The 121,896-nt window shown below is 39.2% G+C and overlaps 15 protein-coding genes, 1 long non-coding RNA gene, 3 other non-coding genes and 1 pseudogene across 23 annotated transcripts; 9 read left to right on the plus strand and 11 right to left on the minus strand.

Moving 5' to 3' along the window:
• Positions 1 to 15,963: 15,963 nt before the first annotated feature.
• LOC121756576 (lipoyl synthase, chloroplastic-like) lies at positions 15,964 to 19,613 on the plus strand. Its single transcript, XM_042152155.1, has 6 exons — positions 15,964 to 16,564; positions 17,410 to 17,500; positions 17,723 to 17,880; positions 18,593 to 18,764; positions 19,051 to 19,161; positions 19,363 to 19,613. The coding sequence occupies exons 1-6, from the start codon at positions 16,110 to 16,112 to the stop codon at positions 19,438 to 19,440; spliced, it is 1,065 nt and encodes a 354-aa protein (XP_042008089.1). The 5' UTR covers positions 15,964 to 16,109; the 3' UTR covers positions 19,441 to 19,613.
• A 19,095-nt stretch (positions 19,614 to 38,708) lies between these two features.
• Positions 38,709 to 41,289, plus strand: LOC121753607 (annotated as a pseudogene).
• Positions 41,290 to 41,415: 126 nt separating this feature from the next.
• Positions 41,416 to 42,402, minus strand: LOC121753608 (ribosomal L1 domain-containing protein 1-like). The gene has a single exon (XM_042148826.1). The coding sequence runs from the start codon at positions 42,355 to 42,357 to the stop codon at positions 41,557 to 41,559; it is 801 nt and encodes a 266-aa protein (XP_042004760.1). The 5' UTR covers positions 42,358 to 42,402; the 3' UTR covers positions 41,416 to 41,556.
• A 248-nt stretch (positions 42,403 to 42,650) lies between these two features.
• Positions 42,651 to 46,253, minus strand: LOC121756539 (G patch domain-containing protein 11-like). Its single transcript, XM_042152106.1, has 4 exons — positions 46,078 to 46,253; positions 45,876 to 45,929; positions 45,331 to 45,447; positions 42,651 to 43,182 (listed from the first exon to the last, which is right to left on the minus strand). The coding sequence occupies exons 1-4, from the start codon at positions 46,180 to 46,182 to the stop codon at positions 43,057 to 43,059; spliced, it is 402 nt and encodes a 133-aa protein (XP_042008040.1). The 5' UTR covers positions 46,183 to 46,253; the 3' UTR covers positions 42,651 to 43,056.
• A 508-nt stretch (positions 46,254 to 46,761) lies between these two features.
• On the plus strand, positions 46,762 to 51,392 carry LOC121754081 (protein TOM THREE HOMOLOG 1-like). 2 transcript variants are annotated; one of them, XM_042149418.1, is made up of 11 exons: positions 46,765 to 47,202; positions 47,516 to 47,606; positions 47,741 to 47,793; positions 47,885 to 47,977; positions 48,064 to 48,135; positions 48,780 to 48,852; positions 48,926 to 48,971; positions 49,344 to 49,407; positions 49,529 to 49,582; positions 50,367 to 50,444; positions 51,006 to 51,392. In XM_042149418.1, the coding sequence occupies exons 1-11, from the start codon at positions 47,038 to 47,040 to the stop codon at positions 51,096 to 51,098; spliced, it is 882 nt and encodes a 293-aa protein (XP_042005352.1). In that variant the 5' UTR covers positions 46,765 to 47,037; the 3' UTR covers positions 51,099 to 51,392. The 2 variants fall into 2 exon arrangements, with proteins under 2 accessions (XP_042005353.1, XP_042005352.1); XM_042149419.1 differs by lacking the exon at positions 50,367 to 50,444 and having other exon boundaries at positions 46,762 to 47,202.
• Positions 51,393 to 51,961: 569 nt separating this feature from the next.
• Positions 51,962 to 55,736, minus strand: LOC121756288 (zinc finger CCCH domain-containing protein 17-like). Its single transcript, XM_042151791.1, has 3 exons — positions 55,353 to 55,736; positions 54,179 to 54,289; positions 51,962 to 54,030 (listed from the first exon to the last, which is right to left on the minus strand). Exons 1-3 carry the CDS (start codon positions 55,476 to 55,478, stop codon positions 52,210 to 52,212), a joined length of 2,058 nt encoding a protein of 685 aa, XP_042007725.1. The 5' UTR covers positions 55,479 to 55,736; the 3' UTR covers positions 51,962 to 52,209.
• Positions 55,737 to 56,686: 950 nt separating this feature from the next.
• On the plus strand, positions 56,687 to 57,277 carry LOC121754358 (DNA damage-repair/toleration protein DRT100-like). The gene has a single exon (XM_042149734.1). The coding sequence runs from the start codon at positions 56,687 to 56,689 to the stop codon at positions 57,275 to 57,277; it is 591 nt and encodes a 196-aa protein (XP_042005668.1).
• Positions 57,278 to 62,881: 5,604 nt separating this feature from the next.
• On the minus strand, positions 62,882 to 64,563 carry LOC121754232 (high mobility group B protein 7-like). Its single transcript, XM_042149606.1, has 8 exons — positions 64,384 to 64,563; positions 64,205 to 64,287; positions 64,015 to 64,066; positions 63,837 to 63,926; positions 63,684 to 63,741; positions 63,536 to 63,580; positions 63,372 to 63,449; positions 62,882 to 63,286 (listed from the first exon to the last, which is right to left on the minus strand). Exons 1-8 carry the CDS (start codon positions 64,488 to 64,490, stop codon positions 63,080 to 63,082), a joined length of 720 nt encoding a protein of 239 aa, XP_042005540.1. The 5' UTR covers positions 64,491 to 64,563; the 3' UTR covers positions 62,882 to 63,079.
• Positions 64,564 to 65,647: 1,084 nt separating this feature from the next.
• LOC121754295 (probable protein arginine N-methyltransferase 6) lies at positions 65,648 to 74,610 on the minus strand. The gene is made up of 13 exons (XM_042149672.1): positions 74,247 to 74,610; positions 72,936 to 73,001; positions 72,559 to 72,627; positions 71,901 to 71,936; positions 70,222 to 70,287; positions 69,678 to 69,746; positions 69,426 to 69,503; positions 69,018 to 69,096; positions 67,775 to 67,869; positions 66,997 to 67,081; positions 66,516 to 66,724; positions 66,077 to 66,195; positions 65,648 to 66,002 (listed from the first exon to the last, which is right to left on the minus strand). The coding sequence occupies exons 1-13, from the start codon at positions 74,538 to 74,540 to the stop codon at positions 65,960 to 65,962; spliced, it is 1,308 nt and encodes a 435-aa protein (XP_042005606.1). The 5' UTR covers positions 74,541 to 74,610; the 3' UTR covers positions 65,648 to 65,959.
• Positions 74,611 to 80,242: 5,632 nt separating this feature from the next.
• Positions 80,243 to 86,497, minus strand: LOC121756430 (calumenin-like). The gene is made up of 6 exons (XM_042151980.1): positions 85,721 to 86,497; positions 85,165 to 85,267; positions 84,966 to 85,031; positions 82,218 to 82,385; positions 82,017 to 82,113; positions 80,243 to 80,637 (listed from the first exon to the last, which is right to left on the minus strand). Exons 1-6 carry the CDS (start codon positions 86,244 to 86,246, stop codon positions 80,512 to 80,514), a joined length of 1,086 nt encoding a protein of 361 aa, XP_042007914.1. The 5' UTR covers positions 86,247 to 86,497; the 3' UTR covers positions 80,243 to 80,511.
• A 136-nt stretch (positions 86,498 to 86,633) lies between these two features.
• Positions 86,634 to 88,370, plus strand: LOC121756431 (transcription factor SRM1-like). Its single transcript, XM_042151981.1, has 3 exons — positions 86,634 to 86,769; positions 87,411 to 87,892; positions 87,967 to 88,370. The coding sequence occupies exons 2-3, from the start codon at positions 87,588 to 87,590 to the stop codon at positions 88,274 to 88,276; spliced, it is 615 nt and encodes a 204-aa protein (XP_042007915.1). The 5' UTR covers positions 86,634 to 86,769; positions 87,411 to 87,587; the 3' UTR covers positions 88,277 to 88,370.
• A 356-nt stretch (positions 88,371 to 88,726) lies between these two features.
• TRNAG-GCC lies at positions 88,727 to 88,797 on the minus strand. Its single transcript has one exon. It is a non-coding gene; the product is annotated as a tRNA-Gly (tRNA).
• Positions 88,798 to 90,294: 1,497 nt separating this feature from the next.
• Positions 90,295 to 90,948, minus strand: LOC121754359 (pectinesterase 2-like). Its single transcript, XM_042149735.1, has one exon. The coding sequence runs from the start codon at positions 90,946 to 90,948 to the stop codon at positions 90,295 to 90,297; it is 654 nt and encodes a 217-aa protein (XP_042005669.1).
• A 47-nt stretch (positions 90,949 to 90,995) lies between these two features.
• On the plus strand, positions 90,996 to 92,064 carry LOC121754931. Its single transcript, XR_006040589.1, has 2 exons — positions 90,996 to 91,421; positions 91,686 to 92,064. It is a non-coding gene; the product is annotated as an uncharacterized LOC121754931 (long non-coding RNA).
• Positions 92,065 to 95,473: 3,409 nt separating this feature from the next.
• On the minus strand, positions 95,474 to 95,669 carry LOC121756588. Its single transcript, XR_006040972.1, has one exon. It is a non-coding gene; the product is annotated as a U2 spliceosomal RNA (small nuclear RNA).
• A 3,112-nt stretch (positions 95,670 to 98,781) lies between these two features.
• On the plus strand, positions 98,782 to 102,397 carry LOC121755760 (serine/threonine-protein phosphatase 2A activator-like). Its single transcript, XM_042151134.1, has 3 exons — positions 98,782 to 99,416; positions 100,318 to 100,813; positions 101,961 to 102,397. The coding sequence occupies exons 1-3, from the start codon at positions 98,789 to 98,791 to the stop codon at positions 101,968 to 101,970; spliced, it is 1,134 nt and encodes a 377-aa protein (XP_042007068.1). The 5' UTR covers positions 98,782 to 98,788; the 3' UTR covers positions 101,971 to 102,397.
• Positions 102,398 to 102,486: 89 nt separating this feature from the next.
• On the minus strand, positions 102,487 to 104,303 carry LOC121755759 (glyceraldehyde-3-phosphate dehydrogenase A, chloroplastic-like). Its single transcript, XM_042151133.1, has 4 exons — positions 104,090 to 104,303; positions 103,712 to 104,010; positions 103,268 to 103,512; positions 102,487 to 103,171 (listed from the first exon to the last, which is right to left on the minus strand). The coding sequence occupies exons 1-4, from the start codon at positions 104,237 to 104,239 to the stop codon at positions 102,669 to 102,671; spliced, it is 1,197 nt and encodes a 398-aa protein (XP_042007067.1). The 5' UTR covers positions 104,240 to 104,303; the 3' UTR covers positions 102,487 to 102,668.
• A 1,310-nt stretch (positions 104,304 to 105,613) lies between these two features.
• On the plus strand, positions 105,614 to 107,730 carry LOC121756498 (transmembrane protein 53-A-like). The gene is made up of 5 exons (XM_042152052.1): positions 105,614 to 105,758; positions 105,921 to 106,727; positions 106,814 to 106,919; positions 107,006 to 107,205; positions 107,295 to 107,730. Exons 2-5 carry the CDS (start codon positions 105,988 to 105,990, stop codon positions 107,563 to 107,565), a joined length of 1,317 nt encoding a protein of 438 aa, XP_042007986.1. The 5' UTR covers positions 105,614 to 105,758; positions 105,921 to 105,987; the 3' UTR covers positions 107,566 to 107,730.
• Positions 107,731 to 107,952: 222 nt separating this feature from the next.
• LOC121756648 lies at positions 107,953 to 108,147 on the minus strand. The gene has a single exon (XR_006041027.1). It is a non-coding gene; the product is annotated as a U2 spliceosomal RNA (small nuclear RNA).
• Positions 108,148 to 119,344: 11,197 nt separating this feature from the next.
• On the plus strand, positions 119,345 to 121,585 carry LOC121755637. 4 transcript variants are annotated; one of them, XM_042150962.1, is made up of 4 exons: positions 119,345 to 119,546; positions 119,636 to 119,733; positions 120,603 to 120,784; positions 120,848 to 121,585. In XM_042150962.1, exons 3-4 carry the CDS (start codon positions 120,626 to 120,628, stop codon positions 121,367 to 121,369), a joined length of 681 nt encoding a protein of 226 aa, XP_042006896.1. In that variant the 5' UTR covers positions 119,345 to 119,546; positions 119,636 to 119,733; positions 120,603 to 120,625; the 3' UTR covers positions 121,370 to 121,585. The 4 variants fall into 4 exon arrangements, with proteins under 4 accessions (XP_042006896.1, XP_042006893.1, XP_042006894.1 ...); XM_042150959.1 differs by lacking the exon at positions 119,345 to 119,546 and having other exon boundaries at positions 119,637 to 119,733; positions 119,973 to 120,784; XM_042150960.1 differs by lacking the exon at positions 119,345 to 119,546 and having other exon boundaries at positions 119,637 to 119,733; positions 120,026 to 120,784.
• The last annotated feature ends 311 nt before the right edge of the window (positions 121,586 to 121,896 follow it).

Genomic DNA, 121,896 nt, shown 5'->3' on the forward strand with positions numbered 1-121,896 from the left:
GCAGCCGGATCCCGAAGACGATGACGAGCCGCAATATGATGGAGTAATCCAGACTATTGACGCTCTCCCTGCCGGGAAGACCAAGTCGTCCCTAAAGTCAGAGCGCAGAGGCTCCAATCGAGAGGAGCCAACGCATAAAAGGCTGAAGCAGGACGAAGTGATTACGTTCTCGGATGCTGATCCCGTCCCGGCCATCTCTCCTCACCAAGACGCCATTGTCATCCAAGCCGGAGTGGCAAACAAACTGATCCACAGGGTGTTTGTGGATACAGGAGCGTCGGTTAGCATTATTTTTAAAGAGTGCTTTGACAAACTAGAAGTGGACCCAGCTCGGCTCAGTCCGGCTCCGCTTCCCCTGAAGAGCTTCGCCCAGGAGGACACCCGCCCTGAAGGTATTATCAGCCTTCCGATCACGGTGGGGAAAGCGCCTACTAGCTCCAGTACGATGATTGAGTTTTTCGTGGTGAAAGCTCGGTCCCCGTACAACATCATCCTGGGAAGAGACTGGCTCAACACAGTTCGGGCCGTTTGCTCCACTTATCACCTCACCATCAAGATCCCTACTAAAGGAGGGATAGCGGTCATCCGAGGTGACCAAAAGAGAGCAAAGGAATGTCTGCAAATTGCGCTTAGAAGTGCCGAGCAGTCAGATCGGCACCACCAAGCATAGCAATCACAGCAGCCGGAGTCAGAGGCGATGACCGAAGTCATACCGGAGCCGAACTCGATGACAGTTCAGCTGTACGAAGACGATCCATCCAGAACGGTTAAGATCGGCTTCGCGGGAACGCCCCTACTTCGGGAAAAAACCATCCAGCTCCTCAAGGAGTATAAAGACGTCTTTGCATGGTCTCCGTTGGACATGACCGGAGTGCCCCCCGAGGTAATCACTCATCGGTTAAATATTGATCCTTCAGTCCGGCCGATAAAACAGAAGCAAAGACTCTTTGCGGCAGAACGAAGTCAAGTCATCCATGACGAAGTCCGTCAATTATTGAAGGCGGATGTGTTATTCGAAGTGAAGTATCCTTCGTGGGTGGCCAATCCTGTCATGATCAAGAAAAAGGAAGGAGGATGGCGGATGTGCATAGATTTCACCGATCTAAATAAGCACTGTCCCAAAGATTGCTATCCCCTTCCGAACATAGATAAAAAAGTAGAAGCTTTGATAGGCTTTGAAATTTTTTGTTTTCTTGATCTGTACAAAGGATACCATCAAGTTTTAATGGATGAGATTGACGCTTCAAAAACGGCCTTCATTACTGATTTCGGCATTTTCGCTTATAAAAAGATGCCATTCGGTTTAAAGAATGCCGGAGCCACTTATCAAAGGATGGTAGACAAGCTTTTTCGGCACCTGATTGGAAAGGAGGTCGAAGTGTATGTTGACGATATAGTCGTCAAAAGCAAAAGCACTTCGGAGTACGAGCACAACCTCAAGTCCACTCTCAACGTGCTCAAGAAAGCCAACCTCAAACTTAATCCCCAAAAGTGTACCTTTTTGGTAGATTCGGGAAAGTTTCTGGGTTGTTGGGTTTCAAAGGACGGACTCAAGGCAAACCCCTCAAAAGTTCAAGTTGTTCAAAACATGGCGATGCCGAAGTCCATACATGACGTGCAAAGGCTAACCGGATGTCTAGCCGCACTGAATCGATTCCTTTCTCAAGCAGCCGAAAAGCAACTGCCGTTCTTCACGGTGTTGAAAAAGGCACCAAAGTTCGAGTGGGGAGCCGAGCAGAAAAAGGCCTTTGACGAGCTCAAAAGTTATCTAGCCGAGCTTCCTATTCTCTCTGCTCCAACCGAAGCCGAAGTAATATTCTTATACTTAGCGGCATCGGATCAAACCATCAGCGCGGTGCTTGTACGAGAAGAAGGCCTAAAGCAGCTTCCCATCTACTTTACAAGCCGAGCATTAAGAGGTCCAGAAACCAGGTATCAACCTCTGGAAAAGATTGCTCTGGCATTAGTAAATGCAGCAAGGAGACTGCGGCCATACTTCTATGCTCACAAGGTATGCGTCTTAACTGATCTGCCACTTCGGCAAGTGTTGACCAAACCAGAAGCATCAGGCAGAATCGCCAAGTGGGCTATAGAGTTGGGAGAGCACACAATTGAATATCTACCTCGGAAAGCCATCAAGGGACAAGCCTTGGCAGATTTTCTTGCAGAAGCGAAGTTCGATCGAGCAATTCCTGTTATTGCCGAACAGAAGAATTCTGCCAATGCCGAACTAGCACAGCCCTTGGAATCCGAAGTAGAACCGCCGGACTGCTGGAGCGGATTCGTAGATGGAGCTTCAAACAAGATGGGAAGTGGAGCTGGTATTCTACTTGTCGCTCCCGACGGACACGAGGTAACCTACTCACTTCGGTTCCTATTCCCCACTACTAATAATGAAGCCGAGTACGAAGCCCTCCTGGCCGGACTCCAGTTAGCGCAAAGTCTGCTCGTCAAATCTCTCAAAGTCCATTGTGATTCACAAGTCATAGTAAATCACATGTTGGGTACAAGTGAAGCTCGTGACGAGAGAATGAAGAAGTATTTGGACAAAGCGCAAAGCATCAGCCGAAGTTTCTCCTATTTTCGGATAATCCGCATTCCCAGAGCGGAAAATAGCCGAGCAGATACCTTAAGTAAGTTGGCCTCAGATCCGAGCTCAAAGGCGGAAGAATTAATGCATCGAAGCATTGATGAAGCCGAGGTACATTCAGTATCCAGCTCGCCGAACTGGATGACGCCGATCTTGCAGTATCTGGATCAAGGACAATTGCCCGAGGATAAGAGAGAAGCTCGGAAGATCACGTGCCGAGCACTTCGGTACGAACTTCATGAAGGAGTCCTCTTTAGAAAGTCTTACCTCCAGCCGTTATTGCGGTGCGTAGGACCAGAAGAGACGGACTACATCCTCAGAGAAGTTCATGAAGGATCGTGCGGTAGCCACATCGGAGCCAGAGCTTTAGCTAAAAAAGTTCTGAGATGGGGATATTATTGGCCAACCATGGTACAAGAGGCAGTGCAGCTCGTCAAGAAGTGTACGAAGTGCCAAATTCATGCAAATGTCCCAAGGATGCCGCAGACCGATCTATACACTATGCAAAGCCCTTGGCCTTTCATGCAATGGGGCATAGACATAGTGGGACCACTTCCTCAAGCTCCTCGGCAAATGAAATTCCTTATCGTTGCCGTGGACTACTTCACGAAGTGGGTGGAGGCTGAACCATTAGCTACGATAACGAGCTCAAAGGCATTGGACTTCGTCTGGAAGAACATAGTGTGCCGATTTGGCATACCCCACATCCTCATCTCGGATAATGGGACTCAGTTCACCGACAAGACGTTCAAGAATTGGTGCCAAGAGCTGAACATTCAACAGCGGTTCACTTCGGTCTCCCATCCCCAAGCAAACGGACAAACGGAAGTAACGAACCGGATTCTGGTGAAAGGGTTAAAAGCTCGGTTAGAACAAGCCAAAGGACAATGGGTAGAAAATCTCCCTCAAGTCCTATGGTCCTACCGAACTACACCCAAAACCTCCAACGGTGAAACTCCGTATAGTCTGGTGTACGGCACTGAAGCCGTAATTCCGGTGGAGATCGGCGTACCCAGTCCCCGAACCCTAAATTTCTCCTCAGAAATGAATGACGACGGACTGAGAGCAGAACTAGATCTCGCCGAAGAAAGAAGAGAATTGGCGTGCATAAAAGCAGCCAAGTATAAGGAGCAAGTAGCCCGGTATTATAACCAAAGGGTGAAAAAGCTTCAATTTCAAGTGGGAGATCTCGTCTTGAGAAACAACGAAGTAAGCCGAGCAGAAAAGCTGGGCAAACTCGAACCCACATGGGAGGGTCCATATCGGGTGTCAGAAGTCCTCGGCAAAGGGTCTTATAAATTGACTCACATGTCAGGAGAACATGTACCCCGAACATGGCACGTCTCCAACCTCAAGAAGTTCCACTTGTAAGAGACAAAAGTCCGGTCAGTCCGTCTCGTGTCTAGTTCGGTCATAGGGGTACATGTTTTTATTTGTTTGTTTTTTACTTGTACCTTTTACTTGTCGTTTTATAAAAAGTTTAAAGTTTTTTTTTTCATCTTTTTCATTTTTTCTCTATGTGTTTTGTCTCTATGTGCTTGTCGTCTCTTACAAATGGTACCGAGGTATATCGTTCTTTAAAGGCTGATCCCCTTTTTAGATCGATTATTAAAGACTATTGTGAGTCCAAGCTTCTAAGGAGGATACAAGACCACAATTCAGCTTAACAAGCAGTTCGTCTGAAACGAACTACAACAAGCCAACGATTGTGAGTCCAAGCTTCCAAGGAGGATACAAGACCGCAATTCAGCTTAACAAGCACTTCGTCTGAAACGAACTGCAATAAGCCAACGATTGTGAGTCCAAGCTTCTCAGGAAGATACAAGACCACAATTCGGCTTAAGAAATAAGCACTTCGTCTGAAACGAACTGCAATAAGGGAAAGTCCGATCCATGCGATAAACCTCGCCGAATTAGGACGACCAAGTTCGGTCAAAGAAGTTTACTTCATAAGACCGAGGACGACCATGTCCAGTCAAAGAGGTTTACTTCATAAGACCACTTCGGTTAACTGGGAAAGTCCGATCCACGCGATAAAACTCGCCGAATTAGGACAAGGGAAAGTTCGATCCCGGCGACAAAAATCGCCAAATTAGAACACAAACCAAGTCCGGTCAAGGAAGTTTCCCTCAAAGTCCAAAGACGAGTCCGATCAAAGAAGCTCACTTCATAAGACCGATGACGAGCACGATGAAATTGTTTCGCAGAACTGTAAGCAAGCAGTGATAAAAGCGAAAGGAAAAAATTTCATTTATTAAATCTCGTTCGGCAGACAATTCAGCTCCCCTACGAGAAGGCATTACGCCATTACAAAGGACTATTCTACTGTCCGCGGTTGCTAAAGTTAAGCCACCTATCTGCAAAATCCTCTGGAAGCCGAGTTCGGTTGTTCCGAGCAAATGAAGAATAAGCAGGTCGACGAGATGCTATCCTCGACCCAACGCCTCTTCCCCGAGCCCGAGAAGTCCTAACACCTCGGCGATGAAGAGTCTCTGCAATAAGCATCTGCCGATCTAGCTCACTCATAGTCGCAACTCCTCGGCGAATTTCAGTCCGTCCCTGCCTTGACGATTCTGGTTGCTCCTGAGCCCGTTCTCGTCTTGACGTTTCCGGCTGTTCCTGAGTTCGTTGCTGACTTGGAGCAAGATTTTGAGCAAGGGAACCAGAGGCTTGATCTGGAGTGCGAGCATCTGTTGGCGGGAAATGCCTAAGGAATCTCTCGATTGAGGGACGCCGGGAAAGAATGATGTCGTACCGAGAAGCCCAGCGCCGTAATGATTTCACAACTTGTTGGCAAGCCGAGCTCTCCAGCGCATTGTTCCTCCGGAGTACATGATATTCCTCCCACAGTTCGTCAACTCGACTCTGAACATCTGATATGGTCACTCCCCCGCGCACACGGATGTAATCCTCGTACGCAGTCCTCTCAGCAATGGTCGTATTCAGCTCGGCCTCCAGATCCTTCTTATCGGACTCTAAGTCCTTATTATCGGCCTCCAGCTTCACTAAACGAGCCAGAAGCTCGTCATTCTTCGTCTGATCGGCTATAGCTCTTTTCTCAGCTTCGTCTAAAGCCGAAGAGTACAGCCGTTTCCAGTGAAGTATCTCCATCTCCTTGAGTACAAAGCAGCTATATTAGTTCGGCAGCTGTACCGAGCAGATAGTAAAATACAACAGGAGTAAAGGCGAGTACGAAAAGCTATACGAAGACAAGTGTAGAGAATTTTTCATTCACAAGGAAAATTTTTTACACTAGGAGGGCTTCAAGGCCATTTTACAAGGAAGAAACTAGACTAAGAGAAGGGAGACGAAATCATACTCCGCCAGCTTCGTCTCCGGCTCCTCGGTCTGGCTCAGCTTCTTTCTCCTGAGCTACCTCAGCCTCGGCCTCGCCTCCTGCCGGCCTCGCCTCCGCCTCCTGATCGGCTTCCTTCTCCGGATGCCCGGCCTGCTCGACTTCGGCCTCCGGCTCCAGCGGCTCGGCCTCACCCTCTCCGTTGTAAGTCGAAGCGGGTGAAACGGGTCCCACGGAGGCAAAGATAGCCTCCAGGTTCTCGTCCCGATCAGCTCGACAACTCCGGACTCGGTCTGCAGAAAGCAGGACCGAGGATGAAGCGAGCTCCTCAAGGAGCGGCGGATTCTGAAGCCGAGCTGCTATCTCTCGGCTGTACAGAGGCAGCACGACGTCGGCCCCCTGCTCGCCCTTATCGGTAATTAGCCTTACCAGACTACCGACAAAGGCCGAGAACTGGCTGCTCAAAAAGAGTTTCTCCGTGTAAACACGGAGAGCCTCCCCCTGGGCAGCCACGGCGGCTGCCTCCTTCTGAGCCTCCCGGTGCTTCGTCTGCTCTCGCAGGATGATGAGCTGGTTTTTGGCTGACCGAGCTTCATCCTGAGCCGAGATCCTAGCAGCTCGGGCCCTCTCAAATTTGGCCTCAGCCTGTTCGGCCAGACTACGAGCAAGATGCAACTTCTTCTGCATCTCCTCGTAGTCGTGGGATGCTTTGGAGAGCTCCACGGAGACGAGCTTCGCTCTCTGAAGATGAACAAGGAAAAAAGTCAACAGAAGGGCCATCAAAAAATGTGGAAAAGAAGCCAAGTCAGAAAGCTTACCTCCACAAAATTCGTCGGCCATTGAAAAGGCTCAGGGACGTGTTCCGGGATGTCTGCAACCACCTCGGAGATGACCAGGTCTTTCCCCGGCACTCTTGGGGACTCATGAAATTTCCCCTTCCCTTTAGCCGAATACGGCTCCGGCTCTTTCGGATCCGAAGAAGAGGTTTTTTGCCTCTTCGGATTCTTCTCGGCTTCAGACGCCGAGCGAGGGGCTCTCTGCCTCTCCGGCTCCACAAGCTCGGAGGACTTTCGGATAGCCTTATTCAACATGTACACTGCCAAAAAGCAAGAAAGCCAGGTTAGTTTTCTTCGTTAAAGCAGTAGAGCATAAAGATAAAGAGAAATCCTCACCCTCGGCCTCTTCGTCCGAAGACGAGATGTCGAACACGACGTCGCCCTTGACGAGCTCAGACTCCGTGTATTGTTTCCTAACTATGGGAATCTTGTTGAGCTCGCCATCGAGCTCGTCCAACGGTTCAGGCCGAGGATGACGGATAACGGACTTCGGCCCTCTCCAGGGAAAACTAGGAGCCGCGGTCCTATCATAGTAGAAGAAGCGGTTTTGCCACTTCGGCCACTTCGTTTTACAAAAGGCCCTAAAGGGCTGTACAGGGATCAAGTAAAACCAAGACCCCTTCCTCTTAAATTGAAAGAATTTAAGGATCGCCTTCAAAGACAAATCCCTTCCTAACCTACGGAGTTCGGCAGCGAAGGCCGACAAGTGCCTCCAAGAGTTCGGAGTCACCTGGCCTAAAGGAAGCTGAAAAAAATCTAGTAAATCTATAAAGGCAGAAGGGAGGGGGAAACGAAGCCCGCATTCTAAGCAGGCCTCGTACACGGTGGCGTAACCCTCCGGCGGGGAGTCAGCCCTATGATCACCGTCAGGTACCACCGCCTTCCCCCCAGGAAAAAAGTATTTTTCGGGTAGGGATATCACAGTATCCTTACTCAAGATGCTATGGAAATACTCTACGGTCTTCTCCCAGGACTCTTTCCGGCCAGAAGACCCCTTACCGCCTCTCCTACCGCTACCCGACTCCGAAGAAGAAATAGAAGACATTTTTCTTACTTTTTGAACGTGAAGAAAGTCTGAAGAAGCTCTTGAAAGCGGAAGAAAATTTCTCGAGAAAGAGAGAGTATAGAAGACGCAACAGCAAAAGTGTTCAAATGAGGAAGAAAGAGCATATTTATCAGATTCGGGAAAGATTTCGAAATCGTTGCGCTGTTTCGAATCCCACCTTTTCAGGATTCAACGGCCGGATTTTACTGTCGCATTTAATGCAGGCACGCGCAAGGCACGTCCCCTGACGTCAGCCTCCCCCTTACCGTCATCCAGAATGCCGAAGTGACTCACCTCGCCGAAGTGATTCACTTCGCTTTTCGGGGGGGGTAGTGATGGGGTACGAACTAAACCCTAATGGCAAGCCCAATAACAGTGACGGCCCATCAGCCCAGAGCCCAAGAAAGAGTATCTGTTCGGCACCAAAGAGTTCGGCACGACCAAAGAGTTCGGACTCAGCCTACAGCTCGGTAAAAGCCGACCAGTCAAGCTCTCCTCTCAGATCGGCAAGAGCTGATCGGTAAAGTCCAGCAGTTCGGTCTCAGCATTCGACCGAACTAGGAGTTAGTGGACTCATGAAAGGCCTCCACGACCTCCACTATACCCACGATCTATTTAGTGGTACGAAGCAGTTATTGAGCAGTTATTGCTCACCCACGATCTTGTTAGTGGGGCTGCAAACCACGATCCTAGTTCAATGTATAAATAGAACTTAGATCAGATAGAAAAGGGAAGCTCTCTAGAGATAAAATATCATATAGCAAGTCTGTAAGCTGTAATCCCGGATCAAGCAATACAATCTTGCCCTCCCTTCTTCCCGTGGACGTAGATTTACTTCAGTAAATCGAACCACGTAAATTCTTTGTGTCGTAGTCTTTATTCTCTACCAGCATTTACTAACATCAGAAATTCGCGGATCCATCAGTTCCCATTGCTTTGCAACATATTAAGTGCAGCCTCGATCGATAGCCCACCCATCCTCTTCTTTTCATTTTTCGTGCTTGCAGGTGGGTATAGAAGTACTATGACATATTTGAGAAGGCAGACCCCATCTAGTGAACTAAATTGGTCGAGAGATGAGGTTGTGTTGTTCAGCAGCATAGGATTCCATGGAAGTGGTTTTGCAATGAATGGAGACTCAGACAACCAATTTTATGAAAAAGTGAATATTGGCATGCACGATCTAATGATTTTGCAGATATTATCTATATTGCTTGCACACTTCTTAAGGACAATGGATTTATTTGTAGCAGACATGCTTAATTTCTCAACTCCGTAAGTTTTTTTTTCCTGGCTTAACATTTTTGTGATAAGTTTTTCTTATGACCAACTTCAAATTTTTTGCGTGCAGTTATCCATTTTTGAGAGTTGGACAGGCCTCCATCACATACTTGGCCTTCTATCACCTTCGTCTATTTTATGAAGTTACCTTGCCGCAGTTGCAACATGTTAGACCAATGTTCCTAACATTGAACACAATAAGGTTCTCACATTTCAAGAAATTTTCATTGATTTTCTTTTCTAGGTTAGAGCTTTTCACAGGTTTGATTATGTGAAAAGAAACATACATTGATGTTTGCTATGTATTGAGGTAGGTGTGTGCCAACTTGCAAAGTTTTAGTATCCTCGTTTTGTGTTGTCTTTGTTATTGAATATCCTTGTTATACTTTCTAATATCCTTGTTATAATTTCTTAATTCAGATAGCTATTGCGTCTGTGTTTCTTCCCTATGTGTTTCCAGCCACGCCTTACAGCCGTGGATTGAGAACACATGGAGAGAGAGCTGCATCTACAGCTGTGCTGGCACTAGAGCTAGCGACAACAACAAAGCTTCCACAACCAGGGCTAGAACAGCCTCTTCTTGAGCCTCCACAACCAGGGATAGAGCAGCCTCTCTTTCTGAGGTTCCACGATCAGGGCCAGAGACAGCAACAGACCTCATGTGAAGGACGATTAAAAATTTCTATCAGAGACTAAGAACCCTCCTTTTACTACCAAAGATGATTTTTATCTCGGAATTTCAAAATGAAATTTGACATTAAAACTTTATCATTGAAATGACTGAGTATGTTAGTATGTTGATAAAATAGAGTTTCCAAAATCAAATTAATAAATACCCATTTTTTCACATAAAAAAACTATCTCACTCGTTTTTCTCTCTAAAAATATTCATTCGAATTCTCAATACAAGTATTGCTAATTCAGAGGAAAATGCTCAGTTGATTGCACAAGCGGAGCGAGAATAAATGGGTGTTCAAGTTGTTTTATATGGAAAGGTGAGAAATAAATTAAGACTAGATTTATCACTGTTAGACATAGTATATGCACGATGTTAAGGCTGTTCATTGTTCTAGAAATAAACCAAGTAATAGAATGAACGATTTTTTTAATCAAATTGTTGACTTGGTTAGCTGTGTTGTATGACCATAATACCCTATGACTTTGGAGGTAGAAGAATTTTTGAGTGGTAAATTAGGCTTTTGATATTGATATTGATACTTCGACGTTTGGAAGATTGTCGAGAAGAGCCCGAAGTACACCGGTGGGGCAGAACCGGCGGCAAGTGGGGTGCCGAAGAGAACTAAAGTTTTCACCGCCGGAAACTACTTTTCGAGTGAAGGAGGTCCGACAATCGACCTCAACGTGACAGAAGACGACATCTTCCTCTCATCCCCTAGTACTCAAAGCCATCCGATGGGAACAAAAGCGGCAAAGAGGAAAGTAAAGGGGAAGGCAACTACTACGAGTTACCCACTATGCCGCCGCCGCCGCCGCCCAATCTTTCTCTGGATAAGATATCCGACTCTATGTAGGATATGAGTATTACCTTGCGGATGAGCCACTTGACGGAGTTGACATCGATGGATACCTCGACAATGTCGGAGTTCGAGCTCGAGTTGCACAATGAGATGATCGCCTACCTTCGCGCACAAATGATGAAGAAGTAGTTTTTTCAATTTTTTTTATTTTTAGGACTTGTATTTTTTTTCTAGGACTTGTAATTTTTCTTCTTCTAAGATTTGTAATTTTCTTTTTTCGACTGAACAATGAATTTTCCCTGTTTTAATTGTTCAACGTATTCTATTTTGCGAGTAAAATATGTTGTAGTTGTGAATAATGCAATTTAATAGTTGTGGCCTGCAAGGTTAGAGGAGTTGTGACATGAGACTCAAATTTAGGAGAATGATGACGTGGGGGGACTTGGGGCCTGAATCTGGGCTAGGGTTGTGGATGCTCTTACATAGCCAAATAATGCGGGCCTACTTTTAAAACTCGGGCTCTCCATAATTGGACCTTGAAACATGAACGGTGAATAATGCCAAGAATTAACCCTATTTCTTATATTTTCTAGAAACTTGTACACCCATTACCAATAATATTATGACAATCTTGTCGTAAGCAGAGTGACAACTCTATAATTTTAGGGGTCATTTGGTTCGTTTGCTTGGTATAGGACATGTTCGGGCTTCTAGATGGGCTCAGGTTATGTTTGGTATATAAACCTGCTGTTTGGTTTCACTGTTGAGTGTTTAGGCCCATCTTACAAGTTTTATTTGGTACATATGTTTAATGAAGAAATTTCACCATCCATGACTCTTCTACCCCTCTAGGGTTTCCGATTTTGGGAGGCTTTGATACATACACACATCGTCACTTTCATTTCCTCACTATATTTTAAACATATATTTTTTCTTATAGAATGGAGTTCTATATTTTAGCTCAGTAGCTAGTGTTGAATGGTTAGATTTGTGTTCTTATTGTGGAATGATTTAATACATGAGATGAGAGTGATATTGACATTGATTAATTTCGTTCTTAAACACTATGGATAATCTGATTAATATTGCTACGTCATTAATTAACATTTTATATGTTCAAAGTTCAAACCAACTACTTTTGCATAATGATAGTTTTAAACTTTTGGATGATAAAATGATACTTTTGCATCATAAAATGATAGTTTGAGGGGACAAAATGATAGTTTCAAATGATAAAATGATATTTTTGTTTCATAATGATAGTTTTAGTTCTTTGGATGATAAAATGATACTTTTGCATCATAAAATGATAGTTTGAGGGGATAAAATGATAGTTTCAAATGATAAAATGATACTTTTGTTTAATAATGATAGTTTTAGATTTTTTTGATGATAAAATGATACTTTTGCATCGTAAAATGATAGTTTGAGGGGACAAAATGATAGTTTCAAATGATAAAATGATATTTTTGTTTCATAATGATAGTTTTAGTTCTTTGGATGATAAAATGATACTTTTGCATCATAAAATGATAGTTTGAGGGGATAAAATGATAGTTTCAAATGATAAAATGATATTTTTGTTTAATAATGATAGTTTTAGATTTTTTTGATGATAAAATGATAATTTTGCATCGTAAAATGATAGTTTGAGGGGATAAAATGATAGTTTCAAATGATAAAATGATACTTTTGTTTAATAATGATAGTTTTAGATTTTTTTGATGATAAAATAATACTTTTGCATCGTAAAATGATAGTTTGAGGGGATAAAATGATAGTTTCAAATGATAAAGTGATATTTTTGTTTCATAATGATAGTTTTAGTTCTTTGGATGATAAAATGATACTTTTGCATCATAAAATGATAGTTTGAGGGGATAAAATGATAGTTTCAAATGATAAAATGATATTTTTGTTTCATAATGATAGTTTTAGATTTTTTTGATGATAAAATGATACTTTTGCATCGTAAAATGATAGTTTGAGGGGACAAAATGATAGTTTCAAATGATAAAATGATATTTTTGTTTCAGAATGATAGTTTTAGTTCTTTGGATGATAAAATGATACTTTTGCATCATAAAATGATAGTTTGAGGGGATAAAATGATAGTTTCAAATGATAAAATGATACTTTTGTTTAATAATGATAGTTTTAGATTTTTTTGATGATAAAATGATACTTTTGCATCGTAAAATGATAGTTTGAGGGGATAAAATGATAGTTTCAAATGATAAAGTGATATTTTTGTTTCATAATGATAGTTTTAGTTCTTTGGATGATAAAATGATACTTTTGCATCATAAAATGATAGTTTGAGGGGATAAAATGATAGTTTCAAATGATAAAATGATATTTTTGTTTCATAATGATAGTTTTAGATTTTTTTGATGATAAAATGATACTTTTGCATCGTAAAATGATAGTTTGAGGGGACAAAATGATAGTTTCAAATGATAAAATGATATTTTTGTTTCATAATGATAGTTTTAGTTCTTTGGATGATAAAATGATACTTTTGCATCATAAAATGATAGTTTGAGGGGATAAAATGATAGTTTCAAATGATAAAATGATACTTTTGTTTAATAATGATAGTTTTAGATTTTTTTGATGATAAAATGATACTTCTGCATCGTAAAATGATAGTTTGAGGGGACAAAATGATAGTTTCAAATGATAAAATGATATTTTTGTTTCATAATGATAGTTTTAGTTCTTTGGATGATAAAATGATACTTTTGCATCATAAAATGATAGTTTGAGGGGATAAAATGATTGTTTCAAATGATAAAATGATACTTTTGTTTAATAATGATAGTTTTAGATTTTTTTGATGATAAAATGATACTTTTGCATCGTAAAATGATAGTTTGAGGGGATAAAATGATAGTTTCAAATGATAAAGTAATATTTTTATTTCATAATGATAGTTTTAGTTCTTTGGATGATAAAATGATACTTTTGCATCATAAAATGATAGTTTGAGGGGATAAAATGATAGTTTCAAATGATAAAATGATATTTTTGTTTAATAATGATAGTTTTAGATTTTTTTGATGATAAAATGATACTTTTGCATCATAAAATGATAGTTTGAGGGGATAAAATGATAGTTTCAAATGATAAAATGATATTTTTGTTTCATAATGATAGTTTTAGATTTTTTTGATGATAAAATGATACTTTTGCATCGTAAAATGATAGTTTGAGGGGACAAAATGATAGTTTCAAATGATAAAATGATATTTTTGTTTCATAATGATAGTTTTAGTTCTTTGGATGATAAAATGATACTTTTGCATCATAAAATAATAGTTTGAGGGGATAAAATGATAGTTTCAAATGATAAAATGATACTTTTGTTTAATAATGATAGTTTTAGATTTTTTTGATGATATAATGATACTTTTGCATCGTAAAATGATAGTTTGAGGGGATAAAATGATAGTTTCAAATGATAAAGTGATATTTTTGTTTCATAATGATAGTTTTAGTTCTTTGGATGATAAAATGATACTTTTGCATCATAAAATGATAGTTTGAGGGGATAAAATGATAGTTTCAAATGATAAAATGATATTTTTGTTTAATAATGATAGTTTTAGATTTTTTTGATGATAAAATGATACTTTTGCATCATAAAATGATAGTCTGAGGGGATAAAATGATAGTTTCAATTGATAAAATGATATTTTTGTTTCATAATGATAGTTTTAGATTTTTTTGATGATAAAATGATACTTTTGCATCGTAAAATGATAGTTTGAGGGGACAAAATGATAGTTTCAAATGATAAAATGATATTTATGTTTCATAATGATAGTTTTAGTTCTTTGGATGATAAAATGATACTTTTGCATCATAAAATGATAGTTTCAGGGGATAAAATGATAGTTTCAAATGATAAAATGATACTTTTGTTTAATAATGATAGTTTTAGATTTTTTTGATGATAAAATGATACTTTTGCATCGTAAAATGATAGTTTCAGTGGGTAAAATGATAGGTTCAGTGATAACATGATATTTTTGTTTCGTAATGATAGTTTTAGATTTTTGGCTGATAAAATGATACTTTTGCATCATAAAATGATAGTTTGAGGGGATAAAATGATAGTTTCAAATGATAAAATGATACTTTTGTTTCATAATGATAGTTTTAGATTTTTTTGATGATAAAATGATACTTTTGCATCGTAAAATGATAGTTTCAGTGGGTAAAATGATAGGTTCAGTGATAAAATGATATTTTTGTTTCATAATGATAGTTTTAGATTTTTGGCTGATAAAATGATACTTTTGCATCATAAAATGATAGTTTGAGGGGATAAAATGATAGTTTCAAATGATAAAATGATACTTTTGTTTAATAATGATAGTTTTAGATTTTTTTGATGATAAAATGATACTTTTGCATCGTAAAATGATAGTTTGAGGGGACAAAATGATAGTTTCAAATGATAAAATGATATTTTTGTTTCATAATGATAGTTTTAGTTCTTTGGATGATAAAATGATACTTTTGCATCATAAAATGATAGTTTGAGGGGATAAAATGATAGTTTCAAATAATAAAATGATACTTTTGTTTAATAATGATAGTTTTAGATTTTTTTGATGATAAAATGATACTTTTCCATCGTAAAATGATAGTTTGAGGGGACAAAATGATAGTTTCAAATGATAAAATGATATTTTTGTTTCATAATGATAGTTTTAGTTCTTTGGATTCCGGTAGCTGAATCGGAGCCCTAACTCTGATAGTTGTATGTCGGCGCTTGCTTATCAAGGGGGAAAAATGTAACAGAACTGAGTTTTACCGTTCTCGCCGGGATCGATGAAGACTTCACTGGCTGCTCAACGTCCGGCGTCGAATTGGTGATTGCACTGACTGGATACGCACAAGAGGGGAAACGAGAAGTGGAGAGAGGATTTGTTTTCAATCTTCAAATTGTGAAAATAGGGAGGGCATAATGGAGAAGTGGAGGTTTGTCGGGGCTGGGCATTCGAGCCATGATAATAAACCAGCCCCCACAAGTGTGATTTGGGTCAGGGGTTTGTAGTGTGAACAGTGCGGGCCTTACGGGCCTCGACCGGGCCATCTAATATCAAACATGGCAACCAAACAACTGGTATAAGTATGATATGAAACGTAAACATGAGTTAACATACGAACCAAACGACTCCTTAGGATTTCAATTATAAAATATTATTTTTTAACACTAAAATGTTATTTTTATAATTTAAATACAAAAATAATGTATTGAGATTATGTAAAGGGAAATGATAAAATGATAAATGATTACCTCTTAAATAAAGGGATCGAAGTAAAAAGTAAGGCTATCAACTTAAAAGACTGGACTGTATACCTAAAAGATAATTAAAATTGAAGAGTTTCGAGAATTTGAATATTTAAAAAATAACTACACCACACCAAAAAAAGAATTAAAAATAGAGAAAGGCAAACTAAATCCCAACAACGGCAGCGACGGAGATTCCAATGCCGGAAACACACTTGGATTCCTCCGCCGCATTTCCAAATTAATCCATCACGCATTCCTCCTCGATCTCTAATCGCAATGATTCACCAATGCATTTCCAAGGCGCCTCCGCCTCCGCCTCCCTCACCAATCTCCAGACCCAAAACCCTCACCAGGTCCACCATCCGCTGTCAATTGGAGCAGAAAGCGCCGGCGCTCGCCGCGGCCGGTATGAGCCCCTTCACGGGGCGGGACCCCAATGTGAAGAAGCCGGGTTGGCTGAGGCAGAAGGCGCCTCAGGGGGAAAAGTACGACGAGGTCAAGGAATCGCTGTCGAGGCTCAAGCTCAACACTGTATGTGAGGAGGCGCAGTGCCCTAATATTGGGGAGTGCTGGAACGGCGGCAGCGACGGCATCTCCACCGCCACCATCATGTTGCTCGGCGACACCTGCACTAGGGGTTGCCGTTTCTGTGCTGTGAAGACGAGTAGGAACCCGTCGCCGCCCGATCCTATGGAGCCCTATAATACTGCTAAGGCTATTGCCAGTTGGGGGTAATTCATGTTCTTCGCTTTCCCCGTTTCCAATTTACTGTGTTTATTCAGCTCTGCTGCTTCATGTTTGATAATCGCTTCTTTCAGTTTGATTGTTTTACAAATTTTGTTGCAACAAGCCAATATATTAGATTTCTGGTTGGCAATAGAGCAATTGAATGAATTCCTCTTTTGTGATGTGAGTTCCATGTGTAAGGGAGAAGAATGTATAGGAATTGGTGTTTGGGTTGGATGCTAATGGGAAACTACTTTAGCACGCCCAGTGGGCCTTACACATGAATTTTTTTGGGTACTCTCCACTTGTTTGCTTTTTTAGTAGTGCAATTAGTTGGGGACTCTAATGTGATTAGGCTTGATTTGGGAGTGTATACGCCTGGATGGACTTTTTATAACTAAGTGTGTGCATGAGAAAAGGTTGCATATCTGTTGTGTTAATTGTTATTAAGTAGGAGATTTGTTATTCTCTGCCATGACTTTGCCAAATCTTGGGTGCTTATGCTATTGTATAATCTATTCATTGAAGGCAATAATGAAATGAATCCATCAACCTCTTCTTCCTTGGTATATGGAGAACTTATTTGGGGCCATCAATATATAGGGAATGATATATATTTAACCAGTAGCAATTTCTTGAATGACCTAAAAGTTGGAACCGGAAGGAATCAGCTGTTTGGACATTATAAGTTGAACAAAATGATTAAGTAATTGTGTTAGTTCTTTTATTTAGTAAAAAGGTAAAGTATGTTTTTCTTCTGCTATGACTGCAACAAACAATGAATCTTACTATCTCAAAGAGACTTTGCATGTATCACAGGCTGACAGTTGCCTTGCTTTTTATTTTCCAGTGTGGATTATATTGTCCTCACCAGCGTGGACCGAGATGATATACCTGATGGTGGAAGTGGTCATTTTGCTGAAACAGTAAAAGCAATGAAGGTTTGTTATGTGTCTTTAGTAGAATTAAATCTCGTAGGAACTGAGTGTTACAATGGTTGCTTCATAGGTGCATATGTGTATATTTGATAACACCCATGGAAAAGTCTAGTATTTGTAACAAGCATGGAAAAGTCCAGTACTTGTCTTCGTAGTTAGCATTCAGTTCATGTGAAGATGACCACTCTTGAGTAAATCTAACATGGAGCTAATTTATTTTGGCAGGCACTTAATCCTGAAATCATGGTTGAGTGTTTAACATCAGATTTTCGAGGTGATCTAGAGGCTGTATCCACACTTGTTCACTCAGGGTTAGATGTGTTTGCTCACAATGTTGAAACTGTGAAACGACTGCAGCGGATAGTAAGGGATCCTAGGGCTGGGTAAGTGACTTTGTCTTGGTATTATTTTTACAATTTCAGAGAATCCTAGTCAGTTCATGATTGACAGGAAACTTGGTGATTTCGTAAACATATTTATTGAAGCTGCTAAGTCCTTGGTAGAGTAGCTGGCATTTGAAGTTCTCAAGCCAATAGGACTAGGAAGTACCTGTGTGCACTAAGCAGGGGCGGATCTACTAGGAGGGGATAAGGGGCATTTGCCCCTCCTCAATATATTTCATGGAGTAATTTTTAAAATTTTTTGATTTCCTTTATAAATGCCCCACCTCAAACTTTTAAAATTTCTTCTTAGATATATTTTTGCCCCCGTCGAATTGAAATCCTGGCTCCGCCCCTGGCACTAAGCATATACACAGTATTTAATTTCAGTTGTATTTCTCTTACAAGAATGTGATTGTAAGAGTTTTCAGTCTTTTAGTGAATTTGCTACTGGAGTTGCTATTGCATGTATATCAATACGTCCTGTTTTTCTTTAAAAAAAAGACTACCATACCCTTGGTGGAATCTTAATCATCTTTTGAAATATCTGACAGGTGTACCTTCCATTTGTTAACCCGATGAAGAACCCTATCCACCATCTTTCGACTTCTTTTCAAGAAACTTAGTTCAACATTGAAACATTCTTTTAGTAAATTAAAACTGATGGTACTTATACACTTTTTTATATTATTATATATTTGGTCAAATGTTACAGATATGAGCAAAGTTTATCAGTTTTGAAACATGCAAAGCTCGACAAGGAAGGGATGATAACAAAATCATCTCTTATGTTAGGACTTGGTGAAAGTGATGATGAATTGAAGGAAGCCATGGCTGATTTAAGGGCGATTGATGTTGACATTTTGACTCTAGGACAATACTTACAGGTGAGCAGTGCTAATGAGCTTTCCATGATACTTCTCAGAGATGATAAAATGAAACTTTTCCATTTGTTTTATCTATAATGATATGGAGTTGCAATTCATTTATCTGATTCAAGTAAAAAGCTCCCGAGTTCTCTTGAGTCACCTAAGAAATAAACCCAGAACTTTTTATTTGATGGTGCTTGTATAGCTGATTATCCCTGTAGTCATTTGTCATACAACTAGTGTTTCTTCTAACTGAAGCATACTCAAGAACTAACTCCAAATTGTTGTAATCTGTTTCATGCAGCCTACTCCATTACATCTTACAGTCAAGGAGTATGTTACCCCAGAAAAATTTGCTTTCTGGAAAGATTATGGAGAGTCGATTGGTTTCCGTTATGTTGCCAGTGGACCCTTGGTAAACTCTTTACACTTTTAATCCTCATTGTCGTTGGAGAATTTTGTTTTTCTGTTTCTGCTCATGCTGGAACTTCCTATCAAAATACTTGTCCGTGTATCTTATTCATTTGCAAGTACCAATTGTTATTTTCTTTGCAGTGGTACTAGAGCAAATTTTGAAGCAAGTAGTATCTGTTTAACATTCTTGTTCGTGTTCTAGGTTCGATCATCATACAGGGCGGGAGAGCTGTTTATCAAGACTATGGTAAAGAAGAAGACCAAAAATGGATCTGCGTAACCTACCAACACATTGTAGGACATCAATTCTTTGGCTGCCAATTATAGATAAGCTTTGTATGTATTGTAGCACTAGTAATTCCAATTCATAATTTGAGTATGTAATCACATGGATCCCAATTTTTTTGATGCGTGTATTGTTTTTTGTTATTTATGAATTTTTATTGGGTCCTAGGTGAAGTGATAAATTGCTAACAAAGAACTAAGGTTGGTTGTCAGGATTATGTCTAGGAAAGTAATTTGATTCCTTAAATTTTAAATTCATATGTTTGTTTTGGTTTTTAATCAAACTGGGAAAGTAATCAGAATCCAAGAACAAGGAAAGTTAATACAACTTTCAAGGATTCTAAATTCTAACTTTTCTTAGGTATTCCTTAGGGCTGGCAATTTTTGACACGACACGATAACACGACACGAACCGGCACGAAATTAATGGGTTTGGGTTAGAGCTTATTGGGTTCGTGTCCTTATCGGGTCGACCCATTAAGGACACGAAAATTTCATGTTCTTGTCGGGTTCGTGTTATCCGTTAACAATACGTGTTCGTGTCAAGTTCGTGTTATCCGTTAACAAATAATATTTTAATATTATTAATTCTTATTATTTTCATTTTTCAATATTTATTAAATTGACTCTCATAGTCTCATATGGTCATATCTCATTTAAATCATTTAAATATTTAATCACTTTCCAATACGTGTTGTTATCATGTCGTGTTGACCCGAAGTGGTTCGTGTCGTTAATGGGTTCGTGTCGTGTTCGGCTCTGAGGGTAGCGGGTCGTGTTCTTGTTCGTGTTTGGGGTTTTCTTAACAGGTCGTGTTCGTGTTTGTTGTTATCGTGTTCGTGTCGTTATCGTGTCGACACGATAACGAACCGACACGCGCGATTTGCCACCCCTAGTATTCCTTTTCCCAATTTTAGGATTCTTACCTATTTAATGCAAGGTAGTATAGTTTTATTATTATTATTATTATTATTATTATTATTATTATTATTATTATTATTTATTATAATGTTTTCAAAATAATTTAAAATTATAAATCACACTCATTCCAGTATAATAAATAACTATAATTAAAATTATCATAATTATAACTATATTATTATGATATTTATATATAATTGTTATTATTATTATAATTAATAATTTATTAAACAATTAAAATATGATTATATAATATAAATCATATGATAATAATAATAAATAATAATAATTATTTTATAAATTAATAATTAATCAATAAAGTTGTTGGGAAATTTTGAATTATAAAATTTATTCAATTATAATATTTTTAAATATAAAAATAATAATAATCATATTTATTATGATTATTATATATTATAATTAATAATCCATATTTAAACTATACAATGTAATAATAAATATAATAATATAATTATTATTATTTATAATTAATAATTTATTATAAATTTATATTATTATTTTTTTATAAATAAAAGAATAATTAGTAGTATATTTTTAGTTTGATATTTAAATCAAATATAAAATTTAAAATTTGATATTTCCAAACACAGGAAAGTAAAGTTATTATGAATCATATTTTTGAGATTCATTTTCCTAGGAATAATTTTCCTTGCCAACTTTATTTTCTCGTCAACCAAACATGGCCTAAAGGGATTGTTCGGAATTGAATTAGAATTATAATTATAATTATAATTATAATTATAATTATATGAAATTGAATTAAAAAGAATTTTATGGAATTGAATTAGAAGACATTTGTTTGGTATAATTAAAGAATTGATATGGAATTGTATTATATTTCCAAATCCTATGTTTGATAATCCAAACTAAAGATTTGGAATTGAATTAGAATTCAATCAAAATACATGATTTTTAAAATAACTATTTTTAAAATTATTTATTTTTTAATTTAAAATTAAATCATTTTACTTTTTCTCTAACTCTAAAATTCAAAATTTTTCATTAACTATAATTATATTATAAGAGCAAATATTATATAATATTATAAAATTATTAAATAATGATAATTAATTTCTATTATCAATATACAAAATAGTTATACATGGAGTATATAGGGTGTGTTATATTGCTAACTCATTCCTAAATTGTTAACTACAACTAAATAATTGACATTAGATCATAAAGTCAATGCACAAGATCATTCATTCATAAATATCAATACAATACATATAAAATGTCAATTAGGGGTATTAATGTCAATTGACCAAAAGTTAGTTATAACTAACTTTCAAAAAATATCTACAAGTTTTAAATGATTATAACTATCTCAATTTAAATTATTTTTTACACAACTTATATAAATTTAAAGATAATTTTATAAGGATTCTAACGAGATCTCACTTGCATATGTTCCGATGTCAAAATTTGAATTTTTTTTTGAATTTTCGTATTTTTGAAGTAACAGCTCAATGTCAATGTACAATCGTAGTCATTTGTTTCGTACAATCATAGTCCTTGATGGTTTCTTCCTCGATCCAATAGAACTTGAGGAAGATGTATGATCACCAATCCAAACTTAATTTGAATCTAATTAAATGCTACTGTACCCAAAATAATGAAACAGCAGCAAATGAATACCATCATTTTCCAAATATTAAAGACAATAGTATTATACATAAAATTACCTTCAATCGATCATTCCACATGTTTTCATCATGAACCACAATTCTACCCATTGTGTAATCCCATGTGATTGGAGTCCCTGAATTGCAAGATATAAGCAGTGGATGTAAGGCCTCGTGGTGCTTCTCCAAAGTCTTCAAACGAGCTTGAATATTGTTTTTATCCACCTTAATGTTTAGATTCATGATAAGTGCATTTATGGCAGCTGTCCAAGATGTAGACTTCTACCCAAATTTTTCATCTGAGTTTATTTCCTTGATTCATTTGTTCTATGAAACTAGTCTTGAGCCATTAACCTTCTCAATTACTCATCCTTTCCTATGCTTTGTTAAATAAGAAGCATATGAAAAGTACTATACTAGAACTGTTTCATTATGATGCATATGAAAACTCCAAAATTAACGCGTAACCCAAACACTGCTTTATTCTAATCCAAACTTCCATTTCATTTAATACATAGTTTCCCATGATCACAAAACAACTTCTTAAACCTGTGAGTAGTTGGATAATTGAGCTAATAGAAAGAAAGTGATAACTAATCAACCTTTATGTTAAGCAGAGCAACCGAATAACCTCTAGCTAGATAATTTGATGCTAGTTCTTCCTAGAAGCATTGAGGATTAGGGCTGGGTCGGTACAGTATACCGTACCGAAAATGCTATACCGTATACTACACCGAAAATATCGGTATAAAAGAATTTCATACTGTTACCATACCGAAAGTTTTGGTATACCAAATTACGGTAAAACGAACTGTCGGTATGGGCAATATCACTACCGTTACCGTATCGATATTTCGGTATATCGTATAGGATGATACACAGAACTTCGGTACACTATACCGTTATACCGTACAGTTTTGATAACTTAATACCGAAAAATATGTAAATAAATTTATAAATTATTAATTGATATATTTATGGTTTTAATCCCAAATATTAAATTATATTATTATTTTATCGGTACAAACGGTATATCGTTAATTTGATACGTATGATTTCCATATATATTTCGGACTTTTGGTATACCGATTATATCATAATTTCGATATACCATGGTATACCACGGTATAAGAAAACGGTTACGGTTACAGTATCGAAAACTTACAGTATGGTACTGTACCGCGCCGAAATTTTTTATATTTTTCGGTATGATTTTTTCGGTAAACTTACAGTACGATTTTATAAAAGGAACTCTCCTGTGGATCGTTGCGGTTAAAACTATCATGGGAAAGTTTATAATCGAAAAAATCGTACTGTAAGTTTATAAAATCGTACCATGATAATTGATAGTTTTTTAAATATTAAAAAATCGTACGGAAATGAGTTAGTGGAATGTGAATGAGGGTTTATAAAATTGAAACACAAGGTAGTATTAAATCATTACGCATCTTCTCCTCGCCGACTCACGCATTGATACTTCTCCCATCCGCGAAACATTGCTCGGAGGTTAGTTTTTCCTATCCTCAACAATCTATTTAAGTAGTTTTTTTCAATTTGTGATTGATCGTTCGAAAAAATTCTACTCCATTTGTTTATCGCTGATCGAATCGAATAAAACCCTGATCATAAATTTATTGTGCTACGTTATTGTTACGTAGATATGGCGGAGTTCAATAATGCGGCCGTGAAGGCTGATGGGGTACGGACTAAACAAGCCCAACAGCAGTGACGGTCCATCAGCCCAAAGCCCAAGGAAGAGTATCAGTTCGGCATTACCAAAGATTTCGGCCCTAGCCTACAGCTCGGTAAAAGCCGACCAGTCAAGCTCTACTCTCAGATCGGCTAAAGCTGCTCGGCAATAGTTCAGCAGTTCGGTCTCAGTATTCGACCGAACTGGAAGATAGTCAACTCATGCAGGATCACATGCAGGATAGTTCGACCGAACTGGGAGATAGTGGACCCATGCAGGACCTCCACGACATCCACGACATCCACGACATACTTAGTGGTGATGTAAGCCACGACCTAGTTAGTGGTGATGTAAGCCACGACCTAGTTAGTGGTGATGCAAGCCACGATCTTAGTTCAATGTATAAATAGAACTTAGATCAGAAGGAAAAGGTAAGCTCTCTAGACATAAAAGATCATATAGCAAGTTTGTATTGTAAGCTGTAGAAAACAGATCAAGCAATACAACTCTGCCCTCTTTTCTTCCCGTGGACGTAGATTTACCTCAGTAAATCGAACCACGTAAATCTCTGTGTCGTGATCTGTATTTTCCGGCATTCATCACCATCAAAAATTCGCCAAACCATCACTGGCGCCGTCTGTGGGAAACAGAGAACCAAATTTGTGATAAAGCGAATTTCTGACCCCTTTTTCCACCCCAAAAAAATGCATACCAGATCACATACTACCCGTAATACCGTTCGTGAAAACCATGAGGAAGCTAGTCCAGCCCGCAGGTCCGGAAAACAGCCTCGGGAGACATCTACTTCCAGTTTTCACGATGAAGGAACAAGCCGCTCAAAAGGTCCACACACCGAGTCTTCCCAGCAGCCTGATTTGAATGAGGCTGTCAAGCTGTTCTTGGCTGAGAAGCAGGATGAGTTCTTAGCCTTCCTGCAAAAAAGCCAAGAGCCAAAGACGAAAACGGTGGATTCTCCTTCCTCATCCAGACATGAAAGTCACTACCGCAGTAGTGCCGTGTCTTCCAGGAAGAAGAATCCTCAACCCCGACATATTCCTGTTCCTCCTCGGTACCGGAATCACAGGAGATCTCCATCTCCTCCATACCGAAGAGATGTCGGGTTCGCCATGTACGGAGCATTGAAGACTCCGTTCTCGGACGATATCACCCGAACTCCCTTGCCACAGAACTACCGAACTCCGTCGATGACTTATGACGGGTTAGTGGATCCTCATGATTTCTTGGGACGCTATCAGTATAACATGGCGAACCAGGGTGTCAATGAGGTCCATATGTGCAAGCTGTTTCCCGAGCTGCTTATCGGGAACGCAAGAAGGTGGTTCGATAGCCTCCCCCAAGGCAGCATTAGATCTTACCGAGATCTAATGGATGCTTTCCACAGGAGGTTCTTTCAGAAAGCGGAAGCCCGAATCACTTCGGCTCAGCTGCTTTCTATACGTCAAGGTCGCGACGAAAAGATCAGCGACTTCATGACGAGATTCCACAAGGAATGCCTACAAGTAGATGATCTCAACGATCTACTTGTCATTTCGGCATTCCAAAATGGAATCCTGCCCGGAGCTCTCTACAGAAAGCTCGTGGAATGCAGTCCGCAGACAGCTCAGGAAATGTGGGACATTGCGGACCAGTACTCCCGGGCCGATGAGGCAGACCGTCGCAAACGGTCTTTAGACAGCTCATCGTCCCGAGGAGACAGGAGGAAGCCCGATCAAAGCGATCAGGGACAAACTCGCCGAACTCCTTTTGGCGATCAGGGACATCCTCGCCGAACTCCTTTTGAAAGGATTCAAAGGACTCCGGTGCAAGACCGATTGGGGCCACGTCTCAATCCTGAGAAGCCGCCCGCTCAGTTCGTACCATTGAACAAGTCAAGAGCGGAAATTTTCGAACTGCATTCCGATATGTTCGAAAAACCAAAGCGGAAGACGAAATCGGCCGCGCGTCGACCTCAGGATCAATATTGCTCCTTCCATCAAGACCACGGTCACGATACCGAGGAGTGCCGACATTTGGCTGCAGGTATTGATACTCTTGTGAAAGCAGGGACATTAAAAAAATACCAAAGCAAGCAGCCGAAAAAGAACAAAAAGCAGAGAGGTGCGAACTGCGCTCCTCAGGATCCGAAAAGGCAACAGGATCACGAAGACGATGACGAGCAGCAATATGATGGAGTAATCCTGACTATTGATGCTCTCCCTGCCGGGAAGACTAAATCGTCCCTGAAGTCAGAGCGCAGAGGCTCCAATCGAGAGGAGCCAACGCATAAAAGGCTGAAGCAGGACGAAGTGATTACATTTTCAGATGCAGATCCCGTCCCGGCCATCTCTCCTCATCAAGACGCTATTGTCATCCAAGCCGGAGTGGCAAACAAACTGATCCACAGAGTGTTTGTGGATACAGGAGCGTCAGTCAGCATTCTTTTTAAAGAATGTTTCGATAAACTAGAAGTGGATCCAGCTCGGCTTAGTCCGGCACCACTTCCTCTGAAAAGTTTCGCCCAGGAGGACACCCGCCCTGAGGGTATTATCAGCCTTCCGATCACGGTGGGAAAAGCGCCTACAAGCTCCAGTACGATGATCGAGTTCTTTGTGGTAAAAGCTCGGTCTCCGTACAACATCATCCTGGGAAGAGACTGGCTCAACGCAGTTCGGGCCGTTTGCTCTACTTATCATCTCACCATCAAGCTCCCCACTAAAGGGGGGATAGCGGTCATCCGAGGTGATCAAAAGAGAGCAAAAGAGTGTCTGCAGATTGCGCTTAAAAGTGCCGAGCAATCAGATCGGCATCATCAAGCATAGCAATCACAGCAGCCGGAGTCAGAGGCAAGCGAAATGACCGAAGTCACACCAGAGCCGAACTCAATGACCGTTCAGTTATACGAAGATGATCCATCCAGAACGGTCAAGATCGGTTTCGCGGGAACGCCTCTACTCCGAGAAAAGACCATCCAGCTCCTCAAGGAGTACAAAGATGTCTTTGCATGGTCTCCGTTGGACATGACCGGAGTGCCCTCTGAGGTAATCACTCATCGGTTAAATATTGATCCATCAGTCCGGCCTATAAAACAGAAGCAAAGACTCTTTGCGGCAGAAAGAAATCAAGTCATCCATGACGAAGTCCGCCAATTACTGAAAGCGGATGTATTATTCGAGGTGAAATATCCCTCTTGGGTGGCCAATTCTGTGATGATCAAGAAAAAAGAAGGAGGGTGGCGGATGTGCATAGATTTTACCGATCTAAACAAGCACTGTCCTAAAGATTGCTATCCCCTTCCGAACATAGACAAAAAGTAGAAGCTTTGATCGGCTTCGAAATTTTCTGTTTTCTTGATTTATACAAAGGCTACCACCAAGTCTTAATGGATGAGAATGATGCTCCAAAAACGGCTTTCATTACTGACTTCGGCATCTTTGCTTATAAAAAGATGCCGTTCGGTTTAAAGAATGTCGGAGCCACATATCAAAGGATGGTAGATAAGCTTTTTCGGCATTTGATCGGAAAGGAGGTTGAAGTGTATGTTGACGACATAGTCGTTAAAAGCAGAAGCACTTCGGATTACGAAGACAATCTCAAGTCCACTCTCGACGTGCTCCGAAAAGCCAACCTCAAACTCAATCCCCAAAAATGTACCTTTTTGGTAGATTCGGGAAAGTTTCTAGGTTGTTGGGTTTCAAAGGAAGGACTCAAGGCAAATCCGCTTAAAGTTCAAGTTATTCAGAACATGGCAATGCCGAAGTCCATACATGATGTGCAAAGGCTAACTGGATGTCTAGCCGCACTGAATAGATTCCTTTCCCAAGCAGCCGAAAAGCAAATGCCATTCTTCAAAGTATTAAAGAAGGCACCAAAGTTTGAGTGGGGAGTCGAGCAGAAAAAGGCTTTTGACGAGCTCAAAAGTTATTTAGCCGAGCTTCCTATTCTCTCTGCTCCAACAGATGCTGAAGTGATATTCCTATACTTAGCGGCATCGGATCAAACCATTAGCGCGGTGCTCGTACGAGAAGAAGGCCTAAAGCAGCTTCCCATCTACTTTACAAGCCGAGCATTAAGAGGTCCAGAAACAAGGTATCAACCTCTGGAAAAAATTGCTCTGGCGTTAGTAAATGCAGCAAGGAGACTGCGGCCATACTTCTATGCTCACAAGGTATGCGTCTTAACCGATCTGCCACTTCGGCAAGTTTTGACCAAGCCAGAAGCATCAGGCAGAATCGCCAAATGGGCCATAGAGTTGGGAGAACACTCAATCGAATACCTACCTCGGAAAGCCATCAAGGGACAAGCCTTGGCAGATTTTCTTGCAGAAGCAAAGTTCGATCAAGCAATCCCTGTCATTGCCGAACAGAAAAATTCTACCAATGCCGAACTAGCACAGCCCCTGGAATCCGAAGTAGAGCCACCGGACTGCTGGAGCGGATTCGTAGATGGAGCTTCGAATAAAACGGGAAGTGGAGCTGGTATTTTACTTATCGCTCCCGACGGACACGAGGTAACTTACTCACTTCGGTTCTTATTCCCAACCACTAATAACGAAGCCGAATACGAAGCTCTCCTTGCCGGACTCCAGCTAGCGCAAAGTCTATTTATCAAGTCTCTCAAAATCCATTGTGATTCACAAGTCATAGTGAATCACATGTTGGGTACAAGTGAAGCCCGTGATGAGAGGATGAGGAAATACTTGGACAAAGCGCAAAGCATTAGCCGAAGTTTCTCTTATTTTCGGATAATCCGCATTCCCAGAGCGGAAAACAACCGAGCAGATATTTTAAGTAAGTTAGCCTCATATCCAAGTTCAAAGGTGGAGGAATTGATGCACAGAAGCATTGATGAAACTGAGGTACTTTCAGTAGCCAGCTCGCCGAACTGGATGACGCCGATCTTACAGTATCTAGATCAAGGACAACTGCCCGAGGATAAGAGAGAAGCTCGGAAAATCACATGCCGAGCCCTTCGGTACGAACTTCATGCAGGAGTCCTATACAGAAAGTCCTACCTTCAGCCATTATTGCGATGTGTAGGACCAGAAGAGACGGACTACATCCTTAGAGAAGTCCATGAAGGATCGTGCGGCAGCCACATCGGAGCTAGAGCTTTAGCTAAAAAAGTTCTGAGATGGGGATATTATTGGCCAACCTTGGTACAAGACGCAGTGCAGCTCGTCAAAACATGCATGAAGTGCCAAATCCATTCAAATATCCCAAAGATGCCGCAGACCGATCTATATGCTATGCAGAGCCCTTGGCCTTTCATGCAATGGGGCATAGACATAGTGGGACCACTACCACAAGCTCCTCGGCAAATGAAATTCCTTATCGTTGCCGTGGATTACTTTACAAAGTGGGTAGAAGCTGAACCATTAGCTACGATAACGAGCTCGAAGGCACTGGATTTCGTCTGGAAGAACATAGTGTGCCGATTTGGTTTACCCCACATCCTCATTTCGGATAACGGGACTCAGTTCACCGACAAGACATTCAAGAATTGGTGCCAAGAGCTGAATATTCAACAGCGGTTCACTTCGGTCTCCCACCCACAAGCAAACGGACAAACGGAGGTAACAAACCGTATCTTGGTGAAAGGGTTAAAAGCTCGGTTAGAACAAGCCAAAGGACAATGGGTAGAAAATCTCCCTCAAGTCCTATGGTCTTACCGAACTACACCCAAAGCTTCCAACGGTGAAACTTCGTACAGTCTGGTGTACGGCGCTGAAGCCGTGATTCCGGTTGAGATCGGCGTACCCAGTCCCCGAACTCTAAATTTCTCCTCAGAAATGAATGACGACGGACTGAGAGCCGAGCTAGATCTTGCCGAAGAAAGAAGAGAATTGGCATGCATAAAAGCAGCCAAGTACAAGGAGCAAGTAGCCCGGTATTACAACCAAAGGGTGAAGAAGCTGCAATTTCAAGTGGGAGATCTCGTCTTGAGAAACAACGAAGTAAGCCGAGCAGAAAAGCTGGGCAAGCTCGAACCCACATGGGAAGGTCCGTATCGGGTGTCAGAAGTCCTCGGCAAAGGGTCTTACAAATTGGCTCACATGTCAGGAGAACAGGTACCCCGAACATGGCACATTTCCAACCTCAAGAAGTTCCATTTGTAAGAGACAGTCCGGTCAGTCAGTCTTGAGTCCTGTTCGGTCAATGTGCTTTCTTTGGTTTGCTTGGTCTTTGTTTGTCTCTGTGCGTTTTGTCTGTGTGTTTTGTCTGTCTGTGCGTGTCGTCTCTTACAAATGTTACTGAGGTATCTTGTTCTTCGAAGGCTGATCCCCTTCTTAGAACATATACAAGCCAACGATTGTGAGTCAAAGCTTCTAAAGAGGATACAAGACCACAATTCAGCTTAAGAATCAAGCACTTCGTCTGAAACGAACTGCAACAAAAGTCCGATTCACGCGATAAAACTTGCCTGAATTAGGACAAGGGAAAGTCCGATCCACGCGATAAAACTCGCCGAATTAGGACAAGGGAAAGTCCGATCCCCAAATTAGGACAACGGAAAGTCCGATCCGAGCGATAAAACTCGCCAAATTAGGACACAAGCTTAGTCCGGTCAAAGATGTTTATTTCATCAGACCAAAGACGAGTCCGGTCAAAGATGTTTATTTCATCAGACCAAAGACGAGTCCGGTCAAAGATGTTTATTTCATCAGACCAAAGACGAGTCCGGTCAAAGATGTTTATTTCATCAGACCAAGGACCAAGTCCGGTCAAAGAAGTTTACTTCATAAGACCAAGGACCAAGTCCGGTCAAAGAAGTTTACTTCATAAGACCGAGGACAAGTACGATGAAATTTTTTCGCTAAGCTGTAAATACACAGTGTTAGAAGCGAAAACAAAATTTCATTTTTCAAATCTTGTTCGGCATACAACTCCGCTACCCTACAAAATGGCGTTACGCTATTACAAAGGACTATTCTACTGTCCGGGGTTGCTAAAGTTGAGCCACCTATTCACAAAATCCTCGTGAAGCCGAGTTCGGGCGTTCTCGGCAGCTGAAGAATAAGCAGGTCGACGAGATGCTCTAATCGACCTACCACCTCTTCCCTGAGCCCGGGAAGCTCTAGCGCCTCGGCGGCGAAGAGTCTCTTCACGAAGCATTTGTTGATCTTGCTCACTCATAATCACCGCTCCTCTGCGAACTTCAGTCCGTCCTCGTCTTGACGTTTCCGGCTGTTCCTGAGTTCGTTGCTGACTTGGAGTAAGGTTTTGAGCAAGTGAATCAGGGGTTTGAGCTGGAGTGTGACCATCTGTTGACGGGAAATGCCTAAGGAATCTCTCGATTGAGGGACGCCGGGAAAGAATGATGTCGTACCGAGAAGCCCAGCGCCGCAATGATTTCACGACTTGTTGGCAAGCCGAGCTCTCCAGCGCATTGTTCCTCCGGAGTACATGATATTCCTCCCACAGTTCGTCAACTCGTTCCTGAACTTCAGAGATGGTCATTCCCCCACGCCTGCAGATGAAATCCTCATACGCAGTCCTCTCAGCGACGGCAGTGTTCAGCTCGGCCTCCAGATCCTTCTTTTCGGACTCTAAGTCCTTATTATCGGCCTCCAGCTTCATTGAACGAGCCAAGAGTTCGTCATTCTTCATCTGGTCAGCTATAGCTCTTTTCTCAGCTTCGTCTAAAGCCGAAGAGTACAGCCGCTTCCAGTGAAATACCTCCAGCTCCTTGAGAGTTAAGAATACAAAGCAGCTACGTCAGTTCGGCATTTCAGCTTACCGAGCAGGTAGTAAACCACAACAGGAGTAAGAGAGTACGAAAGGCTATACGAAGACACAAGAGCAGAAAGAAGAATTTTTTCATTCATAAGAAAAAAAATTTTCTACACAAGGGCTTCAAGGCCGTTTTACAAGAAGGAAGAAACTAAACTAAGAGAAGGAAGATGAAATCATACTCCGCTAGCTTCGTCTCCGCCTTCTCGGTGAGGTTCAGCTTCCTTCTCCTTGTCTGCTTCAGCTTCAGCCTCGGCCTCCCTGCTCTCCCCAGCCTGCTCGGCGCCACCGTAGCCGATCTGCTGCGCCTCCTGCTCGGCCTGCTCATCGCCGGTCTGCCGCTCATGCTGCTCGGTCTCACCCTCTCCATGGAAAATTGGAGCGGGTGAAACTGACCCTATGGAGGCAAAGATAGCCTCCATGTTCTCATCGCGGTCAGCTCGGCAACTACGAACTTGGTCTGCAGAAAGCATGACCGAGGACGAAGCAAGCTCCTCAAGCACCGGCAGACTCTGAAGCCGAGCTGCTATCTCTCGGCCGTACAGCGGCAGGATGACTTCGGGACCCTGCTCGGCTTTATCGGTCATCAGTTTCAGCAGATCACCGACAAAGGCTGAAAATTGGTTGCTCAGAAAGAGTTTCTCCGCGAAAGCACGGAGAACCTCCCCTTGGGCAACCACGGCAGCAGCATCCCTCCGTTTCGTCTGCTCTCGCTGGATGACGAGCTGGTTTTTGGCAAACTGAGCTTCATCCTGGGCCGAAATCCTAGCAGCTCTGGCCTTCTCAAAGTTAGCCTCAGCCTGTTCGGCCCGATGACAAGCAGCCGCCAACTTCCTCTGCATCTCAGCATAGTCATTGGACGCTTTGGAGAGTTCGACGGCGACGAGCTTGGAGAGCATATCGTTCCTCTGAAAATGGATAAAGAAAAAAGTCAACAAAGGGGCCACAAAAAATACAGGAAAAAAGCAAGGCCAGAAAATCAAGAAGAGAATTCACCTCGGCGAAGTCCGTGGGCCATAAAAACGGCTCACAGATATGTTCCGAAGGAGGCGCCAAGACCACGTCTTTCTCTGGCGCTCTCGGGGGCTTCTGGGCCTTCCCCTTCCCCTTTGCCGAAGTCGACTCCGGCTTCTTCGGATCCGAAGAGGTTTTTTGCCTTTTCGGAGTCCTCTCGGCATCAGACGCCGAGCTGGTGGTTTTCGGCCTCTCCGGCTCCTTGGACTCCGAAGATTTGCGGCTCAGCTTATTCAATATGTTCACTACCGAAAAACAAGGAAACAAGGTTAGTTTTCGCCGCTAAAGCAGTAAGGCATAAAAAAGAAATCCTCACCCTCAGTCTCTTCGTCCGAAGACGAGATATTGAACACGAGGTCGCCCTTGACGAGCTCAGTTTCCGAGTATTGTTTCCTAATCATAGGAATCTTATTGAGCTCGCCCTCGAGCTCGGCCAACGGTTCTAACCGAGGATGGGGAATCACGGACTTCGGCCCTCTCCAAGGAAAGCCCGGAGCCGAAGTCCTATTATAAAAAAGAAACGGTTTTGCCATTTCGGCCACTTGGTTTTGCAGAAGGCCCTAAAAGGCTGTAAGGGGATCAAGTAAAACCAAGATCCCTTCCTTTTAAACTGGAAAAAATTAAGGATTGCCCGCAGAGTAGAGATGCCCACGGTTCGAAAACCGGCGGTTCCGGTTCGGAACCGCCGGTTCCGGTTTTGGCGGAAGCGGAACCGGAACCGGACCGTGAGGCTATTTCACGGTTCCGGTTCCGGTTCGAAAACCGGGCGGTTCCGGTTCCGGTTCGGAACCGCCGGTTTTCCGGCGGTTTTGGCGGTTCCGGTTTTTGAACCGGCGGTTTCGCCGGTTCAATTTTTTTTTTTTTTTTAAATTTGAAATTTGGCTTTATACAACAAATCGGAACAAGACAATGCATAATTCAAGCACAAATAAGACGAATAAGGAGAAAATGAAATAAATTTTATTGATTTTGAGTTGTAACGGACAACGATACATTACAATTTACAATACATAAGTATACAATACAACAACATACAACAATGTAATATAATTTACAAGTGTCGTCGGGCGTCGGCTCGTCGCCTCGTCGGACTCGGAAGGTAAATTTAAAAAAAATGAAATGGGGGGGAAAAAGGAAAAATTGAAAAGGGCTTGAGATCAACTTAAACTTTCAAAGTTAAACTTTTCAAATTTAAGTTGAGTTGCCTACGTATCCACAATTTTATTGAGGAATCAAAGCCCACGTAGTTCTCTTACCTTGGGATCAACCCTTTTTTCTTGCAAAATGTTGCCCATTTTCTAAGCAAACACATATCAACACGCTATATACACATTGCTACATTTCTAATAGGGGCAATTTGATCTTCCAAAGCAATCAATGCAGCAATGTGTATATAGCGTGCTGATATGTGTTTGCTTAGAAAATGGGCAACATTTTGCAAGAAAAAAAGGTTGATTCCAAGGTAAGATTTCATAGATCATTCAGGATGCGGCTAAGTTGTACTTGAAGATCATTAAAATATATTCCGCATTTGATATTTATCAAATGGGGAATATATTTTAATGATCTTCAAGTACAACATAGCCGCATCCTGAATGATCTATGAAATAGGGGGAAAAAAAAAAATTGAAAAGGGCTTGAGCTCAACTTAAACTTTCGAAGTTAAACTTTTCAAATTTAAGTTGAGGTGCCTACGTATCCACAATTTTATTGAGGAATCAAAGCCCACGTAGTTCTCTTACCTTGCTTACCTTTTTGGTCGGCAGTGCTCGCCGTTCACCGCCCCCGTCGACTCATTGCTAATGTTGAGTGCTATCGCTTCTGACCTCGTCATCGCCATCGGAAGAAAATTCTTCACCATCACTCTCTACACGGAAGTCGAAATCCGGCTCTTGTGCTCTCATGTCCGCCTTTGCCCAATCGTCAAGTAACATAGTGGCTTCCATGTTCTTGGCGGAGAGATTGCTCCTTTTGTCGTCTAGGACACAACCGCCGACACTAAAAGCTTGTTCAACGGCGACGGTGGAAGCGGGAACGGCGAATATCTCCTTAGCCATGATGGAGAGTATCGGAAACTCTTTGTCATGTGTTCCCCACCAATTAAGGACGTCAATTTGTTGAGTAGGAGGACCTGCATCTTGAAAAATAGAGCGCGATTCCAAATATATATCTAATTCACTAGTCGCTCTAGTCCTATTGGTTGTAGTACCGTATAGATCTTGCAATTGTGATACTACGTCGGGATCGATCATGACATTGGAAAAATCCCCTCCACCAAAATCAAATGTAGAAGGACTAGGAGGAGCACGTACCTGGTGAGCGGTGTTATACCGCATTTCATATTCCGCGTAGAGAGAACGAAGTGCACTATCTAACCTATGTTTGATTTCATCAACATCCGGAATACTTAGTTCGAAGCATTCTCCTCTTGTCAAGCCCATTTCGCGGAGTTGAGAAAAATCCAAAGCGTGCAAACAACCATAGTACATGTCTAAAATTTTATAAACACCATGCAACTTCCACTTTGGATCCAAGCATTTTGCAATCAAAAACACATTTGGAATACGTGAAAAATATTTTAACCATTTTTCAACCATGTAAAACAAAATAGCCTTCAACTCAACGAATTGAGTATTTTTCACACAAGTTTTAAAACCAATTGCCACATACATGCAATGCTCCAAAACGCGCACAGAAGTAGGATAATAAACACCGGATAACTCAACAGTGGCATTTTTGAAAGCGCGGAATAATCGAAATAAATCCATGCTGTGGTCCCAACAAGCGGGTATCAAAATCAAATCAGAAGGAACATGAGGACAACTTCTAAAAAAATCACATAAATACTCAATGTGGTTCAAAGTCGACTCCAACATATCATATGTCGAGTTCCACCGAGTTGAAACATCCAAACGAAAGTTGGTGTACCTGCATTGCTTACCATGACAATATCTCTTCCAAGCTCTACCAATAGGAGCTTTGTTATGAATCAACTTCACAGCAGTTCTAATAGGATCAACATACTTTTGCCACAAATCGATGGCATCTTGAACACACAAATTCAAAATATGGGCAATACATCGCACATGGAAATATTTACCATCAATAACAGGAGAACATGCACTGATTAAATCATCTATGCTAGCAGTGTTAGCGCTAGCATTGTCAAAACCAATAGAAAAAATTTTATTGATCAATTGAAATTCATTCAAAACTTGAATGATCAATTGAGCAATTGCTTGTGCAGTGTGTGGTGCGGGAAATTCCCGAAATGCAATCAAACGTTTGTTCAAAGTCCAACTGTGATCAACGAAATGCACCGTGATGCCCATATACGAATTTTTACAAAAACAATCAGTCCACACATCAGAACAAATAGAAACTTTATGCCCTAAGTTAATAATAAACGTACCTAATTGCGCCTTCTTTTCCATGCATTGTCGAACAACGGCTCGCGTCATTGAAGTTCGACTCAATTTTCTTGCAGCGGCATTATATACTTGCCGCATACTCGACTCAAAAGCATCGTTATCAAAAGCATTGAATGGAAAATGTTTCATAACGGCAAATCTAGACATCACATTAAGAGCATTTTTGTGATCATATTTCAAAAGAGTATTGCTACACATACCTGATGTTTGGGATGAACCCGTCGTCCCACTTCCGACTCCATGTTGAAAGTTGAGTTGAGTTTGGGTTGGAGCGATACCAAACTCGACCGGATGCGCTTTCTCCAGGTGACGGGTAAATGTACCGTACCCTCCACCCTTTCGGAATGTGTATACGTTTTCGCAATAGTTGCAATACACATTATAAGTGTTTGGATCGTTACTATCTTGTACCCTCTTGAAATGTTTCACGAAGATGTTTGAGGTTAAAGACCTTTCAGCTGGTCTAGGAGGTTGAGGAGGTTGTCCACGTCCACGACCACCATTACCACGCCGACTCCTTGGTGGTGGTGGGGGTGGCATTTCTTGAACCTCTTCTACCTCCTCCCCCTCCTCCTCGTCGTCATCATCATCATCATCATCGTCTTCATCAACATTCACGGGGGTTGGACTTTGTTGGGAATAGGCACCGCGACCGGGAGCACCACTACCGGTACCAACATAAGCATCGCCTTGGTATTGAGAGCGAGAGAGAGCAATAGCATGTGCCACATCTTGCTCTTCTCGAGCCTACAAAATAATATTTGTATTGTAAATACAAAATAAAATTATGAACAATAATGAAATGTAATTCAAAATTAATGAAATTAGTAGATAATAAATATTAACCTGCCACTCATCCATGTTCATTTGAGAAATTTCATCAATAACGGATCTCCGAGATGGCCTCTTGGCCTTTCCCTTTCCCTTATCAACACGACCTTCTCGGGATGAAGACATATTGGAATGGTATGTAGAAATGTAGAAATATGGAATAATATATTTTTTTTTGTTTTAGTAATTGAGAAAGAAAGACAACTTATAGAACTACGGGAACAAGTATAACTGTATAAGTGTATAACAATGCGTAATAAGAGTAGCAATTGCGTAATTAAATGGAAGCACAATAGCACAAATGAGAAATTGGAGACAAAGAGAGAGAATTGAGAGATTGAAGAGAGAAACTCTTATTAACACAAGAGTGGGGTGAATGTAAATGAGGATAGAGGGGGGTATTTATAGAAAAAAATGAGGGGGAAAATGGAAGAATTCGAATTTGAAATTTAAAAAAAAAAAAAAAAAAATTTGAATTTTCACAAAACCGGCGGTTTTGGCGGAAAACCGCCGGAACCGGCGGAACCGCCGGTTTCCGGGCCAAAACCGCCGGTTTCCGAAATAAAACCGCCGGTTCGGTCAACGAACCGTCTGCAAAAGCTGCTCCATTGTCGCCTCGTGCTCCGCGCCGCCTCGAAAGTCACTAAACCGGCGGTTAACCGCCGGTTTTTCCGGTTAACCGCCGGTTAACCGCCGAAAAACCGGCGGTTTCGACCGTTTTTGAAGATCACCACCGGCCCCTCATCCCCCTGCCTCGATTTAAGCGCCGGAACCGGCGGTTCCACGGTTAACCGCCGGTTCCGAACCGTCCCGAACCGCCGGTTCGGTGACGGTTTCGGTTTGAAATATCTTGAACCTGAACCGGACCGCGAACCGAATTGCGCCGGTTCCGGTTCGGGAATATTGCGCCGGTTCCGGTTCCGGTTCCGGAACCGCCGGTTCCGGTTCGGCGGTTAACCGCCGGAACCGGAACCGGTGGGCATGTCTACCGCAGAGACAGATCCTTATCTAGCCTACGGAGTTCGGCAGCAATGGCCGACAAGTGCCTCCAAGAATTCGGAGTCACCTGACCTAAAGGGAGTTGAAAGAAATCAAGAAGCTCTACAAAAGGTGGGGGAAGAGGGAAACGAAGCCCGCATTCTAAGCAGGCTTCGTAAACGGTGGCATAACCCTCCGGCGGGTCGTTAGCCCTATGATCATCGTCGGGAACCACCGCCTTCCCCCCGGGAAGAAGATATTTTTCGTGTAGAGATATCACGGTGTCCTTACTCAAGACGCTGTGAAAGTATTCTACAGTCTTCTCCCCGGACTCTTTCCGGCTAGAAGACCCCTTGCCCCCTTTCCTACCGCTACCTGACTCAGAAGAAGAAGAAGAAGACATAGTTCTTACTCTTCGAAAGTCTGAAGAAATTCTCAAAAAATTCTTGAAAGCGGAAGAAGATTTTTACGCGAAGAAGATAGAGTGCAGAAGAAGCTATAGCAAAAGTGTTCAAATGATGAAGAAAGGACGTATTTATCAGATTCGGAGAAGATTTCAAAATCATCGCACCGTTTCGAATCCCACCTTTTCAGGATTCAACGGCCGGATTTTACTGTCGCATTTAATGCAGTCACGCGCAAGGCACGTCCCCTAACGTCAGCCTTCCCCGTACCTTTATCCAAAATGCCGAAGTGACTCGCTTCGCCGAAGTGATTCACTTCGCTTTTCGGGGGGGGTAGTGATGGGGTACGGACTAAACAAGCCCAACAGCAGTGACGGCCCATCAGCCCAAAGCCCAAGGAAGAGTATCAGTTCGGCATTACCAAAGATTTCGGCCCTAGCCTACAGCTCGGTAAAAGCCGACCAGTCAAGCTCTACTCTCAGATCGGCTAAAGCTGCTCGGCAATAGTTCAGCAGTTCGGTCTCAGTATTCGACCGAACTGGAAGATAGTCAACTCATGCAGGATCACATGCAGGATAGTTCGACCGAACTGGGAGATAGTGGACCCATGCAGGACCTCCACGACATCCACGACATCCACGACATACTTAGTGGTGATGTAAGCCACGACCTAGTTAGTGGTGATGTAAGCCACGACCTAGTTAGTGGTGATGCAAGCCACGATCTTAGTTCAATGTATAAATTGAACTTAGATCAGAAGGAAAAGGTAAGCTCTCTAGACATAAAAGATCATATAGCAAGTTTGTATTGTAAGCTGTAGAAAACAGATCAAGCAATACAACTCTGCCCTCTTTTCTTCCCGTGGACGTAGATTTACCTCAGTAAATCGAACCACGTAAATCTCTGTGTCGTGATCTGTATTTTCCGGCATTCATCACCATCAAAAATTCGCCAAACCATCAAAGGCTAAATCAGTGCCTCCTTATAAGAAACGGGCAGGGTTTAAGCCATCGAAGCCTGAGGATTTTGGGGATGGAGGGGCTTTTCCTGAGATTCACTACGCCCAGTATCTATTTGGGATTGGGATGATTCATTATGCAAATTCTTTGAGTCAGGGTGAGAATGCGATGGAGATTGTGTATTCTCAGCACTCGGATCTTGTTCCAGTCTTTGCCAAGGATGTTGCGAAAGAGGATGGCATGGATCTTGATGAGAAGCAGAAAAGGAGATTGATGAGACAACACAGCAAACAAAGGCTGCGTCAGAGCAGATTGTGAATGTTAGGTTGAGTGCTGCACAGCCAAAAAAATGTTGCGAAAACGTCCGCGGATTCTAAGTTCATCAGGTATAAGCCGTCTCAGCAGTCGGCATGTGCTAAAGGGAGAATCATTCGCGTGGTGGGAATGGCGGTCGATCCTTTGGAGCCTCCCAAGTTCAAGCACAGGAGAGTTCCGAGAGGTTCGGGTTCTCCACCAGTCCCGGTCATGCATTCCCCCCTCGGCCCGTTACTGTCGAGGATCAGCAGGAGTGGAAAATCCCACCTTGCATATCTAGCTGGAAGAATTCTAATGGCTATATGATTCCTCTCGATAAACGGATGGCTGCTGATGGCAGTGGGCTGTAGGAGGTTTGGATTAGTGATAATCATGCTAAGTTATACGAGGCTCTGTATGTTGGAGAAGAGAAAGCTAGAGAGGCTGTTGCGGCACGTTCAAAGGTTCAAAAGGAGATGATGATGGAGGAGGAGAAGAAAGGTATGGAACTACGGGTGTTGGCACAGAAGGTTAGGATTAAGAAAAGTGGAGTAGCTTCTGCTAATGATGGTGATATGAGTGTTGAGTGTGAAAGGGATAGAGATGGCCCCAAGGAAACAGAAGAAGAGAGAGAGGAAAGATTGACAAGGGAAAATATTCATAAGAGAGTGAGGGAAAGAAGACTGGAGGCAAAAGATGGTGGCATGGGGAAGAAGGGGAAGATAAGCCGGGATAGAGACCGTGATATCAGTGAGAAAGTGGCTCTTGGGATGGCCAACACTGGAGCAAGCGGGGGTGAAGTTATGTATGATCAGAGGCTCTTCCACCAGGAGAAAGGGATGGATTCGGGTTTTGGTTCTGGCATGGACGACGCCTACAACATCTACGACAATGGCCTGTTTACTGCTCAATCTGCTTTAACTACTCTGTACAATCCCAAGAAAGACCGCGATGATGAGATGCATGGGGGTGCTGATGAACAGCTTGATAAGATAAAATGCGTCAAGGTTGACAGGGCGTTCACTGGTACGTCCGAGAGGTCTGGCCCTAGAGACAGGCCTGTTGAGTTTGACAAGGAGCAAGATCCCTTTGGTCTCGACCAATTCTTGAAGGAGGTCAAGATGAAGGAGAGTGGCGGATCCATGAGAGATGGATCAGACAAAGATCTACCTTGAGGAGGTAGACTACCTTTACCTTATGTCCAAGCTTGAAAGCTTCTTTTGACCAAACCCTCTCTTTATACGACTGTTTTGCTGCAGATAATTTTGTTGCCACTACATCGTTTATCCCATGTATATTTGACTATATCAAAGTTGTCATTTTCTCTAGTCCATCTAAATTGCTTTACTATGAAGCATTACTAATCTTTTCTAACTTGCAACAAAATGCATCTAAATTATTTTGTTGCAAACTAAGTAGTAAAACGCAACTTTTTCTGCTTTATTATTGACTTCTTTTTTCTGGACAGTTTTAGTTTGAAGGTTATATGATGAGCATCGCCTGAAATCATTAAAAAAATACAAGAAATTAAGATGATAAGTTGGTAAGAGAAAATTTATTTTTAATGATTGTTGAGTTTTTATAAACTAATCAGAATTTCTCCAGTTTCATTGATTTAGTTTGACGTGAATCAAACAGTTAGTTCAAACGATACCAACTATATCGAGGGTATTTTCAATCTATCTCCAATTTCATTGAAACATTTTGTCAGACTAAAATCAATGATTTCTGTTGCAAAAAAGTTAACAGATTTCAGCCTTCACATCATGCACAATTTCATCCTGATGCAAATAAAAGAGATAATTGAGAAAAATATCAAAATTAAAACTTGGTAATTGACTATTTTAAAAGTTGTGGGATTGACTAGAATTAAATTCGGAATTTGCCCTTAAATCAAACATATCAGCTTCTACTTGTTCAAGAGCCTACTCTTTGCTTTCTTTCCTAGATTTTCTTCAACAGCAACCCTAGTCCTAATTACCTCTCATGTTTCAAGAATTTATAATCCTAGAATTCAAATCAAATGTACAATCTTTCCTCCAACATCAATCCATATCAATTATATGTCGAGCTTTGACAAGAAGAATTAAGAATCGCCATTCATCAAAGCCAATAAAAGTTCAAAACTGGTAAACATATGCAACTAACTTACTCATCAATCAAAATCAGAGACTAATCTTCGCCAAAACTTGCAACTGGGTAAAATCACCAAACTATTTGCTCTCCACCAAAGAAGATCCCACTTTCCCATCTGTGACCTCATCCTCATAAATAGGCAATGCCAATGAATCCGATAACTTCAAATGCAAACACCTAATCGCACCCCATTTCCTCGGAACAATACCAACCACACCATCAACAGCATCTAAAACATTCTCCACAATCTCCCCACTCTCCATCTCCCCCAATCTCCCCACCCGCACCGAGCTGCAAGTCCCACTGCTCAAGCACCACAAACTCGACCTGCACGCCCTCTCCAACTCCTCCTTCCAATCGCCCCTCAAATCCACCGCCACAGGAATCTTCTTCCTCTTCTTGTAGAACACCCTCCCCAGCACCTTCGGCAGCATCGCCTCCACGCTTTTGTCAGCCAGAAACAAGTCGAACGAATCGAAGAGTTTCTTCTTCGATTCGAAGGAATCGTAATCCGATTTCAATTTCCCCAGCTTGAACACCTTTTTTACGAAGGGGATGCCCTTGGCGAGCAGAATCTTCTGCGCCGATTCGGCGGTGATTCTCTTCCCGTCGACGATGAGGCAGATGTTCGAGGCGGTGTAGTCTTGTGAGAGGAGCGAGCGGCGGAGGAGGATTCGGTGGGGAGCGGAGGAGAGGTTTCGCGGCGGGACTTTTTTTAGGGTTACGGAGAGGTAGATGAAATCGTCGGCTTCTTCTTCGTTAGCGGCGTTTCCGTCGTGGGGATGTGAGAGGAGTGACTTCTTCTTCCACTTGAGGAGGGCGTTCGTGGCTTTTCGGACGCCGTCCTCGTTGATTCTCTCTCTTGAAGGTGCGGCCATGGCGATGAATTGTGAAGCTGACAGTGGGCTGCGAATTATAGGAAAGATTTATAGTCTGTAATTTTTTCAACAGTCCCTTGGGGTTTATGACTTTGCACATATTTCCCAAATAGTAGTAGTTTTAACTTGGACTGATAATTCGGTTAATCGGTTCTCGGGTAACTGAGAACTGAATAGAATATTTCCGGTCTCACGAGATCGATATTCTATTCAGCGATTTTCAAATTATTTTTGGTTCGTCAATTCTATAATCTGACAAATAGATATAATAACACAATAAGAATTGACTTGTGTTACAACAAAATTGAAGTTCAAATGTATTCATAATTAATTTTGACAAGACTCAGCATATGAAGAATTAGTGTTCCCCATTGTTACCTCTATTTTTCCAATCTACATATACACAGTAAAGGAGAGGACACGCAACTCTACACTAATTTTCAGAATGATATGGAAAAATTAATGAAACAATTTTCTCACTCATTTTACATTATGTGAGAACTGCGACGAGAGCCTGTAACACGGTAAAAGAAATAACTTTCGATTGCAAGGAAAGCTTCAGATAACAATGAAGGCCAGCTGCTAAATCATTACTCATAAGAGCACTTTCACGACTGTCATTGGACAGAATAGAAATGCCAAATTCCTGAAGTACCTTTTCCAGATCAACTTCCTGACTCCTGAGACAAACAAATATGTTCAGACGTTATCTGGCCAGAACATCCTGAAGAAATCCCGATCAAATTCCTTTTCTTGCATCTTCTTTTCAAACTCTTGAACTTTCCTTATCTTCTTTGAGGTGCCTCGTACCTTAGTCTCAGGTGACTGAAAAGATGAACTGATTAGAGAATAGGGATATTTACTAATCCTAGTGAATGCAAGCAATAATCACAAGTTCTCAATTACCATAGCAAACACCATGAACTGGATTCCAAAGACCAAAATTGTACTTCCTTAAATAAACATTTTGGAAAAACACCATTAGTACATTTGCCAGGTTTTATCATTTGAACTTGATTCTGGTTCCATAGCATCTGCTTATGCCAAATAACTTCATATTTTGCATACCAGGACATTTCACTATAAGGCATTACCTAGAGTTTTTAAATTGATATTTTGTCGTGGATAAATCAGAGACTACAACATGCAGATTCAATGATCACACAGTCAATCAACTATTACATAATGCTGATGCTATTCAATTATGTGGAAACTGACTGTCCCACTATACAACAATCACAGTATCCATCCTTATTCTACTCTCCTCCCTAGCCTGATGCATTTAGGCAACAAGGAATCTAAATAATAGAAGTGTTTTCACAAATTTAATCATTCATAGGATACAATTTTCTGGTGGTTCTATACTTCCCACAAAGACATCTCCGGAAGCTTGGAAAAAACCCTTTTCAAGATAGTTTGGTAAGTTAATGTTTGTAAGTCGTCCGATATATCGCGATATATCGCCTGTATCGGTAGGCCAAGGGTCGATACACACCCAGATGCGACTTAGGCGACTAACATTCGAGTCGTCCGATATATCGCGCGACTCGACCGATTAGTCGCCTGATCGAGTCGAGGACGACTTAATGGGCTTCACTCCAGATTGGGCCAGGCGGACAGGTAGGTGTCTATTCAGCCCATTAGGGTTTCTTTATACATCCCCCACACCCCCTCCTCACGTCCTCCTCCTCCAGAACTGCAGCCGCCGCCGACGCTCCCTCCACCTCCAGAAATTGAAGAACGCCGCCGCCTCTCCTGGACACGCCTCCGGCCTGCCTCATCCGCCGCCTCTCCTCATTCAGGATGAACTCTAGTTCCGGTAATGCTCCAGTTCCTCTTCCTCTCTTATGTCTCTCCTCTCTCGTCTATTATTTGAGTTCCTCAAGCGCTGCATCTGTTCTCTATTGTTATTTTAGGGTTCATCAAGATGCCGCTTCTGATACTGGTAATTATCTAACTTGGCAAAACGTGGATGAAGCTACTGGTGCAACTCAAGGTCTAGGAGGTCGTAATCTGCCTAGGGCTGCTGCAATGAAAAGGAAGAGTGGATCTAAACATGCTGCTGCTGCTGCAAGTAAAAGGACTAAGCAACCTAGGACAGCTGCAATTCCAGTTGAAGATGAAGTGTCAAGTGAAGAGGATGATGAAATGGGAGATGAGAGTGGATCTGATTACGAAGATGATGAAGAGGGTGGTGGAGGTTCAGCTGCAGGGGCTTTCCAAGTGGATGATGCTGTGCTTTGAGTTAGCTTAATTGCTTGTTAGTTGTTATCATGCAAATCGTTGAACATGACTAAATCATTGAACAATATGATGCTGTGTTTTTTCCTGTTGTAATTTGAAGTATATATTGCATATTTTACATGTGTAAAAGGGCAAGTCGCCCGATATATCGATATATATCGGTCTTGAGGGACCTGGACGACTTGTCTGGTGAGTCGCCCGACTTACTATCGATATATCGACTAAGTCGACCGATATATCGACTGAGTCGATATATCGGTCCTATGGCGACGCGGTTCGATTCACCGACTTAATTCTATCGTCTTCAAAACAAGTTCATAACATTATTCATCTCATTAACAATGTTCTTTGTGATTATGTCCAGTATCAAAATTATTAGTTGTTGATAAAAGGTTTTATCTATGTCATTATCATTTAAGTTTCAAAGGACACTTCAGTTCAGTCACTTCTAAGCTCTCATTTATTTTGACAATTGCATATTTAAATGGATTTGCAATTCTACTAAACAAATATTCTAGCAACTTGAAAGTTTCTTCCATTTCACATATCCATTTCATCAACCTGCTGCAGTTTGAATAGTATATGATCGCACCGCACAAAGTCTATAACATAATGAAAAATAACATACACGTGCATGATTGAAGCTACAACAGTTAAATAGGAGTACCATGTAGGTGAAAGTACAACAAAAAAATCAATTGATCTTCCAAACAGAAATTCATTACTTACTTCTGGATCATACGTATCCTTCTTAACTTTTGATTTCTTGATTTGAACTTTTGCCTCTTCTGCTCCCACACCTCTTTTGTTTTTCTTGACAGCAGTTGCTATTGGCTCCAGCCTGCCCTGTGTTAATTAAGGACGTCTATCAATGACAGGTACACTAGCAAAGAGGTAGTATAATATCTTAAAACTACATGTGCAAATGCAAAATGGTTTCGAATAGCAGGGCCAAAGTACATTCTTTGATGACCATGGAAGACAAACACTACCCATGACTGCAATATAGTATGCCACATAAATACGCTGCTTAACATTTAGTAGTCAGACTTTTCAAAGTAATTGCAGTTTCCAAATTTCCAAAACTATCTCTGTTTTGCACATAAGATCTCACAAGCATCAGGATCCCTTAAAAAGAGTACTTTTCTGTTTCCTCACAAATTTTGGGAACTCAAATCCATCAATCTAACAAAACATTAACTTCAATGGATCATAAAAATATGACATAAAGAAAAACACTGGATAGATAGTGATTAGTATTTAGAAACACCAACCTGTTCGGAAACACCAAGACCAGTACCTTCTTTCCATCCTTGCTTCTTTAACAACTAAAATCGCCAAAAAAACATGTAAGGAAAAACTACAACGAATCAAAATAAAACACATACAACTTAATCAAATCAGACGAAAGTAAAATTCGAAGTAAGAAAAGCATTTGGTAAGGGATAAGAGGAGGAAACAGAGGTAATTTCAGACCTGAAAGCCAATATTCAAGGAATCTATGGGGGTGGAAGCAGAAGTGCGTAGATGCGAAGCCCTAGTCTTACCCAATCCCGCAGAACAATCATCATCAACCGCCATTGCCGTTGCGTTAGTTAAGCTTGAGAAAACCTATGTATCCCCAAATTGAAGCCAATTCCCCACAATATAATTAATTAAACATATGTTCCTTTTTAATTTCTGAAATACTCGAAGATAAAATACATGAAATATAAATACATAAATTTTAGTAGTAACATCTTTTTTCACTTATGTTCCAACATTCAACATTCACAAAATATATAATACAATAGTTCATTAAATTTATCATTCATTCATGAAATTAGATTGACAAAATTCTAAATTGGAGCTATTTATAACAAAAATAAAAATAAAAATAAAAATTATTGATCGAAATTGTTTACTGAATAAAAAATTCATAATTGAATAAAAAATTCATAAGTGAATTATTTAGATTAAAAAAAATAGAAAGAATCTAAGAATATCAAAAGTTTTGTGTATTTAGAAGCAAATAATCACACGTATATTATTTTGTGGTGATGTATTATGCAGATTAAAAGATATCATGTGTAAATTTTAGTAGTATTAATTTTAATTTGATTGATTTATTGTAGTATATTAGAAAAAGTTAGAAATTTAAATGTTTACATAATTTAAACAGAGCCACGCGGTTGGAAGGGTGATCGAAGTCGAGAGATTTCTTTCATTTTGATCGGCAAAACACAATCCAATCAAAAAAAAAAGCCATCTCCTTCCATTGTATTTGCAAATTGTAAATCCAACACGCATCCACGTGTTTACGCATCGCATATACTTTCTTCTCCGCCCTTCCTTCCCTCACCGCAATTCCAAACAAATCCAATTAACCCCCAATTTCTGGTGTTTCCTGGAGGAATTTTTATCAGTCCTAATTCTCTGATTGGCCGGCCTGCTGATATGGTGGCGGGGCTGTTTGCCCTTTCGGCGGAGGAGGCCGTCGTCGCGCTCCACCTCAAGGCCGCCACGAATTGGTGGGACATAGTCAATCACTCTGCCGCTTGGCAGGACCGTATTTTCCATGTCCTCGCTGCGCTTTACGGGATCGTCGCCATTGTTGCTCTTGTAACTATTCACGCCCTTTTGATTTGCTTTTGTTTTGCATCGACGTTAATTTTTATGAAGCTTTGGCTTTTCCAGGATAAAATCAAATAACGGAATGAATTTTTTCCCACAAATCCAATCTGTCGAAGTTAAATTTTTTATCTTTATGGTATACTTTCATTATAGTATTGGAATTTGGCATCGTGGGAATACTTCTCGTGCATTCGATGTCATTGTTTTTTAATTATATTTGTAGAATCTTCCAAGTTTGCTATGAAATATCTTGTTGGCAGTTAATCGAATTGATTTTGTTATTTGCATTGCCTTGTACTAGGTGCAACTGGTTAGGATACAGTTGAGAGTACCCGAGTATGGTTGGACGACTCAGAAAGTATTCCATTTTCTAAATTTCTTAGTCAATGGAGGTTTGTATCATGTGCATTTAGTTCGTACTTCTTAAATCAGATTCAATTTTTCTATACCTCACCTGACGAATGTTCTTTTATAGTTTCTTAGTTCCTTGTCATGTAAATAATTATTATGTTTTGTTGTTTGTTAGCTCGCTGCCTTGTGTTTGTATTTCGTCGGGATGTTCAGAAGTTGGTTCCAGAGGTATCGATTGCATTCCATTCTCTTCTCGTCGGGATGGGCAAGATTAATGTTGGAGTAATAATATGTTCTGATTGTTTTTTTTGTTGGGAAGATTACACATCACGTGTTGCTTGATTTGCCAAGTCTTGCGTTTTTCACGACGTATGCGCTGCTTGTACTGTTCTGGGCAGAAATTTACTATCAGGTTCAACCTAGATCCTTTCATTATGATTTGCTTGCTTTGATTGCGATATTCTATTTGACAAAATATTTACTTTCAAAATATGGCAGGCTCGTGCTGTATCTACGGACGGTCTGAGGCCCACCTTTTACACAGTGAATGGTGTTGTTTATTTCATTCAGGTGAACAATCTTGCCCATTTTTAATCTGGTGTGAGGTAGATGATAGGATCATGTGATTTCATTTTTAAGTTCATTAAATTTATCGTTCTATACTTTTATACAAAGATGCATTGTCATGCGACAGGGTTCTTTGATTTTGAGAATGGGCTGCTTTAGAAATGAACACCTAGATCATATGAAGTTCATTAATTAGATCTCTTCTAGATAGGAATTTATTCGAGTTATCATAAAGGTTCTTTGTTTGTGAGTTGTTGTAGTGACTGTACTGAACCTGCTTTGTTTATGTTCCACCTATGACCTATCTACAACCGCAGTTCTTGAATGCATTTATACTTTTTTCTCTTAGACAATGATATCACTCTTTGGGTGCAAATGTATTATAAAATTTCTTTATTTATAGAACCATTATATTCCGAATGATTGGCAAATTCCGGTTTCTACTCTTGTGGAAGTCATTCTCCTTTGATGCAACACCCTGTGCTATGACGATGGATTTCAATTAAAAGATATTGATTATGTTTGCAAGATGCAACACCTAAAATATAAGCTATCTTAGTAAATCGGTAGGGTGCTGGCTGTTTCAAATTCAAACATTTCATATAGAACTTATTTTGTCAAATGACCTTTCTTGTAATTTGTTGCAGATGATTCTATGGTTGGCTCTGTGGTGGAAGCCTGTACATGTAGTGGTAGTTTTATCCAAGATGTTCTTTGCAGGTTCATTACATTAATCTTGTCTACATGTATCGGTTTTTTTTTTCATTTTGTTTGAGGAACCTGAAATTTGCAGGTATTTCTTTATTTGCTGCCCTGGGATTTCTTCTCTATGGTGGAAGGTATATTTTCCTCCCTTAGACAATTGATTTGTACCTTAGTCAGACTTACCAATTATTTGACCCCTTGACTACTTGACTAATGACAACCTTATCTAAACTATGAGAGGGGAGAGGGTATGATTTGTAGTGTCAACCTGTTGACGCTAGTGCCTGCCATGAATCGGTCTGTATGACTTTGCAAGATTCTATAATTGTAGTGCAGAGTCGTTTTATAAAATTCTCAAATGTTGTCTGCATCTTTTCTTCCTGGAATCTGGTTTGCAAAGTTTATTTTGAACCTATTTGTATGTCATTAATGTACGGTTAGTTTTGTGGATTCATATTAAACCTGAACCTGAACCTGAACCTGATCCAGATGTCTTCTTTGTGAAGGTTATTCTTAATGCTACAACGATTCCCCGTGGAGTCAAAAGGACGTCGCAAGAAACTGCAGGAGGTATGGTGTGGAGTATGGACTAGTGATGGTTGATTTATTTCAGGAAATTTTTAAGTTTCTTTTTCTTGTGGAGTTTTTCTTATTTGGTTGTCCACGTTCTAATTCCCCCTTGCTTACTCAGGTTGGCTATGTAACCACAATTTGTTTTGTGTGTTTTCTGGTTAGATGCATTATGGTAAGTCCTATTCTACTCTTAAGATTCAGATTGTTTGTTTTGTGTTTAGTCCAACTTGAAATGATGTATTGATTATTTGGTTTGTGTTCTAGACTTCTACTCATCTTTGACTTTGAAAATCCTTGTTAGTTCAATTGGTAAATTGCTTATTGGTCATGAAGATAACTCTGTTTATATTTTGACGGTCATGTAAGATATTCTGAAATTGATAATAAAACCATTCCAAAGAAATTTGGTTTGCAAATCATTCCTGAACTCAACCCCATCTAGGTAGTTGACTAAAGGTATGATAAATTTCAAGTTCAGAAGCATTGTGTTATTTCCGGCAATTAACCCCAAATAAGTTCAACAGAATGCACCAAAATAGATCAAAATGGTGTGTTGTCCCCGAAATTCTACTTATGCTTTACAGATGCATGTAGATCACATTGTACCGGGAGTTGTATTTCACAATATTTGGAAATAGCCAAATGTCTTTCCCATATTAGAAGTTACCTTGAATTCTGGTCTTAAATGGCATGGCTGGTGTCTCTGGACAGAGGGTTGTCAGTTGTGATATTCTTGTGTTCTAGGATGCTTAATAAAACAATTCTGTATTGTCCCTCATATTTGCTATGCACCCTTCTCTATATGTATGCACATGTTGGTATACCAGTGTTCTTGTTCTGGCTGCGTTCATCTTCATATAAAATGTACATCCTCTTTTTTGTAGTCTTCGATTTGAGTCAAATCTTCCAGTTTTTGCTTCCTGACTTTGTTTCTTCCATTGTGACACATCCTACAGATGTGCTTTGATGCATTTGACCCAGCTGCTGATCTAGATCTTCTGGATCATCCTATCTTGAATTTTATCTACTATCTGGTAGGATTCCAGATGCTCTTTATTTTGAGAATTACTACTGATTTGTCACTCATGCTCGTCATACCCTGATTTATTTTTGTCACAACAGACATGTTTCCTCGGTTTCTTTAAATCTGGTTCTTTTGGTGTTGAGAAATTTGTTCTGCTATATTGTACTACAAATTTGGTAAAGAAGCCTTATGTTAAGAGTTGTTTGAATATTGTTTTTTCAATTTCATGCACTTGCACCTAATGTAACAATACACATGTATTTTGGTGACTAAAGAAAATATATGTAAAATGAAACATTAATCTTCCTTAAAATAGTGAAGCTTGTTGTACTTAAGCAGTACTATGTCTAAATACAGTGTTCCGGAAATGTAAACTTCAGCTTTATTTTCTCATTCAGAAAGTCTTAGATGCTTGAATATATATTGAATGCTGAAGGAAGCCAGTTTGACAGAATCATAGTGTGTGGATGTGCTCTCTTGTTTATTTCCACTACTAGTTCTTATGCTACTTAGTTCTGTGATTGTGATCTTGTTGTAGAAGGTGTGATGTGGTTAAGAAATGGTTTTGCAGCTGGTGGAGATATTGCCGTCAGCACTGGTGCTCTTCATATTGAGAAAACTGCCTCCGAAACGTGGGATCACACAGTATCATCCTATCAGGTGACAAAGCCTAGTGCTGGACATGGTTGGATATGAGGGGCTGCGATATGATGAATTTGGAGCAGAAGTGTGATGATCAATCATTTTAAGCTGTGTCCATATCCAACCCTCTCACTCGCAGTTTACAAAATTTCTCTCTTTGCTTTCGAATCGTCAAAGTGGAAAATGTACTTTTGAAATTAGAAGTGCATAATCTGTTCTTTTGCCCTCTGTGTATGTGTTTGTTAGCCGAGTTGAATACCATTGATTATATTGGTTCATTTGTTATTGAGTTTAGCCTCAAGCTTTCTTTACCGAATGCAATTATTATTAATTACACTACATATAATATAAAGTTTTCTAGGGCAAAGTATTCTTTGAGAGACCAATTTTATTCATATTTGATTTGACAAGACATGTTCTTGGGGTCGTCAAGATATGTTTCAAAATATACACCATTTTGGTGTTTGTATGTGTGTTTGTAAATACATAACTATTTGTGCAGCCAGTAAATATACGTACACAACAGAATGTATGTGGATGTTTTGGAATAGGCTAATTTGCTAATAATAATTATGTGGATGTTTATCAAGCTTCTTTGTACAAAGTTATTGTACAAAAACATCGACTCATGATCTACGGATAATTTAGCTACGTTGAGAAAATTGAGAGCATTAGCAATGATGCGGTTTTGACATCCAACCGCTGTTTAACACTATTCATGTGCCTTACACCACTCTCGTCCAAATCTCCTCCATGCAAGAATGCGGTTTTGACATCCAACTGCTGTAGTTCCCAATTATACACAACCGCAACTAGAACTGAATTTTGGCTGCAATGAGGAAAAATAACATACTCCCACAGAGATCCTTTAAGTAAGAAGAAATGTGGGAGAAAAAGGCATGGTGCCAACAACTATTATTCATCTTCTGATGTTAAAATCATAATCCAACTCTGAGCAATTCAACTGGTAAATAGAGGAACTACAAAAAAGGGAAAAAGAAAAGATCCAGCCAGAGGTTTAATACTCCACAATAAAAGGAGGTTTCTAATGGTACATTCGGCACTACTATACTTCTGAAATCAAAATTAGGAGACTCTATTATAAACTTGCCACTTCTCAAGAGACTCGAATTTCAGGAGTACATAACACCCATCTTTTTTGCAAAGTCTTCATCGTCGTCTTCTTCTTCATCAACGTATTCCTCTACAGCATCTCCATTCTCACCATCCTCATACATTGCGTAATCCTCCCCACCCATTTGTTCATAATCGGACTCCCCTTCTTTCTGCTCATAGGGTTCAGATTCCGGATCCTCACCAAGTTCACCATCTTCAGCTTCTGGCTTACCCTCTCCTGCCTCCATCGTTTGAACTGACATAGGCTTATCAACTTCCTTATGATTTCCAACTTGAGTAATGGGCTCCTCAGTTGCACCCTCTCTTTCTTCCTGGACTTTCTCCCCTGTGACACCCTCAGCGCCCGATGAATTCATACCCACGATAGTTCCACTTGTTTCACGTTTCTTCCGCTTTAGAATCTCTTGTAGTGGCTTAGGTCCTTCAAATGAAAGATCATTTTCACTATGTTGATGCCAATCGCTCACACTTTTTCTCTTGCCAAGTGATTGTTGATCGGTCTTGTCCTGTCTACTAGAATCAGCATTTTTCTGGTTCTTCAGTTCTGCTAGGCTTTTTGGTTTAGCAAAATCACCGTTATTCTCACCTACAAAGTCTCTTCTTGAGTCTGGACCTCGATAGTTCTTTGCACCACCATCGGAAGCTTCTTCGGGCCTTCCTTTTATTCTGTCATGGATTCTTCCTGGTGAGGAGATACGATCAGTAGTCCTAATCATATCCCTGTTGTTTGGAGAAAACGATCTTTCAGGAAGTCGTATTCTCCCTCGAAGGCGACTTCCATGAGAATTATCCCTCGAGGTATTTCGTTGCTCCTCCCTATGTCCCCAGTAGCTTCTCTCTCTTACATGCATGTCACGGGCATGTTCATGATTAATGACAGATCTTAAACCATTAGGCTTCTTATGCTTTGCTAGACGGTGTCTGAGATCATGCTCATCAACTTGACCATGATTCTCTTGCCGACTATATGGCCTCCTTTCATGATAAGACCCTCCAGACATCCTTTCAGACGAAGCTCGGTGCTGCTCCCAAGCATACTGTCCCTTACGGTGCTCAAGTGAGTCATAACCATGACGACCCTGATAAATATCATCATCAGTAGCAGCAATCAAGCTGTAGTCAGCAGAGCGATTAATTTCATATTCACTCCCACGTTCATGTTCTCTGGACATCCCATATCTATCTTCACCTGGATAGAACTCAGAATCTCTTCCCACATCGTCTACAAGAACATCAAATCCAGGAGAAGGCTCCCTTGATACTTCTTCTGCATCCTTGTTGTACATGCTTTCAGGTTCATCGAGCAGGTGAGATTGCTGAGCACGATTGGACCAGCTGCCTGGGTGCCCATTAGATACAGGAGTAGCAGTCCTGTACCCGGAGAATACATTACCCCCTGATGTTTGTGGAGCCTTCCTGCTTACAGCAGATTCGAATCTAGGAACAGTAGATTCCACTGCAGGCAGTGGTTTTAGCCGTGCAGTATCATTGAGTGATTTGGCTACATTCATAGGTGTAACCTTCTGTTGCAAAGGCTTCTCAACTCCGCTGGAAGGCTTACTAATATTTGCATAGTCAACAGAAGATCCTGTTACTGGAACATGTATGGCTTTGGTATTTGAGGCATTTGGGGCATGAAGAAATGGGCACCAATCACCTTTTAAACAGTGCCCTTTTTGAAAAAATACGCATGCTGCGGATGGCTTGGTGAAAAAGGCATTTTGGCCATGTGATGCAGACCCTGTAACAGCCTGAGGCACAGGTGCAGAGGGTCCAGCAGATGTTGGCCCTTGGGTTCCCAGCAATCCTTCAAGAGGCTGAAGAGAAAAAAGTACAGAGATAGAAAGGATATCTTATTAAGCAGCACAATGCAACAAAAATACTAGATACATCAAGTTCAGGCTCATCCAAGAAAAGTCATCACTAAAAGGAATATATTTATATGAGAACACATATCAGACTAACCGGATGACGGAACGCGCACTTCGGATTCATGCAGTTGCCATGTAACCAGTACCAACAGTCTCTTGGATTCATCCGTGCAACATCACTATGGCGGTACTCACATTCGCTTCCCTGCAGGAAGAATTCAAATATATAAAAATCATTGATGTGGAATTTTGGTCCATGGTAAACGACATCATCACATCACTCAATCTTTGAATGCACAAAACTGAATTTAAATGTAATCTGAAATCCAATAAGAAATCAGTTGTTTCAGAACTGAATACAAGTACATATCATATTAAAGAAATTCCAATTAATTATTGCATCAAGAAATTTTCAAAGGAGAAACACTACGAAGGATAAAAATTCCTGGACTACAGAATCAAAAATTGACTGGCATGAATAATCTGGGCAAGGAGTTGCTTTCGAATATAAGAATACATCTTTACAAAACTTTACCCAACTCCCACAAGGATAAAATTACAAGATATAAAGCAATCAACAAGCATACACAGAACATAATCTATAACCATATTTTCAGTAAAGGGATGTATTGTTGCACAGAGGGTGTCATGATTAAAATGGGTTTTATCTACTAGCTCAGCAAAATTTTATCAAATGGCAAGAAAATGTAGTAGATCTTAGAAATAAATGAATTTATCCTTCATATATCAACATAATTATTCATCTTCCTTCCTCGCACTAATCATCCATTCCACTAATCAAGAAAGGAAACTAAGGCACAAAACAGCAACACATAATCTACAATTTTCATAGGTAAATTAGTCATTCGGTCCTCCATACCTTCCTTAACCCAAGCATGTTGTGAGTTCAGCACTTTTAATGATAACATGAAATTCTGATGCGCACAGATAAAGACGTGAATGCAGGAAAAAAGAGATCAAACCTATGTATGTAAAACTCGTCATTTTCCCAAGGCCAAACTACAAGCACTATCCTAACCGAAATTAACCAACATTTGAAAATGAATCCCAAATTAAGGCCCTAATCTTTCACTAAATTCCGAGAATCTACGGGAAAACATTACAATCCTCCCCAAGGAAGATCTAATTCTCAGCGGAATTATTAACAAAAAATCGAATTTGGCCGTATTCAAATAAATCACAGGAAATGTGGAAAATACAAATAGAAAACAGGACACTGTAAAAATATCGCAGAAAGGAAAAAGGACCTTTTTGCAAGTTAAAGGCGAAGCAAGAAAGTAAACACAATCGGTGCTCCTCTTGAGCAGTTCTTCCTCAGCGGAGGGAGGGTGAGATTGAGATTGAGATTGAGATTGAGGCGCAGAAGTCGCCATGTTTTCGATCCTTAAGCAGCTCGAAAATCAACAAAAAAATATATGTATATGTATGTTAATCTGATGGATCTAGGGTTTTAATTGTTGAGGCGGCTGGTCTCAGAGGTAGGGTTCCTCCTAACAGTGTTTCGCCCCCTTTTGCGGCATCAAATACAACCTCCTAGGGCGATTACGCTGCTTGCGCCACTCAAGGTCAGGGAGAGGAGAGGATAGAGAAGGTGAGCTAGGACGACAAGGGAGATGAGAAGAAATAATGAATGTGTGTTCTATATATAATACCTGATCTGCTCCCTTTTTATCACTCTTTAAATATTTACATCAAAATTTTGAATTCAATTATTGCCTATATTAGTTTTCAATTTTTTGTTGTTATCAATCCATTAATGCTACGTTCGGTGTAACTAAATCGCCTACTCCATCCTTATTACTTCTTCTCGTCCCATAAGAATATATTCTTTTTAGTGTAATTTTTGTTCCATAAAAATATATAATTTTTAAAATATTTTTTTATGAAGAATGAGTATCATTTAATTAGAACTATGGACGGATAGTGGAACGGCACATACTTTGTGGATTTACAATAAGGTCCGTTTTCTTTGTGGATTAATAGTTTGATTGCGTACCAATTGAGCGTGTGTGTTATTGGGCTACGTTTTAAATGTTTGACTAGTAAGTACATTAATGATAAGTTAGAGGTAATTAAGTGAATCCATTAGATTTTTGGTTGAGCTCTTGCCTTGCCTTGCCTTTGGGTTATGTGAGTTTTTTGGTTTTGTAATGTTGAGAGAAAAGCAGCTGATAATAGAAAAGAATTGGCCACTCGTTGAGCTCTTCAAATCATTGGTTGCTAACTGACCGTTTCGAAGAAGCGTGACATATGACATTGCTCTAAGATTGTACTAACTGACAAACAAACAAACCCAACTCTACGATCTTGCCTTATGTTCTAAAAGGGTACCAAAATGGATGTCAAACTAACAGAAGCCACACTAGGTCATATTATGTCATGGTGAGCTTATATTTCGCCACCTCTGCTCGCAACAAAAAAATTGCACTAAATTTGTTCTAGATCTTAGCTCTCTGATGTCCATCTAGCAGGCTGTAAGCTGCGTGGCGCGCTGCCAAACTTCTCCAAGCCGGACTCCCTGGCCACATTGGACCTATCGGACAACTATTTCACGACTGGGATTTCGAGTTTCTTGGCAAACATGGCTAGTTTGCGGACTGCAAAGATCTCCAACAACTTGATCAAGGCTGATGTCTCCAAAATGAGGTTGCCTGGCCAGATTTCAGCTCTTGATCTCCATTCAAACCGCCTCTTTGGCTCCCTATCGAGGATACTAAGCAGATACATGGAGGTCGTGGATGTGTCCAACAACCAGATCTCTGGCAGGATTCCTGAATTCGTCGTGGGGATGAAATTGAAGGTGCTGAACCTGGCAAGCAACAAGATATCAGGTCATATTCCAGATTCAGTTTCAAACCTTGCGAAGCTGGAAAAAATCGACATTTCAAGAAACCAGATAACGGGAACAATCCCAGCTAGTCTGGGAACTTTTCTGCAGCTGCATTGGTTAGATCTGTCGATAAACAGGCTTACTGGAAGAATCCCAGACAGTTTGTTAGGAGTCAAGGCGCTGAGGCATGCAAGCTTCAGGGCAAACAGATTGTGTGGGAAGATCCCACAAGGAAAGCCATTGAACATATTCCCACCAGTTGCATATGCTCACAACTTGTGCTTGTGTGGAAAACCATTGCCACCTTGCAAGAGTAAAATGAAGAGAAAAATGGGTCAGTGATATGCTGAGTCTCTACTCTCTATGCTCATTATCCCATGAGCACAAGTTAAATTATCTTTTTTATCTTGTGAGTTCAGGTACACAAGTAACTTACCATGCTCTTCATTCAAAGGACTCCAGCTCAAAGTTAATCAAGTTTTCACATTAACCAACTTTCTGCAAATTGATAAAATAGGTTTTGGGGAATTGAATCATTCTTTCTTATTCATATGTTGCAAATATACACGCCTCTTTATAGGCTCACAAGACTAATTACATTTAAGGTAAGTTTCATTACCTTAACCTAATTTCCTATACATGGTAAATATCAATTGATAATCTTCCTATTAATTGTTATTGTAGGAAAATCCTCCTCTTGATTGCTCGTGATATTCTCGTGATCTTCTCATTCCAACACTCCCCCTCAAGTTAAGTGATGGGATCACCAATGCTTAACTTGTCCAATACACTTCGAAAAGAGTTTGAGTTCACTGCCTTTGTCAAGATGTCTGCCAATTGATCTTCTGACTTGACATAGGGCAGCTCCACTATCTTTGCATCAATTGTATCCTTTATGAAGTGTCGATCCACCTCCACATGTTTCGTCCGATCATGTTGGACTGGATTTTCTGAGATACTAATGGCAGCCTTGTTATCGCACAACAATCGACACGGTTGTGTGGATTTGAGTTTGAGTTCTGTCATTAATCTCCTGAGCCATAGTACTTCTGTCAATCCACTCTTGATTCCTCATAATTCTGCCTCGGCACTCGACAATACTACTACCTTTTGCTTCTTACTTCTCCATGTCACCAAGTTACCTCCTATAAAGGTGAAGTATCCTGCTGTTGACTTTCTGTCATTCGGATTTCCTGCCCAATCTGCATCAGTATAACCATGTATTTCCAAATGCCGATGTTTTTTGAACAATACTCCATGACCTGGGGTACCCTTCAAGTATCGTACTATTCTCAACACTGCCTCCCAATGTTCTTCTTGTGGGGCATGCATGAATTGACTTACTATCCCAACAGCATATGCAAGATCTGGCCTGGTGTGGGATAAATAAATGAGTTTCCCAACCAACCGTTGATACCTCCCTCGATCAGCGAGTTTGGCTCCTTCACGAATCTTTAGTCCATGATTCTGGACCATTGGAGTATCCACTGGTTTGCAATCAATAATTCCGGTTTCTGCCAATACATCAAGCACATATTTCATCTGGTTGATGAAGATCCCTTGCTTTGATCTAAGTACTTCTATCCCCAAAAAATACTTTAGATGGCCAAGATCTTTCATCTCGAATTCCTTGGACAGGTTCTTCCTCAGCTGCTCTATTTCTTCCTCATCGTCACCAGTGATAATCATATCATCAACGTAAATAATAAGGCACGTGATCTTACCATCCTTCTTTTTTAGGAACAAGGTGTGATCTGAGTTGCTTTGGCAGTACTCATACTTCTTCATTACGTCAGTGAATCTTCCGAACCATGCTCTCGGAGATTGCTTGAGGTCATACAGTGTCTTCCTGAGTTTGCAAACGTCCCCATTTTTAAAGTCCCTCGTAAATCCAGGTGGGGGGACCATATAAACTGGTTTGGTCAATTCTCCATGTAGAAAGGCGTTCGTCACATCAAACTGGTGTAGCGGCCAGTCCCGGTTGGCTGCTATCGAGAACAGCACTCTCACTGTATTGATCTTCGCAACTGGTGAGAAGGTTTCTGCATAGTCGACGCCATAGGTCTGTGTATATCCTTTTGCTACGAGTCTCGCCTTATATCGGTCAATAGATCCGTCGGGCCTTCTTTTGATTGTAAACACTCATCTACATCCTACTGTTGTCGCCCCTTTTGGTAGTTCACTAACTTCCCAAGTCTTGTTCTTTAGCAAAGCATCCATCTCTACAAACATGGCATCTCTACAATGTTTAACTTTCCATGCTTCCTCGGCTGTATAGGGGATTTCTTCTTCCTCATAGAGTGCGGCTTCAAATGCCCTAGCCATTTTGTCCAGGTTCCCCTTCACAAAGTTGGCCACAGCATACTGGTTCCTTCTGCCCGTCCTTTCGGGTGAGAATCTCTTCGGTGGAATTCCACGATTGCTTCGTGGTGGGAGGATGTATCGATCAGTATTCTCGTCAAGAGTAGTGCTTTCTTCAATAGTTTCTGTAACAACAGGGTCAGCAGTGCTATTCTCTTGAGAAGTATAAGAAATTACCTCATATGCCTCGGATATCGGTTGAGGTGAGATACTTTGACGCGGTTGAGAGGGCTCTATAATGGTTGAGACCTGCTCAGCGACAGCACTAACTGGCTATGTTGGATGAACGGTGGAGTGATTTGACTCGGGCACAAACCAACTTAGGTAGTCTACTTCATTGTTTGACTCACTCTCCCCCTGACTACCAAGGTGGTGTGGTAATAAAACTCTGTTTCTAAGAAATTGACATTCATTATGGTGACAACTCGTTGCGTGGTTGGGTCATAGCAACGATACCCCTTTTGGTTAACCCCATAGCCCATAAAAATGCATTTGGTAGCACAAGGTGACAATTTTGTTCTCTCATATTTTGGGATATGGACATAAACGGTACATCCAAAAACCTTTGGTTGAAGGTTAAGATGTGTAGGTATTTTGGTGTGTTTGGAGAGGACGTCAAGAGGTGTTTTTTTGTTTAGAATTTTAGTAGGAAGTCGATTTATGAGGTAGATCGAAGTCGTAACTGCTTCGGGCCAGAAGTGTGTGGGGACTTTGGATTCGAACATCAAGGCTCGGGTTATTTCGAGGATGGTTCTGTTTTTTCTTTCAGCTACTCCATTTTGTTCTGGAGTGTAGGGGCAAGTGGTTTGGTGGATTAGGCCTTTTTCAGTGAAGAATTCCGTCATTTTATGGTTCACAAATTCCCTCCCATTATCGGATCGAAGGGTTTTTATCGTGGTTTGGAACTGGGTTTGGATAAGGTGAAAAAACAAAATAAACTTATCTATTACCTCAGACTTGTGTTTTAGAAAATATATCCATGTCATCCTAGTGCAATCATCTACAAAAATCACAAAATATCGCAAATCATTCCCCCCAACAATAGGTGCAGGACCCCACACATCAGCATGAACAAAGGAAAAAATAGAATTCATACAAGTATTTGAAGGTTTAAATGATTGTCTGTGGCTTTTGGCCAAAACACAAGTCTCACAAGAAAAGTCTTTTGGAATAGAGAGTTTAGGAAAAAGTAAACTAAAATAACCAGGGGAAGGGTGTCTCAGCCGTTGGTGCCAAAGCCAAATCTCCCTTTTCGTGGACCCGTGAGCCAGCATCGCACTGCCTTGTTGAGCTATCTCATCCACGTAGTAGAGACCTTGGCTCTCAGTGCCACGCCCAAGTATCTTCCTCGTCCGAATATCCTGCAAAATACAGAAGTCGGGATGTATCAGCAATGTACAGTTCAATTCTTTAGTTACATGGCTTATAGACATCAATCTCTGAGACAAAGTAGGAACATAGAGACTATTTGACAATCTCAAGGTCGGGGATATTTCAATAGTGCCTGCCCCAGCCACGGTAATTAATTCGCCACTAGCAGTCTGTATGTAGGTTTTAGTGATACTACTAAAACTAACAAAATCACTCTTATTAGGTGTCATGGTGTCGGTGGCTCCACAATCAAACATCCAACCCATTTTTTCATCCACACTATCTCGTTTTACTGTGTATGCAGCGGAAATATGGTCCAAGGGCTCAAATCGATTTTTCAATGGAATAGGACTAACTTGCACAGTTTTAAAACAATCAGGGGGTTTTTCACAATAATCTATAATCTGAGGGTTGTAATGTAACATATCATATATCTGGGGTTCATTTTGCAATTTATAATATTTTTGAGGCCCTGTATGCAAAAAACGGGGTACTGGCAGTAATTTTGGAGATTTTGGGGGAGGGTTATGCGAATTAAGGTAATTGGGGGGTATTAGATTGAAATTGGGGTTAGGGTTCTCAACCCCTAACCCGTTACCTCCACGTGCGCCGCTTCCATCCCCTCGGCTGCTCCATGTTTTGCCGGCAAAATTGCCGGCGCCAATCACCCCTCCACCGTTCCCGCCTCCGCTGGGGGCTTCTGGTTCCTCCCTCTGTTTCCCTCGTCCGATTGTATCTCGATTTCCAGCTACTTTGGCCACCTCTTCTCCGGCAGCTATCCCCACCGCCATTTTAGCCTTTGCGGTCTGCCTCTCTTCCCACCACTCGGGATATCCGTGCAATTGGAAGCATGTCTCACGGGTATGCTTTTGCATCCCACACTAGGAACACCACAATTTTGATTTATCAACCGGCTTGTTCCCCGGGCGATGAGCGGTGGTGGTTTGCCTTGGTGGTCCATTTCGGTGACCTGGTCGTGGTCCCTGAGCTACCAGTCCGTGTCCGATTCCCTGCATATCTCCTCCTCCGTGACTATGGGTGACAGGAGTTGAGGATTCCGGTGGCCCTAGTCGTTGTCGGGCCGCCTCCTTTTTAACCCACCCATAGGCAGTTTCTAGCGGAGGGGGCGATACTTCTTTGAGGATGTCCCTCTGGACTCCCTCGTGTTCATCATTCAATCCTGCCAGAAATCGGAGTAGTCTCTTGGTGTTGGTGTAGACTCTGAACTGGTTTATGTCTTTTTCGCAGCAATCGACCGGTTGCTTCTGGCACCGATCAATGTTAATCTGCATCCCGTGGATTTTGCGATAATATGTCTCCAAATCCATGTTCCCCTGATTGTTTGTATTTGCCTTGTCTTCCAAGTCGTATACGGGGTAGAGATCGGCCTCACTCTCGTATGTGGTGGCTAGGCTGTCCCATATTGCCTTTGCCGATTGATGATGGGCGAAGTCTGCAATAATATCGTTTTCGATATTGTCCACGATCCAGGAGAAGACGATTAGGTCTGTTTCCTCCCAATCGTCAAACTCCTTACTTTCCGGCAGTGGTGGAGCCGGTTTTCCGGTTATATGGGAGTAGCCTCTCCTGCTCCCTATCGCAACTTTCATTAGTCGCGACCATAACGGGTAATTTTCCCCATTAAGCTTGAACGCTACTATCACGTTCTTGCTTGCTCGTATCTTACTGCTTGCTGATTCTGATTCTACTGCTGGTTTTTCGTCGTCTGGCATATTTTGTTTCTGATTTGAATTGTTTGCTCACTGATTTTGGTTGATTTTGGTCGGGATTGGTATTGGGCAATGATGATAGAACAATCTGAGCCCTCGTTTAACACTGCTCTGAAGCCATGATAAAATAGGTTTTGGGGAATTGAATCATTCTTTCTTATTCATATGCTGCAAATATACATGCCTCTTTATAGGCTCAGAAGACTAATTACATTTAAGGTAAGTTTCATTACCTTAACCTAATTTCCTATACATGGTAAATATCAATTGATAATCTTCCTATTAATTGTTATTGTAGGAAAATCTTCCTCTTGATTGCTCGTGATATTCTCGTGATCTTCTCATTCCAACACAAATAAAGATCAAATTATGACTTACCATATTCTTCATTCAAAGTACTTACCATATTCTTCACTCAAAGTTGATACATTGAAAAGATAAATGATACGCAGGCAAAATTAACCAAAAAGCCACAGTATATCCGTAGAATGAGGAAACCCACCAAATGCACCATTTCTCTTTCACAAAATTTCCTCAAAACAATATCAGCAGTGCACAAGTGAAGGTAGATATACAAAAGCTTGAAGCAAATTAAGCATCATAAGGCCTAAAAAGCTATCCTAATTGCCTATATTTAGCATTCAACTGTCCTGGTGGACTATTCATCATATTCTATTTCTTCCTATTTGATCTCTTCATCAATTATATCATCCTTAATCTCTTTCTCAGATGTCTCCTTTGTTTCATCCTTGACCTCATCTTCAGCTGCATCATCCTTGACCTCTTTTTCAGTTGCATCATCCTTAGCCTCATCTTCAGCTGCATCATCCTTGACCTCATCTTCAGTTGCATCATCCTTGACCTCATTTTCAGTTGAGTCATCATCATCCTATATATAAATAAACACCCTTATCAACAAAGGCAAACCATATAAACATATCTACCACATAAATAAACCAAAGCAAGGAACATACTTGCTCATTTTCAGCTTCAGATGCCTTTTGATACTCTGCTTTAAGCTCTGCAGCTCTATCAGTATACACTTTCTTCTCCTATATATCAAGTAGGAAATACAAGTCAGTGAAGAATCTCACATTAGTTCACCACAACACACTAACACTTGTGAATTCAGACTTACATCATCATTCATTGATTTCCACTTCTCACCACCTTCCTTTGCAACCTAAAAAACAAACAAAACAAATTCTTATGGAACTCAAATGACTGAAACCAGAATCATGTTTCTCAGATAGTTCACACAGTTATCACACACACTACAGCATTACCGTGGCAACACTCTTGCAGTCAGGATTAGCCTCCTTGAACGATTTCCTAAAGTCATTCCTACAAACCATTCAAATACTAACATATTAACAACAGCACAAGACCGGTTCATATAAACTCATAAAACATATTCAAGGCAGGTGATCAGCGCATACATGAACAAGAAGAAAGCAGTGGGAGGCCGCTTCTTCCCGTTTGGATTTTTGGCCTTCTTTGGCTTCGAATCAGTTTGTTTTGTCTTCTTTCTGCATCATTTTAGGTGTTAATTAGCATTCTAAATCTATATTCTCATACATAAACCAAAGAGACATAATTTTAGCTTTGGAAAATTACTTCTCTGCTGATGCCTTCTTCTTCGTCTCAGCCATTTCCACAACCTGAGACTCTACATAAATAGAGATCGATAACTAAACAGCAATTCACACCACGAAATAAACTTAAACCAACAGCATAACGCACATAGATTCATTTTTTTTGAGAAAAATAACTACAACAGGAAATAAAAATACAGAAAATGAAATACCTAAATTCATCTTAATCTTAGCATCAAGGCTACAGTTGTGGAAGCTAATCAAAGCTACCGCCACATCCTTGTGGCATTCCTCGCTGCAAAACGTTCTCTCGTATCAAGTAATAATAGAAAAACAGACTAAAACCTACAGATTGACTTACAAAAGTAAGATTAACGGAGAAGAAGAGTACCATTTGGTAAAGGCGCTGCCGTCTCTAGCGCGTTTGAGAGAGGCGGATTCAGCCTCCACTCTCTTCCTCTGTCTCGAGGCGTTGGATGATGCTGCGCCGCCCGCCATTTACAGATCTGTAGTTTACGAAAAATGAAGGAAAAAATTGAAGGCGAGATTACTGGGTTGGACTTAGACAGACTTAGATGGGTGTATTTATACTCTCAGTGATAGAAGATGGAGAATCAGGAGGGAAGGCTGCAAAAATTTGTTTAGTTTTCAATTTTAGAGCCAATCTTCAATTTGAGTATTTGGCGCCAATTTTTTGTATTTCGGTTCAAAAGTGTAAAATGAAAAATTGATTTCGCGGATCGATGATTTGGCCACAGCCACACAGCCACAGCCAAAGCCAAAACCGTTGGATATAAGAGCATCTCCAATGGTTCTGGACAAGCCATAGGCCAGCGATAGGCTAGCCACAACTCCTCCTGCCACATCATCAGCACTTAAAAACTCCTCATGCCACATTATCAGGACAAGCAACTGGACAAGCAATAGGCTAGCCACAATAAATAAAATTATAAAAAATTAATACTTACTAATCACACAAAATACGGAATTAAATTTACGACACAGATACGGGAAAATTCAATAATAACATTTAAATTTAAAAAAGTACATTAATTAAAAAAAATTACATTAATTGTACAGAAATTAAGATAAAGAGAAAACTCGTTAAAACAAGTGGTGCGAATGAAAATGACGTGCAAATCGCGTATATATAGTGTTTCGGGAATTAAATAAAAAAATAAAAAATCGGCTGGCCGATCGCTCGCCGGTCGGGAGCCTGCAATGGCGGCCAGCGCCCGAAAATCGGCGTGCGCTCGCCATTTTTCTCGCCAATTTGCCGCTCGCCTGCTGCAATGGTTCGGCCAGCGCCGGGAATCGGCTAGCCGGTCCGCTCGCCGCCATTGTGGATGCTCTAAGAGCATGATTATAACTATGACTAAAATAGTATCCTTTCATTTTCATTACTTAGCTGGTCATATAAAAGCATACATACAATTAGATGAAACCAAAATTAGACAATTCTATTTTAAAAACCATTTTCTCTCTAGACCTCATTCACTTCACTAGTATTATTTTAATTATACTAGTATTTTTTTCTATCTTTCTCTTACATTATTGATTATGTACTATTAAAATTTATATCATTCCAAAAATGTCTTTTTTATGAGACTACAATTAGAAAGCTATGAGAAAACTACAGATTACGAGCAATAACATTTCTAAAAAATGCCACGAGATCTGGATTTAGCAAATTGCAAAAATTCCAAAGCGTAAGTGTTGCTAATGGTACAAGAGCATAGCTAAAAAAAAGTCATAAAAGAAAGCACAACAAGGAGTAAATCTAGAGGTCCCATCTTTAATTGTTGGACACAATACCCTATATATCTCCTCTCTTCTCTACCTCTACCATCAATATCCCCTTTTCTTTAGCTTGTGCAATATGCACCACAAAGCCGCCTTTCGAACCATCCAAGAATCCTCAAATGGATGTCAGTCAAGTCAATCAGCTCATAAAGACTGGGCCTCAATCATCGCATTACGGATTCTTTCACGAAAGAACGACCGCCAGATCTGAGCGTAGGTGAGAAGCTCATGTTAATGATAAGAAAGAACCATATGGGAAAGAGAGAGGAAGCTTGGCTTACGAGTACTCTAGATGAACATTCATGAACCGAGCATTTTCCAGGCTTTGTGTCAGTGTTACGGAACCTTCAATCACCTGATCTTGCTCCACCTCTATCGGGTCATAGAAGTAGATCAATGTCTGCCAATGTAGCATGTTAAATATAAGTTTTAGTGCAAGACAACGATGAAGGAGTTAAGTGTGATGATTAAAGAAATAAGTTCTAGGTGATTCAATTTCAAGGAATTTGACAGCGTCCGCCACCAACCTATCCCTGCATATTAATTGCAGATGGGATAGGATAAACCTAAACAGGGCTCACATGCTGGCCAACCACAGTGGGTCGAAGGTTGGAATAATACAAGCTGTATATACTGATACAGGTCTAATGTTTTGAAAACATAGTATTAGCAGGAGTTGGCACGATAGGAGGAGAAGAAAGTGCAAGATATATGGGACACCTGTTGCCAATGTGTTGGGGGAGCCTCAGGAGCAGTAGACAGCACAAGCCCTTCACTGGGATTGGCTCGCTTCTTTGTTTTATCAGCTTCCGTAGCTGTATCATCTGGAGCCGCAAGAAGTGCAGGTTGTGCATTGTTGCTCTTGGAAGTGTTTACCGAAGAAGTACCAAACTCCACATCAAACCAGAAAGCAAACCCATGAAATGGTGCTGCAAATGAAGAACAAAATACAGGCTTTAATAGAAAATACATTACACATATCTACAAAGTTACAAAGGTAAACAAAGAATAGTAATTTAATAACTATTTATGTGCTCAGAAAACAAAAAACTTAAAATATCAACCATGAGAAAACGTTCCAGCCAATCAAAGGGGTTAGCACCGGAAAAGTATTACTTGCACATGCAGAAGAGTGCGTAAACAAATGAACTCAAGACGGGATCCAAGAAACAATGGAAGACTATGGGAATGAGGATTTTACCTCGCATCATTGATTTGAATGTAAATCTTGTTGAAACAGTCTGTAGCTCCTCAATTGTAAGGGTCGAACAATCAACATGCTTTACCTGTCGCATAATCAAACAAAGTTGCGTAACTTATGGTTACTGATTGGTTAAAGCAATTGGCAGCATACACAATATTTTTGGGAATTTTAGAATGTCACAATTATAGAAATCCATCAATGCAAATGGTTTGCATAAAATCAGAATGGACAGCAATGTGTTGCAGATATGTTATTAGCGCTCCAGAAAATCAGGGAAATAGCATATATTATAATTGGTTTCTAATATATTGTTAGTTAAGTACGTTAGTCCATAGATGAGTTATGATTATTTTTGTGACCTCATCCATTTGATGCTTCTCTTGATTTCCTTGTTATTTCATTGTGGTTATTCCTTTCCTTTATATAAATCATTGTTTGTTGATTTGAGTCCATTTTCGTTCCCTTTTAAAACATAATGGGAGAACGCAAGATACCCAGGTGATAAGTGGAACATGAAATCATAGTGATGCATTATAGCAGGATCTGAATGCCAGTGAACCATTATCAAGCACTCTTTCATCGGTACAAACTACAAAGCTTTTCGACACGAGTATTTTGATAAGCATAAAGGAGATATAAAACACACTGAGAAAATACCTTTAATAATAACATAAAAACTTGGTTGAAGTTTCATGCAGATGCCATAACATAGAAAATCTCAAAGATAGATACATAGAATAGACAAGGCATCAAAGACATGCATTGAACGACTTACCACATGAGGCCATGTCAATACATTTTCACCACTGATCATCTCAACAGACGGCTCTTCAAATGCACACTGCTTTGCTAATGGCATCATTGCAGACACTACAAAAAAAACATGAACCTTAACACTTGCACTACAAACTCAAAAGATACATGAAACACACTAGTTAAAATGCAAAGAGATATCTTCTTATACACTTTATTTTTCAAATTATATAGTAGTACTACATAAGAGGCTGGAAGATTAACATGTAAGTTTCCCGCAGTTCACTATTTTACCTTATGAATATAAAAAAAAATAAACATATAAAAATATGGTATTGTAAAGACAAGATTGCAAATTGTATTATCAACAAACAGTCAAAGGCATTGGAATACCAGTTCTATGAAAGCATGAATAGTAGAAGATATGACAAACTGAGAAGCCCTAACCAGATCAGACAGGTCCCTTCAGACTATCCAAGTGGAAACTTGGCACTGAACCCCATAAAGTTTCAGGTATACTTAGTCAATTAGATATAACCATTCAACAACTTAAAGTGGACAACACATTCATGAATTTGATCTTTGTTTTCACATCAGAATTAATATAATAAACCAATAGAATGATTATGTAACTCAAAACAAAATTCATAAGGTCCATCTTATTATAAGGCCCCATTTGTAAAAATAGATGTGCCCTCAGTTTGCTTAGCCCTCACAAACTAAACTGATTGACTAGAAGGTCAAAATTCATATTGTTTTGGAGGTAACCCTAGACTGCTGAAGACGTCTGACTGTGTGAAAATATGGAATCAAGAGTTGATGCAAGCTCATTAGTTAATATATCTAGTTTGCATAACCCGGTTTGATCTGGTGATGCATTGAATTTCTTCAGAATAGATCACATAGAAATGAGTTTAATCATGAAGTAATGTTTGAATATAATATCAATTAAGAACAGAACTACTATTTTTCATGCAATTGGTACTTGGTATAACCGTCATATTTACAATCTGATGTTCTACCATATTAACAGATGACTGTGAATTCAATTGTGACTTGGTTTTGAACTGGAATGACTGTTTGTAGAGTAAAGAAGAACTATATCTATAGTTCTATACATGTACATCATATAATATTTGTATGACATTATACAAAGGGAGCACCTTAAGCATACCAAGAAAGTTATCTTAGCCTAGCAATTTTGTATTAGAAGAAAATGCAGCAAATAACTGAATGTTTCGACAAAAGAATTAAAAAGCACTCACTGTCAATTCCATAGACATTGCGCCAAAAATCAACACTTTCACTATATCGTTCTGGATAAGAGACAGGGGCCATGTACAACTGCAAATGTTCAAAAGACAACATTATACTCACTAATCCAGTGAATGTAAGCATAAGAAATCCCCCACTAACTGTAAAATGCCTAAGATGATATTGATGCACATCCCAAGGTGATTGTGCACTAGACTATATCAATAGAAAGTTCTCGCAAACATATATCAATTCATGGTAACAAATACAATTGCAATAAAATAAAACAAGTATAACAAAAAATTAAGCAGAAGCTACAGCCGAAATCCAATCATATCCATGCCATATTCCATCAATGGACCACATGCAGGTTGGGTAGCAACTAGCATGAGAAGGGATAGGATGGAGCAAAGTTATACCGTGGCGTATGATGGAAGGATAAGACCTCCAGGTTTCAACCATCGGTCTCTGGCAGTAATAACACTCCCCAGCATGCTCTGATGATGGTAGAGCAATGCATATACCATATTACCATGTTAGTCCAAAGTTTACACTAGTAATAACTGAAGACTTAAATTTAAAATTGAAATTAATATCAATTGACATGTCGCGACTCAAGACAATGCAATTATACAATTTAACCCAGAAAAAACTGGCAAATGTCATATCACCTCATAAAGAAGCATGTAGCCCATCCATTCAGAAACAATTACATCAACTTTCTCATCAATCTCGACATCCTGTAGTGGACAGCACAATGTAAATGCTCCTACCACCAATATATTATAACAAAAAGACATTTTGAAATTCAAGGACAAGACATCATCACACTAAGAACTTATCAATGTATGGATCAATTTGGACAATTACCTACAAGGATCTAAGGATTATGAAAATTGGTGTTGATAAACAGGAAATACAGAAAAAATTTATATCACGTGATTATGTATCCACCCATACCAAGTACACAAAGTCACAATAGCTATTTATTCTGAACATTCAAGTCAATATCCTCATGCTAAGACCTTGTTATTTATTCATTACCTCCTGGTATCACTTTCAGCAAGATATTATGTTCAAGTTATCTATTATAAAATTTATGTAGTTTGATTCAGCTATAAAAGTTCTCAAATCCAAAACACTGTAACAAATTTTCTATAACAGCTGTTATGAACATTAAAAACAAGATGTAGCATACTTCAACAAATAGCCTACCTCAACTCGTCCATGCAATACAATAACTGTGTCAGACAAGTTGTTAGCCTTGATTACTTCATTTGCCTGGCATGACAGTTTAAATAGTTAGCATCAATCAGAACCACATGGAGACATTTGAATGAAGAATGAATAAGCCAAAGTAAGCTACAAGGCACATGCCAGATGTTCCTTCTTTTTTTGTAAAAATGAAAAATTGAAATGAAAAGTTGTCATTGGAATGCATAAACTTTGTTCCCCAAATCAGAAAAAGCCAAAGGTCAATATTGATAGATGCTATTCTACTTTCAGTCTAGTTTCTATCATCCACATTATAAGCCATCATCAACAGCCTTTCCTCTTTTAAAGCCATTATTTGCGAACAATTATGCATTTCAAATTCTCCCAGGCACCCAGCACACCGCTGGGATTTTCTGAATTCCATTATCCAAATTTTACCACTCAATAGCAGGCAGTATGCCAAAATCTCATTGGGAGAAGACCAACCAAGCATAATCTATATAACATCCAGGTCATCATCAGTCATCACATAATGGTTCTGCTTTCTATTCAACACCCTTTCTCATTAAACAGCTCTATTTTGCAAACAATGGTATTTCAGTGTTCACTCAGCCCAACTGTACAAAAATTCAGCTTCTGTATTAGAAAGTCTTCCCATGAAGATTGAGGGGAAAACAAATTTTAAAGGTTGAATTCCTATAATTATAATTTGCATACATCCTCAAAGGCTCAAACAATCAATATAATTACAATTGAGTTACGGTCATCATTAGACAAGTTTCATTAGGTTAGTTAACTAATTTATAAGCTTATGACTGCATCCAATAAAATTTAATTACAAGGCTTGATTTAAGAATGTATCTTGATTAATCTCAGTTATATCCATTTTCTCATACAAAACTCTTTAAGAATAATCATACTTGACTTTTCTAGTGTAGCAATGTATAAGGACATAAAACACAGGCAGCAATTGCATCACACCTTAGATCCTATAAATCATTTTCTTTTTTAACTCTGCAACGGTGCAGGAACACCAAGAAGCATGTCATTTTTCAAGAGATGTCTGACATGTTCATTTATAAGGTTGAGTGTTTTGAACTCATTATTGGTTGGTGTTAACCCTATTTTTGGTCTATTTGTTGCACAAAGGTAAAATTTGGCTGCTCTTTCATAATAAGCTATAGATTTCGACATTTCGTTAATAAAAAACAGTAAGATTTTATTAAAAGACATGATACTTAGTAGAACGAATTCAAAGAAGTATGAAACGATACAAAGGACTGGTTCATCCCTTAAAAAGGATATGAATCAAGAAAAATTAGCTCAAACTGTATGAGTTATCAAGAGCCTTGGGATATCCCAAAATATCATTCCGTCTAAGTCAACTAGGGATTAGCATACTATTTTTATCTATCTAAACTAATCATCAAAAGTAGGGGACCCTTATTGTACTAGTTAGAATGGAAGAAATTGAAATTTTTTAATGTCCGAATTCTGCACTTAATGCTTTCATATTAAACACTCTCGTAGTCGTAACAATAAGGAATCTTCACATGGAAGTCACAGATTTTTTGTAAGTAGATTGGAAGAAAAGAATACCACAGTATTCAACAAGACAACACGACAATTTGATTGAGCATGTCCCAACAAGTATAAATCAACCATTAAGACAAAAGCACCTGAATTGCAATATTACTGGCATCAACTGCATACACCTGGAAGCAAACATGAAGAAGATATTACAGTCAAAATCTACTCAGAAAATCTCGGACAAAATACCAGTAGCCCAGCAACTTGATCTCATAAATACTTACCGATACCCAATTTCCAAGTAAATTGAAAGTGCAAATAGTTAAAACTAATTTAAGTGAATTATTTTGAGCCCCAATCTCAGAAAAAATGGGCATGTATTTCAAGGTTAACAACTACTATGATTTATGGAGCTTGTCCATCTCAGGGGTCATGGCCGCTTTGAAACAAAATTATGCTTGCATGGAATCTGAGTAGAATTGTCTGAAAAACTTGTGTTAATTTTGCAGAACGCAAATACAATATGAGAAGTATACAAAGCACTACAATTGGCAATATAGAGATTCTTTTTATAAATCCATGTTTAATGTCCAGGGTTCTAGTTGAGCATTTTAAAAATCATACACTGGATTTAATCTACATATATGAATATCTGGGCTTGTAGAAAAAAGCATACATAATTACAACTTGAAGGTCGCAGTACTTTCTGGCAGAATAACCATATAGTATATGACAAAATCACATTTTTCAGTAAGATCCAGTGTCTTGACAGGGTCAGTGACTCAGTAAATAGTAAGAGGATCATACCCGCTTTGCTCCAGCCTGGGCACAAAATATAGAGAGAATTCCGGTGCCACAACCAACATCAAGAACAACCTGAAGTACAAGAACCACCATTCAAGTTGAGAAAATTTAAAATTCAGCAATTAGACCCCAGGAGTTGACAACTTTAGCCAGTATATCATTTAAGAGGGAACATAGAAATTAGTTCAAGCAGACATTATACTCTTGATCTCTTTTTCTCCATCAACACATGTATCACTAAATTTTTAACTAGCAACTATATTACACGCATAATCAGAAGGAAGAAGATACCAGCAGTGATGTGTCAATATCAGGACTAAAACCTGTCACAGACAATTTAATGATCAAAACACTTTATGGACCACCAATCAAATGCTCACTTTTCCTGCAATTTGATCTTGATGCTGGAATATTGCATTTTTGTATGTATCGGTACGTGTGCGGTCCTGTAAGATAAGATAGATATGTTCATATAGGCTCCACTTAAACATCTACATAACTGTATTGGCTATTTGACCTATGAAATCAGAGACAATAGATGCTAACAAGGCTTAAGGTGGACAAGAAAAAAGATTGAAAAACTTCAAAGTACCTTGTGACATTCCAACACCAGATAGACCCGAAATTTTCACCATAAGAATATGAATATAGACAGCAAAAAGCAAGGAAAAACCCTCTGAATTGGTCTGAGGATTAAGTTGCCAACAATCTCTTCAGTTTATTATTTATTCCAAGTAATTTCTAAAAAAGTAAAACCCTTGAGCTTTTCAGCAGCATCTCCCATCTTCTCACTGAGCCTATGAACTAGTCAAAGTGAAATTGGTCTGGGCTTTTCATTGATTAGATAAACGCTTCTATCGTTGAAGGTAGAGGACGGGTACTTATAGTGGTTCATCTTTGGGGTAATATACTGATAACTATCCTGCACATAATTTCCCCCCTTTTTCCTCATTTTTAGAGAGTATAAACAGAAGAAAGAACTCAATGGTCAAGGCTAATAACTAAGTTAGCAAAACAAGAGCTTAAGAGTTCCACATCTACAACAAAATGACAGTTATAATACCAGCACATATAAGTTCAAAACCAGTATTAGGACTCACACTTAGCTTATACTACTAATTAAGACGACTACTAATTAAGATGATGTGCAGAAAAGGAGCTTAGAATTGGACTTAAATTCAGTAGGCTATCAGGCTCAGAGATCTAGGCTTCCAAAGTACCTAAATGAATGGAGAAACAAATCATATATGGCCTTTGTGTGCGTGTGCGTGTGCCAATGTAAATGAACACATAAGATTTCCTTTACCTGTTAGGCTATTGCTTTTGTAGATTAACTAAGACACTAGAGATGGCTATACTCAGTAGACTATCACATAAAAATGGTGTTCAATCTCGAACATATAACTCCCAAAGTGCGTCAATTCTAACAAAATCACAAAAGATATTTCATAATAATAAAAGAGCAACAAAATCCTGCATAATGCAGCATATGCCATAGCATGAATGTTTTCTTTGATGCTTTCAGTTATCAAACATAGCAATTACTTCCTTTTTCCCACCTTTCCTTCATATAGTTCAAAACCAAACGTTGGCACAAGGCGCACGTACATTTGATTACAGTCCAAAGACCAAAAGCTAACACCAAAAATCAGCAACAAAAAGGCAGTATTGAGCGCACGCAGAAGCCGTACCTTGATCATCTCTTCGTGAATGCCAAGGTGCGCGTAGGAGTTGAAATAGGCGACATCGAAGTCCGTACAAGGACGAGGAGGCCGCTCTGTATCGTGGTGCTCCTGCAGCTGGGAAACCCTAGGGTCGGAAGCGGCGCCGCCTTGGTCATGTTGCCTGCGGCGTGTGCCCCTGCGCGGGCGAGTGCGAGTCAATTGAGCGCCGCCTCCGTGTAGGAAGCCATTGTGGAATGCGGCATCGCCGCCTAGTCCAGCGCCGCCTCCGCTGCCATTGCCGCCGCTCGTGGACTGAAACATTTGGTCGACAGAGTTGAAGAGGGAAATACGAGGGCGTCTTCTCTACAGCCTTTACTTTAAACTACTTCTATTTCAATACGATTGCAAATCACAACTTAGAATATCAGCACTAGCGCCCACCCAGGCGTGCCGAAATTTCGCGGCGGACGTCCGTCATTGTGTTGACTCCGCAGTTACATCTGTCATTGTGTTGACTCCTACGGACGTCCGCGCGGAATTCTCGTTTATTACGTTGAATTTTTTTTGAATTTCTATATATATGGCAGCGGAGGGGTCGTGATGTAGTTTTTAATTATTGAAATGTTTTTTTTATTCGGTGAGATGTACTTTCCTTTTTTTTATTTAATGGAATTTTTTTCCCTATTTGTGTTGAAATTTTAATTCCGTAAATTGTTTCCGGAAATTGTTTAATTTGTGAATTTGTGGTTTTTTTAATTGTGGGAAGTCCTTGGGGATGTCCGCTACTGTGTAGTAGGAAGTCCTTATAACGTGACAGTGCAGTGGGAAGTTCGTATGACGTGGTAGGAGGTGTTTTTAGGAATTCTGCGGGGAACCGCGCCACTGCTGAGAGCATCCACTACGCGTCGCGCCGGCGTCCCGCGACCCGTCCCGGAGAGACGGGTCTGTCGCGCGATGCGTTGCAGCTCGCCGTCCCGTCCCATCCCGCGCCCCGTCCTGCGTCCCATGTCTCCGAGACAAGCGACGGACCATCTCGCCACGCGCCTAGGCGACGTGGCGCGACCCGGCGTCGTGCGTGACGCCCACTCGCCGACGTCATTCTTGGTTGCTTATCTTTTATGTTTCACTTTCGATGTGGGACAAAGTCATTCTTGGTTGCTTCTCTTTTATAGAGACAACCTTGAATGTTTTATGTTCCACTTTCAATGTGGGACAATGTCATTCTTGGTTGCTTATCTTTTATAGAGACAACCTTGAATGTTTTATGTTTCACTTTCGATGTGGGACAAAGTCATTCTTGGTTGCTTCTCTTTTATAGAGACAACCTTGAATGTTTATGTTTCACTTTCTATGTGGGACAAAGTCATTCTTGGTTGCTTCTCTTATATAGAGACAACCTTGAATGTTTTATGTTTCACTTTCGATGTTGGACAAAGTCATTCGGGACGCTTCTCTTATATAGAGACAACCTTGAATGTTTTATTTTTCACTTTCAATGTTGGACAAAGTCATTCGAGACAAAGTCATTATTGGTTGCTTCTCTTTTATAGAGACAACTTTGAATGTTTTATGTTTCACTTTTGATGTGGGACAAAGTCATTCTTGGTTGCTTCTCTTTTATAGAGACAACCTTAAATGTTTTATGTTTCACTTTCGATGTGGGACAAAGTCATTCTTGGTTGCTTCTCTTTTATAGAGACAACCTTGAATGTGTCGTGTTCCACTTTCAACGTGGGACAAAGTCATTCTTGGTTGCTTCTCTTTTATAGAAACAACCTTGAATGTTTTATGTTTCACTTTCAATGTGGGATAAAATCATTCTTTGTTGTTCTTCTTTTATAGAAACATCCTTGAATGTTTTATGTTTCACTTTCGATATGAGAAACAACCAAGAATGATTTTGTCCCACATAGAAAGTGAAACATAAAACATTCAAGGATGTCCATATAAAATTGTATTTTAAATTATGTCATTTTTATTTTTTTAAGATTTTAATTATGTTTTTTTTTAATTTTAAGTTGTATTTTTATTTTATGTTGTAATGTTATTTTAATTTTAATGAATTGTGTTTGTTTTAATTCAATTGTGTTGGAAAAAAAATAAAAAATGAAATTGAATGAATAGTAATTTAAGAGACGGAATAAGGGACGGAGTGTTGCAGGTTCCGTCCCTTAATTAAGGGATGGAGGAATAAAGTACAAAGGGACCCTCAAATAGTAGTTTAAGGGACGGTAGAGGACAGCGTAGTGGATGCTCTGATGCTTTAAGATAAATATATTTGAGATTAAAAATACAGTAATCTATTTATTACTCTATGTTGCTGTTCAAGTAAGTTTCATTGATATATTATTCTTTGTTACCAAATAATTTGTTATCGATATTAAGAATATCTATATACGAAGTATTTTTTTAAATAATAGTCCTGTCTATTTTAATGGAGTAAAGGTTGCTAACTTTAATTGATCTAAGTTCGATTTAAATTTTGAATTAAAATTTCCTATTATATTAATTTTTAGTATCCTTTTATAAATCAATAAATGATTTTTAGATAAGTACGTATACTAGCATTTTTCACAAAAATGTCACAATCTTAAATTACTTTCGTAAAGGTATTCAACATATTAATTAGAGCATCCATGATCGCAAGGGCAGAGCGATCGGTCTCCCCATCGGCGCCCACAGGTCACCATTGCGGAGGGAGGGCCGATTCCCCCTCCCCAACTCCTCCGCCCCATGACCAATCAATCGTCCCAGCCGATAGTTCATGGGCTTCGCATTTGCCCTGCGATGGGCCTCCATTGCGAAGGCTCGGGCCGATGACGGAGCCGATTTTGATATTTAAAAAAAAAATTCTCCTATTATAAATACCTCAATCTCCTCTCCTTCATTTCACGGAGGCACTAATGTTTTATTGTAATTTTATTTAAATTCGATTCGCTTCTCGTTGTATTCTGCTTTTCAATATTGTAATACATCGAATAATGAATTTATTATGTAATTTTATTTATACTATTTAGACATTTATGCTTTAATTAGTTTTTAAAATGAAATATGTTTTTTGCCGTATATTACGATGTATTTAATTTATATTAACAATTAAAAGTGAAATAAAATAGTGCTGATGTGGAAATGAGATGAGCTATGAGATAGGCTCTGAGATGGACTTTCATTGTAGGGAGATAAGCTCTGAGATGAGTCTGATGACGTGACATGAAAAATGGAGATAGACTCTGGGATGAGCTCCGGAGATAGGCCACCATTACTAATGCTCTTAACCGAAAAAATTTAGACCGGAAAGTTGATTTATATAATCGCGGTTATATTGTGACAATTTTTTTAAATTTTCTCAATTTAAGTGAAATTTTTACTTGATTAAAAAAATAAATTAATAGCAATATAAAAAATAATGAAGATTCATCAAATCTCATGATTTAACTCAAGAATCAACGCTTTAAAATAAAGTTGAAGCTCTCAATGTATTGAATGCAACTCGAGAATCATCGTTTCAATATTAAACTGAAATTCCATATGAATTGAATAAATGAGTTCGAGCTAAACGACACCCTTATATCCTAAAATTGTGGCTGATGAAGTAATTAATTTTCCTTAATAGTTTATTTGGTAATTGGTATTAAGCATGTTTCTTATTCAAATAGTACAAGTAGATGGTCATGGTAGGGATTAGCCTTATCTATTTTTGTTTTTTTTTTTTCTGTAGTATATTTTAAGTTTTATTTTTTATTCTTATCTTTTTCTTTATGTGAATAGGTTTTAATTTGTCTGCATAATGAACATTCTGAATGAAAATTGGAGAATAATTTATCAATAAAAATGTGATATTAAAATTCATTGTCTCGTCTCCTTGAAGCATGGTGCTCGGAGTTTGATTTTTGACTTATCAAACGATTCACCATCCCAATTATGGCGTCATTCTACAAATCCACGACCTATCAACTAGTTCACCATTCCCTTTTGTATTGTCATTCATCCATCCTAACTTATTCCTCTCGTTACTACGGTGCATCCTCGTTGTTGTACATTAACAATGAGGATCACATCACCTCATGTCTTCTTAGATCCCACCTTATCCAATCAGAATAAACAAATTAACATTTATGAACATACATATAAATGTATTTCTACAACTACAACCATAGCACAATTAATTCATGCATAAAATTAACACATGCAAAATCTCTCGAAATTAACCTATTAAATGAAAAATTAACCTTACAAGGATCTGGCAATTACTTGCATTTCTTCACAAGAATATTAGTATCAATATTCAATCTTGTGACATATTTATGCATATCATTATTGATCGCCAAAAAACAGGATAACTGAAAAATAATAGAAGAAGCTATTTAATTCTCAATATATTTTTTTGTCAATAATGGTCTAGAGTGCTAGTATGGAACTTTATTAGAATAAATTACAACTAGCTATATTTGTTAATAAATAAGTTTTTAAACATCTTTTCAGGATAATATAATCTCGGTGCATCTAACCCCGATTTAATACTAACATTATTAGCACTACCAGATATTAATGAACACAGCATCCTCTCATTGCATTGGCCAGCGACGTACTAATCTACTCCATCCGTCCCCAAAGAATATGCACTTTGGGTTCGACACGTGTTTTAATACAAAATTGGAAGTAGGAGAGAGGTAGAGAGAAAAAGTAAATAAAGTATTATTAGTGGATAATGGGTCCCACCACTTTAGAGAGAAAAAAAAAGAAAGAGTGTACATTCTTGTGGGACGGAGGAAGCATTACCCAACTGTACTCTTCTTCCCTTATTGCCCGCCCCAATTGATGTGAAAAAGCCAGAACCACCACCGTCGCCAGTGACTCCGCTGGTCTGCGCCGCCGCATTTACGCTTCGAGGGTGGATTGGAAGGTGATGTTTGAGGGTTGATGGTGGAAATTGATTGAAATTGAGGAAATTTGAGGTTGTCGAGTTTAGTGATATCATTTGGTTGTTTATTTTGAGAGGGAAAGAAAGATTGTTCGATGACTGTTTTTAGTTTATCAGTAAATCGATACTTTTCCTTTTTGATTGGTTTTTCAGAAAAATCGATAATTTTCTAAGTATATTTCAGGATCAAAATGAAATATGAAACGATTTGACTGCAAAAATTTTATTTCCCTCATTCGATTGAGCAAAAAAACTATATATCACCTTAGTCAATAAAGGTAGGGTTCGGTTTCTACGAGATACTAATGAGATAGTATACATCACAATAGATTTTGTAGATGATTAAATTAGTCCATTAATCATAAGATATAATTTAATATGGACTCTATGAAAACGGGTCAAGATATATTGTCAGAAACTAAACTTTTGAAATAAATGCAATATAATATAAGAGATAAGATTAATTAATCACAAATAATTAATCACAAGAAATTATGGCAATTGAACCGTTGAAATAAATGCAATATAATATAAGAGATAAGATTAATTAATCACAAATAATTAATCACAAGTAATTATGGCAATTGAACCGATAATGGATGATATTCCCTCCGTCCCAACTTAAGAGTCCTAATTAGTTAGAGCACGAGTTTTAAGAAACGTAAAGAAAAATGAGTTAAATAAATTAGTGGAATATGAGTCTCATTTATATATATTCCCTCCGTCCCCAAAGATTATGAACTTTGAGTTCAGCACGGATTTTAATATATTATTGGTAAAGTATGAGAGAAATAGATAGATAAGTTTTTTAAGTATTGTTAGTAGAGAATGTATCTCACTTCATTAGAAAGAAGATAGTTTCCAAAATTGAAATGTTCATACTCTCTGGGGAGGGATGAAAAAGGAAATAGCGCATACTTTTTTCAGGGACGAAGGAAGTTTTACTTTTATAATAAATTATAATAAAATGTGAGTGGAATAAGTTGATGAAATGTGGGGCCTACTTACCGTTTATGGTAAAAATGAAACAAGACTCTTTAGTTGAGACGGACGAAAATGACAAAACCGGACTCTTAAGTTGGGATGGAGGGAGTAAAGTAGTATTTAAAAAAATGATGTTTGCCAAGAATTCACTGATTCAAAAACCAATCCCCTATAAAATTACAAGTAAATTATGAGAAATCATAGTTACAAAAAATCTACACCTTTTTTGGAGGGGGGAGGAGGGTGTTATAGTATTAGTTTGAGGAACAAAATTTTAGTGTCACTACCAGCAGATCAGCACCTGTTGTTTGAGGTTAGAGGATTAAAGAAGCATATTGTATTTCTGAGTGAAACCACAACCCTGGCCGCCACCAACAGTGGATGGTTCTAGCGGAATTCATCATGGTAATCATAATCTTCGTCTTCATCTTCATCAAATACAGCACTATAGAAAACATATGGGTTCTCAATCATCTCGAGCAAGCTCAGACGCCCATCGTTATCTGCATCAGCCTGCAAAATTACAACTCAAACTTCAGTGGTGTCTGAATAGGTAGGTAGTCTTCCAGGGAAGGCTCATGTTAGAGGTTCTGCAAGGTATGTTAATGACAATGGAGAGAGTGAAATTATTATTTTTGGAGAAAAAGCACAGAGGAAATGGTAAGTAAAAAGAAGAAAGGACCGAATGCCAGCATAGAAGGAATGAAAAATGATCTAAAATAAAAGATGAAATGTAACTCAGCTGTACAACTGGTTCTTAGATAGTCAAGCTAGTCTGGTAATAAACTAGACAAACCATTCAAACACTCTTCTTGAAATACTGACTGATTTGGGTTGTAAGTTGTCCTCAAAGCCTTCATACCATTGGTATCATTGTGACTCTAATTCGGTAACAAATAGTCTAAGGGGGTTCTATGATAGAGTAGATTGAGAATACTTATGCTACTTGAAGGACAATGCATCAACGTATGTGGTATGCCGAGGATTAACCTATACTATTATACTACATTTTTGTTCCAGATTGATGGGCTATGACAGAGAAAAGACAACACTACTATTGGATAAAAGATGGCCATGGAGCTTGTATATTTCATTCACCAAGTTCAAGGATATTTAGGTGATTCCAGCTATATGATAAATATGGCATAAGGAAGTTATATAGGATGGGAAGTTATAACAACTTTATTTTAACGCTCAGTATAATCTCTGAAGATTGCCATTTGGTTATAGTTTCCATGAAAAGTAGTCTATATTATGTAAAAACTAGCTCCTGTTACCCTACGGTGCAAGAATTGCATAATACATATAGACATCAAAGCAGTGACTTTTTGATAAGCACAAAATAATAATAGATCTAAAACGTTAAAAACAAACCAAGATAATTATTACATGTGATTTCTAATCTTTACTTCTTTACTTTTTTTTTACTTCCAAATCAAAGACCATCTAAAGAAAAAACTAGGAATAGGCTGGAAGGGTGGATTTTTCTTCACCTATTCCTCTATAAATATAATACCATCATAATAAGAAGGCTAACCCAGAAGAAAGACATTTAAAAGATTGATCAGCCACCAACACTATTGCTCGAGTTATGCCACTTTTAATATTCAAAAGGGTCCACTAATTCATTCAAAACACTAGTTGAAGAATTTATCTGCCGGTGAAGCACAAGATCCATACATAACTAAAATTCAAGAGAGGAAGCAAGCAGAATGCTTTTGTTGTAATCAACTAATCATATTGAACAATTGTACACATTGCAACAAGTCCATCTTTATGGCCATTTCCCACTGAAACTCATCAAAGTGCTGAGCAACGAAGGACATGATTCATTATCAATGTGTTCTAAAATACTTCTCCACAAAGAAATTGAACATAAATGCAAAACATACCTGCTGCATGATGTACTCTGACTGCTGTTTAGCATAATAGAGCTCCGAGGGATGTATTTTTCGAATAACCAGTAGCAATTCTTCATGTGACAAATAACTGCAACACAAATTTCTAGTCAATTCCCAATTTTAAAAAATATTTGTCCATGATGATCAATCAACCATCCAATCGATTCAGGACTAGATGTATCAGTAGATTACCCATCACCATTTTTGTCAAGCTGACTGAACAATAATTTTGCTGGGGCCTCCTCAGCAGGTTCATGTGACGAATCATGAACCCCTTCACCATGTGTTCTAATCAAGTCATAAATTCCATGGTAAAATTCTGTATAATTAATCTTCCCATCTTTGTCGGTATCTCTTTCCCTTAGGTGAGTAGATGGAAATGAGGAAATCAGTTATGCATCACTTTCAATTGAATCAAACAGAAAATGGAAAAAACGTATAAAGTCTGCTTCACAAAAAGTAAATTGGCTATCTAACCAGAGAAAAACTTTTACTGCATTTAACTTTGTGCATGAAAATGAAAGAAATTCATAACTTATAGGAGTATTAATGATACTGTCATCTAAATATAAAATATGTAGTTGGTCTCTTGCCCGGCTTCTACCTCCACAGGAAAAACTCACTAAACAAGTAAACATCATAAAAAAGCAGAAGTATAAAAGTACAGATGCAAAATATGAACCGAACAGTCACATTTTTGCCATGCTTAGTAGTGATCCATTCTCTATCTCCCATAAAAATATAGAGAAACTTGAGGCCCAGATACCCAAAGACACCATAAAGCATCTTGACTAACCTGCAATCTTTTCTCATAAATTTCTAAACGCAACTTAATTGAAATAAACATCAAAAGTTGCTCAAGAGGTCTCCACTTAGTTGTTTATTATTATCAGCATGCCTCCAGATCAGCATGCTAAACTTGGTTGTACACAGAACTTTTTTAAAGAAAAGTCGTCAAGAATCAAATATAAGACTTTTTATTTGTCCATAACACAATGTTGAATGACCAGCTCCTTATTGAATTAACTTCACACCCAACCAGATATGTGACATGCTAAACAAATTGTATTTATTTGTAATGAATCAACTGAGTGACACATAACCAAAACTATACCAATAAGATACCTCACACTTATCTACAGAACTTATCCAAAAGCAAGCTAATGAGATCATTTTCTAAAACCATACTGATCTAATATCGAAAATTAAAGATGAGAATCTACAAATTGCACTATAGGAAATAAATGAATGGTTCATCAAATATTTTGAACTTGGTCTCTGCACTATAAAAAATAAATGGTTGGGTCATCAAATTTCTGAAATCGGTTTTTGGACAAAGAAAATCGCTGGAATAACTTTCTAGAAATAGTCATTATCCAGCAAATTAGATGTAAAAAATGATAAAGATTTCATGCAATGTGTTCATCTAGCCATGTGGATTTTATTTTGAAGCCAAAAGACCCACTCATGAATCAGAAACGATAGTGCCAATATCCTCTATAAGGAGATCCTGTGATTGCTTTTTAAGCATACTCAAATAGTGTAATCATCATAGATTATAAAGATAAAAGTCTTCTGGCTCAACTTCACATATTTATAGCTAACATATTAACTATGACCAAAGGTGAACATAACTCTGCATTTGTATTAAGATGCCCTAATTTTATGCTTAAAATTTAATAATTTGCAAAGGCATTTCTATCACAAACCCTTCATCAAGGGTAGAAAGAAAAACAGAATCACATCAATATAAGGACTGTTCTGATTTTGCCTATTCTATATTAAGAAGAATTGTATTTGAAACTTGTCAGTGATTAGGCAAGCAGGCCAGGAACCAAAGAGATAAAAAGAGTTAGCAGTCATGAACCAACAAAAGCAAAGGCGTCAAAGATTCTCTCCAGGACTCGGCCCAGAGCAAATCATCATAATTCAAGAATGTTCTCACAAATACAGTGTGTGGGTGTATGGGTATATAACTATTTAATTATGGAAACCTGACATGAATAAGAATCAGTACGTATCCAGGAACTCAAAATGTGTGTATTTCAACAAGTAGTGTTATTTCTAAACAACTATTTTTAGTCATTTGTCTTTTTATTATTGTTATTTCAATAAGCAAGATTAGGGTTGAAGACGTGTATTTCAACTTAAGCCGCACCGGTGAGACACTTCCTAGTCGAGCTTAATTGCTCTTTAACTGATGACTTCAATCTAGTTGTGACATTTCAGCATACATCAAATATTTTATAGTTCAAACAAATACAACTTCAGACAACAAGTAACTATTAAATTGGTGAAATATAAAATGTATGCGATGCATGCCACAACAACTTTTCAGACATAGAATGAGAGATCTTCTGCAATAATCAATAGAAGCATCTCACAACAACTTTTCAGATATAGAATTAAAGATCTTCTGCAAGTTGCAACGATCAATAGAAGCACACCACAACAACTTTTCAGACATAGAATGAGTCCTATGCAAGAATTAATAAAACAAGTGAACAGAAGCATAGCTTTAGATTTTACATACATGGAAAATCATAAAGATGAGCAAATGATGTTGCTCTATGTTATTTATCAGCACTCATAAGAAATTTCGCTAAGAGTGTTTCGGTTCAGACTTTAGAATAAATAATTCCAAAAGCGGAAATATGCAGACTAGGCATTCACATGGTACATCTTTTTGTGTTAATACATTTATGCTTAAATCTTAATAGTGGAGAGGTTGTAGCTTGTCCTATGTACAGTTCAATTATGATCATGTCATTCAAAAGATAGTAAGTATAACAACAGTATTACAGTAACCAACAATTTCAAAGTTACTTATAGAGACAAAGCAAGTTTATTCACCTAAAAATCAAATGTCATAGTCAACTCATTGGGCAATAAGCACAAATCATGACGTATGAAAGGTAAATTATGGTTCAGGCAGAGTACCTTATTTCTTCCTTGCACAACCACTCAAGCAATTTGGGATTGGTTGTATTAGATGGATGCAGAAAACTACAACCAAAAAAAGGAAAATGAGTTAGGCTGAGTAGCTGACAAAGACCACAAGAAGAAACAAATCCCAGAAGAAGAATAAAAGATTAATCTCCCACTGAATATTAAGCTCCCGAGGGGGTCAGAAACTTACTCATTGAACTCTGTGATATTCAACTGGCCATCTCCATCTGCATCTGATGCATTAAAATGATCCCCTTTCCACCAGCCCATATCATATCCAAATGTGTTATTGTCTGGATTATGCAAAAAATCAAACATTACCAAGCAATTTCTTTGTTTTGAAAGTGACAAAGCTCAGTACTCTGGTCCTGGTCGAAATCTAAATCCATAGAAACCCAACATGCCCCTACAGTTGTTACCCTAACTAGTTATTATTAGACTAAATGCTCAGTCCTGAATATCATCACCAAAACTTGATAAAAAAAAGAACATAGTAAATACACAAAACATCACAGAAATAGACTGACTGTAGACAACTACCAAAAAACTAGCAGTCAAGAATAACTTTAGCTTGAGTTCAATGGTGGTGGAGTTGCTACAGCATTTAAAATCTCAGCCATCATATTCTCAACATTCAAGCACAATATAAGATGAGTGCGCCAAAAGCGCTAAAAAGATACCAATATCAAATTCAACCTCCGAATGCTAGGAAACAACAAAGACAGAAGCTTTCAATCAAAATTGACCTGAATTTAAGACCCAGGTGGGCGGCACATACTCAGCTAGAGTGACGAATCCATCTTTATTCTTGTCGTGAACCTCCATCTCCCTCTGGGTCCTATGCAGCACCTCCTTCTGGCTCTGCTTCAAGTTCCACTGAGTCAACTCGCTCGCACTGACGTAGCCATCGGGCGGATCGAGATCAATGCTGGGGAAAAGGAGCACCAACCTGCTAGTGACATTGAACTTCTCCTCGTCGTTGAGGTAATCCTCGGCGTTCATGAAATCCTCCCACTCCGGCTCGGCCGAGGTCGAGTTAGGGTTGTGAGCATGGATGTATTGGTGCTCCCACTGCCTGTCCTCGCGCTTGCGCTCAATTTCGGCGACAACGGGGTCGAATGCGGCGGCGGCGGGGGCCGTGAAGGTGAAGTTGGAGCGGACCTTGAGGCGGCGGTGGCGGTGGCGGTGGGATTTGTTGTTGGAGGAGCGCGAGATGAGGAGCAGGACGACGACGGCGACTGTGATGTAGACGATCAAAGAAACTTTGCCCATTTTGATCGCCGAATTAGATGAAGGAGCTTCACAATTGCATGTACCGCGAATAATTGCGTCGCATCTATTTACAGAGAGTGGAGTGGGGAAAGGGTAGATCTAATGTAGATGGAAAACGCGGAACAAAATTGAAGTGTAAAAAGCATTGCTTTGAAAATTCGATTGGCTTATATAGTTTGATTGGTATGAACAATTGGATGTGGATGGATCATCGGTCGAATCCAATAAAATCAATAATCGAATTTTCTTTTTTAATCATTCACTGCCCAATTTTCTTTGTGTGTATCTGTTTTGATTTTTGGTAAAGTATATCTCCTGAGATGTTCGGGAGATCACAGATCGATAATATTATACATATGAATTTATAGATTCGTATCTCCAATCCTATATATATATATAAAAACAGATTTGCTTGTTTTATAGTTTTACAATTATATTTGTTTAACTGGAAATTGCTGAAACCAAAAAGTCCTGATTTACGAGAGAGAGAGGGTTGCAGAAGATTCTTTGAAGGCTACCAGAGGTTAGATTTCCAGTTACTAATTCATCTACACAAATGGTGGACTGATTTGCCAGAATTCAGTTACCGATTATCTACACCACATTTGTGGAAAGTTTGGGATCTTGATTAAAATTCTGTCCACGTCTAATTAATGAGTAAAAAGTTGGTGAAATCTTTCAAGAAAGGTACGTATATTTAAAGTGGTTATGGTGGGAGTAAATTCAATGATTTGGGAATTAACTGCACGAGGTAAATTCATCGGGTAGGTTGTATGGGTATATTCTTGATCACTGCTTTAATTGTAGTACTTTTTTGCTTTGCAGAACACGTGTTTGAGAGTTTGTCCCTATGGTAACTTCATAGAGAAAAAACAAATGAATTGTTGGTGTAATGTATTGCGAAAGGTCTTTTTGGGATGATTTAGATATCTAAGTTTCAATTAATTATCCATTTTGGACTTATGCTGCTTTCTTCTTTGTTTGATATGTTGGTCCTTTTCACTCTTCCTATTATCACACTACTATCTCATTTTTTATCTGTCCATCTACTCGAAAACTATATGTTGATAACTTTGGGAGATGCTTTCTCATGGTCTAACCCAATCTCCTTTATTAATATGGTCAGCATTTTACTAGTTTCACTCTCTAACTGTGGCAATTTAGGAGTGTATTCGACTTGTTCAGCATGTGGTTCTTGGAGGCAGAAGTTGTTTGAGGCGTAGCAAAAGAATTCAGATCTGAAATATTTGGGTTCCGAACAATGGCTCTGAAGTAGTACGTACTACTGAGTGGGATTTATTTTCTGGGATTTGTTGTGGTTCGGATTTGAATTTGGACAAGATGTCTGCTGAGGAATCAAGTGGCTCCGAGTGGAGTTGGGAGCAGGATAAACAATTTGAGGATGCAGTAGCTTCGTATGGCGAGGACTGTTCGGACAGATGGGAGAAAATTGCAGCAGAGGTGCCTGGGAAATCTGTGGAAGAGGTTAAACGCCACTATGGACTTCTTGTTAATGATATAGAAGCAATCGAGTCGGACTTTGTAGAGATTCCATGTTATAATCCAAACAGTTACTCCAGTCACAGACGCAAGTATTCTAAGCGGGAGCGTTGTAAGGCGATGGCTTGGACAGAGGACGAGCACAGGTGAACTATTCTATACTTGGTGTTGGTCATCTTTATGACACTCTGCACTAACAACTTGTGTGCTCCAAAAACAGGTTGTTTCTTATGGGGCTGGACAAATGCGGTAAAGGTGACTGGAAAACCATTTCCCGTGACTTTGTGGACACGAGGACACCTCTACAAATTTCTAGTCATGCTCAGAAGTATTTTAATCGCCTGAACTCTACGAACAAACAGAGGATGCGATCAAGCATCCACGACATCACCAATGTTAACAATGGCAATGGGGACGTTTCAGTGCCTCAAGTTCCGATCACATGTCAAACGAATGGTTCGGCTGAAGGAGGCTCATCTGGAAACCCTAATAGATCCTTCAAACAAAATAAATATCATATCAATAGATGACTCCATGTTAGATATTAAACCAATAAGAACATATACTATACTTATCTTAGCAAACTAAAAAATTCTCATATTTGATATACAATATTTTTTTCAATTTTCGTTACTTGTAAAATGGTACTGCATAAGTCAAAATTGGAAAATTAACTAATTAAAAATTCATAAATTAATAAATTTGTAGATATGACGATGACTCGTGCCTTTTCGTTAAGTCATTCAAATTTCCATTTGGCCTACAATCTGTTGATGCAGAGTTGAACATACTGAAAAATGACAATTGGAAATGAAAATAATATTTCAATATATGTGAAATAAACATATTATATAGAAAAGAAAATTTGCAGCTTACAAAACATGTATGTAGAAAAAAGAAAAATGTTGCACCGAAGTCGAAGGGTGCAATGGACCCCACAACCATCGCTGATGGCTCGTCAGCGCAATCCAAAAATAGAATGCACCAGCCGGGAATCGAACCCGGGTCTGTACCGTGGCAGGGTACTATTCTACCACTAGACCACTGGTGCTTCTTGAGTTAATATTTCTAGTGAAACTATTTGTTGTTAATATGACAGTTAGGTTGTTGCTACTTGCTAGTGCTACAATAATCAAGCTTGTAAAAGTCATCGAGTAGTAATTCAATATATTGACGAATAGTTAGTTTCTCTTTTCTAAACAACAAAGTAAATATTCAACCGAACTTATTGTCTTATGGCAAAAAAATTGTTGAAGCTTGCTTGCATATCTGGGTCAAGCTTGAGATTGAGATTGTTGAAAGAAGTGACTTGAGAGTGATTTGAAATGAAAGTAGACGTGAATTCTACGTGAATTATAAATAAATTTAGAGACAAAAATTATAATTAAAAAAAAATCTACCCACACTCTACCCCTTCTAATGCGGTCGAGACAACCTGTAGAGCAGTCACTGGATGGACCACACCGCCATCCATACCCGGTCTCCACTGCCCAACCAGTCCCGAACCTAGTCTTGCAACACGCTAGGACCAAGCAGCACTAGGAATCCACATTGTCTGGTCCCATTTATGGTCGCGTTAATGATGGCCTTACTAACGTATCAAAGTAATGTTGAATAAGTGTCACACGTAATCAAATAGTTCAACATAGAGGTGCAATGGCGCCCCTATGCAAAGGTAAATACAAAACCACTAGAAAATTTGTGAGAGTCATAAAAATGAAGTGCAATAAAAATGAATTAATTGACATTTCACGACATCTCTCCAACTTAGTATATTTTCGACGTGGAATGTCAATTAATTCATTTTTATTGCACTTCATTTTTATGACTCTCCCAAATTTTGCTAGTGATTTTGTATTTGCCTTTGCATTTTGACACTCAATTCAGCAATTCTTTTTCACTTGGCAAAGAACATCCTTTGTTCCAGAAAAATCATCAACTTTGGTCGAATTCTGTTTGATCTGTAGTTTTAAAAAATAATGGATTATATCTGAACTTTGACATTTTTACAAGTGTCTCATAATCTCATATTTGAGAGAAATTATGTATGATGTGGCAAACAAAAAATACTATATGGACAAACCTTTGAACTACTTAAATAACATCATTTAATATATACTTTGTCAGTCACGCCTTTAATTTTTACACATGCACACAGTACGTCAATAAATTTAGACACATAGTACGCTAAAAAATTTCGTCATGGGCCAATTAAGAAAAATGCCAAAGTTATGATATAATTGGTCATTTATGAAAGTTGCAGGATTGACCAAAATTTGAATAAATTTCTTCTTTTTTTTTTGGCAATTTTCGTTATAATTAAATACTGAAGTTGAGTAGTTGTATATTACTACATATGTCTTAGCCTAAGTGCGATATTTCTATTTTGACACATGAATTTAGACAGTGGTGTTTAGTGATTTAAATTACAGTTAATAAATGAGAAAAAAGTAGAATAAAGCAAGGGAGAAAATAAAGTATAAAAAATAAGAGGATAACGTAAAAAAAAAGACAGAGTTAATTATTGCCAAAAATGAAAATGTTATGCCTAAATTATTGCCAAAAATGAAAATGTTATGCCTAAGCCAAAACATCTCAAAAAGGAATACGCTTCACTATTGGGATGAAAGGAGTATAAATCTGCCTCGAACGCAACACTTGTTGACGGAAGCCAATCGCCTCCGCCAAGGAAGGATCCAACTGTGTAGCTTCTTGCATACTCCAGAGTGTCTTCAACTTTGAGCCCTTCCCAGTGAACTCTTTTTGTAGTCACAGAACCCGGGCCGACATTATTATACTCGACATACAGTATAGTATCGGGAACGCCTAGACGAGGATCGCTTCCTCCCCAAGCTCTCCAGCCCCGGGGATCGATGAAGCTTCCCAGTTGGCTCTCCATTATCACGACGGTGGAGTAGTTCTGCCAAGGCCGCCCCAAGAATGTCTCGACGCTATCAAGATTCTCAGCAGCTAAGATGAAACAGTTGTGTATGGATATGCCTGATATCGACTGAGGGGTTTGTTTACCTTGCGCAGTTATGATGTTTGTGTTGGAGACCCCTCTCTTAAGGTATATGTTGTTGTTTTGGATGACCACAACTGCGTCTCCGAACATGAAGTCCACTGTTTCGTATATTTCGCACTCTCGGTAGAACTGGCGATGGGAGTGCGCGAACAGAGTGTCTTGATATCCGTCCACCATGCAACGGTAGAATACTGATCTATCGGATGCTGAAAACAATGCCACCACTTGATCATTTTCCGGACCGGATGTGTTCATGAACCCCATGTCCATGGCTATGAAACCAAAACCTTGTACAGCTGCACCGTACATCAAGATGTAAGGCGAAGTTAAAGCATATTCGATTTGCCTTTTTCGTCTGTCCTTGATTAATTGTCAAATTTATATTTTTTGGTAAATAGACCTCAACGTTATTTCACTTACATTTTATTATAAAACTAATAAAAGTAGGACACCTCCTAACTTTTTCCATCCACTTTCCATTACATTTCTTAAAATCTTAGTCAAGTAATGGTGTACTTACCAAAGGTAGCAGATTGCATGATCGTTGATCCCGTGGCATTGCTGAGACTGCTGGAAATAACGGTCTTGTCCATGCCATCACCGTACATTAAGATGTTCCACTTATTCATTCCAGCCAACACATTTTCAAGGTAGACTCCCTCCTTCACGTAAATGACAAATCTCTCGTTACTCCTTGAGGGGGCAGCGTTGATCGCCTCATTTATGGTCAAGTAGTTCCCCGAGCCATCTGCTGCCACGACATCATCAGGCTGCATCCCCTGCTTTATATTCTGCAATGTCTGTGTGTCGTTTAAATATATTCGAGTCAATGGTTTTTCGTGAAAGTTCATGTAAACATCAATCTTGGTTATGATGCCCAGACTAGTGCCAACAAGCTTAGTTGATCTCTCCAGATTTGCCGCTATTGTCTTCCTTATCGCATCTGTTGCCGGCTTAAAGGCATCTAAGCACGTCTGCAGGTCGGATCTTGCAGCGCTCAGCCATGTTCTAAAGTTGGTTCTAGTTCATGCTATTGCAACACTGTTATTAGCAGGTACCGACATGTTAAGATTGTGAAACGCCATGGAAAGAAAATTGCGACAAGTTTCATGTGACGATAGCAAGACTATATCTTTTCCAACATTTTGGGAAAAATCTTGCAAGACTCGAAAAACCTCGTTTTTCGACATTTGGACAGAAATGTTGTAAATAATCTGAAGTTCATAGCTATTTTTGGAGTCAAGCAAAGGGGAAAGGTTATCTAAACAGGCTTCGGAGTAAAGTGTGTCATCACATAACGATTCAAGTGATATGAACAAAACGTCATGTGCTTGGCTTTGATATATGATAGTACGAGAAATAAGAAATAACATTATTTTCAAGTAAAGAAAAGCCATGAGGGCTAATTGTTTTTAATTTATTTGTTGATCACAAATTATTCGAGTTACAGCACTTATATACATAACTTAGTTTACACATAATAAATAAGATATTCTAACAATGATTATAGCAAGATCAGAATAATCTAATTTTAACACTAACATGGAGTGATTAATATGTTGTGATTTTAATAGAAATACACAATCACTCATAGGGTAGTATTAAAATACACACTCTAAATATTATGCAAACTTCAAACTAAGATCTGGACCGTTAGAAAATGTCAATAAATGACAAAATAATAGCAACAAAAAATGTCAATACAGTATCAACACAACATCAACCGTTGACATTGTGTTGCTGGTATTTTGTCATCTGTTGACATTTTCTAACAGTCCAGATCATAGTTTGGAGTTTATACAATATTTAGAGTTTGCATTTGATCACATCCCATCACGTCATAAAAGTATATTTATGTTGTTTATTATTGGAGTGGTTTGACTGTTGAAATTAAATGTCCCACATCGTTGGCTTAAAGCTATATGTGGAAAGAGAGTTGAAAAGAGAGTTGAAAATAAAACAAGAAGTTGAGGAAATGGAAAGGCATACTTTTGGCTAAGATCAAGTGTAGTTTCTGTTCTTATAACTTGGAGTGGTTCTTAACAGTAACTTGCTGCTGGTGCTCTCAAGCGTCGCCTTGGTGTTACACTACTGCCATGGCCTGGCTTACCCCACCCAATTCTTAGTTTATATTTTTTGTTTTCATGTTCTTTGATCTCATGCACTTGTATATAGCTTGGAAGAAGGTCTAAATCTAATCTAACAAAGGAAAACGAAGGCTAAAACTAAACCGCCAGTAATAAAGATCAACCAACACTAAGCCAAATATTTTGTTTTTTACACTTACCAAGTTTTCAAAAAAGTAATACTAAATTTTAACTCCTAAGCAACCTATTCGAATGGTACGAAAGCAAAAAAACAAAAAAACAAACACAAACAACTTAGAGAATTTACTAAACAAAATTTGCTTTTCAAACATGATCAACACTCTTAGCTATGGTGTTAAAATGTTGGATAAAATACCACAATAATTTATGAACTACAAGCTAGATCAATAAATACCACAATTCCTACAACTACTTCACCTCATGATGTTAATGTTCAAGCCTTGATATTTAACTCCTTCCATCCCACAAGAATATGCACTCTTTTCTTTTTAGTCCGTCCCACAGGAATATGCACTTTCTAATTTTGGAAAGTCTTTCTCTCTAATGATGTGAGACTCATTCTCCACTAACAATACTTTAATTACGTTTTCTCTCTATTTCTCTCTTACTTTACCAATTTTACATTAAAACCCGTGCCGATCCCAAAGTGCATATTCTTTGGGGACGGAGGGAGTATTATTCAATATTGACTCATAATTCCTCTAAATTTTACTTCATTCGTCCCATAATAGATGCCACACATTCCTTTTTAGTTTGTCCCACAAAAGATGTCACATTTACTCTTTTAGAAAAAGTTCACTCTCACATCAATTATAAAATTATATTTTCTCTCATCACTTAACACACAAAATAACATCTCCTAAAATCTCGTGTCATCTCCAAAGTGTGACATCTACTATGAGACGGATGGAGTAATACTTAGGGGCCGTTTGGTAGCTATGTTACGTCTAGATAAGAGGAGTAATTTGAGTTTATTTGTGTGTTTGGTAGCTATGTTAACAATCTGCATAGCCGTATTTGGTATCCGGCCCGCACAAACCCCACTAAAAAACCTATGTTTCAATCACATTTATAATTACCATTTGCCTATGTTACATATCTAATATACCTAGTTAATATTAGTAAAATACCTTTTTACCCATCCATTTTTAGTTAAAAATAATAGTATTTATAATATTACAAATAAAATTATTGGTATAATTAGAAGTTAACAAAAGCGTACTTAAAATAATAAAAATGATTAAAACAATTTACATAACATTTCACAAATTTTAAAATAAAATATTTCAAAATATTAAAATTTCTATATTAGTCTAAACAATATATTATGTATAAAGTTGTGTGACGTGTTTTTTTTACCATGACTTAAAAAAGATAATATAATATTAAATTGTAATATATATAATAATAATTTATTTTATACTATAATATTTTTAATTATATTTTCGATCCCACGAGTTCGGCTTTTTTGGATTTGTCATTAGAGAGTGTGCCATAGAAGAGATATCAATTTTCTTCAAGGATAGTTTAGTCATTAATTTAAGGATAATTTTGACAATCATAATTTTATTTCTATTTGTAACTTGTTGTACCAAACACTTAAATAAGATAACTCATAATTATCTTAAGCTATCTAACACCCAATCAATATAAATTGATTAATCAAAACTATGATAACTATCATGAATTATATCATATCTAATCGAAACATGACATAGCTACCAAACGATGCCTTACAATCTAAAAATTGTATACTACCGCAAAGCTCAATAAGAGAAAGGGTCTAAGGATCCCAATATTGTTGATAAAAAAGCTTTGACGAGTTGGGCAAAGATGACTACGATAGTTGTCCATGATAGGTCAACCATTGACCATCCAGAAGTTCAAGTACTTTCTTCGTCCTCCATTTCAGGAATTTTCATTATAATTGAGTCATTTCCACATAAAGTATAACTTTTTTCTCTTTCTTACTTACTTTCTCTTACTTTATTCTCTCTATTTTATTCACTTTCTACTTTATTCTCTATAATTTATTCAGAGATGACTAAGTATGTTTTTAGAAATCATTTCCATAGTTGAGTCATTTCCATATAAAGATGGCTAAGTATGCTTCTAGAAATCAATTTAAAATTCATTGCTCTCGTATACAAAATAAAGCCATGCTAATCTTATCTCCTCTCGGTAGCAATTCCAATTTTATAAACTATTGAGATTCTATAATTGCAACATTTAAGAAAATGATTGGATTTTAGTCATTAGATTTAACATTTATAAGATTAGAACTATGGCTTCTCTTGTTCGTCATCATCTACATTGCAGTGTATCTAACTTTTTTTAAAGACATTATTAGCATTTGCAATTAAGTTAGAAGTGCTTAGACACATAGCTAAGAAGTACTCCACTTAAAAGCATATACATAGCTAAGAAGTAAAAACATAGTTGTCTGAATAGAAATTAGCACAATTGAGTCTCAAACTTGAGTGAAATCCCCATGCTGAAGAAGTCCAGGCAGCATTATGGCACATTCACTCTCACCACATCTTCAACAGCCTCACATATCGAGAGCCCAATGCAAAATTTAAACTGAGAATAGGGTGGGGTGCGCCAGGCCATGGCAGTAGTGCAACACCAAGGCGACGCTCTAGAGACCCAGCAGCAAGCTGCAGTTACGGACTCTCCCCCTCAAAAAATAAATTTAATATCATGTGAGTCGATGACTCACATATCAGATATTAAACTGATAAGAACAGATACTACACTTGATCTTAGCCAAAAGGCCGAGAAAGGTATGCTTAATCACGCCAAATGATTCTTGTTTTAATGGAAAGTGTGTATGAAATCTATATTAAAGTCTCCGATGTGGGAAATTATATGGCACTTTGCTATTCATTCTAACTGCATTTGCTCTATAACAGCACCACGACCCACATTAACAACAAATTAGGGATTATGAAGCAAGTTTAGAGATTAATGTGTCTGATTTTGGAAGAAGGCGGAATAATTTGGTAATCCAATATCTATAGTCCTGTTAGGCGATTGGCACTCCAATAAATTGGTTTGCTTACACATTTTGCTCTTACATCCTGGTTAATGCAATGAGTTGAATCAGCTGAGGTGCAAAAGTGAAGGTTTGCATGAGTCATCTCTGTGTCGTCCAATACTAAAAGTAAAGTTGTGATATCTAGAGCATTTACAGTAGGAAGAACTTCCGCACGGACTAGCGCTAGGACTTTTCAAAAACACATTTTACCAAGTCACTAGGACTTCCTACCCCGCTGTCACATCACTAGGACATCCCCCTATACAATAGTGGACAAGCACTAGGACATCCCGACGAACACACACAATAATAAAAAATCACAAATTCACAAATACGCAATTACGGAATTAAAATTTCGACACGAATACGGATGGAGAAAGTGCAATAATAATTTATTAAATAAAAAAAATTAAAATAGTACAATGTAACAAAAAAAACAACAATTTAAACAAAGTACATGTTAATATGCCTTGAATCTTTATAGTTTGCCGCTAGCCGAACGGGGGTCTCATGTTTTTGTTTTAGGCCTCCATTTTCGACGATTGTTGTGCATGATAATACATGCGTTAGCCGGTCCGTGGTGCAAATGAAATGAAGTGAAACGAGCTGGATATATAGAGTTGAAATTTTAAAAAAATAAAAAAATTGAAAAAAATAAATAAAAAATCAAAAAATGCTCCTGTCCGTCGACCACCCACAATAGCGGACGAGCAACGGGGGTCTCATGTTTTTGTTTTAGGCCTCCATTTTCGACGATTGTTGTGCATGATAATACATGTGTTAGCCGGTCCGTGGTGCAAATGAAATGAAGTGAAACGAGCTGGATATATAGAGTTGAAATTTTAAAAAAAATAAAAAAATAAATAAAAAATAAAAAAATGCTCCTGTCCGTCGACCACCCACAATAGCGGACGAGCAGACAAATGAGAGGACAGATGTCCACGTTATCCGATGGACGAGGCGCAAATGACTCTTCACCGCAACCCACAAATTCAATGCACCAGCCGTGAATCGAACTCGGGTCTGTACCGTGGCAAGGTACTATTCTAGTACTAGACCACTGGTGCTACTAGTTTTAACACTCTTAGTAAAGAAATTTAAATTATTCTTACATAATTTTGCCAATCTTAATTTTGCGGCTAGCGTTGGTGCTAGTAAATCGTGGCAATTTTCCTTTAGTTAGTTTCTCTTTCGAAATTAGAAAGTAAGTTTATACAATCAAATTTTGTACTTCATTACATCTTTTAGTTATGACTAGAGGTGGCGAAATACTACAAACTAGTCCTCTCTCTCCGGCACAATCTGACCCAATGTCGCTTAAGGTAAAATTCCGATGATAATTTTGTACATAGCCATCGTTTTTCTCGTTACAGCCCCTGTATTTTAAATAATGATATTAATACTGTGAATGTAATATATTTATTATTTAGTCTTTTTTTCAAATGTAAAATTTGAAAATAAATATTCAAATTACAAATTTTCAAAAATCATGCCTAGCATATCAAGAGACTCTCGTGGTTTATTCATCGAGGACTGGGCATCAACAATTGTCAGACCTGCTCAAATGCAAGTCACGAAAGTCCTTCACAACTCCGTAGCAAAATTTCTTGTTCATAGTTATTTTGAACACTAAACCATTGGTAATCTTCCTCGAGTTTAATTTTTTATTTCAATTAAGATGGCCTAATCAATTGTAAATAACATGAGTTTTAATGGTCAATTGATAATGTAAAAGATAAGAGAAAAAAGGATTCATGTTTAGGATGACGTGTAGGGTTAATATTTGTTTTAAAATGTCCATAATTAGATGGTTTAATTTTGGTGGACGACCCAAAATGGTAAATTCGTCTATTTTTCTGGACGACGATAGTATAAATTTTGATTTAGTATTATTACTAACAAAATAGTAAAAACATTAAATGTATATTGTTTGTATTAATACAATTATTGCATGTTTGATTTTTGATTTTGTAAGATGTTGACAAAGTAAAATAAATGATTAACTAATGAAAGACTTTCCAAACGGGAAAATATGCCACTCCAAGTTGCTCAATAAACTTGCATATTTCTACACCTATCAAAAACACATTTCAAGTTGCTCAATAGACTTCGGGGGATGATTCGTCGGCGAAGTAGTTTTTAAGTGTGTAATTTTAAATTTCTAATATTTTAAATTATGTCTTTTTTATTTATTTTTTAGATTTTAATTATGTATTTTTTAATTATGTGTTTTTTTAGGATTTTAAATTGTAATTTTATTTTATTTAATGAAGTGTGTTTTTATTAATTGAATTTGTTGGAAATAAAAATAAAAAATGAAATTGAATGAATAGTTAAGGGATGCGATGGCTAAGAGACGGTTAAGAGATGGAGGGATGCATGTGTTGTCTCTTAGTTAATAGATGAGTTGAAAAGTACAGTGGGGCCATGAATAGTGAAGAGATGAGACGGTTAAGAGACGGATAAGAGATAGAGATGCAGATCACCTTATAACCTTTCCCTATATATTTCAATTTTTTTTAATAGATTTTGGATGGTGATGCGACATAATCATGGCCATCAATCTCATAAATTGGGTGGACAAAAATGGTAGGATGTTATTTTTTTAAAATGTGATATTTTTGAAGTCACATAAAATGTATAATTGGTAAAATAAGAGAAAACATTATTTTTTTTAAATAGCATAATGGATGAATGATAAAGTATATGAAAATGAAAAATGATTTTTATAAATGAAAATATTTTACATAATAGTGAAAGTAAAATTAATAGTATAAGTAAGAAGAAAATTTTAACCATATCTATAATAACGAAATTCCATCACAACTATAAAATCTAGCATTTGTGACACAGTGAGCAGAAGCCAAAAATGGAACCCTCACCGGACCACCTACACCACCACCACGAGGCGCACTCATCCGTCTGCGCCAAGTGCGGTGGACCCGCCGCCTTCCCCACCCCTCCGCCCCCCTCCGACACCCCTTCCTACATCCCCATCCGTTTCCCCGCCGTCAACCTCCCCCCCTCCCCCACCAACACCAGAGAAACCATCTTGCGCACCCCCGTCCCCCACGCCGAGAAGGTCCAACCCATCACTCTCCCCCACCAATTCACCGCCCCCTCCAAGCGAATCCGCTCCCCCGACGACCTCTCCACCTTCCACTCCTCCCCCTCCTTCCGCAACTTCCTCGGCTTCGTCGTCTCCCTCTCCGAATCCACCAAATCTCGCAAACTCTCCGATCCCTGCCACGTCTCCCCCGCCGTTGAAACCCTAGTCTCGATTCTCCAGAAACTGACTGACTTTGTCGACGAAATCCCTCCCGCGCCGCAGACTGCTCGCTACGGAAACGTCTCCTACCGCGTGTGGCACGAGCGGATGAGCGCCGAGGCTGAGGCGTTTATGCTCATGTTTCTGCCGCTTCAGCTTCGCGACGCTACCGTGGAAATTGTGCCGTATTTTACCGATGGATTTGGCAATGCGATGCGAATCGATTATGGTAGGAAACATGTTTCTTTGATTCTGGATTGGTACTTTTTTCTCAGTATATTTGATTGATGCCGTTATTCATCAAGAGTTTATTTTACTGAAATTCATGCCATGGTCTTGCACTTCTAAACTGTACCTCTTAAGGTTTTTTTATCTCTCTGTCACTGTATTAGTTTTTGTATCACAGCGATTATTTGTGCAATAAGTAGTAGTGGAGTATAAAATTGGGATTCATAAGTATTTGATGCCTTTTGTGAAAGTAAGAGAAAATCCAATAGTGTTCGGGGTGAATTGTGATAGTTATTCTTCCAACATTTCCTTTATTCTGATAAGTATCAGACTGGGAAAAAGAGAAGCATTGTGCATGCTATACATTATTAATTAAAGGTATAGTTTTGTTTATAAGTTAGATATTTTGAATACCTTTAGCTTGTTTGATATTTTGTTGAATTTGTATGTTGAGTAAGTGTTCGAAGATGCAGCTAGGCACATCTCAATACTAAATTATACTCCGTTATAAGTCCAAATTTTATGATCTCCAGTATCACAAAATGATTTCATACATATGCATATGCATATGCACAGATATTGTTTATAGTTTTCGGTCTTCAAGGGAATTGATTCTGAAATTTGTAGCAGGCGCATACTCACACTTTAAACCTCTTTTTAATGGAAAACTGATGTTTCATATGGACAAAATCAGAATATTTGGATTTTTGTTATTAGAACCCGATACATATGTACAAGTCTGATTTGTATGTTTGTTAGTGAGATATATTATGCACTGATGTGAACTTGATAGTAAATTTATTTGTTTATTTTAGTAGAATTTGTGTTTGCTTTATCCAGTTATCTGTTGCAATGCTAAAACTAATGATGGGATCTTCTAACCATGGTCCTCTTTTACATAGGAACTGGCCATGAGACAAATTTTGCAGCATGGTTGTATTGCTTGGCAAAACTAGGTGTTGTGTCAGAAGAGGATTATCAAGCCTTGGTGTCAAGAGTATTCTTCAAATACATGGAGTTAATGAGAAAATTACAAATCACTTATAGCTTAGAGCCTGCAGGATCCCATGGTGTGTGGGGACTTGATGACTACCATTTCTTGCCATACATATTTGGGTCATCTCAATTGATTGATCACAAGTATATGAAGCCAAAGTCCATTCATAATGATGATATATTAGAGAACTTCTGTAATGAATACTTGTACCTCTCCTGTATTGTTTTTGTGAAGAAGGTGAAAAAGGGGTTGTTTGCTGAGCATTCACCTATGTTGGATGACATTAGCGGTGTTCCTAATTGGAAGAAGGTGAACGGTGGGCTGCTAAAGATGTATAAAGTAGAAGTTCTGGAGAAGGTTCCTATTATGCAGCACTTTCTCTTTGGTTCAATTATCAAATGGTATGTGGTATTTGACTCTTTAGCTTCTTTTACAGTTCGATATATTGCATTAGTACTTTGGGTTACATTTTTGTTCAGTTGTTCTCATCTTATTTACTTTTCATTAGCTCTTATTTTGAAAACTATCCAGTGAAGCTAAGATATGGAATACCTAATACTATTTATCTTGAATATGGAATGGACAAATACATACTGTTTTGGATATTGCTGACTTGGCTGACTTGGATGTTTGGTTTAGATGTAACTTCCCTACCCTAAATTCCCAGGATAAAATTTGTGCTCTAATCCTTTTATAGGGTAAGCTTATAGCCGCAGATATGAAAATGTCTTCTAGTATGTGACAAGAAATGCCAGAAATGATATCACCTTGTATGTGTTGCATAACATTGTTGTATGATTGGTAAAATCACTAATTTCATGAATTAGGTATGCAATGCAGGGTGAATAATTTATACCTATTTACATTAGGGGAAGTGTATTTGCATCAAGTTTCACAGTACATCAGCTGTACCTTCTATTTCCCTTAATCGTCATAGTTATAAAAGGCAAAGGCTCCTGGAGCCTCAAGTGCAACACTCTAAGAGAAGATGCAAGAGGAACATAAAAAAAACTATTCGAACAACTTTAGGTACTATTCGGTTAGAGAATGAATTAATGTAATTTATTAATGCATATTTGTGCTGCATGGTTTTCCTGGCTTTGTAGTTTAAACCAGAATCATATGAATTGTCTGCCAAAGGAAAATTTATCCTTACAAACTCTTCAATTCCATCACCTATAATTTGCAATGGTATGTTTATCTTATACCCAAAGTTATCATGGACACATTTCTTTGAACGAATCAGAAAGCAGATGATTCTTTTTCATCAGTTATTTGATGTTCTACTCTGTTCTGAAATTTTTACTAGCTTATTGTTTAGTATAATTGATTAACTACATTGGTGCTGGTGGGCATGTAACTGCAATCAAGAGCCCTTATTGTGATTGTTTTTGCTTTGCCTAATGATTATGACTAGTGTATGATAAAAATCTCACTCTATGAAGTTGAAAATATACATCCTGGTAGCTGAAGACATTTGACTCAACGACATTTTTCATTATTCAAACAATTGGTATTGTTGATTCACTGTCGTTTTCATTTCTGCAGGCCGGAATGAGAGATGGAAAATGCAAATTGTTTCTGAATTAAGTTCTGGAGGGTCCTTATCTGATGCACACAGAGTCCAATTTATTGTCTCCTGTTATTGCATTTTGTGGATATATTGCATCCTGTTGAAACTTTTGCCGCTACTCAATGTTGCAGAATCATACTATTCTCCTTAGTACAACAGTGAGTCGTATTCTGCGGCTCCAGGTTTATGTTTCAAAGCTTTGATGCTACTGCAACATCATAATCGTATCGTCTGTACTCCCTTATGAAATGCTGGCCGTCGCATATGCCACAACTCTACACTTTTATAGCTACCCAATGTTCTTGTAGTTATTGGGAGTATTGTATCTATTTTCGTTATTTCTACTTTCTTGAGATTAAGGTTTCCTGGACAATGCTGACCATATGTCGAAATAGGATCTGATCTGATGAGATATAGTAGTTTTATTGCTAGAAATTAGCTAGGACTCTTTGCCATGAACTTGAAATGAAACAGCAGATAAGCCAGAATCCTTGATGAACATGTTCAAATAAATGGTTGATCTTTATTATGGTACATGCTTAGGTAGGCATAAGAAAAGTGGAAGTATGTAATACAGTATATAATAAGCAGGATGGAAAATTGTTTGCTTCACCAATACAATTTCGAAACGAAACAAGAGTAGTCTACAAACAATAGAAAAGATTAGGAAAGAAGCCCTTTCATCATTTCCAGTTGTTAGCAACAATATCAGCAAGATCAACCACCCTCTGTGAGTATCCCCATTCATTGTCATACCAAGCAATCACCTTCACCATGTCATCTCCCATGACCATGGTGAGCGACGAATCCACGGTGGAGGAGACGTCGCTGCAGCGGAAGTCGACTGAGACGAGAGGCTCGTCGCACACGGACAAGATGCCGCTGAGCTCATTGCTGGCGGACGCCCTGAAAGCCTCATTCACTTCCTCAGCAAAGGTCTTCTTCTCAACCTGCACCACGAGGTCCACCACGGAGACGTTAGGTGTTGGGACACGGAGAGCAATGCCGTTGAGCTTGCCCTTGAGCTGGGGGAGCACAAGCGCAACGGCCTTGGCTGCACCGGTGGATGTTGGCACGATGTTGAGCGCTGCCGCTCTCGCGCGCCTCAGGTCACGGTGGCTAGCGTCGAGCAGCCTCTGGTCTCCGGTGTAGGAGTGGGTGGTGGTCATAGTTCCCTTGATGATACCTACATTTCATCAACCAACCAACAAACCAACATCATCACTTGTTTTTGGCAATTGCCTTGACTCAACCCAAAACCAAAGAGGTAAAAAGAACTCACCGAACTTTTGGTCAAGGACTTTGACGAATGGGGCGAGGCAGTTGGTGGTGCAGGAGGCGTTGCTGATGATGGTGTCGGTGTGGCTGTAGTCGTCGGCGTTGACACCAACCACATAGGTCGGGATGTCACCCTTGCCGGGAGCGGTGATGAGCACCTTCTTCGCGCCCGCCTGGATGTGCTTCCCGGCGCCATCTCTGTCCACGAACACTCCCGTTCCCTCGATCACAAGATCAATGCCCAACTCCCTATAACGCAAAGAGTCAAACCACATCCCACATAGAAGAATAAGTAAAGTTGCAAGCAATATATAAGGGCTACCCCAACTGTATTAGTATCAGACTTTTTTGGAAGTGTCTAAAAAGAAAACCATGAGGCACTGCCTAAAACAGACAATATCATACTAATGTGTACTTCAGATAGAAGAAACGAAAGGGGAATTATTACCCCCACGGGAGGTTAGAAGGGTTGCGGTTGGAGACGACTTTGATGACCTTGCCATCAACGGAGATACCGTCGGTGCCAACAGGCTTGACGTCGGCATCAAAGATGCCGAGCGTGGAGTCGTATTTGAGGAGGTGGGAAGCCTGCTTGACGCCGCCGGTGTCGTTGATGGCAATGACGTCGAGAGGGGAGTCCTTCCTCCCATGCCAACACCTCAAGAAGTTCCTCCCAATCCGACCGAAACCATTGATAGCCACTTTAAGCTTGGCCTCCACCACTCCCCTCTTGTTGCCACCACCAACCTTTATTTCCATAAAATCTCACACATTATAATAAAAACAGAGCATTAAGTAAAAGGGAAGATTAATGAGAGGCACTGACAACGGAGGTTTGGAAAGCGATGACGGAGAGGAAGTCGTCGTTGGAGCGCTTGGGGAAGGGGAGAGAGGCGGAGGAGCTGCGGAGGCCGGAGAAGTCGGAGAAGCCTTTGCTGCAGCCAACCTGCAGAGATGAAAGAGCAGCAGAAGCCATGATTGATTGCAGCAGCAACACCAGTTGAGGTGGAAGTTTAAGTAGTGGATATATAGATGAGATATGGTAAGCTGTTTATGGATCAGATTTTTGATGGTATGTTAGCCTCTCGTCTCATTGTATGGCTGAGCTTCTCTATTATTGTCTCACTCTCCTATGTCTCTGTGTTGTGTCATTTAATCTTACTTTTTTTCCTTTGTCGTCACTAAATTAAATTTAGATTCTAACTATTCAATTTTAGGACTTACTTTTGTTATGCTTTCATTCTAATTAAATTCTGATTGCGATTAATAAATTTGAGTTGATGAACTAACTATAGTGGATTTAAATAGTGGTTTCGAATCCTCTATGGTAACAATCTTTTTTAAAAAAAAGGTATGAGAGTATTGTGCATTTGGTGCGCACAAATGAGTTCAATTCTTGCCTTTGCTATAATGAAATTATTATTGAGAATTAATAAGTTTTAATTGAAATTTAATGAACACAAATAGAAAAATAAATCATGTAGCTAATCACTGAAAAATAAACCCTCCATTAACGTTTTACAGATGGGAAGAGTATCTATTGTTGGGCTTATTAAGGCCCAAACTTGATTATATTAATAAGTGGAGATCAGACTCTCAGCTACGAAACTATTCGGTATATTAAGGCCTATTTTACTTATAGGCCCAACGACGAATGGGAAACTACCAAACTTTTCTACTAAATCATCAAATTTTGTAAATTATTATTTTCATTTTTTGTGTGTTTTATGTAGTGGTACTCCGTATTTTTTGTATAGTGATTTTTTAGTACTTTTTGCATAGGTTACCAAACTCTTTCTACATAATATTAATTTAATTTTCTTTTTTACCTTATTTGAAGGAAATAGCCGAGCTGGTGGACGGTAGGAGTACACATTTTATACTAGTAGTACAAAATGATGAAAAAGATATCACGATATTATTATGAAAGAAAAATTGAAAATTGAACCAAGCTTAATATGGTTAGATAAAGATCATTCACAATATTCCTTCGGACTGCGAATATCCGCATTATATTCTTTTAAAATATTCTTATCTCCAAATTCGATTTTCAAGAAATTTCCATCATTTTTGGATGCTAAGAATGTACTTTCCACTCTCTTTCCGAATCTAATTTATATTCAAAACAGTTATTAGCTTCAAAACCACGTGCAATACGTGTAACAAAGCTATATTATAACAACCATATATAATAATTTTATTAAACAAATTTTAATGTAAAGTTTTTTAAGTTATAGTACTAAATTCCACGTCATCTGCGTGTAGCTGCACCACATATATTCAAAGTATTTCGGAAACCTTCAAATTTTACTAATACTGTTGCTTATATACTAGAGTACAAACGTGCGAATTGTTTGAAATTTATTCTCTTCAGAACGCGTTGAAGAACATATAAACTTTAACAGCGCATTCAACTCTCGACTGCGTGCCTTGGGCTGTCATTCAAATTGACTGCCCATTTCCTAAATTTCTTCAAACCCTCCAACAAAAATCAGGTAATGTACCGACCTTTTGCAGATTTCGCCATTAATTAGCTGTTTCCTGCTGCATTTTGTTGTTGATGTTGTTGTCCCCTGTTTTATTGGAGGTAGGGCTGTTTAATTTGATTCAAACACATTTCGTTAACCCCCAATTGTTTCTTTCTTTCTATTTTTTAGGGCTATAAACCTTCAAGATTCTTCTTTTCCCCCTTTTCTAAATCTGTGAAGTAGTATTTGTAACAAAATGATGGGTTCCTTGTACGGAATCTTACAAAGGCCGCTTTTTGCGGCGTCTGCTTTCGCAATTGCCTCTGTCTCCACCGATTGCTATGACAAATTGCGGCCGTCTAAATCGTCAGACGCTTCTTCTCCCTTGGAACAATCGAACCCTTCATGCTCTTCCTTAGATGATCCAACCTCATTGTGGGTGTCGAAAATTCCTATTTCTAAGCTATCCCAACTGTCGTTTGTAGCCGGAATTCGAGTCCCCGTTCCTAATTTACACATACCAATCCCCTCTGGTAATGTTAATGCTAATTATTCTTTGGTGGCATCGTCCCCGGCCTTACTCAACTCATACCAGTCAGCCGATTTGGCAAACTCGGCCAAGCCGGCTGCCTACACGTATAGGGCCCCGGCATTGCCATCGGACTTTTTATATCGATGGCATTTGCCTGATCCTAGGGCAATCGATGTATCGGGAGGGTCGGATTGTTCGCCTGCAAAGTCTAGGACGGTGGTGGTGCTGCTAGGATGGTTAGGTGCTAAGCAGAGGCACCTCAAGAGATACGCTGATTGGTATACGTCGCGGGGGTTTCATGCCATTACGTTTACGTTTCCCATGTCGGAGCTGATTAGGTACCAAGCTGGGGGGAAGGTGGAGAAGGATGTGGAGTTGCTGGTGAACCATCTTGCTGATTGGTTGGATGAGGAGCCTGGCAAGAATTTGGTGTTTCACACGTTTAGTAACACGGGATGGCTCACGTAAGTGGGTGGTTGTACGATTCGATATCCATCGATTTTGTGTGAAACAAGTGTCTTGATTGATGTATATTGCCCTCTTCTTGTAGATATGGTGTCATTTTGGAGAAGTTTCAGAGTAAGGATGTTGATCTGGCTGGGAGGATCAGAGGTTGTGTTGTGGATTCAGCTCCCGTTGCAGTCCCCGATCCACAGGTAGAATTAGTTAGCATTTTCGGGACATATTATAGACTTCCATTGATGTCTCTTTCCTTGTTAACACATATTAATTGTATTTGTAGGTTTTTGCTTCTGGATTTTCTGCTGCTTTTCTGAAGAAGAATAGTGTTGCAGCAAAGGGTTCCGTTATTGAACCGAAGACAGAGGTAACAATCGGAACCAGAACCTCGTTCGAGGTCAAACCAGGCATGACTGAGGCAGCTCTGCTTCTACTTCTCGAGAAGGTCTTTGGAGTAGTTCTAAATCACCCTTCCATAAACTGGTATTGTTAGCTTCACCTTTGTTTTCATTTTCATCTCATACGTTTGTTTATTCGACTTACTTAGATTTATGTTTTTTGTGAAAATGCAGGAGGCTTTCAGATGTGATGAGCCTGCTAACATCGGAGCAGCCAAGGTGTCCGCAGCTGTACATCTACAGCTCGGCTGACAAGGTGATCCCTGCAGGGTCTGTGGAGTCGTTTATCGAGAATCAACGGAGGAATGGGCACGAGGTTAGAGCGTGCAACTTCATCTCGACGCCCCATGTTGATCATTTTCGGAATCAACCTGAACTCTATTCTTCTCAGCTCACTCAATTTATGGAGGATTGTGTGCTCACCACCTGCAAACCTCCTCCTTAAATACACTTTTATTCACTTGATTCTTTCTTGCATTTAAAAATCAAACCATACATATTCCATGTTTTCTTCTTTGACAATTGTAAGTATATACATTTTGTTGTTATAGGAGACACTGTTAGTAGCTTAACAGATGCAAACTCCGAAAGTGCATTTTCTAATTTTTTTTTTTCTTGCACTGTAATAATATCACTCATAAAGCTCCTTCAATAGAACACTAAGTTTCAGTAAAGATATAAAATTCTGGACTAAGTTTCGACCCATATTTCCAAGTCTCGATTAATGATACATCTGATTAATTAACGGCAACAAAAATCAAAGTCTAGACTAACTACACAACTGCCTGAAATTAAAGAATATGAAAAAGACAAAATTTAAACTAAGACTTGGGTGGGGTGCGCCTGGCCATGGCAGTAGTGCAACACCAAGGCGACGCTTGAGAGCACCAGCAGCAAGCTGCCGTTACGGACTCTCCCCTCAAAAAATAAATTTAATATCGTGTGAGTCAATGACTCACATATCAGATATTAAACTGATAAGAACAGATACTACACTTGATCTTAGCCAAAAGGCCGAGAAAGGTATGCTTAATCAATGTTTCAGATTTTTGTTTTATTGGAATGTATCTGCTTAATCCATTTTTAAGTTTTCGATGTGGGACAAATTACAAACAGTTAGGCTGCCCATTTAAACTGGAGACCTATTCTCTTCGAATTAAATCCTTATTAATTACTAACACTAGATCTGCAAAAACTTGATAATTAAAAATGCAAGACTCCTTTCACCGGTGAAGTTTGTGTTGCTATGATATGTTGAGTTGTGGCTTACTATTTGTGTGAGGTGGTGCGTATCCCTATTATACTTGTGCTATAGCCATAACAGTAGCTGTTTAATCGGGTTTTTTCTTCTTTTGTTCTAAACTAGAACTTAGGTTCCTTATTTGTTCTAGACTTTTTTTTGTTCCAGATTTGGGAGAGACGCATGACCCTCATGCGTCTCATTTTAATGAGACGCATGACAGTCATGCGTCTTTCATAGAGACGCATGAGGGACATGCGTCGTTAATTTTTTAATTTTTTTCGGGCAAAGACGCATGAGGGTCATGCGTCACGGGCAAAGACGCATGATCATCATGCGTCGCTATTTTTGTTGCTTCGCTCCGGTTGTCAGTGGTTTTTATTGCTTTAATTTGTTGGTTTTGTTCAGTGATTTGACCACACATTTGACACCATAAATCATGTGATGGGCTAGGATGGTCCACCTCCCCTTATTTTATGTATTTGTCCAGTGATTTGACCACACATTTCACAATATAATAACGTGATAGGCTAGGATGGTCCACCACCCTTTATTTGTCGGATAGAAAATCAGCCCTCTAGGAGTTTACCTATCTTAGTGGACTAGCAATTATTGGTTCAGGTGTCATGTCACCCAACGTGCTTATCATCACCGCATTTGAAGTGCTTATTTCATTTATTGTTTGAACCAGGTCAGAAATAGCGACGCATGATGATCATGCGTCTTTGCCAGTGACGCATGACCCTCATGCGTCTTTGCCCGAAAAAAATTAAAAAATTAACGACGCATGTCCCTCATGCGTCTCTATGAAAGACGCATGACTGTCATGTGTCTCATTAAAAGGAGACGCATGAGGGTCATGCGTCTCTCCTAAATCCGGAACAAAAAAAAATGTCCAGAACAAATAAGGAACCTAAGTTCTAATTTAGAACAAAAGAAGAAAAAACCCCTGTTTAATCTGTCACATTTTTAAGGTAACATAGTCTATAATGAATGCACTGTATAGTGTAAGAATGTATTTATTTTCAACATACAAATATAAATATTGTTTAAAAACAAAACCCTTAGGCCATCCGCATCCGTGTCTCAATACCGTCTCTTAACCGTCTCATCCCTTCACTATTCATGGGCCCCACTGCACTTTTTACCTCATCGTCTCATTCCTTCACTATTCATGGGCTCCACTGCACTTTTTACCTCATCTCTTAACTAAGAGAAAACACCTGCATCCATCAATATCTTAACCATCTCATCCCGTAACTATTCATTTAATTTCATTTTTTTATTTTTATTTCCAACAAATCTATACATTTATAAAAGGGGAGTTTTGGGGGTATTTATGGAAATATATCATTTTAGTTAAAAATTAATACGATCAAAGATAAAAATGGCTGATTAAATGTAAAACGTGTGATTATGAGAATTCTAATAGTAACTAATAGTATATTTCTTTAATAAATGGAAGACAATGACCATTGGAATTAAATTTAATTCAATAAAACCTAATAATATGAGTAGTGATTGAACTTCTACATACATTTGGTTCAGATTAAAAAAGTTTTCATTGAGAACGGTTAAAATTTTCTATGTCATTTTATTACTCACTCTGTCCTGCTTAAGATGACACGTTTTCCTTTTAAATTTATCCCAACGAAGATGAAACATTTCCTTTTTTGGAAACTTTATCTCTCCAATTAATACACCCAACAACTTTTTTTCACTCCTATTAAAATATGCATCTTTCTTTCTCTCTCTATTTTAATACTTTCACCCACTTTTCATCTCTCCAATTAAACACTTTAACCAATAACTCCTAAAACTTTGTGCCTACCAAGGAATATGTCATCTTAGCCGGGACGAAGGGAGTACTACTTTAATTTATAATAAATTAAATTGGAATCACTAAGAGTCAATAGAGAAGAATATAAAAGAAATTAGAATGCCAAAAGCTACTAAATTTTTTATAAATACCAATTCTGTTAATTAAAATTGTAATGACCGTGGTGGAAAAAAAGTGCGGTGATTCTCATGTGTTGCTGCCTCAGACGTGCTATCGTCGTCATGAACTGAAGGTTTCACAGCGACAGTCCAGCAAATGCGTTGTTGGAGGAAGAAAGAAAATGAACATTACTCCTAAGAAGATTGAGAAGTTACCGGAAGTAACAGATGCAGCATGGAGGAGTTGCTGGAAATTGCAGGCAGTGAAATGTGGAGAAGAAGATGGAGGAGGATATTATTTTTAGCTCAGTTTATTTTATTTACATTTTTGTAATTTATTTTTGTTCAATTATTTGATGTTAAGAAATTACTTATCGGGGCCTTGGGGGTTTTGCTGTTTTAAGATTTTAGGTTTCTTTATCTTATTTCGCTCAATATTCAATTTTTTAATTTGGCAATATTTATTAAATTCTATTTATAATAAATTGTTTTGGCACAATCTATCCCTATATTTATGGATTAATTAGATTAAATATCATGTGTTATTTTAGTCCAGTAGTCAAACCAGCAACTATCATGTTGATTCTCACCATTGTTGTCTCTTTTAGTTGGAATATTACTCAATGCATTTCTTAATGGTGTGTTAAAAGAAGACATTTATATGAGACAGCCTTTTGGTTTTGAGCAAGGGGGGCCTCACCTGGTTTAAATTGAACAAAGCTATTTATGGGCTCAAACAAGCCTCCAGAGCTTGGTTCTTCACCATCCACTCAGTGCTTCTTTCCCTTGGATTCAATCAGTCTAGAGCAAATGCCTCAATGTTTATCAGAAAAACTGGTCTTGAAACTATGTATCTCTTGATTTATGTAGATGATATGCTCATCACATGTAACTGCCCTCATGCTATTAAGAAGGTCATTAATCAGCTCAATGCTCATTTCTCTCTCAAAGATCTTGGTGAAGTTAGTCTTTCTTGGTGTTGAAATCATCAAGACTGAGCATGGTCTTCATCCGTGTCAGTCATCTTACATCAGGGATCTATTGAAAAAGGCCAACATGACTGGTGCAAAGGGCTGCCCCACTCCTATGGTCTCTAGTTGTGAGCTCAGTAAAACCATTGGTTCCCCAGTATCTGATGCCAAATTCTACAGAAGTATTGTTGGAGCTCTCCAATATGCAGCCATCACTCAGCTTGACATAAACTATGCTGTAAACAAGGTGAGCCAATACATAGTTTCCCCACTTGATACTCACTGGAGAGCTGTCAAACGTATCTTGAGATATCTATCAGGTACTTTGGATTTTGGAATTCAAATTCTTCCATCAAATGGTCTTCTATCTGCCTTCTCTAATTCAGATTGGGCAGCAGACCTTGATGATAGGCGATCTACTACTGGCTTCTGCACTTATTTTGGCAGAAGCCTCATCTCTTGGTGTGTGAAGAAACAAACCGTTGTAGCTCGCTCTAGCACAAAGGTTGGGTACAGGAGCTTAGCTCATGCTGCAGCTGAGGTAGCTTGGCTACAGTCTACTCTTAGTGAATTAAAGTTATCTATTAAATCTGCTCTTGTAATATGGGTTGACAACTTAAGTGCCATAGCTCTGGCTTCTAACCCTGTTCTCCATGCAAGGACCAAGCATATTGTGCTTGACATTCATTTTGTAAGAGATAAAGTGCTCAACAAGGCTCTTGAACTCAGGCATGTTCCTACTCATGATCAAGTGGCTGATATCTTCACTAAGCCTCTGAGCCAATAGCCTTTCTTGAAGCTACGAACAGACTCGGTGTGGTTTCCTTAGCTTCCCTCAGGTTGAGGGGGGATGTTAGAAGTCTCAAGATCAACCAAGCCGATGACTTGATCAAGCGTGTTGAAGGAGATGGCTTGATCAAGCCATCGATCAACCAAGCCGATGACTTGATCAAGCGTGTTGAAGGAGATAGCTTCATCAAGCCATCGATCAAGCGTGTTGAAGGAGATGGCTTGATCAACCAAACCGATGGCTTGATCAACCAAGCCTTGTTGCATGAGAAAAGTGAAGATATGCATGTGAGGAATTCGCTTGAAAGTCGTACATGAGAAAAGACAAGGGACAGCTCACAGCAAGGTGTCATCGCACGAGCCAACACCTCACGAGCTCAGCTCGTGACTGTACCCATGCTCACAGTTAAGATGCGGGACCATGAATGTACTTGGAGAGACGTGGTGCTAAATGGATTAAAGAAGGAAGTAGATTAGCAGAGTTTGTTATGATTAACTTTGTAATCTTATTTTTAACTTGTACTAGATGGATTATGGTAGAGTTCTAGATGTTTCCTATGCCGCATATATGTAACGACACTTTGAGCATTTTGAATTAATTGAATGAAACAGTAGCTTGAGCTTTCCCATTCTCTTTGCAGCAATGTTTAATCTTGCTTTCTCCCTTGTGTATTCTTGTTTTTTTCACCTATCATGGCATTTCCAGCCGCCGTTTCGCCGATCTCCAAAGATTCAATCTTTACCCGCCGGAAAGTGATTGTATCATCGCCAGCGTGGAAGCAGATGGCAGCAGCGGCTGTGGCGTAAGAAATGGAGAGAGATGAGAGGAGAAGAAAAGAGGAAAGAGATAGAGAGAAGAGTCGGCGTCACTCGCCGGCGACGCGACTGTGCAGGCGGGGCGGCGAGGGAGAAAGAGACAACGAGCGAGAGAGATAGATGGATTTGGTTCATATGGAGGCCGAGAGGCACGACTGCAGTTTTGTGGCTTGCGGCGGCGGGGAGACTGATGTTTAGCGGGAAGCTGGTGTTCAGCCGTTCCACCGATTAGAGGGAGGAAATGAGGGAATCGCCGGCCATGGCAGCTGGCGGGTGAGGAAGGGGAGGCGGCTGGCGGGTGAGGAGGAGCGGCGAGTGTGGGGAAGGGAATCCGCTAAACACCCTACTCAATTAATTTAGGGTTTGAGGAATATTGGTTTATGTATGCTATTTGGGCTATTGTTTGGGCTTATAGTATGGATTGTGTAATTAAGATTTTAGTTTATAATTTTGTAAATGTGATATTCTCTTCAGTTGAATAGAGTTTAATTTGAGGGTTGGATTTTATTATTTATATTATAAAATTATAATTTAGGAGGAATAATTTATTGGTTTATGATATCATTAAGAAATATTCGTTTTATTTTTTTATGTTGTTTGATAGAGTTTCTAAAATAATAGATTAAAATAGATAATGCCAATATTATCATTTAAATAACTTTTATTTATTTAATTCCAATATTTATTTCAATACATGTTCTCCTCCATTACTGATCGAGCAATCCAGCCTCCAACGGCTAACCTCTATTACTCCTGCCGCTACTCCACTCTCTCCAGTCTCCAATCCTTCCATTACTTAGAGCATCCACTACGCGTCCCGCGCGCGGCTCGCGTTCCGTCCCGGAGGGACGGTTCCGCCGCGGGACACGTTGCAACGTTCGTCCCGTCCCGTAGCCCGTCCCCAGCCCGTCCCGTAGCCCGTATCCGCGAGACAAGGGACGCGCCGGCCCGTCACGCTCCCGGGCGACGTGGCGCACCCCCGATGCATGCGTGACGCCCACTCGCTGGCCCGCGAGTGGGCGTCGTCACGGATGACGCACTAAATCAATTTTTTTAAAAAAAATCGAATTTAAAAAAAATACTTTTTATTTATAAAAATTGTTTTTATATTTAAAAACAATTTTTACAAATAATTAAATACAAGAAATTCGTAATAGCCCACATATATTTGATGGGCTTGCGAATTTATGAAACTCATTTTTGGGTGCTTCTCTTTTATAGAGACAACCTTGAATGTTTTATGTTCCACTTTCGATGTGGGACAAAGTCATTCTTTGTTTCTTCTCTTTTATAGAGACAACCTTGAATGTTTTATGTTCCACTTTCGATGTGGGACAAAGTCATTCTTGGTTGCTTCTCTTTTATAGAGACAACCTTGAATGTTTTATGTTCCACTTTGGATGTGGGACAAAGTCATTCTTGGTTGCTTCTCTTTTATAGTGACAACCTTGAATGTTTTATGTTCCACTTTCAATGTGGGACAAAGTCATTCTTGGTTGCTTCTCTTTTATAGTGACAACCTTGAATGTTTTATGTTCCACTTTCGATGTGGGATAAAATCATTCTTGGTTGTTCTTCTTTTATAGAGACATCATTGAATGTTTTATGTTTCACTTTCGATGTGGGACAAAATCATTCTTGGTTGTTTCTCTTTTATAGAGACGTCCAAGAATGATTTTGTCCCACATCGAAAGTGAAACATAAAACATTCAAGGATGTCCATATAAAATTATATTTTAAATTATGTCATTTTTATTTTTTTAAGATTTTAATTATGTTTTTTTTAAAATTTTAAGTTGTATTTTTATTTTATGTTGTAATGTTGTTTTAATTTTAATGAATTGTGTTTGTTTAAATTGAATTGGGTTGGAAATAAAAAATAAAATGAAATTGAATGAATAGTAATTAAGGGACGGAGCGTTGCAGGTTCCGTCCTTTAGTTAAGGGATGGAGGAAAAAAAGGACAGTAGGGCCCTCAAATAGTGGTCAAATAGTAGTTAAGGGACGGTATAGAGACAGCGTAGTGGATGGTCTTACTTCACTTGAGCTTGACCTCACTCACTAGAGCAGTTTTGCACCATAGCCACATGTCCATAAGAGCATCCACAACCGTGCTCTTACCAGCGGCACGGTTGTGGGCCCGGGCGGTACTATTCATGCCTGCTCTCTGGCAAGAGCACAACACCCACAACTGTGCTCTTCCGCAAGGACGAGCACAATTAATTTAAAATTCAATTAAACAATAACATTTCCATAATATTAAAATTCATTTAAAAACCACAATAAATATTACAAATGACAATAAAATTAAACATTACATAATTAAAATCCTAAAAATTAAAAATTACATAATTAAAATCCTAAAAATTAAAAAAACCACTACTCGTTGCCGAATTTCGCCCACATGTGATTGATTAGGTCTTCTTGTAGTTGATTGTGGATTCGAGTATCGCGCATTGTGTGTCTTGTCTCGATCCTCTGGCCAACCGTCGTATGCTCGCCTCGGCGTGGGGGAGACCTCGCTGTTGAGCTTCCGGCTTCGTCCTCGTCGTAGAAGCTAGCCGCCCTCGGCCCTTCGTCGGCTATAATCATGTTGTGTAATATAATACACGTGAACATGATGTCGGCGATATTATTCACGTACCACAGCCGAGCCGGGGCCTTCACAATGTTGAATCGAGCTTGAAGGACCCCGAAGGCTCTTTCGACGTCCTTCCGCGCTGACTCTTGACGCTGCGCAAAAAGAACCCGTCTCGGGTCGTGCGGGTTGTGGAGCGTCTTCACGAACGTCGACCACCTTGGGTAGATACCATCGGCGAGATAGTAACCCATGCGGTATGTATTTCCGTTGATGGTGAAGTCGATTGTCGGTGCTACACCATTCATCACATCATTGAAGAGTGGTGAAGAATAGAGCACGTTCAAGTCGTTGTTGGATCCGGCAACGCCGAAATATGCATGCCAAATCCATAGGCGATAGTCGGCGACCGCCTCAAGGATAAGTGTTGGGCCGCTGCCTTTGTGACCGCTTAAGTGTTGCCCCCTCCAAGCAGTCGGGCAATTCTTCCACCTCCAATGCATGCAGTCAATGCTGCCAAGCATTCCGGGAAAGCCATGGACTGATTCGTGAAGACGAAGCAACCGTTGGCAATCATCGGTGGTGGGTGCCCGAAGGAATTCATCCCCAAAAGCAGAACGAACGCCCTCGCAAAAATTCTTTAAACAAAGGATTCCAGTGGACTCACCGATATGCAAATACTCATCGAAGACGTCGGCCGTTTGCCCAGTAGCGAGTTGTCGGATGGCACACGTACACTTCTGCAACGCCGTGATACTTTGCCGGCCGGCTGCATCTACACCTGTTTGAAAGTATTCAACACGTGCGGACAATGTGTTGACAATTCGCATGAACAAGCGCTTTGACATGCGAAAACGGCGCCTGAAGTAATCTGCCGGAAACCGCGGATGGTCGGCAAAGTAGTCGGCAACGAGCCTTTCGTGGGCTCCCTCCCGGTCACGATGGATGTAGCGGCGATTTGATCTAGTGCGTTGAGGAGGATGAGCGGGGGTATTCGCCGCGACATATGCTTCGTAAGCGGCACGATGTTGTTCGTAGTATTCTTGTTCTTCGCGCTCCGCTTCCGCCATGAGATGAGTGAAATCCATTTGATGTTTTGAGTGAATGTTGAATGTGTTGATAGTTTGTATAAGAATTATGAATGAGAGATGAATGAGAGATGAATTGATGTGATAAATGAGTGATGAATGTGTGTATTTATAGATGATTTTGGGGGAAAAAATCAAAAAAATTCAGAAAAAACGGCCATATTTTTGGGATTTGGAAAATATTTTTTTTTTATTTTTTAGCATTATTTATAATTAAATACCGATTTTTTTAAAAAAATAAAAAATATTTAAACACAACGGCTATGCCGTTGACGAATGGGAGCGCGCCACGTGTGCGTCCGCTGGCACGGACGTGCTCGATACATCGAGCAGCGCCGTACCAGCGGCGCGAGCGCAGCGGCGGCGGATGGCGTCCGTGCCAGCGGCGCGGACGGCGGTGGCGACGGACGCCACCGCTGCGCATGGTCTAACAATCTTCAACCTCAACTTTTCTCTTACAATCTCTCCTACTATCACTGCTTACTAATCCAAATCCCCATCTCTAATTGCAAGTTCCACCCTTAATCTCTCCTACTATAACAGCTTGATTGGATCAGGGAATTATAAGGCGCGGCCGTTTTGGATCGGGGAATTACGTAATTGAGAATTGAGAATTGCAACGACGGAATTGATAAGGGAAGAATTGAGCAGGGGTACCTAATTTGGGAAGAATTGATCATGGAACATTTGGGTGAAATTGAGGGAACGTGATTCGCCATGATTTTACTTAATTCATACAATTTGTTTCCAATGTCTGCACGCCGGCACTGGAATACTGATGGCATTTGCCGACTTATGACATAAGAGGGTAATTATGTAAACAAATAGGTTAGTCACGTTTTAAAATGAATACGTATAAATAATCAGACCTAGCAGCCCAGATAATTTATCTGTAATATTGGAGTTTATTATCTTAGGCTTTATCAGTCCTCGCCTTAATCACATGCTTTACAAATAAATTAATTATACTACAAAATGATCAATAATGCAAGATAAATAAACTAATCTAGAATTATCATAGCTGTCAAACTATGCCTTAAGAGCATTCGCAGCGGTGGCGGTTGGCGCCACCGCCGTCCGTGCCAGCGGCAAGGCGAAGGACCGCCACCGCTGCAACCGCGCCGCTGGCACGGCGCTGCTCGATGTATCGAGCACGTCCGTGCCAGCGGACGCACACGTGGCGGTCTCCCATTCGCCAACGGCATAGCCGTTGGTTTCAAATATTTTTTTATTTTTTTTAAAAAAATCGGATTTTTATTAAAAAAATCGATAAAAAATAAAAAAAAATTTCACTTCCCCAAAAAATTATATCCGTTTATAACCGTTTTTCCCCACTTTTAATTTTTTTTTATTTTTTTTACCCCAAAAATACACACTTTCATCTATAAATACCCCCAATTTCACTCCAAAAAATTCACACTTTCACTACACAATTCTCATCATCAATCTCTCATATCCATTTTCATCTTCCTCTCACACCCTACAACACCACTATGTCCGGTAACGACGACAACCCAAGCGGCTCTCACAGTTGGAACCCCGAATGGTTCGGTTCGCAACCGTTTCATAGTCCGGAAACGGAATATTCGGCCCCTCCTCTCACCCAAGATTCGGGCGTTTCGTAGTCTTCCTCGGGTTATATTAGCCAATAATTATGTAATTTTTAATTTTTAGGAGTTTAATTATGTAATTTTTAATTTTTAGTATTTTAATTATATAATTTTTAATTTTTAGGATTTTAATTATGTCTTTTTATTTTATTTGTAATTTGTTATTTTTATTGTGGTTTTTTTTAATGAATTTTAGTATTATGAAAATGTTTTTGTGTAATTGAATTTTATATTAATTGTGCTCGTCCTTGCGGAAGAGCACAGTTGTGGGTGTTGTGCTCTTGCCAGAGAGCAGGCATGAATAGTACCGCCCGGGTCCACAACCGTGCCGCTGGCAAGAGCACGGTTGTGGATGCTCTAATGTTTTAAATATCTACCTACATATACATAAAGGAGAGTTTTCTAAAAATTTACATAAATGCCATTGTAAAAACTTACATATTTTTAGTTTGACCACAAGTGTTCCGAACCCGCCTTCGGCGGAATCTGATTAATCCTGCTCGACCGGGCTTGTGGATTAATGTCTATACATATATAAAAGGGAAGTTTTCTAGAAACTTACATAAATGCCATTGTAATTAATTTAAATTTATATAGTGGTAATAACTTTAGATCTTTTTTTTCACACATTTTTTTTGTTTGACCACATGTGTTCCGAACCCGCCTTCGGCAGAATTGGATTAATCCTGCTCGACGGGCTTGCGGATTAATGCCAAAAGTCTCCCAGTGGGTGGTGGAGTTTGAACCCGTGACCTCAAGGTCATCACAGCTCTCCACGCTGCCAACTGCGCTTATTCTAATTAACCCATACTCTTTGATCATTAGTCACACATTTTCTTTTTGTCATTATCTTTATTGTTTTTACTCCACTTAAATCATAAATTAAAATTGTATAAAATCGTTTGTCGAATTTAAAATGTTTCATTTATTAGGAAGTAGTAAATTATTCATTTAGAATGAGACAAGATAAGTACATTTCTGTTTTTGTAAATCTTCATATTGCTTTGAATTATTATTTTCTATATATTAATTATATTTTGTATTATTATTTGAAATTCTTATGTTCCGTGCATAGCACGGGTGTTAATACTAGTATTGGAAAGGTGGTACTTTTTTTATTGATGCATCGAAATATTCTCCCAGTCATGTGGTGCTGTTTTCCCAATTAACCCACCTCACTCTCTCCCCCCCCCCCTTTGCGCATTCCATTATTCCTCAGCCCTAAAATTTGAATTCACCTAACCCTAGCAGCCGTGGTCGCCGACACTCCGGTATCTCGAAACACACCTAGACATCAAGCACCCCCGTGACGATTTTAGGCCGTCCGCAAAAAAACTATTATCAGTCTGCTGCTGCTACGGAGTACCAACAACCCTTCCTTTTGACCCAATCACAGGTACGTTGGTAACGAGATATATACAAGCCGCAAATTTGTCCGTTTACGAATGCCCATTTGCGTCGTTGCTCACGCGGTACACATAATTTCAGCTGAGCGGCCCGACTGCGTGGATTTGGGGATTACCGAATACAACTCCACCCTCAAAAACCGATTCCGTTCAACGAAGTTCACCTGATTAACCTGGGTAATAACCTCACGCTCATATGTTTGCTACTTTTTTTTGCATAAATTGTGTATAGAATTTTGTATCCCTAATTTATCATGGTGACTCCCTTTCACTTGCTCTCTTATTAAGAAGTCGTCTTCGAAATTAAATATTGCGCTACTAATTTGTTGTAGAAGTTACTTGTCAACTTACTTGCTCTTCGGTGTGAACTTAGAAGCAAAAGTTTCATTTTTTGGTTTCGTGTTAAAATACAACAGCAGGATGAGATCACCATCAGTTAAATTTGCTCTTATATACATGATGCTTGAAGACATCATGTATATATATCTGGTTGAGACGACCCTGCTCGTATGCCGTTACATGAAGGCCCGCACTAAACGCAGGAGACGTCGTACTCTCGAAATTGCGAGGCAATACAGTGTTTTGAACAAGGTTCCCTTGCAGATCGAACGCTTGAACAGGCTCATTCATGTCACAGATACAGATTGTATGGATGTGTGCTTCCATAAATATTTGTACCATCAACAACACAAAAAAATCAAGCTTGGTAGATATACGTCTATCATCCATCATCTTAGTTCCATCAAGTTGAGTAATTGTTCTAGTTGGCTAGAGATAGGTTTAAGGGGAGGGGGTAGATAAATGTCAATCATAGAATCAATGTTAACCATTCTATTTAAGCATCCAGTACCTCACTTTGATTTACACAAACAGATTCATGCTCCAAAAATTCCCTCGGCCAACATGATCCCCCCCACAAGCAGCCTATTTGTATTATGGTAATTGGTCGCCCGAGGCTGACGAGATCGTGTTAAACACGACCATCAGGCTGAAAGGAGCGACGAACTGAGTGCTCCATGACTTCCCCCATTGGTTTGTGATGACAGCGCAGCAGGAGGTGGCGGCGAAGATGTCTATCCAAGTAACTGAGTCAGAGATCAAGCAGGGACTTGATTTCATGAAACTTAGGTACGACATATTCAAGAGGTTGCAGGATGACGGAGCTTCGTGGGACGTCGGGGCGGCGTTTGTACGGGCTAGTGACGACCTCTGGGCAACAATACTCCAGGTATGTTATGGTACTTGTCCCTAAAATATTTATGAACAAACTGACCCCTTTCAACCATGACAGAGAACTCCTTTCGCCGGGGCATATTACCACCGTGATGACCCTTATTTCTCGAAGCTCGCTTGCTTGTTCGGGTTAGGCAAAGTGAAGAAGGAAGAGGATGTAGAAGTTGTACTCATATCTGACCGGACGGAGAAGGTATCCGCTGATGAGCCAAGTTGTTACGAGATTACTAGGTGTGACGCAGAGGTGACATCGCCGACTATTTTCCCACCACGTACGGTCTGCCGGAAGCTATTTCCGGAGGATGACGAACCCCCGACGAATCGCGAATCAACAAATGAAGTTGGCATTTGTTTCATTGACTTGGATGCCGATGGGCAGCTACGCACTAGGTTTGAGAAGGGTAGGGACTTGCCCACCGTACCCGACGGGAAGAAAGACAAGGGTGGCCCGTCAAGGGTCTCACCAAACACGAGCTCGTGTGCGTCGAACTCACCTAAGCAGCTTGGCCGTATATTTACAAAAAGCCAAGAGTGTAGATCGGGTAGAATGGATATTGCTCATGGGTGCCCAAGTGATTAGCTATGCGATGTTGGTATAATATATGTCGCTGATTTTGAAAATTTCTGTTTGGGACTTACCTTTTGCTACTAGTAGAAGCTTTAGTCATCATGTAGTAGTTAAAGCTTATTATGAATAGGTTTGGCAGTACCTATGTTATGGTGTGGTGTGTCCATATGTATTGTGAATAGGGTGTTTCGTGTAGTGAAGAGGGCAATTTTAAGTTGGCCTTTGTCATTTTGGTTATGACTAACATATATGATGGTAATGATATATCTCTCTCACTAGGCATATTAGGTACATTGTCCATTCAACACTACGGAATACCATAATATATTCTCTATTACTAGTGGAAAATATTACATACATTGAGTACACATATGTGTCTCCCTACCATCAAAACGATACCCCAAAATAAAAGCTACGTTCATAGACTACTAATATCCTAGAGTTCAATATGCATCATAATTATAAGCTTAATTAAACTTAGCATTGTACCCAAAAGATAGAGAGACCAGCTGCCATTCACGCCCCCTTGTCACTCTCCT

The sequence above is a fragment of the Salvia splendens genome, chromosome 11, assembly GCF_004379255.2.
Source record: "Salvia splendens isolate huo1 chromosome 11, SspV2, whole genome shotgun sequence".
NCBI classification, from domain to species: Eukaryota; Viridiplantae; Streptophyta; class Magnoliopsida; order Lamiales; family Lamiaceae; genus Salvia; species Salvia splendens.

Bases quoted from the DNA above. Each gene is read 5' to 3' on its own strand.
- LOC121756576 (XM_042152155.1), top strand. From the start codon at position 16,110: ATGATTCACCAATGCATTTCCAAGGCGCCTCCGCCTCCGCCTCCCTCA. The intron at 17,501-17,722 runs GTTTGTTATGTG...TTATTTTGGCAG, and splicing joins AAACAGTAAAAGCAATGAAG to GCACTTAATCCTGAAATCAT. The intron at 19,162-19,362 runs GTAAACTCTTTA...TTCGTGTTCTAG, and splicing joins ATGTTGCCAGTGGACCCTTG to GTTCGATCATCATACAGGGC.
- LOC121753608 (XM_042148826.1), bottom strand. From the start codon at position 42,357: ATGGCCGCACCTTCAAGAGAGAGAATCAACGAGGACGGCGTCCGAAAA.
- LOC121756539 (XM_042152106.1), bottom strand. From the start codon at position 46,182: ATGGCGGTTGATGATGATTGTTCTGCGGGATTGGGTAAGACTAGGGCT. The intron at 45,448-45,875 runs GTTGGTGTTTCT...TAATTAACACAG, and splicing joins GTCTTGGTGTTTCCGAACAG to GGCAGGCTGGAGCCAATAGC. The intron at 43,183-45,330 runs GTAAGTAATGAA...TCATCTTTTCAG, and splicing joins AGGATACGTATGATCCAGAA to TCACCTGAGACTAAGGTACG.
- LOC121754081 (XM_042149418.1), top strand. From the start codon at position 47,038: ATGGTGGCGGGGCTGTTTGCCCTTTCGGCGGAGGAGGCCGTCGTCGCG. The intron at 49,583-50,366 runs GTAAGTCCTATT...CACATCCTACAG, and splicing joins TTCTGGTTAGATGCATTATG to ATGTGCTTTGATGCATTTGA. The intron at 50,445-51,005 runs GTAGGATTCCAG...ATGGTTTTGCAG, and splicing joins TGAATTTTATCTACTATCTG to CTGGTGGAGATATTGCCGTC.
- LOC121756288 (XM_042151791.1), bottom strand. From the start codon at position 55,478: ATGGCGACTTCTGCGCCTCAATCTCAATCTCAATCTCAATCTCACCCT. The intron at 54,290-55,352 runs GTCCTTTTTCCT...TTCTTCCTGCAG, and splicing joins CGCCTTTAACTTGCAAAAAG to GGAAGCGAATGTGAGTACCG. The intron at 54,031-54,178 runs GTTAGTCTGATA...TTTTCTCTTCAG, and splicing joins AGTGCGCGTTCCGTCATCCG to CCTCTTGAAGGATTGCTGGG.
- LOC121754358 (XM_042149734.1), top strand. From the start codon at position 56,687: ATGGCTAGTTTGCGGACTGCAAAGATCTCCAACAACTTGATCAAGGCT.
- LOC121754232 (XM_042149606.1), bottom strand. From the start codon at position 64,490: ATGGCGGGCGGCGCAGCATCATCCAACGCCTCGAGACAGAGGAAGAGA. The intron at 63,927-64,014 runs GTAATTTTCCAA...AAAATGATGCAG, and splicing joins AAGAAGGCATCAGCAGAGAA to AAAGAAGACAAAACAAACTG. The intron at 63,450-63,535 runs GTAAGTCTGAAT...CTTGATATATAG, and splicing joins GGAAATCAATGAATGATGAT to GAGAAGAAAGTGTATACTGA.
- LOC121754295 (XM_042149672.1), bottom strand. From the start codon at position 74,540: ATGTTTCAGTCCACGAGCGGCGGCAATGGCAGCGGAGGCGGCGCTGGA. The intron at 70,288-71,900 runs GTGCTTTTGTCT...CTGTCATGCCAG, and splicing joins CCAGTAATATTGCAATTCAG to GCAAATGAAGTAATCAAGGC. The intron at 67,870-69,017 runs GTGAGTGCTTTT...TTTTTTTTGTAG, and splicing joins CAATGTCTATGGAATTGACA to TGTCTGCAATGATGCCATTA.
- LOC121756430 (XM_042151980.1), bottom strand. From the start codon at position 86,246: ATGGGCAAAGTTTCTTTGATCGTCTACATCACAGTCGCCGTCGTCGTC. The intron at 82,386-84,965 runs GTACTCTGCCTG...TACTCACCTAAG, and splicing joins TTGTGCAAGGAAGAAATAAG to GGAAAGAGATACCGACAAAG. The intron at 82,114-82,217 runs GTAATCTACTGA...TTTGTGTTGCAG, and splicing joins CTTGACAAAAATGGTGATGG to TTATTTGTCACATGAAGAAT.
- LOC121756431 (XM_042151981.1), top strand. From the start codon at position 87,588: ATGTCTGCTGAGGAATCAAGTGGCTCCGAGTGGAGTTGGGAGCAGGAT. The intron at 87,893-87,966 runs GTGAACTATTCT...CTCCAAAAACAG, and splicing joins TGGACAGAGGACGAGCACAG to GTTGTTTCTTATGGGGCTGG.
- LOC121754359 (XM_042149735.1), bottom strand. From the start codon at position 90,948: ATGGTGGACGGATATCAAGACACTCTGTTCGCGCACTCCCATCGCCAG.
- LOC121755760 (XM_042151134.1), top strand. From the start codon at position 98,789: ATGGAACCCTCACCGGACCACCTACACCACCACCACGAGGCGCACTCA. The intron at 99,417-100,317 runs GTAGGAAACATG...TCTTTTACATAG, and splicing joins TGCGATGCGAATCGATTATG to GAACTGGCCATGAGACAAAT.
- LOC121755759 (XM_042151133.1), bottom strand. From the start codon at position 104,239: ATGGCTTCTGCTGCTCTTTCATCTCTGCAGGTTGGCTGCAGCAAAGGC. The intron at 104,011-104,089 runs GTCAGTGCCTCT...ATGGAAATAAAG, and splicing joins TCGCTTTCCAAACCTCCGTT to GTTGGTGGTGGCAACAAGAG. The intron at 103,172-103,267 runs GTGAGTTCTTTT...GATGAAATGTAG, and splicing joins AGTCCTTGACCAAAAGTTCG to GTATCATCAAGGGAACTATG.
- LOC121756498 (XM_042152052.1), top strand. From the start codon at position 105,988: ATGATGGGTTCCTTGTACGGAATCTTACAAAGGCCGCTTTTTGCGGCG. The intron at 106,920-107,005 runs GTAGAATTAGTT...TTGTATTTGTAG, and splicing joins TTGCAGTCCCCGATCCACAG to GTTTTTGCTTCTGGATTTTC. The intron at 107,206-107,294 runs GTATTGTTAGCT...GTGAAAATGCAG, and splicing joins AATCACCCTTCCATAAACTG to GAGGCTTTCAGATGTGATGA.
- LOC121755637 (XM_042150959.1), top strand. From the start codon at position 120,596: ATGACAGCGCAGCAGGAGGTGGCGGCGAAGATGTCTATCCAAGTAACT. The intron at 120,785-120,847 runs GTATGTTATGGT...CAACCATGACAG, and splicing joins TCTGGGCAACAATACTCCAG to AGAACTCCTTTCGCCGGGGC.